This window comes from Ursus maritimus, unplaced genomic scaffold, assembly GCF_017311325.1.
Source record: "Ursus maritimus isolate PB19 unplaced genomic scaffold, ASM1731132v1 scaffold_16, whole genome shotgun sequence".
NCBI lineage: Eukaryota > Metazoa > Chordata > Mammalia > Carnivora > Ursidae > Ursus > Ursus maritimus.
In genome coordinates, this window is record NW_024424008.1 from 49,651,657 (window position 1) to 49,772,034 (window position 120,378).

Genomic DNA, 120,378 nt, shown 5'->3' on the forward strand with positions numbered 1-120,378 from the left:
GAGAGAGAGAGAGAGAGAGAGAGAGAGGAAGAACAGCTCAGGGCTGAGTGTGGTGGGTGGAGGGAATGTGGTGAACCCCAGGGAACCTGTGGGTGGAGCTGGGTAGACAGCTTTGTCCCCATGGCCACACGGAAATTTTTAGGGCAAATTTTGAGTTCTGGATGGTTGCATTGTCTCATTTTCACTTTACTTCATCTTGGTCTTCAGGATGAGGCTTCTAAACAGGCATCCCTGGGGGGTAGGGTGGACATCTGGGAGGGTAGGAAGTCCGTGCTCAATTGTGGTAATAGGCACACTTGTAGTTTCTGTCCCTGAACTGGTGATTGGGGAACTTCCAGGCCTTGTGATCACTGTGTCAGAGCTACACATAACAGGGAAAGAGCCCTAGACGGAACTGACCTCGAGAAGGAGGCAGAGAGAAGGAGACGGCCTGAGGGTACTTGGCAGTCATTGGATCAAGGAGAACCATAGATGGAAGATGAGGGGGCCACCAGAGGCCAGCCCCAGCTCCAGGAGGAGCCTTCTGCCTGTTCTGTACGGAACCTAATTAGTGTCCACCTCCATTCATTGTCTGCCTGACTCACTCCTGGCTGAACGTTAAAGAGCTCAGAAGGGACAGAACCCCCTTCTCTGAATGCCCCCTCTCTCATAGGGTTAGACGGTGACGCAGACGGGAAGAGGGATTTGTTTGGATTTCCACTGGGCAGGCGATAGGCTTCCCTGGAGGGTTTGGGACAGGAGAGGGACATGGCAGATTTGTGTTTTAAGCAGAAGAGGAAACTCAGGGCGTGGAGGTGACGAGCTGAGGCGAGATTTGCTAGTTAATGGCAGAATCCAAACCCTGGTCTCTAGATTGAAGTTCGACTCTCTTTGCCTAACATTCCACAGCAGCAAAACTTGTGAAACTATGAAGAGTATGGGAGGGTGTCTTGCCCATCCGCCTAGAGGAAAGAGGAAGAAATATTGAGCCCAGGTGAGGGTCCTCCCTGGCTAATTCCCTTGAGTCAGCAGAGTTGGACCAGCACGAATGTCCAGGGCTTTGCCCAAGACAAGGGCCACGCACTTACTTTATTTTGACATGACTAAGGAGGGCCACCCAGGACAGAGGGAGGCTCCCACCTAGAGACAAATCTTAATTACTACTTCGTGTTGTAGAAACTGCTCGTCATCTCTTGCATTACAGGTAGCTTCAAGTATTTATTTTACTTTTTTTTCCTCCACGTTTTTCTTTAAGTTCCAGTTAGCTAGCCTACAGTGTAATATAGTTTCAGGGGTAGGACTGTGATTCGTCACTTCCATGTATCACCTGGTGCGCTCACCACAAGTGCCGTCCTTCTCCCATCTGCCTGCCCACCGCCCCTCCGGCAAACTTCAGTTTGTAGTTTCGAGTTGAGGTTTCACTGTAGCTCTGCTGGGAGCCAGTGCTGGCTGGGAAGACCTACGTCGGGCACTCAAAGTCTCAGTTGGCTGTTGTCATCTGCGACTGGGTTTCGGGTCTCAGGTTTCTTAGCTGTGAGATGAGGATGACACCTCTTCATCAAGTTGCCAGTAGGAATAATATAAGCAAGTGTTTGTGAAGTACCCTCAACTAAGCACTGTGGGGTACAAAAGTTAGTCACTTGTCCTTATCGGGTGCACGGACTTTCAGGGGATTTAAACCTGTAATAAATAACTCCGATAGAATATCAGAAGGACCAGCTCAGATAGAAAGCGTTCTGGCAACTCCAAGGTACAATACACATGCAGGATGTTGGTACCCTCGTTATTTGTATTTTTTGGATTGGATCTCCTGTTCGTTCACTGCCAGGCCAAGCATACGTTGACCAGCTCACAACCCCAAACCGGCTTCTCCTGTCCCTTTACGAGACTCTGATGGCCCCATAGAATCCTGGACTCCTTGTGTGGAGCTCAGTTCATCTGTCCTCCTGCTTCTGTCCCAGGAAACAAGGCCTTTCCCTTTCACAGAATTCACAAAAAGTACAAGAAACAGTAACTGGAGGTCAGCCTGGGATGCCGAGTGCTGAGTGTGCACGTGTGTCTGGCGCCGGGTATGTGGGAGGGGGTCACAGAAGAGGGAAGCTCCATTCCTAGGCTGGAGTTGAGGTTCTTATAATTTATGAGAAAATGAAAGTCAGAGAGGAAGAGCCCATTTTGACAACGGCAGATTCACACCTCACCCTCAGAATCATTCTGTGGCCATTTGACCTTTGAGGACATAAGAACAAGAGAGTTCATGCTCTTTATACCTTCTTCCAAACTATTTTTCATAAGCCGACAGTGGGCAACTGATGCCGTGAGGTCCTGCTGGTCTCTTGGGTGTCCAGCAGCTAGCATCCTCCCTGCCTTCACTACCCAACCCTTCCCTCCTGCCCTGGCCCCAACTCCCAGGACGCCAAAGGAACCCACATGGAAAGTTCTCAGGACCCATGAGGGGAAAATTGGCATTTCTTCTGCAGCTTTTTTGGTTCTTGTCTATGGCGAAGCTATTTTTTTACACTTCGTAGAACTTTGGTAAATCAATTTTTAACACAGAAGAATCCTTTGATTAAGTAACAGATGTTCAGAAATATATACCATTTTTATCGACACTTTGAGGCACAGTATGAAGTTCCAAATGGGTGACTCACGTTTAACGTTGCAAATTTTAGAAATTCTAAGCCTAATTTTAGAAAGCTGGAGTAAACAAATGCTCTGAGGTTCATGACGGTCTTATCGGTGGTCACTACTTCAGTCCACATTTATAAATTAACAGAAGGGTTTCCATGCGAGTGCTGGATGCTTGCCTACCCACTGGTCCCAGGAGATGCTCCCTGTCCAACCACCTAATGAGATACTTCTTCTGGCTTTCAATCCAGTAGTCCCTTTCTATTATACTGTGTTCTTGACCTCAGGACACTTCATTTTTTCCCCTTCTCCTCCCCGGACCAACTCTGGTCACCGCATATTAAAGCCTAACGCCTGGGTGGCTCAGTTGGTTGAGTGTCTGCCTTTGGCTTGGGTCATGATCCCAGCGTCCTGGGATGGAACCCCACGTCAGGCTCCGTGCTTGGCGGGGGGCCTGCTTCTCCCCCTCCCTCTGCATCTCCCCCTGCTTGTGCTCTCTCTCTTTCTGTCTCTCTCTCTCTGTGTCAAATAAATAAATAAAATCTTAAAAAAACCCAACAACTTTAAAACCTAAGTCAGTAACTCAGATCTGCTGACATCCCATTTGAATGAGACAGAGTCCGTAATTGCCACATCATCCTCTCGTCCCTTCTCCCTCTTGGGTCAATCTGCTAACATCCATCAAGTACTTGCTATGTGTCAGCCACCGTGCTAAGCACCAGGGTACAAAGATGGAAAAGATACTTGTTCGCCATGGAAGATGTTTAGCTGGAAAGGAAGGAGGAAAGGAAACCTGGCATTCATGATTGTGTTGGGTAATATGCTATTACATCATCTGGTCCTAGATGGGGTAGCCTTTCCCATTTTACCAAGGAGAAAACTGAATCTCAAGAGGTTATGTGACTTCCCCAAGGTTACTCAGCAAATGGTGTGGTCTGGTTCTGTCTGACTCTGCTACACCAGGTTCCTCCTCCCCAGCACCACCCCCTCCCCCGCCATCCACAGACAAAAAGAAGCAGGTAGGACGATTCGGGCTATATGGGCCAGTTGGAGGGCTGCCAGGCCAAGAGCTAGGGTGGAGGCTGCTGGCAGGAGTCTGGGTGCAACTGTGGCCCCTGGGGGAGACCTGGAACCTGGAGCAGCCAGGGCTGGGTCCGTGATGATTCTGCGCTGCCTCTTGGCCCCCTGGGTATGAAAATGAATAGGAATGGTGAGAAAGACCCCAATGGGGTCTATGTTTGGCCCTGAGACCTATGGAAGAGGGGCTGGGCTGGCGGCTTCCAAAGCAAAGGCTGTCTCATCTAGCTCCCAGCTCCATTTCCCCCAGAGAAAGGCCCTCTGAGAATGTTTATTCATTCGGCAAATGGTTATTGACTGCCTGCCATGTACCAGGCTTCATTTTAGGCAAAGTAGCCCAAACTCCTGCCACACAGAGGGTTCGTGCTGCTGGGAGGAGACATGTGAATAAGCAATAAGTTAGATACATATGTAGTTTGTCAGATGGTGATAAGTGCTACAGGGAACAATTAAGTAAGGAAGGGGTACAGGGAATGGGGTAATGTGTTGCAATTTATTTTTTATTTGTTTTTTATTTAAAGATTTATTTATTTATTTGACAGAGAGAGAGAGAGAGAGAATACAAGCAGGGGGAACAGCAGGTAGAGGGAGAGGAAGAAGCAGGCTCCCCACTGAGCAGAGACCCTGACGTGGGGCTGGATCCCAGGACCCTGGGATCATGACCTTAGCTGAGGCAGACACTTAACTGACTGAGCCACCCAGGTGCCCCAACGTGCTGCAGTTTAAATAGGGGGGGAGGGGGTCAGGGAAGGCCTCACTTGGTAGGTTTCACAACTTGAACAAGGACCTGAAAGAGGTGGGGAATGAGCCATGTGGATATGTGGTTGAAGAACATTCTGGGCAGAAGGACAGCAAGTGCAAAGGCCCTGGGGTAGGAGCATACCTGGCATGTTTGGAATTAGCAAGACCAGTGTGGGGCTGGAAGCCAGTGAGTGAGGTTCACCTGGCTATAGGTTGGCTCTTCTAGGGGGATCATGGCCAGTGACCAACAGGCAAACAAAGGACTTGAGAACTTTCATCCTCTTCCACTTCCTCTTGAGAATATTCACTGGGGAGGGGGAGGGGAGGCATGAACATGAGGCTCCTCTTACTGCAGTTCGTGGCCCTGACTCTAGCATCTGAGTAAAATACACTCCCCTACCCTCTCACACTCCAGCCTTTTGTCCTCCCCTCTCCTCTCCTTCTTCTTGATTCCCCCCTTTCTTTTTTCCTCTCCCTCCCCCCGAATCAGAAGGGTCTGGTCATGGAGAAGGTTGGTGCAGGAGGGTTGGGGTCAGAGTGAGGAGGCAGGTCAAGCCTGGGAGGTGTATCAGTTTCTGGGGGCTGCTGTAACAAATGACCACACGTTTGGTGGCTTATGACAACAGAAATTTACGCTCTCACAGTTCTGGAGACCAGAAGCCTGAAATCACGTTCCCTAGGTTGAAATCAAGGTGCTGTCGGGGCCTTCCTCCCTCTCAAGGCTCTAGGAGAGAATCCTTCCTTGTCTCTTCCAGCTCTTGGTGGTGGCCGGATTCCTTGGCTTGTGGCCACATCTCCCTCTGCCTATAGTTTATAACAAAAATTTCTTAGGAACCTAAATGTGGTGGCATTTAGGACTCGCCTTGATAATCCAGAATACTTTTCTCACCTTAAGATCCTTTTTTCAATCACATCTGCAAAGACCCTGTTTCCACAGAAGGTAACATTCACGGGTTCCAGGGGTTTGGACCTGGGTATCTTCTGGGGAGCCATTTCTCATTCTACCACAGAGAGCGGTCAATTTCTGTACTCATTCAATCATTCCTTCACTCAACATACGATTATTGAGCATTTACTCATGACCACTGCAGGATGCGGGAAATGTACTGTGAGCAAAACAGAGCCCACCTGGAGTTTACGGATTAGAAGGGGAGACCGACGTTAATCCAGTAATCACCCAAATAAAATGCAAAATTGCCACCACAGTTAGTGCTAGGAGGGTCTGTAATTGGGACTTGACCTGGTGAGGAAGGTCCAAGAAAACGTCCACGAGGAGGTGCTGCTTGCATTGGAATCTGAGGGGCAAGTTGGGGGAACTGGTAAAGAGGGGAGGGTTCTAGAGTGTCCTAGCAGAGGGGACAGATGGCAGAACTGGGTATGACCAGCACGGGTGGCATGTGCTGGGCTTGGGGCTGAGCCCATGAGGAGAGGGGTCTGGGTTTCGGGGGCTGTGTAGGGGTCCATATTATGTGCCATCTCCCCACACTTTACCCAAATCCTAGACCATGGCCACGCTCAGCATCCAGGGGCCCTTCCTCACTGCTCCCCTCTCAGGCCCCATCCTTCCATTTCCTGCCCAGTGTGGCATGTGGTTTAGCAAGGAAACCCCCTGAGCTCAGTGTTGGGGCAGACCTCTAAGCTTTGATCAAGCCTACTGTGTGGCCGACATTGTGTCAGAAGTTACGGGGAATAGGATGAGAAAATGACCTTATTCCGGTCCTTGAGGCAAGAGACTGTAGGCTAGAGGGGCAAGCCCACTAGGGCTTAAGCGCTGAATCCTCTGTGGACCTGGGTTCAATCTCACGTCTGCCACTTACAGGCTGTGTGATCTTGGGAGAATGACACCTCTCTGTCTCCGTCCCTTTCAGGAGCACCTAACTCAAATCAAGAAACATTTCCTGTGGCTCCAGCTCTGTGCTAGGTGATAGGCCAAGTGCTCCCAACCCTCAGAGACATGTCTGCCTGGAAGTGGACCACTGAGCTTTCTGGTTTCCTCTCCTGGGACTCCGGCTCTATTCCCGCTGTCTGTGGTGCTTGATCCAAACGGGTTCTCAGGCACATGCCACCAACTGGTTCCTCTGCGGGGCCCCACACCAGGCACAGAGCTCCAGATGATGGCAGTACGAGGAGATGTGTGTCCTGGGAGTGGGGACCCATTTGGCCTTCTGTCTGCCTCCTCTTCCCTCCTGCAGAGGGGCATTCTAGTCTTCCTGAACGACCCCCAACTTTGTGTACTGTTTTTGCTAACAATTTTCACCCACATCTTTATCAGCCACTATTACCAGCTGCCTCTACTGGATTTTTGCTAATGGCAGTGATCCTGGTCTCTTTGATCAAACCAATTGTGTGGAAAAGCCCAAGGTGGGGTCAGACAACTTGCCAATTCACTGTACTGTGTTTGGCAAATCAATTTCCATCTTTAAGTCTCAATTCCTATGGTAAAGTGAGGATATGAATTCCTGTCTCGCCATCCTTCGAGGGCTTCTGTAAAAATTGGATGAGATCCTGCCCCCAAGTCCTGGGGCGCTCGGGTGGTTTAGGTGGTTACGCGTCTTTCGCTTAGGTCATGAACCTGGGGTCCTGGGATGGAGCCCCACGTGGGACTCCCTGCTCAGTGGGAAGTCTGCTTCTCCTCCCTCTGCCCCCTTCCCTGCTCATGTTCTCTCTCTCTCTCTCACCCCTCCTCAAATACATAAAATCTTAAAAAAAAAAAGATTCTGCCCCCAAGTCCTCTTTTTACCCCATTGTAGTGCCCAATTTGAGACCTAGGGGTGAGGATGAGGAGAAGTAAAGTCTTGAGCACTGAGTGGGTGAACTCTCCCAAACTGGCCGAGTCTGGCATTGAGCGATGCCGTCCTCCGGGGGCTGTCATGGCGGTAGGTGGGTTAACCGCTCAAATGTCTTGTTTGGTTTCTTTTCCAACCATAGCGGCCTTTACGTGTTCAACTCCCTCCCTGCTCTGGGTGGGGGATTTTGTTCAGAGTGTGAAACAGGCTTCTAGATCTCTCAGGTCTTCATGGGTGTGAGGTGTTGTTTTTGTCCTTTGGCAGGGAGGGAACTTTCCATGTGAGCAACGGTGTCGGACCGTGACCCCTCATGCCCTGGGGCTGAGCTCTCATGGTCAGGGTCTTGCCATCTGTGCTCCAGAGCTCAGGCAACCATGGGGAATCGTGGGACTGGATTCTGGGGTGGGCTCTGGGGCAAGCTGATGTGAGCACCCACTTACTACATAACCAGGCCCAGCAGGGAAGAGAGGGTAGGTCACCTGAGAGAGGCTGAGCAATGTGTGAAGGAGAGGATTCAGACCAGGACTCAGCTAGCAACCCAGAACCTGGGCGGGCAAAGAAGGAGGTATGGAAATTCACTCCAATTTTTAGGGTATGGTGTGCAAAGCATACATAGGAATACAACAGGTTTCCCAAGTAGAGAAACTCTCTGAGTCTCCGTGTCTTTGTCTGTGAAGTGGGTGTAATAGTAGTCATTGCATAAGGGTATTGCAGGGATGAAGTGAAATAGGGTATGCAGAAGATGTCCAGCGTAGTGCCTGGTACAGAGTAAGTGTGCAACAGGTGTTCGCTGTGGGAAGATCCAGTGCAGGCCATGGTGGACTAGCTTGTGTGGGAGTAACCCTCTGGCTGGTAACAATGATAACACTGAAGAAAATGTGAGAAATCCCAACCAGGAGGAGGAGAAATCCCATGGAGGAGATTTCCAAATCATTTATGTAACACTTCACCCTTGCTGAAGGGCGGGCATCACTCCCCACTCCATGAGTATGGGCTGCACATGATGACTTCCTTCCGAAAGGGACAGTATGGAAAGGGCGAGAAGGAGTAACTTTGCAGAGGAGAAACCTGACAAACACTACCTCAGCCAGGTGATCAAAGTTAGTATCAATAGTGGTGAGTCATACTGGTAATACCTACTCTTGATGTGAGTGATGAGAATAGCACTTAACCTCTGTGGTCTTCCTCCCCCAAACCTACAATCCCAGCATAGCCGTGAGGAAAACATTAAACAAATTCCAATGGGGGGAGTGTGCCCGGTTGAGAACAGGTGGGTAAGACTACTGGTTTGGGTCCCTGCCCATGTGAGGCTGTAGGATGGGTTCTGTGGTTGTGTGGGTTCTCTGGTCAGGCTTCCTAGCTCCGTGGCACTGGGCGCCGTGCTCAGCAGCAGCTGGGGCTGCGAACGAGCTGCCCTGTCCTGGCCACGCGGCAGAATGGCCCCAAGACCTGTACGGCTTGTTGCTTAGGAAGCCACATCAGGAAGACTGTGCACTGAGCTCCCTGGCCACATGGGGCCACTGGTTTGGCTCTGTGGATGGAGAGAGCCTCTGGCTGGTTCTCCACTCCAGTGCCACTGTGATCGGGCTGCAGGGCAGACTGCCGAGATTCCCAGGAGTTCTGATTGGGTTTTCTGCCTGGCAGGGCTGCAGGCTGGCTTCAACAGCGGGCAGAACTCTGAGTCAGCTCTCCTGCCCAGGGGCAGTGGCAGAGCAGGTTCCAGGGCCAGCAGGGCTCTTCGAGCTTCCTAGTCAGGCAGACCGGGACCCTGCCAAGTCTCCTGGTCAGACTGTGCCACTGTCTCAGCTCTGCAGATGAGCGAAGCCGTGGGTGGGCACTGCTGGCAGGAACTGTTTTAAAAAATACATATGGTTTTATCTGTACCACAGATTTAATTTGTATTTGGCTTTTATAGTTCATATAATATCCCGTGTGTGTGTGTCTATATATATATATATATATGTATATGTATATGTATATGTATATATATATGTGATATCTGTTTGTATATGATTATGTGTATATGTATACATACATGTATATGTGAGATACATATGATACATTGTACATGATGAGGTGGATAAGTGATATGTATATATATCCTACATGATATGATATATGTTATATGTATTTTCCATATTATCAAATGATAGCTAACATTAATAGCTAACACTAAGTGTAGAGCATTGTGTTAATGTTTTTTTCACTAATTATCCTGCTTAATTTCTCAGCAAAACTATGAGGTGAAAGCTATCATTATCCCCGCTTTATGGGCAGGAAGTTGAGGCATAGAACGGTTAAATAACTTTTCTGGGAATCGGTGGTGTATCATTTTCATGCGTAGTTTTCCTCTTTTTAACATCATTTCCTTAGAGGAAATTTCAAGAACTGGGAGATTAGCATGTAAACATACTAAAGGTCTCTGCTGTGCATTAAGGCAAGAGTTTTGCACCCTGACCAGGCTTCTCTTAACCCCTGGCTCACTTAGCAGAATTGAGTTTTGCTGAAGACTAGCTTTAGTTGGGACAGCGGCTGAGGGTTATGACCGTGTCCCTTCCATGGCCAACCCCAGAGAGGGGACAACTGGGTCTCAAAGGGCCACTCCCCAACTTGTGGATGAGTAGCAAATTACCTTTGGTTTTTCTTTTCTTTCGTGGAGGAGCCATTGCTCTCCTTCCCTGGCACCTGGAGGACACCTTGCAGAAAGACATCTCCTCCAGTTCTCTTTGTGCCCCAAAGCTGGCCCAGAGCCTGGTACCCAATAAATAGTTGTTGAATAACTAAAAGGAGCATCGACGATGCAGGAGGTGTTGCTCTAAGTTTGGTCACGTGCATGATCAAATGTAATAGCCATAGCAACCCTGAGAGACAATGGCTTCATTATCTCTGCTTTATGGATGAATAAATTGAGATTCAAAGAGGGAAGACACTTGCCTGAAGTCACACAGCCAATAAGTTGCCAAGTCAAGATTTGACTCCAGATATAATATTTCTTTCCATTATCATTGGAATGTAATGTGCTAGTCACATCATTTTATTTTTTTATTTTCATTTTATGTTTTTAGAGAGGGGAGAGAGAGAGAGACAGAGAGAGCGCGGGGAAATGGAAGGGGCAGAGGGATATGGAGAAAGAGAATCTTAAGGAAGCTCCATGTCTAGCACAGAGCTCCACGCAGGGCCCAATCTCACGATCCTGAGATCATGACCTGAGCTGAAACCAAGAGTTGGATGTTGAACTGACTGAGCCCCCCAGATGCCCCAAGTCACATCATTTTAAAAAGACTGAATGGTGCGGTCTATGCTGGGGTTGAAGGCAGACATTGAGCCTTGAAGGAGGGGACTATGGGTGACACACTTAGAGGGTCAGGGCTGTCTCCCCCTTACTCCCCCGCTCTCTCACAGTGGCTGTCACTATCACTGTATCTAGCTCGGTGTTTGTGTCTGCAGTGCCAGTGAGCTGCAAAGAGAATTATCGTCCTCACACTACGGGGTTTCTCAAAGAGTGGGCTGCAGCCACCAGCATCAGGATCCTCGGCAGCATGTATAAAAATGCAGATTCCTGGGTAACCCCAGAGCTATTAAGTTGGACTTTCAGAGTCAACCCAGTTGAACCCGCATTTTAGCACTTTTACCGGGTGATTCTCATAAGCACACTCTCGAGTGTGAGAACCACTGCCTTACAAGAGAGAGCCCATGGTGGGAGCGGCGGGCCAGGCAGGAGGGGTTGTAATCAGGGACACGTATTCTCTGTTCATATTTGGGTCACCCAGGTGCACTTGGACCATCCAGCGTGGTGAGAGAGGGCCCAGGGTCTAGCACGGGTGGTGGTGTCCCATCTCAGACACACAGAGCCACCCTTTGGGGCTACGGTCCCGTCTCCATTGACATTTGGTGGAAGCAAGCTGTCACTCACCCATAAGACTGTCACTGGACAGCAGACTGGAGAAGTGTTGCGGTGAAGCATTAAGTCTATTTCTTCACTTTTTCCTTCACATTCACGGGAATGTTCTTTGATCTTCACTTGGCTTTGGGGGGCAGAGACTTCAAGGGCAGAAGAGGAGGGTGAAGTGGGGAGTTGGGGGGGATGGGAGATGTACTTTATATCTTACCAAGAGAGGAACTAGGTGGGGCCCCATGTATTATCAAGAAACCACTGTAGAAAAGTTTCAACTGTGGTTGTTTGGGTGGAAAAGACTCTATGGGGTCAACAGATTCATTTTTCCTCCAACTTTCCTCTGTCCTCTGATTTTCTTCATCAAACACGAATGCTCGTACCTCCCATTATGTTGTCGAGTGGCAGACAGTCTTCTAAGCACTTCATCGACCTCATCTCATCTCTGCTACTGCCCTGTGATGCAAGTCCTATTCTAACCCCCTTTACAGAGGGATAAACTGAGGCATAGCCATGTTCAGTAATTTGCCCATGGCTACACAGCTAGTCGGTGGGACAGGATCCAGCCCGGGCAGTATGACTCACGGGCTGTGTGTTGGCTAGCCTCTGTACTGTACTGCGTATTATGCCCTCATGTCCAAAAATGAAGATTAAAAAATACTTTGACACAATTATTCAAATAGCACCCATGTGCTGTCCATTTCAAATAAAGCGCTAACACCAACATTTACCACGCACTCACTTGGAAGCGACCGATTTATCTCCATCAGCTCACTGAATTTTTACAGCTACACCATCCACGGTGGTAGCTTCTCCCCACCTGCACCTACTGAGCGCTGACGTCTGGCTAGTCTGAATTGAGATGTGCTGTACGTATGAAATGCACATGGGATTTCCAAGACTTAGTATTACAAGAAAAGAATATAAAACATCCCCTTAGATTTTTTGAATTGGTTACCCACTGGAATGATAAGCTTTGGGATATCTTGGGTTCAATAGAAGACACGAGGATCACTCTGTCTCACCTCCTCACTTTTCAGAGGAAGAAACTGAAAGGCGGGTGTTAGGTAGCCTGCGGGGTGTGCAGCTGGGAGGCGGCAGGGGCAGCACGGACACCCGGGCCTCAGGCTCCACCTCACCACACAGCTTTCCTTCCTGCCCTCCAATCTCGAGTCCACACTGGTCAGACCAGCACGTGTGCATGAAACAAGTCGTGCCAAGGCGCTCCGTGCTGATGCCCTGGGTCTCAAACACGAGCTGGGCACATATGATGTGGGAAGTGTGGTGTAAGCTACCAACTGCCCTTGCTAGGCTCCGTTCAAAGTGACAGCGATGGTGGTGGTCACACGTGCTGAGTACTCACCGCCAGCCAGGTGCCGTGCTGGGCACCTGCCATGCATCACCTCCTTTAATCTTCACACCCACGCACAAGGCTGTGGTGAGTAGCCCTGATTACCCACCAGGGGCCTGAGGCTTGATGAGGTTAAATCTGCACGGGCTGTGTAACTCCACCTCGACTTTGCCCAAACTGGAAGTTTGTGCCGTGAGTCCTGACTTGCCATGAACCCTAGACTTAGTGGCGAAGTCACCATACACACTCAGGGTGTAGAAAGTGGCACAGGGCCAGAGCCTGGGAGAGGGGCGCCCCCATGAACTAGCGCTGTTAAGCAAAGCAAACGAGAGGGCCTTCTGCGGGCTAAACCAGAAAATCTGCACATCTCAGGTTAAATCAAGAGACCTGTTCACTTCAGGCTGAAGGAGCGTCAGTGTGCCAACAGGGGGAGGAACGTGTCGGTGAGGAGGGAGGTCGGCAGTGTGGAATCCAGGTCTCCCTGGGACTGAGAAGCAGATCATGAAGGTAAGCGTAGAGTCAGTAGTAGAATCTTTCTAGAAGGGTCTGGCATGATCAGTCCTGGGAAGAGGGATGCACTTTTAAAGGCTGAAGAGCCTATTATGTCCATTCCCCTGCGGAGATTCCCTCCACATTGAATGAGAGTTGGTTTTCTGAGGGTTTGCTTCTGGGGAGAGAATTCACTTCTATGCCGATGAGAAAATTCTAGACTGGGTGACCCCTGGGTTTCTCTCTGGTTAATTGAAGAGTGCAGCTCTGGAGAACTCGGTGGTCTCCCCTGGTGGTGTCTGGCCTCCCTCCTGGGCTCTTTCCTTTTGGCTTTGTCCCTGTGGCTCTTGGACTACCTCCAGGTCTGGATCTTTCTAGAAGGGCTGCTTCTGATATCTGTCCCTGGGTGCCACCCCAGCAGCCCTGGGCAGGTGGTGCTGATGTGCATCATTTCTTCAGGACCTCATCATCTCAGAGAATCTCAGACACAATCTCGTTTCCACGTTCTACAAGCTGAGAAACAGACTGAGGTTAAACCATCAACATAATGTCATGCTGGGCAGCTAGCTCCTTTCCTTGATGACATGTTCTATGTAAGAGTTCTCAACCTCCACACTAGTGACATTTTGATCTGGATAATTCTTGGTGGTGGGGCCTATCCCATGCACTGTAGGGTGCTCAGAAACACCCTGGCATCTTCCCACTAGATGCGTGGCGGTGTTTGGCCTCCCCACCAGTTGTGACAACCAAAAATGCCTCCAGACATCGCCAGTTGTGGCCTGGGTGAGAACCACTGCTCTATGTAGTTGGGGTTTCTTTGAGATTTCACCAGACCAACTGCTTGGATGGATTCAAAGGAGTGAGGAATTTCTTGTTTCTCTGTGTGTCTCTGTATGTTGGGGCGAGCAGACTGGAGCATTCACTTTTAGACAAATTCCTGTATGGCATATAGAGAGCGGAGCTCGGAGTATGGGGTTAGAGTCAGACCTGAATTCAAATCCTACCTCCCCCACTTACCAGCAAGTTACTTAGCCTCTCCCGGCCTTGGCTTCCTCATCTCTAATGTGGAAATAACAGTGTGTCTCGGGGGCAAAGATGGAATGCGATGTTGGGAGTAAAGTGCTTGTAAATATACATTAAACGTGGGAATTATATCCTAAACATCAGCCGTGCCTGCTTGCTCCCTGGGGCCTCGCTAAGATGAGCTCGTGCCCCACGCCCCGGGCCCTGGTGTGGTCTGGAGCCCTGCTCGGGTGGAATCGCCAGGGGCCTGTGAGCTCACTCACACCTGCCTTCAGCTCTGAGCTTCTCTTTTCAGACGTGTGTTTTCTGTTCTGCTCCATGGGTGGCAATCTCCGTTCTTCCCTTGGTTTCCACCAAAACCAGAATGGAAACAAAAGTAAAAAGTAAAAAACCCCTTGCAAAAATCATTTGTATGATCAATTTACTAAAAATGAGGGACCACACTGTATCCCTCATCGCACTCCCGGCTGAAACGGAACATTGACTTTCTCGTCCTTTCGAGTCACCTTGGTTACCTTGCTTTCGGGGTCTCTTTTTGATGCTTCACCTCAGCGGGGAAGGGCCATTTCTCTGAGTCCTTTCTCTGATCTTCCTCACTGTTCAGTGTCCTCCTCCCTGTCTCCTTGACACTGTTTGGCTCTTGGCTCACATGTCACCTTCTTGGAGAAGTCATCCCTGACGTCATTTTATATAGGCCTCTCCCCTTGCCCACTAGCCACTCCCTATTACTTTATTTTCTTTTTAACATTTATGGCCACAGAAGTAATTATTCACCAGCTAGTTGTTTATCGCCCATCTCCTTCTGCTAGACTGGAAGCATCATGGGGGCAGGGTGTCCTGTCCATGCAGCGCTCTTGTCCAGAAAGGTCCTGGGCTGCCTTGGAGTCTGTCTTCCCACAACAAGGGTAGGTCTGTGTATGGCATCATGTGGACCTTAGCCCTCCCCTCCCCTTGCTTAGCGTTGAGTTATTTGCCAATGTAACTTCCTGCTTGATTCCCCCTTTCTGACTCTAAACCTTCTGTAAAATGTGCTCCATGCACAGCCTTAGGTAGGTGGCACTTTGGGGAGCAAAGGGACTGGGGTTCATGGTACAGAAAAGGAGTAGCACGTAATACCCAGAGCAGGGAGTGTGAGTTCTGACACCAGCAGAAGAAAGTGCAGATCTGGAGGTCATGCTGGGAAATGTAAGTCCTCCTCCAGAATCCTTGGAAATGTGGCAAGTGATCCTGGACCCCCCTATACATGGCTTGGGAAGCAGAGGGTAACCCCAGACAGCTGGATGCTTCAGGGACATTTAAGAACCTGACATACAGGTGTCATTTTCCTTTAAGAAGATGCTCAGGGCCAAGGCCACACAGCAGGAATATAGGAGGGGAGGTTGGAAGATGGTTGATTCTGCTTTTTTGCGCAACTGGGACCTTGGGGTCCTGGTCTCTGATGGTTCTCAGCCTGGAGGATTCGAAGGCTGGCCAGAGTTGGGGAAGGAGGTGGCATGAGCAGGAGCACTTTACCTAAAGGTGTCACCAGGTGGCGCCCTAAGCCAAGTACTGGAAGTCTGAGCGAGCACCGTGGGAGATTGCTCTCCAGGCTACTTCCCAGGAAATGACTCACTGCGGATGAGTCATCCCCTGGGTGTTCCTCAGTAGGTTCAGGAGGGTGAGCTCCAGGGGGACTGCATCACCTCATTATATCTGAGGTGATGGGTGCAGTTGGGGTGGTCTTGACTCATTCACTCATTCTAATGAATGCCTGTAAGGCACAAGGCGTTGCATCTGATCCAGTGGGACATGGCAAGCATTTCCTCCAAGATACCGCTTTCCTGTCCCCTTTGAGTTGGCAATGTAGTGGAGGATGGGAATGAGGGCCAAGGACTGGTGTCTGAGCACGGAGAATCGGGGAGACACGATGGAGACTACCCCAGCCCTCCCCCCAAACCAAAGTTTTATCTTCTACCCTCTCTCCTCTAAACTGGGCACCACTTATCAACTGTACCATGTCTCTGGCATTTATTATAAACTACCCCACTGTCTGATAAGCTTTTTCTTTTCTTTTTTTTTTTTTAAAGATTTTATTTATTTATTCGACAGGGATAGAGACAGCCAGCGAGAGAGGGAACACAAGCAGGGGGAGTGGGAGAGGGAGAAGCAGGCTCACAGCAGAGGAGCCTGACGTGGGGCTCGATCCCACAACGCCGGGATCACGCCCTGAGCCGAAGGCAGACGCTTAACCCCTGTGCCACCCAGGCTCCCCTGATAAGCTTTTTCTAAGTACATATCTTATCTCTCCGACCAGCAGAATGGTAAAACATGCTCAGTCAGGAATTGGCCTTATTTGTCACTGTTATCTCAAGGGCCCCCAGCACAGCCCCTGCTTCTCGGTCTTTCAGCACAGTGACTAGAACACCGGGATGTTCGCTGAAGATCTGATGATAATGATGATAAGTCCGTGTGCCATCTGCAATGAGGTACTAGGAATGTGACCCTGCCTGGCAAGCCCTGAATGTCACAGATACTAATAAAGATGTCAGAGGTCACAGAGTTAGGGAGGTGTAGGGGCTGAATATGGATTGAGCAGAAGCAGCCATGTCTCAGGAAGCAGGTAGCAAAGAGAAGCATCACCACCCTCATTATCATTCCTGTTCCTCTGTATTTCAGATGAATGTGGATTACATTTATCATAACAGTGTGGGCCCCACTGGGCAAGGACTTAACACTTAGCCCCTACTGGTTTGAAATTTCCTGGTGATACACAGGTACATGTCAGTGTTGTTCCTTGGGCATAATAATAGGTCATGCTATTCATTATGCATTCATGCATGCATGGCTGCATTTACCCATTTGTTGAGCACCTACTACGTGCCAGATAGTGTGCTAAGTAGTGAGAGGCAGTGATGAGCTGAAATGGACATGGCCCCATCCTCACCAAGTCTAACATCTCCACAGACATCAAACAGGTCATCACACAAATATGCGCTTACGTTTGTGTTAAGTGCCTCAGAGGAGAGGTACATGGCAATGTGAAAGCTTGTCTTAGGGCGATGGGAGGGAAGCCCCTCCTTCCCCACACAGAGGCAGGAAGCCAGTTTGGAAACACATCTGAGCAAAGCTAGGTGTGGCCTCTCCTGAGACCAGCTACTTCCACACTGACTTCTGGCCGCTCAGAGGCTAATTGACCGACTGTGTGTATTTGAATCAGGGAGATGTCATGACCTGAGGGGCAGCTAGAAACAAAAGCTCTACCACATTATGGGTTTGATCAAATAGCAAGATACCTAGTTGGTTGTCCAGGATTCGCTGATTACCTATTCTATCATTTTAAGTGGAAAGAGCTACTGAAGATAGGGAGATGAACATTTTAGGTAGAATGACCAACTCTCCTGGTTTACCCAGGACTTTCCCAGTTTTGGCACCAAAAGTCCCATGTGCTGGGACTCCCCTGGCTTTAGAACCGAACATCCTGCATCCTGGGAACCCCCTGAGTCCCAGGAACCCCTGTCCTAGCCTCTGCTCCACTCTTGCTTCTCAACTTCCTCCTCTGTAAGATGAAGTGGGACTAGAACAGGGGATCTCAGGCCTGGACACTAATTAAAACCAAGGGAGTGCTTTGAAAATACCAATGCCCAGAATTCACTTCCAGAGATTCATTTGGGGGGAGACCTAAGTATCAGTGATGCTGGTATGAGACCAAGATTGAGAACCATTGGTGTAGGTAATCTAAAGTCTTTTCTGTGCTCTGATTCTCATCTGTGGTGAGTTACCTGGACTCATTAATTAATTATCCCCAAGCTCCAAGCACTGTTCTGTGTCGCTATCGTTGTTCCTATCGATGACAGAAGGGTACCTTTCTCCTCTTTTCTCTCCCTTGATGCTCTCCTGGTCTTTCTACCTCTGGCTCCCTGGGCTCCTAATTGATTCCATCCAGGCATACCCACTAGGTGTGGATTCAGTCAATGGTATCCCTTCCTCTGTCCACCTCTGTCCTGGCCTTTCTCTTTCCCAGCCTCTCTCACTCCTCACCAGAGAAGCTGAAAGAGATCTCTAGGTTCAGATGGTCGATCGAGTTTTTGACAAAGATGCTAAGGTAATTCAATGGGTAAAAGATAATCTTCTCAACAAAGGGGACTAGGACAATTGGACATCCACAGTGAAAGTCAAATGGACCTTGACCCTTACTTCACACCATACACAAACATTAACTTGAAATGGATCATAGATCTAAACGTGAAAGCTAAAACTATAAAAATTCTAGAGGAAAATAGGGGAAAAATCTCTTGGGTCAGGCAAAGATTTTTAGATAAGTAATGCAAAACACAAACCATAAAGGAAAAAATTCATATATTGGATTTAATAAAAAAACAAACTGCTCTTTAAAATACACTGTCAAGAAAATGAAAAAATAAGCCACAGATTGGAGAAAACACTTGAAAACATATATCCAGAGCGTGCAACCTGTATTCAGACTGTAAGAGAACTCTTGCAGCTCAATAATGAAGAAAGAAACAACTCGATAAAAATAGGAAGGGGGAACAAAAAGATTTGAACACACACGTCACCACAGAAAACTTGGAAATGCCAATCAGCACATGAAAAGATGCTCAACATCATCAGATATTAGAGAAATGCAAATTGAAACCACATTGAAATACAACCACACACCCGCTAGAATAGCTGAATTAAAAGACGGACCTCACCAGGTGTTGGTGAGCATGCAGAAGAACTGGAATTCTCATCCATTGCCGGTGGGGCTGCAAAGTGGTAAAATCATTGTAGAGAACAGTTTGGTATTTTTTAAAAAGATTTTGCATTTATTTATTTATTTAGAGAAAGCATGGGTGGGGGGAGGGGCAGAGGGAGAGAAAGCATCCCAAGCAGACTCTGCGCTGAGCATGTAACCCAGTGTGGGGCTCAATCCCACGACCCTGAGCTCATGACCTGAGCCCAGATCAAAGGTTGGACACTTAACGAGTGAGCCACCCAGGCGCCCCAGTTTAGTATTTTTTTAATAAATTTAAACATAAACTTGCCATCTGACCTAGTAATTCTACTCCTAGGTATTTACTCAAGAGAAAAGAAAACCTGTTCATACAAAGATGTTCATGAATATTCATAGATGTTTTATTCATGTTAGCCACTAAAAGTGATCCAAATGTCAATCAGCTAGTCAAGGGACAAGTTGTGGCATGTCCGTATAATGGAATACCACCAGCAATCAAGAAACAAACTGTTTCCATCTACCAACACGGATTAATCTCAAAAACATCAGGCCAAGTGAATGAAGCCACACACGAAGTAGTGTATATTTATGATTACGTTTATATGACATTTGAGAAAAGCACAAAAAAATGAACCTGGGGTTGTCAGGGGCTGGGGTGTGGACAGAGGACTGATTGGAAAAAAGCAATTAGAGAAACTTGTGGGGAGATGGAACTGCTGTGTATTTTGATTGCAGTTGTAGCTACACAGCGGTGTATTGTCAAAGCTCATCAAACTTCACGCTCTAGAAAAGTGAAGTTTATTGTGTGTAAATTATAGTTCACTAAATCTGATTTTTTTAAAAAAAGCAGGCGCCTGGCTGGCTCAGTCAGTAGAGCATGTGACGCTTGATCTCACGGTTGTGAGTTGTTGGGTGTAGAGTTTATTTAAAAAATAAATAAAAATAAAAATAAATTAAAAAAGAAAAAAAAGAATCAGCTCATGCTACTAGCGCTGCCCACTACCACTTACTGAAAAGGACACAATGGATTTTCATTGCACGCAGAATAAAATTCAGACCGCTGCCTGTGATCTGTAGGGCCCTAGAACCACTCTTGTCCTTGCTCATTCCACTCCCACCATGATGCTCTTGTTTTGGTTCCTCAAACTCACTGAGCTCTTCCCTCTACCTAGAACAAGCCTTCAGTTTGCCTGACTGGCTCTTCCTCGGGGACCCTGCCTGACTGCTCTATCCAAAGCAACTCCCTCCTTCCGCCCTGATTCATTGGTTTTCCTTCCACTGATGTGTAATGATTCTGCTTACTTACTTTTACCTGCTTACTGCCTGTCTTCCTTTTAGAATTTGAACTTCGTGAAGACAAGAATCACGTCTGTTTTGTTCACTAGAGTCTGACCAGGTATTTTCACCAGATTTGGTCAGAATACCCAGCACTCAGCCTGGGCCTGGCACATAGGAGCCCTTCATAATCTTTTTTTTTTTCTTAATACAAGTGTGTTTGTTACTTCAAAAGCTTCATTTTTTGAGTTCCAAAAATGAACTCTGGCATCAGTTCAACTCATTAGGAAGTTACTCCTTTGACTGGAAGATGAGCAGTATAACCCATCAAAATGGTAGGAGATACAGTGAGAGAGAGAGAGAGAGGAGAGAGAGAGAGAAGAGAGAAGAAACATAGTCAATTATTCTCTTACTCCATACCAGATTATTAGTCTAAAGCCAGTCAATGTAATTCCGCCACCCTTGACTGGGATTGGGTCCAGGAGTAGATGTATGACCAAATTATGGCTAATGGGACAGAGAAAAACTCTGGTGATATGAAAGCTGAGTGGTTGGGCGGTCTCGGAACCTGGAAGTGTCTCCCAGCTCTCCGCCATGGTTCTCCAACCTGAGCCCATCAGAATCAGTTATGGAGCTTGGAAAAATAGAGGATCTTAGGTCCCATTGCCAGAGTTCCTGGTCCAGCAGGTCTGGGATAAGTCCAGACAATCTATATTTTTGTTAACAAGTTCTGAGGTGCTATTCAACATGCTGCTATTCTGAAGAATCAAATTGGATGGCTTAAAAGCAAGCTTTAGGAGCCCATGCTTTCTGTTTCCCAGAATGCTGTTGGGCTGGCTGAGATGTTGGCCGGGCGAATTGGCTGAAAGGTATGCACTCTGAGGACGGCATTGTTGAACTGAACCCACCAGCTCTGGAGCCTATGCTCACTGAGGACTTCCTTTGATGTAAGGTAATAAATTTTATTTTTATTCCTTTTTTTCAGAAAAAATAGAATAAAACACAGATACAGAGAAACCTCACAAACCTAATACTTAGCTTAATAAGCTATTCCAGGTTGAATATCCTTGCAACTACCATGCTGTTCAAGAAATAGAAGCATGGACACCTCTCAATCTCCATGCACCTAGCTTCAATCATTTAATTTTTTTTCATGCTACGGAGTTGGTTTTTTTTTTTCTCCCTAAGCTAGTGAGTTTTCTGTTACTTGCACACCAATTTACCCTAGCAGAGGTATCCCAGGGATAATACTGATTGCTCCGAATATTTTTGGAGAAGGGATTGATTAGAAACAAGTCCTTAGCAAAACAAATGACATGGATTTTCTTATAAAATCTGGATTTTTATCAAGCATGTACATTGATTAGCAAAATAAAGTCTAGACACAAGTAAGTGATTGCATAGTGAAGTCTAACTAAGAGACGTGTAGCTTGAGACACTCGAAAGGGGCCCCCAGGGAAGGGACCACCATGGGATATGGAGCATCCAAACTGGAATCCTGGAGAAAGATGAACTTCTTGTTTATATTAACTCCTGTTTTCTGGTTTCTTGGAGTTGGTTCTGTGTTACCATTTTCACTCCATATGGTGGATTCAGTAATCCTTAGCTCATTTTTTTAATGGCATTTCCACAATGTCTTAAGTGAAAGATTTCTAGATAGATTTTAAATGAAGGAATTGAGTAGACCCTACCTAACTACTCCAGGTTAGACAAAGCAAAATTATCCATCATACAATATGCTCTTCAAATACAACTTACTTCCACCTGGGTGTGACCTTCATTGCAAATACAGTGGTAAATTGTCCTTCAAAATCTTTTGTGGAAAAGTTTCATAAAAGGTTAAATGTGGAATTATCATATGCCCCAGCAATTCCACTCCTGGGTATGTGCCCAACAAAACTGAAAGCATAAGTCCACACAAATGCTTGTATATAAATGTGCACAGCAGCATGACTTGTAATAGCCAAGAAGTGCCCATCAACCGACAATAACCCAATAACTACAACCCAAATGCCCATAAATTGACAAGTAGACCAACCAGGGGTGGTATAATCATACAAGGGAATATTATTCCGCAATAAAAAGAAATGAAGTATTTTTTAAAGATTTTATTTCTAAGTGATCTTTACACCCAACATGGGCCTTGAACTCACAGCCCTGAGATCAAGAGTCCCACACTCTACTGACTGAGCCAGCCAGGTGCCCCAGGAATGAAGAAGTATTGATACAAGCTATAGCATGAATGAGTCTTGAAAATACTATGATGAGTGAAAGAAGCCAGTCACACAAGGCCACATATTGTATGTTTCCATTTATAGGAAATGTCCAGAATAGACAAATCGACTGAGACAGAAAGACTGATGGTTGCCTATGACTGAGAGAAGGAAGTTGGGGAGAAATGGAGAGTACCGCTAATGAGTAGGGTGTTTCTTTTTGGGGTGAGAAAATGTTCTAAAATTGATTGTGGTAATGGTTGCATAACTGTGAATATACCAAACGGCGTTGGGTTGTGCACTTGAAGTGGGTGAATTGTATGGAATTTGAATTCTATCTCAATAAAGTAGTTACAGTGTGTGTGTGTATATGTGTGTGTGTGTGTGTGTGTGTGTGTGTGTGTGTGTGTGTGACGAATGAATGAATATGCTCCTTCTTACCATGTCCTGGATCTTAGGGAAGACAAATCAGGGAAGACACACCCATGGGCTGGTCTCTGGGCTGGTGTGTCTGGACTGAACTCTATTTTGGAAAGGCACAAGTGATGCAGGCAACTCATACATTTGTGTGCAGGCCCTGCCCCCTTGGGGATCCTATTCCCATGGAGGCCCCGGGGTCATGTGGGAGACCTCACGGGAACGGTGTCCTGGAGGGCCAGACAGGGTGCAGGCCCAGGAGGGGCTCCTGGCAATTTTCTCTGCAGCTCTCTGCAGCTAGAGCAAAGCATTCTCTTAGTCACCTGGGCTCTGTCACCGCACCCGGGTAATTACCCTCGTTAGCCCCTCTGTGTCATCTGCCCATGTGGATAATTAAACTGAACTTGGGGCTGATGACTGGGGCTGCGTTGCGTCACATTGGCCTTGGCCTCAGTGCAGACTGGGAGAACTAGATCTTCCAGACGCCTGGGGTGAGTGGAAAGCCAGGGCAGCTAGCACTGGGAGGAGGGGGTGGCGGCTGCACAGGAGGGCTCTCTGGCCTTCCACACTCCTCACGCCAAAACTGGGACCCAGAGCAGATGGGGCCATGCTGGTTCCAGCCAGGGCTGAGGCTAGCTGACTGGTTAACCTTGTGGTTTGCCTTGAAGCTTTAATCTTGGTGTACCAGGGCCTGTGGTTTGGTGTTGAACCAAAGCAGCCTTGGGCAGTCTGCAGACTCCAAGGTGTGGGCTGAGGCCTGGGAGGGAAGGCCAGGTGCAGGAAGCAGGTCTTTTGAGTCCTGGCTTCTCAAAGACTCTACCACAAGGTGTTAGAGGGTTACCCCAGACTCAGAAGTTCAAATGAATGATTCAGAAAAGAGGCTTTCTGAGGTTCTTTCTAGCTCTGATGTTCTGTAAGTCTGATGGTGAACATCTACTGAGCTCTGAGCCCATGCAGTGGCTCTGCACACGTCATCCTGGTTCATCCTCCGCTGGCCCTGTGGGTGGATGCTCCTCACAGCGATGTTTTTTTGTGATGGGGATATCGGTGGAAGCAATTCAGTTATTCAGTAATTCCTGACTGGCACAGCGTAGAGATTTGATAAAGGCTTGTTGACTGACTACCTGATTGCTTGGATTTGTATTAGACGTTGTGAGGGGGATGCAGAAAAGTTATATCAACTGATTAGTGAGTATTTACTGAGTGCACGTTACGGACAAAGTATTGGCCAATCTTGGAAGGGAGACCAGACTTTTTTGGATTTCTAGATGTTGGCAATGAGTTCAGATAAAAGTCATACTGTGCAGATTGAATGAAATACATTGGGAAATAATAAGAAATATGTATCTTGGTCTCTGCCCCCAGTTTCTGACATAGGGCTCCTGAAACCCTTGTAAATAGGGGTGCTAGGAGAATCTTTTGTTCTGATACTTAGTCTTTGACCCTGGTTCCTGACACAGGGCTTCTCAGACCCTTGGAATTTCCTGGGTGATAAGAATGTCTTTTGTTCTAATGAGGCAATTCTGGATGGGCTCCTGGATGGGGGCTGGTTGCCAGAAAGGCCAAGCTATGATTAGAACACGTCTGCTGTTCTCTAGGGAGAGGCTGGAAATGGAGGTATTAATTGATTGCGCCTAAAATCCCAATTGTATGGGGTTCAGGGAACTTCTAGCTTGGTGAGCACATCCACATGCTGGGAGGCTGAGGTGCCCCAACTCCACAAGGACAGAAGCTTCTATGCTTAGTTTCCCCCTCCTAGACCTCGCCCTATGTATCTCTTCATCTGGCTGTTCATCTCTATCCATTTTCACATCCTTTCATAAACTGGCAAACGTAAGTGTTTCCCTTAGTTCTATGAGCCATTCTAGCAAATAATTGAATCTGAGGGGAAGGAGGTCACAGGAACCTCCAATATGCAGCCACGTTGGACAGAAGCTGTGAGTAACCTAGAGACCCACTACTTCTGATCAGCAGCTGAAGCTGGGGGTGGGGGCTTCTGGTGGGACCGAGCCTTCAACCTGTGGGATTTGCTGCTACCTCCAGGTAGCTAGCGTCAGAATCGAGTTAAATTGTAGCACACCCAGCTGGTGTCACAGAATTGCTTGTTGTGTGTGTGGGGGGGAGAAACCCACACATCTGATGTCAGAAGGGTTATGAGTGTGGTGGTTATAAGTTATAAGGATTAAAACTCCATGGGACAGTAATGGTATATTACAACCTGTGCGATGGGTATTATTATTCCCTCTCTTTTACAGATGAAGGAACAGATTCAGATAGTAAATTTGTAAGTAATATCATCAGATTTCCAACCTAGTCTGTTATCTTTTTTCTTAACCATAGTCTACATTCTTTTTTTTCTTTTTAACAGATTTATTTATTTATTTGAGAGAGAGAAAGTGAGAACGGAGCAGGGGCGGGGGTAAGAGGAGAGGGAGAGAGAGAGAGAATCCCAAGCAGACTCCACGCTGAGTGTGGAGCCCAATGTGGGGCTCAATCTCACGACCCTGAGATCACAACCTGACCCTAAACTGAGAATTGGACACTTAACCAAGTGTAACACCCAGGCGCGCCATTCTACTCTGCATTCTTAACATGATGTTATATTGCTTTATAGACAAGGAGCTAGCTTAGAACAGAAAACCAACCACAGAGGGGGCGCCTGGGTGGCACAGCGGTTAAGCGTCTGCCTTCAGCTCAGGGCGTGATCCCGGCGTTATGGGATCGAGTCCCACATCAGGCTCCTCTGCTGGGAGCCTGCTTCTTCCTCTCCCACTCCCCCTGCTTGTGTTCCCTCTCTCGCTGGCTGTCTCTATCTCTGTCAAATAAATAAATAAATAAAAATCTTAAAAAAAAAAAAAAAAAAAAAAGAAAACCAACCACAGAGGACATTGCAAACTTGTTTATACAAAGAATTGTCAAGTAACACTCTCTAAGAATCTCTTAGAGAACAGACCTAATTAAAACTTCATGAATTTTCTGGAAGACTGAATGACCACTAAGACTTCCATGAAGTTGGCACTGAATGGGGAGACTCTATGGGGGAGCACCGAGTAGCATTAAAACTAGTTCCAGAAGGTCAGACAGGTTGGATTCAAACCCCATTTCCAGCACTTACTAGCTATGTGGTCTTAGGCAAATTATCCTTTTTGAGACCCAATTGCTTCCTCCTCTGTAAAATGGGAATAAAAATATCTATTCGTAAGGTTGGTGTGGCAATTAACAAAGACGCTGCACGTAAAGAAGTTTCAATATACATTAGCTGTTCTTTTCCGGTAGCAAAGCCCTAAGATGAGGAGGGTGAGGGTAGAGGGGAAGGTCCACGAGGACAGTACAATGTTGAGCTTCTCCTGCTCTATTTTAGTGGCCTTAGCAATCCTTGGAACATGACAGGTGCACAGTAAATAATTGCTTACACATTATAAAAATGAAGCAGGATTTTAGGGGCTGAGTGAGTGGGCTTTGATTTGTCAAATGGAAGGGAACACATCCCAGCAAAATGATCCATGCACTAACCTTAAGTGGTGGGCCTGAGTCTTCTTTTTTACTCGAGAAAGGGATCTAGGAGTTACTCCAGTTTGGAATGCAGTTTTCTCGTGGGTGGTCCAAAGGGCAGTCACAGCCCAAAGGCTAGTGGAATCTGGATGTTTTCAGAGATGATTCTGGAGATCCTCTGGAAACCTTATCCTGCCCTACCTCAGTGTTTCTGTGATTAGGGGGGCATTAACAAGAACTACCAGGAACATCAGGACAAATTATATGTTGCTCATAGTTACTAAGGGCCTCTCAGGCTGTTCGGGATGTTCTGAAGTGGGGTCTTGGAGACCCTTCAGCCGCAGCCAGTCTCCGCCAGGCCACCACTGGGACTTGGAGCCTTTCTGGGCTTTCCTGAGACTGTTGACCTATTCCTCCTACCTTGGATATCCCAAGGGCTAGATGAGATAAAGAGAAAGCACTTTGCAAATGTGATTATTCAAAGTCTTAACATCCGTGTGCATAGGAAAACCCCCATATTCCTTTAGATTAATTTGCTCTAAACTGAGAAGTCTTTTGAGAGCCAAAAAGCAGAAAAGCTCATGTTTTCTTTCCAAACTTTGAATCGCCTGTAGGAGAAATGGAATAATGCAGCCACCTGCTCAGAGAGCTGAAGTTTCTCACGTTAACTAGGTTTAAAGTCTGGATAACTTTGTATCTTTTTTAATGATTCACGTTTGAAAAGCAAAAAAATTCAAAATGCATAAATTTCCCTTTCACTGAGCAGACAATATAAACGTCTATCTCTCGGTGACAGTTGGCAAAACACAATGTGATTCATCTGGGGACCTGCGGGCGTTTACCTTCAGTGACTTCCCACTTTTCATCTGCTCTGATAAAACACATCTGGAACAGCTGAAAAAAAATTAAGCTAGGAAAAGAATTGCATCAAAATATGTTTTAAAAAATACCCTGGGTTGTAAAGAATGTGAAGGTTCTAACAAGAATGCACAAACTTAACATGTTCCACTTTATTATTAAAACAGTGTGTTGATATTCAAGAACATTTAAAAGTATAATGGTAACAGCAGAGAAAGGTGGTGGCTGAAAGCGGGGCTTTGAGCATTCGTTCTATCCCTCATAAGCTGTTGACACCGGGGAGCTTATTTCTTTGAGTCTTTGCTTCTTTGTTGCAAAAAGGAAGAGTAATACTAACTGCGTGCAACGGTGTTCTGAGAATAAAGTAAAATAATACCTGTCTGTTTCAAGTGCTTTGCAAAATGTGAATTTTCATTTCCTGGTGCCTTTGTTATTTTTCACCATGAATATATGTATATAATTTCTACTCAAAATTCTCATTTATTGCCCACTGCAGGTGTTTTTGCTTTCTGCTTGGTTTCTGATTGTTTTTCTGCTCCTGTTGGTCTGGACAACATTTGAGGGTATTTTCTTCCTCCTCAAACTGTGACCCTGTTTCTGTCAGATCCTCGGTTTTTCTGCTCTTCGGCCAGGAGATCTAAACCACCTGATTACCTGTCTTGGCTTTCTTTTCTTGTGCCAGATCCCTCTACTTAGAGATTACTAGGCTCCTTGGACTTGAAAGGGACCTCACTTTTTAAAGATGAGAAAGCAGAGCTCTGGGGGCCTGGGGAAGAAGTTGCTTAGAAGTCAGAGAGCTGCAACAGAAGCTCAGCTCTGAGTCTTAGCCCCGGGCTTTCTCCTCCAAACTCCCAGGGAAGGACCCTTCTGTTTGGGCTTTGGATTCAAAGTACACATCTTAATCCTCTCCACACCTGCTCAGAGCACTATTTGTTGTTCAACCAAACTTAGAAATTATAGTCATGTCATAATGGGGACTTATTTATCGGTGGGCACTATGTACCAGGTGCTGTGCCAAATGTTTTAAACAAACGATTACACTGAATGGACATAAATACTTTATTTGAGAGGAACAATTATCCCCATTTTATGGATGAGGAAGCTGGGGTGCTGAGACAGTAACTTGCCCAAAGACATATCCTAAGGTATGTACCTGGAAGAGCTGTGAGTCCATGACTATCTGATCTCAAAGTCCACTTCACAGACCACTGCACACTCACTGCTCTGAATGTTCCTTTCCTTCCAGGCCTATCAAGCTCGCCGTGACAGCCCCAGAATGCCAGGCTGTCTTACTGCCTGTCTCTCTAGAACCTTCTGGAAGCTCACCCCCTCCTGCAGAAAGCCTTCTCAGATGGATTGGAGGGGAGTGAAAACATTCCTGTCTGAATGTGGGAGTCCTGCTCCCTGTAGTATGCTTCTGGTTCATCCTCACTCTGAATGTTTGACTCCAGCTGTGTGCAGGTGGGCTCGTGTTTGCCTCTGCGGGGCTCAAGCCCCACATGGCTGTCGGGATTGCTGGTCTGTCTGCAGCAGCTCCAGTTCTGTGGAAATAGGAGCAACCCAATGGGTAGTTCCAGTGAACGACCGGTTGGTTTTATCTGAAGGAGGAGCCCATGTAAATATGGCTATGGGGCCCTGGCTCTGAGCCCACACTTCAGAGGGCCCCCCGTGTCTGTGGGGCTGGTCGTGGAGAAATCCACGGGGGTGAGGGGACTTGAAATCACCTCACGCCAGGATCAAGTGAAGAAGGGGGTGTGTTCAGGTGGAAGAGAGTAGACTCTCCGGCTCACCAAACTGTCGCCCTCAAGTGAGAGAGGGCAGTCACGAGGAAGTGGGATTTGACGTTTGCAGACGTTCCCCAAGGAGGGGAACTGGGAACTACAGAGAAATGGGTGTGGGCGAATCACGAGGAAGACCAGCTGTGTCAAATTCTTCTTTGGAAACAGGTGGCATCTAAATAGTCAGAGCTGTCCCCAGATGGTGGTATTTCCCACTCCTGGGAGCCATCTGGGTACAGCTGGGCAGCTACCTGGTCGGGGTGTCCCAGAGGGGTCACCCAGGAGGACTCGGCCACAGCACTGGCCTGGGAGACCCGGGGGGCAGGGTCCAGTGCCCACTGCCCACTGTTCGGTGGTGGGGAAGGGGGGGGACTAGCGTGTGCTGAGGGTGCCGGTGGTTCTGCCAGAGACTTCTAACCTAGTTTATCCCAACTAGTCATGGATTTTTGGTGATGCCAGGAGCACAATGACAATTACAGGGAGAAGGGCAGGGCTTCGTTCCTCTCTGTCCCTTGCTGCTTCCCAACAAGACACAAAGGGGCAGTAAAGCCCACAACTAAGAGAAACACTGGCTCCTGGGTTTCTGGTTCTAGACTCTCTGAGGTGCAGACCCACTGCGAGGTCATCAGGGGGTCCTCTGGCCAACCTCAGTCTTCCCACCCGTGTTTATTTTCTGGCTTCCCTCCTGGCTGTGCCTGTCCTCCCTCCATCTCCTGTCCCCATCACCCAGACGAGAGGCCCAGTATCTGCTACAAATAGGGAGCCACAGAGTTGCTTCACCAGCAGAGGCCCCTGTAAGCCTTCCTTAGGGTTGGCTGGGAGGCCAGCTGGGGACCAGGGACTTGGTTTAGTCTTAAGGGCTGTTTCTCTTGGCTTGAAAAAAAATACCTCCCCCTTGCCTGGCCTCCCTATACAGTCTCCAGGAGCACGTTGACAGAGGTCTGGTGTGGGTCCGGGCCAGTGGCTGGACTACTCTGAGCTCAGAGAGGGGCACGATGCCAAGGGGCTGGGGGGCGGGGGAACAGGATCTGGCTCAGGGCCTTTCTCCTGCTGACTCCTCCTTGAGGGTGGGTTCAGTGTCTCCTCTCTGCCCTGCCTGGCCTCTGAGCATGGGGTCTGTGTCTGGCCCCCTCAGGCCCAGAGGGAAGGCCCTCTGGTGTGCTCTGAGTGATGGGGCAGCTTGGAAGTGGAGCGCAAAGGGGGGAAAGGGTCCTCAGGGATTCCATGGAGGGAGCTCAGGAGGTGATCTGGGAGCGGAGCAGATGAAGGAGGACTCAGGAATGAGAAGCTTTGATGACAAGGTGGTGGGAATGGAATGTGCAAGAACCCCATTTCCATCTGGAGCCCCAGGAAGGAGTTTGGTGGTGGCAGCTGGAGCAGTCATGACAGCAGAGAGTCGGGACTTCAGTCTCAAAATAGGAGTGAGGTTTCTGTCACTCCTGGCTCTCTTCCTCTGGCTGCCTTGAGGCCTGTGCTCGTTTGCATGGCAAATGTATTTTTTATGTAAAATTCCACCTCAGATGGAAATAAGCAGGAGGTGGGAAGTGAATGGGTATGAATGGGCCTGGTGGCCCGCCTGAGGTCCACACTGGGAATCGGGAAAAGACAGGGTAAATGGACTCCTGGGCCTAGGGTGCTGCTGCTAGCCTCTGGGTTGGGGGGTAGTCGTGGGCCAGTGAGCTAGAGGGAAGGGGCAGGGATGGTGTGGACAGGGGTCTCCTTCCTTCCGAGGAGGCAGGAGAGGGCGGAGCCTGGCCAAGTTCGGGTGCCAAAGTCAAGGGTAAGGGCAGGCCTCCAAGGCCAGCTCTGTTGGGGGAAGAGTCCAGGTCTTACACCACTCTTGCCCCTTCCCTCCAGAAGTAAAACTATCAGCAGAGAACTTGATTCCTCAGTGTTTCACCCCTGCCCCAGCCTGAACACATATGCTGAGTTCTTCTAATGCAGGCTCCCTGCCTTTCTGTTCCTTGCTGCCCCTCGCCCAGTAGCTGCTATGGGGCCTGGTGCCGAGCAGCCAATGCTTGCTGAACTGAACCAAGGATGGCGGGATTCCATATGGGTCAGTAGCTCGAGCAGCAAGGACGCTGGGACAGGCCAACTTGTGTCTCTGATGAAACACCAAGAAAGAAAACTGACATTTCTTCAGGGCCTACCTGGTGCTGGACATATTCTCTGGTCTGATGTGTCATCGCCTCTTCCCAGATGTTCAATCTGAAGACCTCCAAGTTCATGGAGCTGGCCTTCACCTCCGAGTCGGGGTTTTCATCTGCTTCTATTGGCCCAGAGCCCCAAGTCTGAGTTCTTCCCAGGGCTGTTGGGACCTTCGGGGGAAAAAATTGGAGGGTGATCCTGGGAGGCCAGTGGTCTGCCTGGGGGATGGAGTGACAAATGCCAAGGCTGAGCAACAGCCTCATAGCTCTCTCCGGTGCCCGGGGTGGGGGCTGGGTGCTCCCTCGGAGAAAGCGAAGAGGAGACATCTCCTCAGGACTGGATGACCATGTGGGAGTGGTCCCTCTGCCGTGGCAGGCTGGTCAAGACAGCAGGAAGGAGATGGGGCCTGCAGCTAAGTTCTGCTCTCTTGGAGAGCCAGGAACGTGACACCGAAAATAACTCAAGATTGGAGTTACCTGGGCCCTCTGAAAGTTCTCTCCTCCATCCCTCTGCCTCGGGATTAGGTTTCCCTCAAGACACCTGAAACTGGAGCTGACGGCTTCCATTCTGAGCTAAAAGTTTCTGTTTTCTCGCATATAAATGGGGAGAATAGTGGTCACTTCCTTTAAGTCTTTGCTCAAAGGTCACCCCAGTGAAGTGCTGCTTGACCTCCTTGTTTCAGACTGTATGTCTGCTCCCAGCCCTCTTGCTCCCCTTGCCTGCTTTTTCTCGATATCACTTCTTGCTTTCTTATATACTGTTCTATCATATCTATCTATCTATCATCTATTTATCTATCATCACTTACCTGTTTATTTTTGTCTGCTCTGACTCTGTCCCAATGCTAGTGCCATGGGGCAGGGTATCTGCCTGCTCTGTTGCCCGTGTCCTCAGCACCTAGAGCAGCGCCGGGCACATCAGACGCACTGGAGTGTTTGTTGGTGAATGAGTGAAGGACAGAGGAACAGCATCGTTGTGGAGATTACACGCAGTGCTGTGTGTAAAGCATTTGGCAGGAGACCCAGCACCTTATCGCTGCTGCTGCTGCTGCTTGTTTCCCTGACGTGTGCGATTGCTCAGGCTCTCGGGCTGGCTCTCCATCCATAAAATGAGAGGACCGAAGCACTAGATGGTCTCTGGGCTTCCTTCAACCTGTAAAAAATACACCGTTCTATGGCCTACATGCCCCCAAATGCTCAGTCACGCAAATTCATCCCGAAGCTCACCTGAAATGCCTCCGTAGAGGCTCTGCTGGGTTTGGGGGTGCTAAGAACCCCGTGACAGGTGGCTCTTCCTCTGTTTCTTTCGACTCTGAGGATCAGAATGGGGCATAGCTAGGGGACTATGAATCAGCTCACAATTTCTTAGAATGTTTTCCATTCAGATACTTCTATGTTTTATTTTAATTGGCTTTTGATGTGTTGTTTCATAATGTTTTATTGTTTTCTGTAGAGGAAATTCATTATGGGTATAATTAGAGGTTGTTTGATTTTAATTTCTTTGGTAAGAGTTTTCATAGAAATAGAGTTCAGAAAATGGAAATTTTGCCGTGTGCCTTGATTTGGGATTTGGACACGTGGTCTTTGGAGATGAAGGTTGACACCGTCCTGCCCTGGGTGGGGCTCTGGTCCCTGGCCTTGGACGTTCCTTTTAGGAACAGGGTCTTGCCTCAGGGCGCCCGGGAACTTCTGTTTTAGGCGTTCAGGTTGACAGGCCATAACTGTCTTCACAGGGCCTGCACTCTTCTCTCAGAATGCCCCTCTGAATGAAGCATTCCGGAACCCCTCATTTCCTCATAGCTGACTCTGTGGGGGCAGTTTCAGGAGTAAAGGTGGCTTCACACTCCCGGTATTTGGTATTTGGTATTCGCTGAGTAACAGGGATGGCCTCGGAGGAGGGAAGAGGGACAGGTCTGGCTAGTTCTGTGGTGTTGTTTATACTTGAGATTACCTCACACGTCCCAACCCGCTTCCCCGCCCCATCTGGTGGGGGCTGGTCCTCAGCCTTCCAGCCCCTTTTTCCCCACATGCCAGGGAAGACAGGGGCCAACATGGATCTTCCTGTGGACATCAGCTGAGCCTGGAAGCTTCACCCCTCAGGAGACCATGGAAAGGGACAGCAGCCGGGTGAGTGGCCATGGGCCTCGGGCCAGATTCCCAGTGCCGGGGAAGCAGGGTTAGGGCTGGGAGAGAGGTGGGGCACGGCCACCTGTATGCCTCAGGTTTTGGGGGAAATTGAATATGCCTTTTCTCATTTGAAGCTCTTTGGGATTGAGATTGCTCGGCCTCCTTTTATCCCAGTTTCTAAGAGGGGCGTCTGGGAGGAGCTGATGGGATTTGGGATCTGGTCAGGAAGCACCACCGGGCTGTGCCTGAGTTTTGGGTGCCTGCTCTGTGGCCTGTGAGCACCCTGGCTGTTAGATCATCACTTCTGCTGGCTTGAGAAATCACTGAAACTTGGCATTCCAACTGGCCTTCAAGGTTATCTTGGCTAACCCCCTAGACTCATAAACCATCTTAGAAAATGTGACTTTCTATATGTATTTAAGATCTTCAAGGGGATTTTTCCATCTCCTTTGGTCACTTATTTTCAGGCTTTATAATATTCATGCTTGGAAAGTGCTTCCTTATGTCTAACCATAATTCCTTCTGCCATAACTCGGGTTTTTCCCCCTCCTCTTTCTTTCCTCCTCTTCTGTTCTTGGTGGTGGCAGAGAGCAGCTAGAATGTCCTCTGTGGAAAAGCCAATTATACATGTGAAGGCTTCAAAGATTTTGTTCAATTGTGCCTCAGCTTTCTTTTCTTGAGGGACATTCTTCTTGTGCTCTAACTTCTTAGGTCTTGCTTTCTACTTCTCTCTGCCTTCTTTTATTCTTTACTGAAGTAGTAGAATCAGAGACTCTGGGAAGGATGGGGCAGCTCTGGGTTTGAGAAGGATCAGCTCAGCCTATGTTCTGGCTTATAGGAGGCTTATGGTCCATTCTGAACCCCAGATACGTTTCTGCCACTTTTACCATCATCTTTCCCGCCATTCTTCAAGCCCCCTCTTGACTTTTCTTTCTCAGGCTTCCCTCCTGACCTCTGCACTGTTCTCCTCAGTTCCTGTCTCCTCCTCCCCAGGGTCATTTGATCCTAGGCCCCTGGGCTCATTGGAGCCTCTGGTGAGCAGTAAGGGCAATGCATGGGGCAGAATGGAGTTTTGTCTGTGGTGTGGAAGGTAAACCCACAGTCACAGCCATCTGGTGTGTTTGTTGGTGACTTTCTGGGAACCTAAACTTGATGATATAAATAGCACGAAGGGCTGATTTGTCTTGAAGGATGGTAGGCCCAGTCCCTGGTCAGGGTGATGGAGGTGACACCTGCCTATGATGGTTATCTTTCCAGAGTTAGGGACCAACATGGAAGGTCACTGGAGGGGCAGAGTGGAGAGCAGACTTTTCATTCCTGATGGAAGAAGTGTTCAGTGGTGTGCTAGGTGCCATGTTCGTTCTGGAGGCCGTCCTAACTTGCTTTGGAGTGAAGAACTGAACCACCACTTCCTTATTTAACGTTCTTAAATTCACCCCCTTGTTTAAGGTAGAACCTCTAAGATAGTGAGCCTAGGGTGGGGGCAGGGAGAGCTGCCTGGGGCTCTGAATTTTACCTGCAGCAGATTTCTTCAGGTCAGTTAGACTGAAGAGGAGCACGTTGGGAGAAACTGGTTGTCTATGGCCATGCCTTCTCTCCCAGGCAGAGAGATGCACACTGTGGTTTTGGTCCTTCGGCTCCATAAAGTAGTGAGGAAGATGGTGGCCAAGGGACGTAGGCCCGATGAAGCTCCTGTGCGAGCTGGTTGGGTTTTCAGGTGGGACCTTGGATGGGAGGTGCAGAAAGTTCTCAGCTTCTCAGTCTTCAAAAGAAGGTGCATGATGTGGACAGAGCCCTGACCAAGTTCCAGTTCAGCTGTGACTTTGGGCAAATCAGCCTTTTTATACCTCAGTTTCTTCATCTGTAAAATGGAATAAAGATAGTGTCTACTTCAAGGAGTCTTAGAATAGTGACTTTCACATAACAGGACTTTTTAAATAGCATTTGGCAGAGAGAAAGAGATACACTCATAGAGTATTCAGATTACCCTCCTCCTCCTCCTATCAGCATCGTCTAGGATCTAGTTCTGGCTCCTCTAACACTGTGGACAAATCTCTCCGTGCCTCAGTGTTTCCACCTACCAAAGATGAGGGCTGGACAAATTGCTTCCCCTGCCCCCAGGCCCCTTTCTGGTTCCACGACGGTCTTTGGAATTATACGGAATGGAATTACAGGTGTGCCACACTGGATATGTGCTTTTGCTCTTGAACAATAGTGTGTGTTTTGTGTTTTTTTCAAAAGATATCACATTCTTAATGCTTCCAGAAGTGCCATGTTTACTAAGGAAAGACTGAACAGACCCACTGCTAAAGCAGCAATCCATTGTAGACCAGGTCTTCTTATAACAGAGCCGGTTCTCAATCAGTCCAACACCACAGATGTCGTGGATCTGAGAGTGGCTGGCGGTCCCAGGGCTGGTTCAGGGTGAGGTGCCCTCCCCTGAGGGGGCTGGGCAGGTTCCTAAGATAGCAGATCGGTAGGCTCAGGTCACCGTGCCATCGACCCCATAGCGCAGACTCCCTCAGGACCCTTGGCACCTGCCCTCTGGCCCTACAGGCATGCTGCCGTGCCCTGAGACCTCTCTGTTCCGTGTTGTCATCGGTGCTAAGCAACCTTCCACCTGGCCGATCCTGCCCTGCCTCCCCCTGAATTGTCCCTGTGACTTGGCAAATGTGGACGAGAATGTGTGGGAGTGTGTATGCGGGGCTCCAGGCTGGGCTGCTGGGAGGGAAGGCCGGCTGATGTAACAATAGCCACTTAGCTTAAGTGTCTTGTTTTGGCAAAACAGCTTCCTCTTGGTACAGCAATAGCGGGGTGGACTGTGCCCAGCCAGGCTGCCAGGGTGCTGGGGGGGAGGCACAAGGGAAGCCAGCACGGGGGACCCAGGGCTTTGTCAGGACCCAGCAGGACCACGTGGAGTGTGGCTCCTCTGATAGGACTGTCCAGGGCACCTCCATGAGGCACCAGCCCTGAATTGTGTCGCCACCCCGGAGTTGGCATAGAAGACACATGGGGGAAACTGAGGCAACAAGACCCTGGGTGATCAAAGATTATTTGCTTGGCAGCAGTAGGTCCTCAGTGTTCTTCAAACTCTTTGATGACTGAACAAATGAATGAATGAATACACGAATGAATGGACAAGGAGGTGTTTTGACGCTGGTCTAACGGGGATTCCCCGAGGCTTTTTCAGGAGGCATCGTAAACCAGGAGGAACTTCAGTGGTTGCCCAGGCCAGTAATTTCCAAGTTCTTTGTAGCAGCAGCTTCTTTTGTTCAAATGAAACAGTGTGTGGAGCCCCCTGTCCACCACTGCCAAGTAGATCTTCTCTGTTTGAAGTGGGGTGAAGCACTCCACACCCTTTCCCTGCTACAATGGTCCCGGAGGCATTTCCATGGAACCTCTTGTGCTCCGGGAACCCCACTTGAAGACAGCCGATTGTCCGCTCCCTTCGTTTTATAACTCAGGGAACTGAGGCCCAGAGAGGGCTGCAACTGTACCCAAGGTCCTGCACGGTGAGGAGCAGAAGCAAGATTCCCCTGTGGCTCCCGAGCCTGCGGCAAGAGAGGCCTCCGCTCGGCTTCTTAGTCCGGGGCCCACTTGGATTCCAGGGTTTCCCCAGTTTGGAAGGAGGGTGGAAGGAGGTGCTGGGGAATCTGCCTGTGCTCTGAGGGGGAGCCTGCACTTGTGGAATTTCAATGGGTTCGGGGAGGGGGGAGTAGGAGGGAACCCCGTGTGCCTGGAGGTAGAATGATGCCTGGGTTGAGCAGTAAGGAGGGGAAACAAGCATGATCCACTCCATCCCAGTTCAGACCAGTTCCTTGGAGCCCAGTTCAGTCCAGTCCGGTCCGTAGCAGAATGGGTTCAGGCTTCCCCTGCCATGGTCCAGGGGCTCCCCAGCATCCTGACAGGCGTGGCGGCCATTTAGGTCCTACGAATGGGAGCTCCTGATTTTTCTTGGTACCCTCTAGTGCTTCCACTGAGGCCTGGGGGCATCTCTTCCTGCCTAGCCCAGAATGCTGGGGGGCCAGGCTGGAGTCCTGCCTATGCCCCCCAACTCTGAACATCCTTGATACTCAGGGTCGCTGGGAGAGAGAAGCTGCCAAGGGGCCTCAGTCTGGTGAGGAGTCCTTCCCCATTGGAGCCTGGTAAGGGGCACTGGGAGAGCACAGTGATGGGCAGGAGCCTAAGGACAGGAGCCAGAAGATTGACATTTTGGGTCTGGGCACTGCCCCCAACTGGCTGTGTGCCCTTAGACAGGTTGCATTGCCTTTCTGGGCCTTAATCACCTTGTTAGTAGGATAAAGGAACTAGAACTAGAGGGTTTTCAAGCTCCTTGTAGCTCTGACAGCCTGTGATCTGCCTAGCCTGCTCTGGGGTGCAGACTGTGAGAAGGGATGGCCTAGGCACAGGAGGGAGGCCCTGCCAGCTTTGACTGGTCTCGAACGGGCTGTGGTGAACCTGCCCTTGGGTCCTGAAGTCATGTTACCACAGCTGCTGCCCAGGTGGACATTCCTGCAGGACCCTTTTGCTAGGTTCTTCTCCCTGCCTGCGTGGGCTCTGATCGGCGCATAGTGCTTCTACCCTGGAGTTCAGGCCGCCTCCTATGGTTGGAGAACAGTCTCTAAGCAATGCCTGGAGCTCAATTCTTGGTAGCAGGCACAAAACCAATCTGTGAGGTGGCTGCCACATGGCTCAGCATGGCAGAGGACCCCTATTTTCCTGGCATGGCTGGCTGGGCCTGCAGGAGATGCAGAGAGGCCAAGGGCAGGACCCCTGGGGTCCTTGCTCACTCACTGCCATCCCCCACCAGGTAAAGGCCCACGGGACAGGGTCTGCCACAGGAAGCCATAAAGATGTCCTATTCAGCCTGGGTTGGGGTATCTACCCTGGCAGCTGTGGCATAGAGGGCCATGGCCTACGTGCAAGGAGCTTGGGGTTTTAGTCTCTATTCTGCTGTGTAAGATGTACTGAAGTGACTCTGAGGAAAGCACACGAATGTTTTTTTTTTTTGTTTTTTTTTTTTAAAGATTTTACCCATCTATGTGACAGAGAGACAGCCAGCGAGAGAGGGAACACAGCAGGGGGAGTGGGAGAGGAAGTAGCAGGCTCCCAGGAGGAGCCCGATGTGGGACTCGATCCCGGTACGCCGAGATCACGCCCTGAGCCGAAGGCAGACGCTTTAACTACTGCGCTACCCAGGCGCCCCAGCACACGAATGTTTTAGGCCTCTACTTCCTTGACTGTAAAATGGGAATAATAATTTCTGATCGACTCCTGTTTAGGGAAGTGCTTGGAAGGCACCCCAGAACAAGGGATTGCTCTTTTCAGCCCCCTCTCTGGCTCATTGCTCACTGCCTCCCTGCCTCCCTGCAGAGCCCTGCTCAGCCTGCCCTCCAGCCAGGCCACCTCCTGCCCCAGAACACCTCCAGGGGGCCTGTTGTGAGTGGCGGCCCCTGGGGAATGCAAAGGCACAGGCAGGTGGGAGTCATGGCAGCCCAGCATATAGGCCTGGTCTGCGATGCAGTGAGGGCTCAGGAACGTGTTACCCCACAGGTGAACCCCAGAGACCACCCTAGGGGCTGGCAGGGAGGAGAGGAAGGACCAGGAAAGAATGATTGGCTGTGCTTAGCCGGGGAAATGGCCCAGTCACCCACCCTCTGACTCTGCCCTGCCCACCTGCTCCCAGATGGGCAGAGGGGCCTCTCACCCACAGGCAGGTCGTGGGGAGCCTGGAGTTGGTCATCTGAGTTCCATTGCAGGGTCTTCTGCTCGCTGGCAAAGGCCCGGATTTGGTCTGGTTCTGGTCTGGGCTCAGCCCCTTGCATCTTGGGGCTCTGGGCAAGATGTCTCCTCCTGCCCTCTTTCCCACCTACTCAAGGCATCTGCTCTGAGGGTGAGGCCAGGCCGCCACGAGGGAGGCTGGAATCTCAGCAGTTGCTCTCCAAGAACTGAGGAGAGGAAATGAGTTACTGCTGTAGTAGGTCAGACATCAGGAAGAACCTCCAGGAGGTGGGGGTGGCTGGCCTTGAAATGCATAAAGAATGGCTGTGGAATCTATTCTAGTGGCCCCTGAAAAAGGGGGCTCTTTTCAGCATTCTGTGATGGTTCAGGTTGAGGTTCAGTCAGCGGGATGGGGCAGACAGCCTCACTGTGGAGGCTGCCTTCCTCTGGTCTTGGGGCTGCCCGTCCATCCTGCTGGGGTCCATGGTTCCCCACACAGCAGCTGTCATGTGGATCTTGAGGTTAAGCCTCTTCTCTTGCCCTGGTCTTTGGGGCCCAGATCTCTGCATGTGCCTCCCACTGACTCTGACACCAGGGTGCTCGCTCTACTGAGCCCAGGCCCTCCACAGCCTCCAGCTCTTTCTTGGATTTGCCCTGTCTACCCGCAAGGCCCCGCTTCCCCTCCATGTGCTCTCCCCCACGCCCCAGCCCTGGGAAGACCTGACACCGCTGCTGAAGCTTAGAGGCAGCAGCTGTAGGGCTGGGGCCTCTTCACCCCCTTCCTGCCCCTTGGGTACCAAGCCCAAGATGAGTCCCATTTTACATTGCCCCGGCTCCCTCTAGACTCAGAGAAGAGAGACCCAGAGTAGGGGTCTCCTGCCTGGCCCCAACTCACCTCCCCAGGGCCTCTCCTCCCTGCTTCCTATGGGCGGAGGCCTTGGGTGGGCATGTTGGGTCCTACGTGCGGGTGGGGTGGAACCAGGACTGGGGAGAGGGCTGAGCAAGGCTCAGGAGGCCCCCTCATCTTTCTGGTTGCCCCAGGCTTCCCACTGTGCCTGCCCCCCCAGCTACCCCTCTGGTCTAACTCCCTCCCACTGCACCTGCATCCCCTAGCCTTCGCACTGTCTCCCTTGGGGCCTCCGCCAACTGTGGGCCCCTTTGCTCCTGCTACGGTGATGTGGTCCCAGAACCAGGGCAATGGGGTCCTGCTCTGGTGGGAACAGCCTGAGCTCTTGAATGTGAATCAGAAGGTTGTGATAAGTCCGTACAAGCCTGCCAATCAGATCAGGGGCTCTGGGCATGCTCTTTAGTCCCCTGCAACCTGGGTTCCTTAAGGATAAGCTAGGGGTCATAGTCCCTGCCCAGCTTGCTAACGAGGCCCCATGAGAATCACAGGAAATAATGGGCGTGGAAGCTCTTCGCGTGCTCTCAGCCTCAAGGAAATGAAGGAAGTGACCGGGGACACTCTTGTTACTGTAGGTCCAGACTCTCCTTGCTCCTAGTAGGCCTAGTCTGGGTCTGAGCCCTGTCACTCAGCCCTGAGAGGTGAGTTTGGGGCATGTTCTTAACCTCCCAGGACCTCAGTTTGAAAATCTATAAAATGGGGCTAACAAAACCAGCCGTAGAGAGCTGTGATGAGGCTGAAACAGGTTCAAGCTGAGTGCCTAGCGGCTGCTGCCTTTGTTACGGTGCGACACACGTTTACAGCCCAGGCTCTTCTGTGTGTATCTTGCAGTTATCGGGGGAAGGAGGCAAGGTCGTTCCCACCTTACACGCGTGGGGATAGACTGGCGTGTTCCCTCACTTGCCCAGGACAGCCCATTCAGGATGGATGCAGTCGTATTTGAACACAGATTCTTCTACTTCAAGTCTAGTGTCTTTAACAGATAAACACCCACTGTCACAGCTCACGGTCACCGAGTCCTTACTGTACACACACCATCTAGCACTACAATGCTATGAAGCAGGGTGATTGGCTCACCGTACAGCTAAGAAAATGGAGGTATAATGAGGTGGGGTCACCGGCCCAGAGTCCCTTGCTGGTGTAGAGTGTGCGATGCCTGGCATGCTGCCTCTCCTGTTCCCGGGCTCCACCAGGTCCTGGCAGGCCCCAGGACCCCACCTGTGATTCCCACCAGAAAGTTCCATAAGACCAAGATCACTGCAGGACCACTGTCCCCACTGCCAGGCTCCCCATGGCGCTCCCAGCCCACAAGACCCCAGGTCCCCTTTCTCAGACCACGTCACAACTGTGGAACAAGCATCCTGTGTACAGGGGCCTGGAGAAGACTGTTCTGGGGGCCCTTGCTGCCGACTGGAGAGGGCAGGGGACTCAGACACACACAGGCTTGGGGCAGCATCCCAACTGTGTGATTCTGGGCAATCTGAGCACTGAGCCTTGGTTTCCTCATCTGTAAAATAGGCTTCTAAAAACACCTGACTCTCAGGGTTGGAGTGAGGACCTTATGAGACCACAGATGTGGAAGTTTACTGTAAATTTTAAAGTAACGTACACGGTGAACTATTATCATTTTATTGCATCCTGTGGTAAGAATGTGCCCCCAAGGGTGGGGAAGGCTTAGAGTGTGAGCAGAGCAGGGAGGGAAGGCTGGCAGGCCAGTTGAGGTGCCCAGTGCCAGGGTCCCGGGCAGGTGCCAAGCCTCTGGCCACCGTTAGAAGCACAGGGTCTACACAGCCTGGGTTTGTCTCTGTCATTGAAGGACCTTAGTCTGGCCTTTGTCCAGCACCCTCTTTTCTCCCTAAGATGAGCTCCCACCACCTTTCAGTCCTTTGGTCACGCCCCACGGCTGTTAAATCTCAGGCGTGCGCTGTGTGGGCCAGTGGAAAGGCGAAGGGAGATGATCGTTTCCCGCCCAGCTGCGGTGTGCCAGACATAGGCAAGACATTTCCTATTTTATCTTATTGAATCCTCAGGGTCATTGGTCCCATTCTACAGATTAAGAAAAAGAAAAAGGAAGATTAAGTGTCTTGCCCGAGGTCACACTGCTGGGTGTGGGATGGGGACCCCGGTCTGCCTGACGCCAAAGCCAAAGCTGGAAGCTGATGCGTGCTACATTTCAACATATCCTCGCTGCCTCTCCTTGCCCGCAGCCCCAGTCCTGTTCCCCTGGAAGCATCTAGGGGCTCACGTGTCTTCACTTCATGGAAATGTAGTCTCTAGACCATGGCGGGGAGAGGGGGATCCGAGCTCTGGTTCAGCTGGGTCGGCAGCGGCAGCAGCTGCCCTTCGGGTTGCTAAAAACGCACAAGGGTGTCCCTGCTCGGCTGGCTGGGGCACCTGGATCCACGTGTATTTACCCACATCCATAAAGGAACCCCAGCAACTCCCTGGGATGATGGCTCCTGGTCCCGGCTGGTGGTAAGCCGAGCATGGTCCGGGACTCGAGATTCCTCCTTGAATTCATTCTGCAGCCTCCAGAACAATGAGGAAGTGACCAAATCCATTACCTCTGACTCTTAGAAAAGGGAGTTTAAAACAATTGAAACAAAACCAAACAAGAACCCCCTGCCTGGTAGGGAGGATGGTGTTGACTTGGGCCGATGTTCTAACGAGGAGGACTTTTTCTTAACCGGTCTGCTTACTAACGATGTCCAGCGTTAAGCACAGTGGCAGGGGAGGGATGGAAACTGGTGCTGGGGGTCCAGAGCCTGTCTCCTCCAACATGGCCCTGCCGACTGTGCCCCCAGCGCGGCGTCCCCAGCACAGGTGCGCGGCCCTCACCATCCTGGCCGCTCCCGCCCCTGGAGTGCCCTCCTGAGGGGCCAGTTGGTGCTCAGCTGAAGTGATGACAAGGTTTGGATGTGGCCCCTGGGCCAGATCCGTTCCCAGCTGCGCCCTGCTGCCTCCGGGGCTTCCGGAGGGGGCTGAAGAGGTGGAGATGGTATCAGGGGCCAGAGGGAGCTGACAATGAGTGGGGGCCCTGCCAGACTTCCTGTCTGTCCTGACCGCCCACCGGCTCTCTCTTAGATTTAGAGCACCCCAAAGGCTCCACCTTCCAGGAAGGAACAGGACCAGCATTCACTGATTGCCTAGTAAGGGCCGCTGCCTCATTATCAACTGCGTCCCTCCTCAGAGAGGCAGCAAAGCCTCATGGTTGAGCGGGCCTCCAGGCCCCGCTTTCTGGGCTCACGCTCTGGCCCTGCCCCTCTTCAGCTACAATGGCTCGATCACATTGCTTAGTCGCCCTGCTTCTGTTTCCCCTGTGCAGAATGGGAGTGATTCTGTTCTGAGGATTAAGTGAGTAAATATATATAAAGCTCTTAGAGCATGCGAAGTCCTCTGTAACCATCCGTTAGAGTGCTAAATCTGGATGAGCAAACCACTCCACCAGCAGCTGAGCCGGGTTAAGGATCTTGTCCAAGAGTGGCGGACTCTTACCCAAGCCTATACCTTCTGATTTTGCCTCTCCAGTTGCCCTGGGGCATTGGTACGTGTAAGCATGTGCGTGCGTGTGCAGGGGCGTGAACCAGCGGGACAAGCCTGGTGTTACTGAGAATGGTGGGCTACAAGGCAGGGCAGGGCTTTTCTTAAGCATGCTATTCATACTTTTTGATGACAGCTCATGGTAAGAATGGGGTTTTATATGGCGCACACAAGAGGAAAGCGCAGGAGTGTGGGGGGAGTGGAAGTGAAGAAGGTGGAAAGGGCAATCACTTACCCCACCGGGGACCACATCTCCTTGAGTGACCCTCAGAGGGAGGGTCCCTAGACACATGTAGCCAAAGGAAGGGCCCCCAAGCACTAGGCAGGTGGCCCACTGCCCTCTGCCCACCTCTGCAGGCACCTGTGATGGGGAGAGACTATAGGGAGTTGGGGAGTGCAGACTCTTTGAACTTGTGCTCCATCCCAGGACACTCTCTTCTTAGATGCTTCCCTGCCAGGGGTGGGGAGGTGGTGGTGGTAGTGATGGGGGGGTTGGTCCCCACCTAGCCGCTTGCCCCACGCATGTGTCTCCTGGCTCAGCAGGGCTGAAAGCTGGGTGGGCTCTCAGGGGAGCAGCCTGAGGGATGCCCTTCACTCTGCTTTCAGAATGCTTCTCCGGCAAGGACGTCTCCAGCCCGGGCATCCCCGGCCCGGGCATCTCCAGCCCGAGCGTCCCCGGCCCGGTCATCCCCTTCCAGGTCATCATCTGCCAGGTCAGCCTCCACGGCATCCTCTCCGACGAGAGTGTACCTCGTTAGAGCGACACCAGTGGGGGCTGTGCCCATCCGGGCATCTCCTGTCAGGTCAGCGCCAGCCACCAGGGCCACCGGAGAGAGTCCAGGTAAGGGGGACACTGCAGAAGGCAAGAGGAGCAGGGAAGCAGATGATGGGTGGGGAGGAAATCTCAGAATTGGCACTCCCTGCTCTCCCCCTCCTCCTTGGATGGTCGCGTGGGGGAAGCAGGGGCAGGCAGTGGGGGACCTGGGGGGGTGGGGGCAGAAAGGAGCCATTACATGCAAACCCAAGAGAGTGGAAAATTGGGGCCAATGGGGTAGGGGAAAAGAAACCAGGACCCACGAAGCAGCTATAACTTTGGAGGCTGCGGGTCAGAGCAGAGTTCTTGAGCGAGGACTCTGGTTAGAGTCCTTTCCGGGGGTCTGCTGGGAGGCGGGGGTCTGCCTTGGAGCAGGGTCCTGATCATGGGCCCATCTGCGGGGTGAGGAGGCAATGGAGACATTCTGACCAGGCAGGCACTCTCGACCCCCATCTTTCCAACCTGACTTAATCTGGTTCAGCTGCTGGAAGTCAGAGCTGCCAATGGGCCTTGGGCCTGGCTCTGCCCGTAACGAAACAGGGTGTCTGCCCATCCCAACGTTGCCCTCCCCTTGTCCTAGACTTCAGACTATTCCCACCAGCCCATATTTGGGACCCCTCTCACAGTCTTGCCCTCTCAGGGGCTGGTGAGGCACTCTGGCGTGGTGGCCTTTGGAACGAGACACACTTCATTTGACCCCATGTTCCGCTGTTCACTAGCCAAGTAACCTCGAGCAAGTTCTTTCACTTTCATGAACCTCAGTTTCCCCATCTGTAAAATGAGCACGGTAACGCCCAGCTCACATGGTTGCTGTGAGAATTCCATATGAGAACACTTGCAAATGCCTGGCTGGCCCGGCGTACGTGCTCAGTTAGAGGGAGCTGTCGGTATCAGGTGGGGTGATGCTATATTCTGGAGTGGAGGGTCCCCAGAGACCCCCTCCGGCACCAGCCTGTTTCCTTCCCCCTCCTCCACTGCACCGGACCCCTCTCCGACAGCCTTACTCTCACCTGCTGTTGCCCTGCTCCTAGGTATCAGCTTGCCCAAGTTCACCTGGCAGGAGGGCCAGAAGCGGCTGCCACTCATCGGATGTGTCCTCCTCCTCATCGCCCTCGTGGTGTCGCTCATCATTCTCCGTGAGTTTAATGCAGGGAGCAGGGACGGGCTCTGGTCATGGCCCAGCGGAATGGGGTCCATGGATGGGGGCACGCCACAGGAAGATAGGAGCGGGGAACACACACTCACCTGGCTACCGTGCCCCACAGACACGCCTGCAAAAGGCCGTGGACCACGGGACCTCCAGCCCCCTTTGAAGCTGCTGGGTTAGGAGGAACTGGGCTCAGGGCTCATCCTGGCTACTTCCTGTGCATCTTGCTTGGGAGAGTTAACTACTTTGAGCTCCATTTCTGCATCTCCATGTGGGATTCAATTCCTTCGGTGCATTTGCCTTACTACGTGCCCGGTCAGCACTTGTAACGCCTTCACTGGGTTACGAGCCATAAATGACATAATGGCAGTGCCTGGCACACAATCTATATATGCTAATTATTTTAAAAAACATATAAACACTGGTTAGGGAAATCTCTTGGGCATTTTTGGACAATGGGATAAAGTGTTCCGGGGTTCAGGCCTCCTCACCTCCCCCCCCCAACCTCCAAACACACACATACTTTGGCAAAGATACTCAGGACATGGCCCAGGGCTCTCTGCTTGGGGGGGGGAGGGCGGCGTCCAGCACAGACCAGCACAGCGGGGAACCTTAGGAGGGAGCAGGAGGGGAGCACACCTCATGCCACCCTGTTCTCGGAGAGACTGGAATCTCTCTGGACCTAGCTGGAAATAATTGAGGCCAAATGCGACCTTAAGAGGTGCCAGCTGTGTGGGATGGGGTAGCCGAGGCCAGCTTACGAAGGGTCAGGTGACAGCCTGGAGGAGGGGAGAGCACGTGGGCAGGGCGTCTGAGCAGGATGAGCCGCTGCAGGAAATGTCGGGGGCAGGTGGGCAAGGTCAGCGTGGGGGGGAGGAAGGACCCACTTAGCCAGAGAGGAAGAGAGTGTTTGAGAACCTGGGGGGCGGTCTGTTTGGCTGGGCATGGCTGAGCTACATGGTAGAGAGCTTTAAATGCCAGGCTGGGGGGTAAGGCCTCTGTTTGAGAGGCGGCACAGTGTGGGGAGGAGCCAGGTGGATGACGGAGCGGAAACCCGGGCTGGCCGGGAGCTCCAGGAAGAGGGTGGCATGGAACGAGGTAGTGTGCTGGTTAAGGGCATGGCCCCCCGTAGCATCCTGGCTCTGCCACTTGCCAGCTGTGAGGCCGCAGCAAATTAATTAACTTCCCGAGCCTCAGTGTCCCCACCTGCCTGACATGGTGGTGACATTGCTGTCACAGTGCACGTAAAGGCATCCTCATCGCAGTGCTGCCCTGCTGCTCCTGCCCCTCCCACGCAGGGCACTGGTCCGGGGGACCCCTGGCAGTCATGGGAGAGCATCTGGGAATGACCCATGGAGGGATGAGTTGGCATCCAAGGGCGGCACCTCAGATAGAGTTAGAGTCCCATTGTGGTTTCACCATGTGTCCTGAAGCCCGCTGACCATCAAGGGTGCCCTTCCACCTGTGGCCCCACAGGCACTGGTGTCTGGGTCTGGAGGAGCAGACACACAAGGGTGACCTTCGCCCTGGGTGACAGAACATGTGGGAGGGCTGGCGGGAGAAGCGGGGTGTCAAGCTGAGGATGAGGAGTTAGAACTCAGGTTTCTTGGGCACCCAAGGGAAGGTGTCTCTGGCAGGAGGGATGGGATCCCTAGTTTGAGAAGAGGTTAGTGTTAGACACAGAGAGTCACGAGGCTGACTTGAACGCGTGGTTTGTAAAGCTTGTACATTTGGGAATCAGCCACCTAGATTTGCTCGTTGAGAGGAAAGACATCTAAAGGCATAAAGACAAGTAATGGGGCAAGAGCTGAGCAAAGGGGACATCCCTTGTTTAGGGGAGAGGGAGGAGAAGGAAAATCCAGGAGCTTCTAAGACCGAAAGAACAGCCTTTGAGAAGACAGCACAGGTAGTGCTTGTGTGTCTGGACAGTGGAGACAGAAATTTCTCTGCTATCACCCACAGGGAACAGAGATGAAGGGATGCCAGAGGGGCTCTGAGAGGGGTCTCTGGATTCTGGAGGAGGGCTTTCTCTGGTCGCCACTCTGGCCCATGTAGGGCGTGGGAGCTCCCAATACAGTACCCACCTCCATACCTCCCTCCCTCGTAGTCCCTCCCTCTCTTTCTCACTCTCTGGGTGGCTGCCCGAGCCTGCCTGGTGCTGCCCTGCTTGCAGGGGCTTTTTGGAGCATTCTGGAGCATTCCTGAGCAGCCTTTCTCTCCATACAGACGGGGGAAGAGAGCCCCAGAGTCCAAGAGGGATTGCAGGTCGGTGTCTCAGAACCCCCAGTGCCTCGGACTGCTCAGTGTCTTGTCTTCGTGGGCCTGGCAGTGACCAGGCTGTCTGCTTCGTTGTTTTCCAGTCTACTTCTGGCGGGGCCACACGGGGATCAAGTACAAGGAGCCGGTGGAGAGCTGCCCCACCCATGCTGTGCGCTGTGATGGGGTCGTGGACTGTAAACTGAGGAGTGATGAGCTGGGCTGCGGTAAGGATGCTGGGCGTGGGTGCACGTGTGTGTGTGTGTGTGTGTGTGTGTGTGTGTGTACACTCTGGTGACTGCAAACTGCATATCAGCTCGGATGGGAGGCAAAGCACAGAGAGTCAGAGGACCTGGGTTCAGTCATAGTAGACTGGGGTCTGAACCTGGCTTTGAGTGCTGTGTGACCCAGGCAAGTCACTTACCTTCCCCGGGCTTCGGTTTCCTAATTTGTGAAATGAGCAAACTGGACAAGATTAGTGGTTCTCAGAATCTGACCACACCCGAGTATCACATAAAATAGAGCTACTCTGGCTGGAGGCAGGTGTGGGGTCCAGAGCCCCGTCCACATGCCCCGTCCATCCAGGCCCCAGCAGGTGACCTCTGACTTGGCACGCCTACCGTTTCATAGAGGTCAGTTTGTAAACAGCTGGCCTAGATGAGCACAAAGATCTCTTTGCTCTCTGATCCTCTGGTTTTTCGGTGCCTTGCCGATGCACAGCCCTGGTGTAGGTGTTCGTGGGAGCATTTCCCCTGTGCGTTTGTGTGTGTCATTGCCCACGATCACATCACTCTGTGACCACGCAGTCACATCACTGACCTTATTCCCCTTGCCATTCTCTTGTTCGGGCATGTCTCTGCCCTCTTGGGGTGAAGGCTATTGGCAGTGCTCACCCCTTTTCCTAGCAATGGTCCCCTGGGTCCTGTCGCATAGGGAGCTCTTGGCCCTGCCCCAGCCCCTGCCTTGGCTCTGCCCTTTCGCAGCATCCTGGGCTTCTGCGCCCTGGCTGCGGATCGTTACCTCCCGTGTCTGGCTCCCAGACGTTCCCCAGGCCTCAGCGAGGGGCCTCAGGACAGGAGTGTTCAGAGCCTAACTCAGCACAGTCCTGGAGAGCTGGGTGCTGAGAGCCTGCTCCGCCCTTTCCCTGCCCGGCAGTGAGGTTTGACTGGGACACGTCTCTGCTTAAAGTCTACTCCGGATCCTCCCATCAGTGGCTTCCCATCTGCAGTGACAGCTGGAATGACTCCTACTCGGAGAAGACGTGCCAGCAGCTGGGTTTCGTGAGGTAAACCTCCCCCCGGGGTCCCAGCTTCAGGGATGCCCGGGCTCTTTGCAAGGGCCTCTCAGGCTCACTGTGGGCAACTCATTAAAAGGACTCTTGAGGACCAGGGCTGAGGGCTCTAGGTCGGGACGCTCGAGTTATTCAGAGGGACAGAGGCCCTGGGAGCCCACGTCTGGGGGCAGGTTGTTCCCACGAGGCCAAAGTCATGATCTGAGCTCTGCAGTAGGAGCAGACACTCCTGCACATTCTTGCCTCAGCGTGGCCTCGTGTCCCTGCTCACAGTTCACGATCACGGTGGCCCTGTGAACGGGGTGGGCTTTGAGCCAGTCTCGTCTTCTCCTCACGGCCGGGAGCTAGAAGCTCGGGCTCTGAGCTGCACCAGCTGTGGCTGGAGCTGGAACTCATCAAAGGGGGAAGGAGATGGGCAGGTGTGGTAGAGTCTTCAGAGTCTTTGGCTCTAAAGATTTCACAGCAAAGCAGATGCTGGCGGGTGGAGCCGGAAGTAGGGTTAGGACAGACTTGCTGCTTGAGGGAGTCCCCCATTCTTCCCTCTATTTCCAGGCCACATAGCCGTCTCCATCTCCCCTCTTGGTCTGAGTGTTGGGGTTCACCAACGTGTGTGAGGTTTAGGCTGTCACTGTGGACTCTCTGTAGAAAAAAGCACCTTGAAAACCAGGGCTCGAAGGCTAGGACTTAGGGCCTGTCCTGTGCCCTCACTTCAGCCTCAGATTTCCAATCTGTGAGAGGGGAACTGGGGGGATCTGACTGGAAGAAGGCGGACATCTTTAATTGTTGAGTTTTACGACCTTATGCAAATCTGAACCTCCCTTGGGCTTCAGTAGATAGTGTTGTTTATTCCAAGAACAAACATAATTGCGGTTTGATATATGCCAGAGATCATGGGCACACTGACAAGATCCCTGCCCTTAGAGAACCTCTGGTATGGTGTGGGGGAGAGAGGCTTAACACAATAACCACAGCAATGCTATGTGTAATGACAGGAACCTGCGCAAAGCACTATGGGTATGCAACGGAGAGGGTACCTGACTGCACCTGGTGGAGGGCAGGGAACAGAGGAGCCCCTGGGGAGAGGAACAGCATGTGCCAAAGGCACACTCTCATGCAAGGTGCACCATGTTCTAGAAATGTGCAGAAATGTCACACAGATAGTGGCCCATGGATCGCCCATATCAGAATCGCCTGGGGTGCTTGTTAAAATGCACCCCAAAATCGGAATCTCTGGATTAGGCTTTAAAACCTGCTGAACAAATGCCCCAAGGTGATTTTTATGTACACTGTGGTCTGAGGTTAGTAAGCGAGTACAAGGTTCTCAGACTTGCACGGGCAAAGCCACACCATGGGGATCTTTACAATGCAGAGTCTGGCTCAGCAGGTTCGGGGTGCTGCTGCTGGCCCATGGATCACAGCATGGCTAGAAAAGGGCCCGGTTAGTGTTTCTTGAACTTGCGTGTGTATTCCAGAATCACCCAGAAAGCCTGCTAAAACATAGAACCAGAGTTCCTGATTCAGTAGGTCTAGGGCTAAGAGGACCCAAGAATTTGCATTTCTAACAAGTTCCCAGGGGTATTAATGCTACTGTCTCCTGGGCTCGTGCACAGGGCTAGCGGGGACAGTGATGGAATACGTGGGTGCAGGCTGAGTGTATTGGGCCTTAACTGCCTCGGGCCTCTGCCAGCAAGACTCGAATGCCAGCTGGGGCACCAGGAAGGGGGCAGCCTGTCTCAAGGGGGCTCATTCTTCTTTCCCTCCCCTCCCTTACAGTGCTTACCGGACAACTGAGGTGGCTCATAGGGATCTTGCCAGCAGCTTCTCAATCTCCAAATACAACTCCACCCTCCAGGAAAGCCTCTACAGGTGTGGTGTTGTGGGCCAGGCTGCCTGTGGGCAGGGAAACGGTGGAGGGCTTTAGTCAGGGAGTCCTTCTCCTTTGGCCTTTTTGGGACCCAGCCTTCAGGAGTCCTTTGTGAATGTCCTGAGCATTCCAGAACAGTCCTCAGTTGCCACTTGTCTCCTGACTTGAAAGTTCTTATTGAAGCTTGGTGCAGAGAGAACCTCAAGGTCAGGGGTGGCCCAAGCATTCATGTGGTTGTCAGAGACCATGAATAAACCTTGGGGCCACCAGTCCGCCAGGTGTTTGGACAGGGAGCTGCTGCAGGGAGTGGGCTTGGGGTGGGGAGGGAGAAACATCACTGGGGTCAGCAGGGGGGGAGGGGAAGCAGCAGCAGAAGGAGGGCCAGGTGCATGTGGTCAGGGACAGGGAGCCCGGCTGGGGGGCCCTGGCCTGCTCCTGGGCCCCGCCACCTGTCATCTCTGCACTGCAGCCCTGCCCTTGTCCCAATCCCACTGAGGGGGAGGTTGAGGGGATCTCCACCACCTAGCAGTGTTTAACTTGGGGAGGGAAAGAAGAAGCGGGCTGCCAGAGAAAAAGGGACAGGGAGGGGAGGGAAGAGAAGGAAATTAGCTGTAGCCTGGATGCCTGCTTTGTGCTAGGTGTTTTGCAAGCTACATTGCTTGTGGAGCATTGAGGAATTGGCCCAGGAGGGTCAGGCCACTTGTTCAGCTGTGGAAAGATGCTGGGACAGTGAAGTCATGAGTTCAAAAGACATGGATCTACCCAATGTGTGCAGTCTACCATGAGAAAACTGGGGGGTGGGGACAAGAGTGGGGATGGTTTGCACTGAACCATCCCCATTCCTGGAGAAAGCACTGGAAGGGTCTGTCTCTCCGGGAGGGAGATCAGAATCTTTATCTTATGCAAAGAAAATGGGATAGGAAGTTAGAAGGAGTCAATCAAGGAAGGCTACCTGGAGGAGGTATCTAATGTGCCCTTTTCTCATCTTCTGTGTCCCTTTGTGCAGGTCTGAATGCCCTTCCCAGCGGTATGTCTCTCTCCAGTGTTCCCGTAAGGAGATGCTCTTCCTCCTGCACTGTGGCCTGTGTGGGGTGGGAGTCAGGGAGCAGAGGTGTGGGACCCCTCTGGGGGAGACCCTGGGGGTCCCATCCAGGAAGATGGTCTTAACCAGCAGGTCTGCTTCAGGGCTGGGATCCCTGTAAGGCCCTGGGACAATCTCAGGGTTCCCCTTCTCCTGACTCTGCTCAGCCCAGCAACTTCATTCATATGGGGGAAGCCATTCAAATCTCATGGATTCTGGGTGGTGGGGAGGGCTGGGAGGGCTGGTCTGGATCAGCTTAAAGCTCCCATATCAACAGATATGGAACTAGGTCCAGGGCCAACATTTACTGAGTACATTCTACTCTTACTGACTCTGGATAAACAACCGCATTTGGTTCTCATGAGGCAGGTACCATTACTGTCCACTTCCTGATAAGAGACTGAAATGTTTGCCTAACTTAAGGTCAGACTGTTGGTAGGTGAGGAGCTGGTATCTGACTTGGGTCTGACCCCCAAGCCCAAGCTGTTACCAGCCTGCCAGTGCTATGCTCTCAGTAATGACCAGGTGGGGGTGCTCCCCTGAGCAGGCGGGCATGGGGCTATGGACAGAGTGCCCACTCCGCAAACCACTGCTGGTTCTTCACTCTCCCCCCTTCAAAGAAAAAAGGACATGTCTAAACAAACTCCAAGTACTGTCCTCATCCACAATTTTACGGGGATAACTCCAGGACATGCTTGGAAATGTTCCTTTGGGGGTACACACAGGGTCCCCAGTTGCACTAAATGACCCACTGGGGAACCATATGGGCACAGACTCACCTGCACATCATGGCAGCCCTGGGATTCGCCCTTATGACCTTGATGCTTGGCACAGGGCCTCCAACTTCAGGCCCTTTAGTGAGCGTTTGTCGAAGTTAATGAATGAATGAATGAGTGGGAGGAAAGAAGAACTTGCCTGGGATGAAAACTTCTCGCTGGGTAATCCCAGAAATCTAACCCACTAAATGGGAGCTCTGCTTTGGCAGGAAACAGCCAGGCCACATCAGCTTAAGTGAGCAAAGCTGTGCCCACGGGCGGGTGGGTGCTGTCAGAATGGGGTTGCCTGAGCCTGCTCCGGGCCCAGGGAGCATGGGGGCGGCTCGGAGAGCAGCAGAGGTCACGGTTCATCTCATCTTCTTCTCCCCAGACTGTGGACTGAGGGCCATGACGGGGCGGATCGTGGGAGGGGCGCTGGCCCCAGAGAGCAAGTGGCCTTGGCAAATCAGCCTGCACTACGGCACCACTCACATTTGCGGGGGCACGCTGATCGACGCCCAGTGGGTGCTCACCGCCGCCCACTGCTTCTTTGTGTAAGTGCCCGAGGGGCGGGTGACACCCGGGGCCAGGGAGCACCAGGGAGGGAGGATGGCAGACTGACTTGTCTCTCTGCGGAGGAGACCTTTGGTGGCCAGCCCGGGCCCCCGGGGTCAGGGACATAATCAGTAGTTGCTGTTTGGTCCTGGGGCTGGGCGTTGGAGTTACTTGAACTGAGCACCGCCCACAATGAGAAAAGAACCTGGATGGCCCGGAGGGAGGGTGAGGCAGGCAGAAAAAAAAGGGCTTGGGAGACTTTCCCTGAAGACCGAAGACAGGGCTGAAATAAAGAGGCTTAGGGTTTGTTACCGCTTCCTGCAACAGCAACTTCCAGGAGAGGAGCCCGAGGAATCAGGAATGCTGTCCCAGGGAATGGAGGGACAGGGAGCGTGCTGCTGTCAGCTTCTGACTGTCCCCAGCTAGCCTTCTCCCTTTGAGCTGGGGGGGCAGGAACAGGCTCTGAGGACAAGGCCTCAGGGGCACTGGCTTCCCCAGTAGTGAGTGAGTCTTTGGCAGGTCATTTTGTCCTGTCTAAAGCTCTATTTCTGCAGAGGACAACACTTCTGAGATGTGTCCTGTCCACCTGGCAGGAAGCTTGGTGGCGCGCAGAGGAGACAGTGGGGGTAAATGCTCAGAGGTCATGCCCATCGTTCCTCTTTATTGTTGTGAGGTGCTGGGTGGCCAGTTTAGGATGGGCTTTTGGAGAAAGGGGGTGGTTTTGGAGCCCTGGGCTAAGATGGAGGGCTCCCTTCCAAGGTCATTTTGTCCCTCCCCTTGCCTGTAAGCTGGTGCTGCAGCTGCGGCTCCCTGTGTGTAGCAGACGCTGCCAGGGGCCTCTGCTGGTCGAGGAGCTGGACCATGCTCCCTGTGGCTCTTGCAGGACCCGGGAGAAGATTCTGGAGGGCTGGAAGGTCTATGCGGGCACCAGCAACCTGCTCCAGCTGCCTGAGGCAGCCTCCATCTCCCAGATCATCATCAATGGCAACTACACGGATGAGGAAGACGACTACGACATCGCCCTCTTGCGGCTCTCCAAGCCCCTGACGCTGTCTGGTGAGTCATAGCCACACCAGCTCCTCCAGGCAGCCCTCGGGGCCCAGCCTTGCCACGTCCATAGACCCCTCTTGGGGTCCCAAAGCCTCCGCACGGTGGAAGTCAAAGGCTCTTGGGGATCATTTAATGGAACACCTCTACTTTACTATTGGGGAAACTGAGGCCCGGAGGCTGGAAATAAGGTTGTCCCAAATGACACATCTTACGTTGCAAGTTGGTGACAGAGATAAGGCTTGGATACTGGTCTTAACCAATATAAATAGATTGAATTGCTTCACTCATATTTATTGAGCACTTAACAGGGGCTGGGCACTGTGGTTGGCATTTTACAGCTGTGGTCGGCATTTTACAGCTGTGGTATCATTTACTCTTCCCAACCAATCCTGTAGAGCAGGTGCTATTATTAGCTTCGTTTTACATTGGAGGAGATGGAGCCTCAGGGAGAGAAAATTACCCAAGGCCACGGAGTAATAAGTGGCAGCTCCAGGATGGGATCCAGGTGGGTCTGCCTCCCGAGCAAAAAGCTCTTGGCGCGGGGCTCTCTGCTGGTAAATTGCGATCACTGCACTTGGGAGCACAGAACGAGGACGCGTTCAGACAGTGAACTGCCATGAGGTTGGCGACAGGGCGGAAATGCTAGGGGAGTTGTCAGGAGATCAAAGACGGTTTCATCCATTAATTCACTCACTCATGCAAGCGCACTTCTCAAATAAGACTGTGTGTCTGCTGCTCTGCAGCGCGCGCTGCGGTTGCGATCGCAAATACAATGCTTGACACGCAGACAGCCAGGAGAGGCCAAAGACACGATGGTGGGGACAGCTGGGGGAGCCGAGGTGGCACACATGGGGCTTCTCTGAAGAAGGATCGCTAAGGTGGACCGGGTTTTCCGGAAGCCTTGGAGTGCTCTCAGGTTAGTCCAGCCTTTCTCGTGCTCTGAGCCTGTGAGCTGGTCTTTCCTGGCACATTAATTACACAGGCGGTGTCGGTCGTGAGTCAGACACTAGGTCATCGGAGTGGGGTGAGGAGGAGGAAACTGCAGGAAGCTCGGTTGGGCGGGGCTGGCCCAGGACCACGCCCACCCAGAGCCACACCCACCAGCAGACCAGCCTCCCTGCCACTCCTCCTCCGCTCTCGCCTACCAGCCTATTTCGTGGAGTCTGGGGACTGCAAGGCGAGGAGCCGAGGAGCCGTCCTCTGCGCGTGGCTTACCCCTCATGCCCACCGAAGAGGGGGCAGTCAGTCTCCAGGACCAGAACAGATCTTTCCAACCTTGCCAAACCCAGACTGCATTTGGCTAACCATCCAGATCGCCCACCACCCAACCCCCCCTTAATGTTATTTGGAATTCTAAATCAAATTAAGTAATCTGTAAAACCAAATAAAAGCTATTATTACATTGCATATGCTTTTCAGACTGTGGCAGTCCCTCTCCAGACTCTGATAGGCCCCTGGGCAGGAAGCACACCTCGAGTCTGAGAATCACAGCTTAGATTTATCTAGTCCTGTGGTCAGACCATGTGCCCTGATTTTTGGTTTAGAAATCAGGGTAGACTTTCTTAAACTCCTTTGGTGGGCCGAGCCCTTTCAAGTCACAGTACTATCTGAGAAAACTTGTGAAAACTCACTGATAAGTTTAATTCCCCCATAAAAACGGGTGGAGGATAGAACCGTGTTCAATGTTTTTAAGACCCTACATCTTAAAAATGAGCATATTTTAAGAAATTATGTTTTGCATTTTTTGGTTAATAATTGATGCCATTCCTTCATATCTTTTTTTGTTTGTTTACTCTCTAACAGACAAATGTGTTAGACCCCGATATGTAGAGCCCAATTTATAGGAGAAGAATCTAGCATTCATTCCCTCTCCCACACTCCCTTCCTGTGTGTCGTTCCTTCCTTTCTTCCTTTCTATGTTTGCTGAGTACTTTGTATGTGTCAGGCACTGTTCTAGGTGCAGGAAGCTGTGGGGAGCATAACAAACAATGGAGAACCCTGCAAACACTCTATCAACTGATATTTTTGTCTTGCAAATTGGAGTTTGGTGGTCCACGCCCTAGTCTAAAGATCCCAGTCCTCAGAGGGAACTGTGACGTGATATACAGCAGTACCTTCTAAATGTTTCTGAGCATGAGAGCAAGTGAGCAGTGGTTTTGTGGTCTGTGCCTCTAGGGATGTGCTCTTCCCACTTGGGGAGGTTGTCTGACCTGGAGAAGTGCTTCAGGCCCTGAGCCACTCGTGAGTGCTCTCCCCAAAGCAGGCTGGACACACCGCTGAGATACCGTGGCGCTAATGCCTGGGACTTAGTCTGATGCTGCTCCTTCCTTGATGGACGGGCGTGGAGGAGGCTTAGCCAGGAAAGCCACTCCTGGAAGGGAGAGCCTTAAACCCTCCCGGGGATCTGTGTGGCACAGGGGAGCTTCCGAGGGATATGCTTCAGCCCACATGGCGTCCACTGAGATCAGAATGCTTGATGGAACTCCAGCAGCAACCCGAAGGCTGGAGGGTCAAGATAGAGTGACTGAGTTTCTTGCGTGGTCTGTTCAAGGCCCTGGAAGACTCAGAACCACACTGGGGGCAAGGAGGGGATGGGTACCCCTGTCCCTCCACACTACCACCCCAGCTGGGGCCTCCAGCCTTGTCCCTGCTCTGATGTCTTGTGGTCTTATTGTAGCTCACATCCACCCTGCCTGCCTCCCTATGCACGGACAGACCTTCAGCCTCAATGAGAACTGCTGGATCACAGGTTTTGGCAAGACCAAGGAGACCGATGGTGAGAGGCAGAGATGCTAGACTGTGTCTGTGTGTGTGTACATGTGCGTCTGTATGGAGTGTGTGTGGGTGATGTGTCAGGGTGTATAGAGGAGGGCCTATCTAGATGAGGGTTTGGGCATAGAGATTCATGGGCCTGTGTGTGGATGTGTGTGTTCACCTCGCCTCCACACACAGTGGACCAGTTTATATTACATCTCATAGCACCTGTTAGAAACTTTTAATCTCCCGAGTTCTCCCCTTGACCCATTCTCCCCATTTTACAAATGAGGAAACTGAACACCTTTGGGGCTCCGTCCCTTGCGCAGGGTCACCCTGGTAATTTCTGATAGACAGAACTAAGTCTAGATAGTCTAGAATAATGTAGAACCTGCCAAGCTGGTGCTATCCGTATCATACTCCCTTTGCTCAGAGACTTGGTTGTTTCTTGCACTTTGGACTAACTCTTCCACTGAAAAAGCCCCCATTAAATTGAAATTATTGAATTTTTTTAAAAAAGTGAAAACAAAATGAAAAAAAGGTTTTTTTTGTTTTTGCTTTTGCCTTTTTTTTTTTAAGTATATGTAGCTTTAGTCAATCAAAAGAAAAAGTGTCAAATGTGCAAGTGAAAAAGATACCAAATGTGCGAGTGAAAAAGATACCAAATGTTGACACAGGCTTAACTGATATCCGCTACTTTCACATACAGCTACATAAGTTCAGAAAAGCTATCCTATAAGAATATACCAAATGTGTTTATATACAGGTCTGTACATAAGGGCTTATACATTTATTTCCTGAGAACTCTTAAGTGCCACGTGTGTTCATGTCTGTCTCTGTGTTATGTGTAGCGGGTTGTGTGTGGCACGGGTTGTGTGTGTGCCCCTATGTTCTGGGTGGCTAGCCATGGGCATGGTACCTTCCGCTCCCAGGAAGCTCTGAGTCTGGGTCATGAGGTGAGCAGCTAGAAGGTCGCAAAGGGGTCCAGATCTGGTCTCACTCCTTTCCCATCTTCCCTTTTCTTGCCTCGGCTTCGCTGAAGAGAAGACATCCCCCTTTCTCCGGGAGGTACAAGTCAACCTCATTGACTTTAAGAAATGCAATGACTTCTTGGTGTACGACAGCTACCTTACCCCAAGGATGATGTGTGCCGGGGACCTTCGGGGAGGCAGAGACTCCTGCCAGGTGAGGCTGCTTCTGGGCGGGGCTCAGGTCCTGGGAGCCAGGGGCCGTGGGGGAAGGCTGGGGTGGTGGGTTCGGACTGAGAAGCAAGTGCCTGCCATTTCCTGCTCAAGGACCACCTGTCCCCCCTTGCTGAGATGTGTGCTCCCCCCACAGGGAGACAGCGGGGGGCCCCTGGTCTGTGAGCAGAACAGCCGCTGGTACCTGGCAGGGGTCACCAGCTGGGGCACGGGCTGTGGCCAGAGAAACAAGCCCGGCGTGTACACCAGAGTGACCGAAGTCCTCCCCTGGATTTACAGCAAGATGGAGGTGAGAGGCTGCGCGGGCCACTGCTCACTGAGGTGAGCTCCCCAAAGGTGGGGTGCCTGGTAGAGGGCCCAGGCTTTCCCCAGGGTCTTAGCAGAGGTCCCCTCACCCCCTTATGTTTGGGGGTGTTCAGAAAGTGCAGAAGACGGGACAGGACAGGAATCGAATGTTGGGCCAACCCCAGCTGCCTGCTTCTCTCCTTCCGTTTTCGTTCTCTGAAGGGTTAGAAAGAGGGGGCCCAGGCTGGGTGCTGGCCCCAGTAGCGTGTCCTCTCCCCAGGGTTGGCCAAGGTGTGAATTCACACAGCCCACTGGAGCGGCGTGTGCAGGAGGCCTCCCTCTTTGGCAGGAAGTTAGTCTCATGGAGATCTGGGGTGCCAGGCTTCACCCCCACCTCTGCTGACCCAGCGCAGCCCTACCTTCCCTGCACCTGCCATCTTAGTCATAAAGCAGGGACGCTCTGCTCAACTTCCCTCCTCTGCCCGAGCGAGGGCAGAGCAGTGCAGAGAGCCTGGGGGACTGCTCCAGAAATCCATTCTGGTGGGTCTCTCTGTTTCCATGGTTCCTCTCTCCGAGGATCAGTGGGCAGTGACAGCTGGACTGAATTTCAGGCTCTGAAAGCCCACCTTCGACATCTGTATTCCTGACCCAGCCTCACCCTGTTCTCCCTGTTCTCATCCTCAGAGGGAGGTGCGCTTCCGGAAATCCTAAGCAGCTGGCCTGTCCCACCTCACGGCACTGGCCAAAGTGACTGGGCCACCTGCAGTGTCACCTGGGCTAAAGGCCACCAGGCACCTTCGTTACTCCCACCTCCACTGTCTGCTGCCTCTGTGAATGGGCATACGTGTGTGCATGTGTGTGCGTGCACGCGTGTGCATGTGTGTGTGTGCACGCGTATATGTTGCTGCTCTCCCAAGGTCTTCAGAAACCAGGGGAGCTGTCAGCTCTTCCCAAACCCCCAGGCTGGAAAGCACCTGGAGTTAATAGTTTGGGCACTGTGGAGGTTCCTGCGGGGGTGTCCATATGGTTGGAGGAGGTGAAGCCCAAACAGGGCCCCAGAGAAGGGCCTGGAATTGCACCTCAGGAATTCTTGCTCCTCTGACACTGATTCGGAGACCAGCCCAGATTGAGTGGCCACCATCAGTGCAGGTGACGTCCAGGTGGTGGAGGGCCTGGGCTGGCCCTAGCGGGAAGATGCTCCCCTGGGCATTACGAGCTTCCTGCCCTTTCTCAGACCTCCTGCTGGTGCCCGGATGTGGAGGTCTGGCTGCGCTGCGGCTGTCCAGGCTCACAGCTGCTCTTGTTCAGTCACAGGCAGTCGGGCCAGATTTTTATTTTATTTTTATATTCAAGAAATGGAAGTAGATGCATTTTTAAAGATTCTCCAAAAATTCCAGGAGCCTGAAGTGCTAGCATCCATCACCCCAAAAACTCCAAGGGACTTATGGGAGTTGTGCCATTCCAGAGTCCTGCTGAATGTTCCTGACCTCAAGGGACCGGATGAAGGAGCCCCTCTGGGGTCCTCAGGGTAGGGAGTCCTCGTGCGGGCTGGCCAGCAAACCCATCACAGAGAGCCACAAGCGTTGCTTCATCCGAAGGCCACAACCAGGACGTGAAGAAATGGCTGCTGCTTCTCCGTGGGCCTCGGAGCCTGAGAGAGTCCAGATGGACAGGCCCCCCTCATTCCTAGTGCTGTCCTGGGCCTTGCAGTTTCTTCTCCGCTTCTCCACCTTTCAAGTTCTCCGTTGTTTCAGACACCTGGCACGGACATGAACACTGCCATGGAGAGAGAGCTGACACTGTGCCAGGCCCTTCGAACAGCCATGTCGAAGGATCTGAGTTGCGCTGTTCCTGTAAGCTATCAGCATGCCTGGCCTCCATGCCAGCTAGAGGCCTGGGCCTTCCCCAGCCTTTCCTCTGGGCCACCTGTTCCTTGCCCAGTCCCATTCTCCTCACTTCCTTTGGGCCTGCCTCATGGTGCTATGACTCTCAGAGGCAGGGTGCACGCGGCTCAGCCCAGCCCAGCTCAGGCACGCAGCAAGGCTGGGCAGAGTCCGAGGGGGCTAGTTGCATGTTATCAGGACTGGGGGTGGGGGAGGGCAACGTGCATGTCTACAGCAGCCCCGGCAATGGCCTTCAGCAATAAAAGTTGTGTGACCTGAAAAATTGGTGATTGGATATTCTACTGATACCCTGCCCACCCAGGTACCCAGACAGCCTCAGTCTGGCTTCTTAGTTTTGGTTCCTCAGCTGTGGGTTCTGCATATTTATTTAGCCAGCCAGCCACCTACCCGCCATATCAGTGCCTACTCTGTACCAGGTACTCATGCCAGGCCCAGGGGTATAAAGACTATGACAGTGTCCTCAGGAACTCACGACTGTGACCCAGTGTGATGGAAACTATGGTGAGTATGGACACCAAGCTTGGAAGCTACGAGTTGTACCTGGAGAGATCAGGGAGGGCTTCACAGAGGAGGTGAGGCTTGAAAGGAGTCTTAAAAAGTAAGTAAACCTTCACAAAAAAAACCCAGATGGGGGTGGGTGAAGGATAATCCAGTGCTTGTCCATTCTCCTTTTCCCTTCGTCCTCTTTCTGTACTTCTGCCTTTGTCAAGCTTAGCAAGAGGCACAGTTATAAGAAAGCCCCAAAGCTTTCTCAAGTATTTCCAACAGAATTGGAGAGGCGGTCCCATGGCTGCTGAAAGATCTATCCCTTCTTGCTCTGCACTTATTTTTCCTGTATTGAATATGTTGACCTCTGTCGTTATGCTCCCACTGATGCATGGCCAGCGCCCCACTGTCCACACCCCTGCCTCCGGCCATGAATACAGAATTTTCCAGGCCTGTGTCCATGGGCCTGGCCTGCAGACACCTCAGATTTGTTTTCTTAACTCTCTCATGTCAGTGTGGGAGGGAGAAGTCCCTCCTTCAGTTCTTTTCTGGCTCCAGCCCAACAAAAAGGTATGGGGGAGGGGCAGGTGCCAGGTTTAGCATACTAACAAGTAGGGATAACACAGAAACCCTAATAATAGCCCACAGTTTCCCACAACTTCAGCGGCTTAACCCAAAGCTTATTTCTCATCCATCTGAACATCCAGTGAGGAGGCTCCCTTCCACATTATTTTTTTTTTTAAAGATTTAATTTATTCATTTGACAGAGAGAGAGACAGCCAGCGAGAGAGGGAGCACAAGCAAGGGGAGTGGGGGAGGGAGAAGCAGGCTCTCAGCAGAGCAGGGAGCCTGATGCGGGGCTCGATCCCAGGACCCTGGGATCACGCCCTGAGCCAAAGGCAGACGCTTAATGACTGAGCCACCCAGGAGCCCCTCCACATTATTTTTCAGACCCTTCTTCTCTCTCTCTGGCTTCCTAGGGCAGAAGTGACTTGCAGGGGTGCAGGGGTGTGCGTGGGAGAGAGAAGATAGAGAAAAAGCAGTATCTCAAACACTTTCCTTAGACACTGGACATTTATAGAGGCCGTAAGAATCATGGAACGGGGGGATGGGACTTCCCTAATTGGTCCAGAATTTCCAGAAAGATGTGCATGTATGTATTGGCGGGGGATGGGGGGGTCACTGGTGACCCCGTCCTCTGGTCCCTGGGTCCCAGGCCTCTCCAGGTACCACTCAGACTCTCTGGCTTTGTCAGCTCCACCGACAGCTGAATTTACCCCAGGGAAGGAGGGGAGGGCCACGTGAGTGTGCTGGGTGTGTGGCAGAGGCTAGTTCTTTGGAGGCAGAGCCGGTTATAGCCTCGCTGCCCTTCCAGCTGCCTCTGGAGTTTGGTTAGCTTCCCAAGTGCTATTGTTTCCCATAATTGCTTAGCCAGTGTGCTGATGCACTTGGGGGGGCCTTGGGAGATGCACGTGGAGCGCTCCCTGTAATGATAATGATGAGGATAATGATGATAAGGGCTAGCATCTGCGGAATGTGTGCTATATAGCAGAGGCTGTGCTAACCACCTGATGTGTCTTATCTCCCGAGAGCTCGGAGTAGGCACTATTATCCCTGTTTCACGGATGAGGACACAGAGGCCAAGGGAAGCGAAATGAGCTTCCCCGAAAGACACGACTGCTAAAGTGGTAGAGCTGGGCTTGGAATCCAGGCTGTCTGATTTTAAACGCTGCTTTCTTGAGTCAGGTAGGTCTCTCCTAGCTGTGACCTCATAGGATCTGCCTTGGCTCCATGTATCTTTCCACTCTCCACCAGGCCTCTGCCGTGGGAGGGGCAGGGCGGGACAGCTCCCCAGAGAGGGCTGGGCACACCCCTCAGAGTGTCACACGACTGGAGGCTTAGCTCATACAGTTTCCAGAACCTGAGACAAATGCATTATGAATGGGAGGTGGCCCCCCTGACTCCTCTTGCACCCACGTCCCAAGTGGATGCTTTCTGGGAGGCCCTCCAATGCCATAATAAGCTGTCACCCCAGGACACCTCCATGTCCCCTCAGTGTGGGTGGGTGGCCCTGAGAGGCTCATGCCACTCGTTCTCTACCTCCTCTGCACTGACCCAGGCTTCCTGTTTCTTGGAATTCTGCTGCCCAGCCCAGGCAGCAAGCTCATACTAGTCTCGCGATGAGTCCTCTCAAAATATGGAGGACATGCTCCGGAGATAAGCAGCTCAGATTGTCTCAGAGGAGTCCTCAGAGAAGAGGAGGGCACGGCCTGGGCTTTGGTCCTGCCTGGCTCAGCTCCTGCCAGCGGGATGTGGGATGTGGACATAACAGGATATCTCCTCTGACCAATGCCTGAGTCAGAATAAGTTCTTCACTTTTCATACAAGGAGAGAGCTGGGAGTCTTCTTTGAATTCATCCTAACTACACTACATTTTAGTGGAGAGAGCAGTGAAGTTGGACTCGAGGTACCTGGAGGCACAAATTCGACTCCAGCACTTAACTGAGTTATGTGACGTTGGGCCAGCCAACCTCCCTGTTCCCTCATGCAGCATAAGCGTAGCTCTCCCATGTGCTGCTGCGGGATTAAGTGGGAGGCTATGTGTAAACACGTGGGACGAAGTGATTGGCATACTGAGCCCTCTAAACAAATGTTGAATTTGCAGCAAAAGGGCCAGATCCTTCCCCTCTGTCTCTATCCCTTCAGCAAACAAATGAGATAGGAGAGGGGAATTTGAATACATCTTCAAAGGGTTCAAGTTTCTTAGGAGATTTGCCATTTCTCTGTATAAACCTGCCTCTTAGTTTTATAGCAATGGAGTGATCGCCCCTTAAGGTGACACTACCACCTGGGGCAGGTGGATGTCTTCTGCTGGGGGTTTCTCTAAGTCATGGAGATCCACTTGGTTGAGCTCACTCTGCTCTGTCTTGCCACTGATGGGACCAGGATGGGTATCTGGCACTGGCCCTGCCCTGGAAGCACCTGACCACTCAGCCAATGGAACTGATGGCTCAGGGCTGTGAGGGGACACACATCCTCGTGCCCCAAGGACTCCTCAAGCCAGAGCCATCTGGCTCCTGCCCCATCACATCAATGAGCCACCATGTTGTCAAATCCAACGGAAACTTTTCAGTCTTCATCCTATGGGAACTCCCTGCAGCACTGAAAGGTTGAGGACTCCCTACTTGGTGAACCTGCCATAGCTTCTGTGGCATCAAGCTCTCCCTGCCGGCCTTCCGGCTGCTCCCTCTGTCTCCCACAAGCTCCGTAAGTGGTGTTCCCCGGGAGGCCACCTTCAGCTCTCTGGGGTTCCAACGAACACCCAGTGGAGTCAGCAGGAATTTGCTCCATGCCATGAAGGTACAAGAAATGTCACCTTTCTTTTTAAAAGTGGATGAAAATCTGACTCTGAACGTTCCAGCCTGGCTGGAAAGCATTCCTCATCCTGTTCTTCCCCAGGATGGTAGGCTCTGAGGGAGCCTGTACCCTGCTCTCGAGGCTGGGCGCTCCATCTGCAGCCTTCACAGGCACCCCTCAGAGGATTTTACAGGTATAGGCAATAGCTTGAGAATCTGCTGCTCTCTGTACCCCTAATTTCAAGAATCCCCCTCTCCCTGGGTCAGGTTCTAGCAGCTTCCTCCTTCTCAGCCCCCAAAGCCCTTCTCCTTGGAGACAGTTCAGCCCTGTCTCTGTCATAAACATCGCACAAAGGCCTATAAATTTTCTTTTGAGTCAAAGCCATTCCTTCTTGATAAGATCATGGCAGAAATTAAGATGAGCGTAGATTTCAGTGGTAGAGTACAGATTTTCATGTAACTGAAGTTTTCATTCCTCTAGGATAAATTACTACAGGTGGGGTTGCTGGGTCATATAGTGATCATATGTTTAACTTTACAAGAAACTGCCAGGCTGTTTTCAGGGGATCTGTACCATTCTGCATTCCCACCTGCGATACAGGAGTTTCACTTGCTCCTCATTCTCCCAGTAATTGGTATTGCTCGGATTTTTTAAGGCAGCCATTTTAATAGGTGTGCAGTGGTATCTCATTATGGTTTTAATTTGCATTTCTCTAACGACTAATGATGTTGAGCATCTTTTTATGTGTTATTTTGCCATCTGTAGATCCTCTTTGGCTAAGTGTTCAGTTCTTGTTTCTTTGTTGGGTTGTTTGTTTCTTATTGTTGAATTCTGAGGTACTAGTCTTCTTATTGTTGAATTTTGAGAGTTCTTTATATATTCTGGAAACTAGGCTTTGTTGGATATGTGATTTATAAATATTTTCTCCCTATGTGGCTTGTCTTTTCATCCTCTTAATTGTGCCCTTATAAAGCAAAAGTTGTGAGTTGCTGAATTCCAATTTATCTTTTTATTTATTTATTTTTTCCTTTTTGGATTGTGCTAAGAACTCTTGGCCAAATCTAAGCTCATGAAGACTCTTTTTTGATGTTTTCCCTTAAGAATTTTGTTGTTTTATGCTTTTTATTTGGACCAGGATCCGTTTAGAGTTAACTTTTGGATACCGTTGCGATCTAGGTTGGGGTTCATTTGTTTGTTAATGGATGTCCAGTTGTTCCAGCACCATTTATTGAAGACCGCACGTTTCCCATCCAATTGCCCTTTCATTTTGTTGAAAGTCAGTGGAGCATATCTGTGTGGGTATGTTTCTCGCCTCTGTAATATTCCATTGATCTGTGTGTCTATCCTTTCACCAGTGCCACCTGTCTTAATTACTCTAGCTTTATAGTATGTCTTAAAGTTGGGTAGGGTGAGTTCTCCAAATTTTTTTTCAAAATTATTTTGAGTATTCTGGTTCCTTATTTTTCCATTCAAGTTTTAGAACCATCTTGTCTTTATCTACAAAGAATCCTGTTGAAATTTTTATTGGGGTTGTGGTAAATCTATAATCCATTTGGAGAGAATTAACATGTTAACTATTAAGTCTTCCAAACCATGAACATGGTATGTTATCCGTGTATTTATTTATTTGAGGGAAAGAGAGCGAGAGAGAAAGCATGAGCACGGTGGAGGGGCAGAGGGAGAGGGAGAAACAGAGTCTCCACTGAACAGGGAACCCGATGTGGGGCTCGATCCCAGGACCCTGGGATTATGACCTGAGCTGAAGGCAGATGCTTAATGACTGAGCCACCCAGATGCCCCATGTTATCCATTTATTTAGATTTTCCTTGATTTCTTTCATTTAAGCTTTATAGTTTTCAGCATACAGATATTGCACCTATTTCATTAGCTTGATAGCTAAGTATTTAATCACATGTTAACATAAATAATAATTTTATTAAAATACTATATTTTTCAAAACAAAATAAGAATGGTGGCATTGTTTTACATTTTTGCAAATCTCTTTAATATCTGGCTTAACAAAAGACAGCTGGATTCTCATACTTTTTCAGTTTTCAGTCTGTTGTGATATGTTGTTTGGGTTGAAATATATGAAGAAAATCTGATCTCACACAGATACAGAGTTGGAAAGTGAAAGAGTATTTTCACTTTTCAAGTAATTGTGGATACTTTGATACTGCACGCAAACTTGACAAGTGGCTGTTTCATAAATTTTAGTTGCAACGTGGAATCTGATCTCTGTCAATGAACTTTTTGTACTTGGTTGTCTTAAAATCTTGGTCTATGTTGCACTCTCAATGGGTTTTTACCCATGTCTAATTTTGTGACATCATGCATTGATCATTTGGAAAATATTGGTTCTGAGTTACGAACGTCTTCCTGATGTTGACACGTTTCATCATGCAATATAAAAAACTATATCTATTCACATCACCACTGATCTCATCAGAAAAGCCTTTAAGGATTGGGAAGCTCCTGTGAAGGATCCAAATTTTCCAAAATTCTAATTTTCAATTGAGAGTTTAAATTATGTCACTTGTAACAAACATTGTCAGATGTTTTCTTTGAGGTGACAATCTCATTTTGTTCATTTTTGAGAAAATGGTTGCCAACTATTAAGTCAGAGTAATCATTGTTTGTCAATCTTCTTTCGAGTGAAAATGATGTTTATGAAAAAAGTGGCTAGTTCAGCCAGCAGCTGAAACATGCAAGTGCTTTTTCTCGAAACAACCTTAGAATTTTGGTATGCAGCAGAAGTGCTTCCATTTTTTTTCACACTAAATATTAAAAAGACATGTCTTTGGGATTGAGATTTAAATAAATTAATAACTTTTAATAATTAATAATTTCTACTGCTTCACCAAGGATGTTCCTAAGTGAAGCTGGCAAGCGTGTGGTGGTGAAGTGATGAGAAGCACAGTTTGGCCCTATCGCCTTGATGCATGTGAAGGAGCGAACGGTTTTGCCCACCATTGTTTTGTACTGTTGGTGCAAACATCAACACCATGAAGGAGGCAAACGACATCACACTATTATTATGAAAATAGTTTCGACCCTCTGATCCCCTGACAATGTCTCAGGCACCCCCACACTTTGAGGACTGCTGCATTAGGCCACACAACAAGACAAAAACTGGAAATCTGCAGGTGTCGACTTTGGAGAGTTGCTTCCTGGAAATTCTATTGGAACCATGTCTTTATCTTACCCCTACTGCCCACTTTCAGGAAAAAGTGAACAATCTCTCATCTAAAGAAGCCGAAGGCTAGTCACCTTTCTGCGGTGATGCTGTGTCCTGTTGAAGAAGAGAGATGTTAATTTAACTGAAGTGTAGTGAAGAGCTCAGTGGGTGGGAGAAAGAAGAGTGGGGATTTATATTTCCTTAACTTCCTGGGCGTGACGCGTCCCGGGCGAGGGCTCTAATTTTAGTTAGAAGCACTCCAGTCGGGGCGCCTGGGTGGCTCAGTTGGTGAAGCATCTGCCTTTGGCTCAGGACATAATCCTGGGGTCCTGGGATCCAGCTCTGAGTTGGACTCCCTGTTCAGCGGGGAGTCTGCTTCTCCCTCTGCCCCTTACCCCTGCACCCCCCTGACTCATGCTCTCAAGCTCTGCTCTGTCTCTCAAATAAATAAATAAATAAATAAATAAATAAAATCTTTAAAAGAGAGGGAGGGAGAGAGAGAGAGAGAGAGATACACACTCCAATCACTCCACCTCGTTGGGGAAGCATAGCTGATGCCCTCAATATCAGCAATGAGGCCTGGGTGGGGTCTGCCTCGTGGTGAGACTAGGGATAAGTACTCCATCAGGCTCTTCTCTGATAAACCTTCTCATGGGACTAATGGCTGCTCCAAATCCAGTTAATTCAACAAATTGTTGCAAGTACTTTCTAGTACTGAGGACGGTGTTAAATGCTGGGAATGGGGTCTGAGGTAGAGGACACATACCTACTATTTATCTTGGTGTCCCCTCCTTGGCCCTTTCCAGCTGGATCTGTTTTAAAGCTTCATTGTTTTTGCGATTTTGTAACTTGGCTCTCACTGCAGGAGAATTTTTAAAAATCAAAGCAATTCTGGACGCTATACAAATGATATAAAGAGAACCATGTACGCCGAGCCTCATGCTATAAACTCCACATCGTCACACACTTTATCTCATTTAATCTCCGACAACAATATGAAGCAGGTCCTATTGCAAAGAAGAAAGTAAAAGGCACTTGAAACCCCACCGTCCAGCGCGTCTGGGTGGCTCAGTCGGTGAAGTGTCTGCCTTCAGCTCAGGTCATGGTCTCGGGGTCCTGGGATCGAGCCCACGTCGGGCTCCTGGCTCAGTGGGGAGTCTGCTTCTCCCTCTCCCTCTGTACCCACTCATGCTCTATTGTGCTCGCTCTCTCTCTCTCAAATAAATAAAATCTTAAAAAAATAAATCCCACCACCTGAAGGTAAATACTCTTAGCATTTTGGTAACATCTTTCTACAACTCTATGCATTCATAGAGAGAAGGCTACAAGTTTATGTAAATGGGATCATATTTTACAGATTATTTTGTATCTTGATTTCATTTTCTCCACAATATGAGCTAAGCACCTTCTCCAAAGGGACGCATGTTATCATATTTTATCCCGCTGTATAGATGCATCCATTTACTTCATCTGTCAGTGGACATCTCAGTAGGGGTAGTTTCCAGGGTTTGCTTTATAAACACATTGCCATGAATTTCTTTGGGCATGCTTCATTCTGAAGCCGTGATCTTCTAAGAGTAAATTTCAATAAGTAGGATGGTTTACATTTCTATTCCAAATGCTGAACTGTTTTTCAGAAGAGTTGAATTAACGTCTATACCTCAAACAATGTCCAAACAGTGTCTGCTGCCTTTTTCTGCAAAGAATGCTGAGGGAAGACGTGAGAGAGCGCACGTGAATGTATTCTCGTGTGAATACCTGTGTGTACGTGTGAGCTGCGCACATGTGTGGGGGTTTGTTTATTCATTCAACAAATGTTTCTGAGCATCTACCATGAGGCAGATGCGCAGGTAGGGATGTAACTGTGAGAAACTCTGCATGATCCTGTCTCTCCTGGGGTCAAACATACTTTTTTTTGAGAGAGAGCGAGTGAGCGGGAGTGCCCGCATGCACATGTGGGGTGGGGTGGGGCAGACAGAGAGAATCTCAAGCAGGCTCCATGGCCAGCGTGGAGCCTGATGTGGGGGTCCCCCTGGGACCATGACCTGATCTGATATCAGGAGTTGGATGCTTAACTGACTAAGCCACCCAAGGGCCCCTGAGACATACATTTTTTTTTAAACCTGCCATAACCACGTAACGAAAAATTATATGAAGATATGGCCACTTAAAACTGGGCTCGGCCTTGGTCTAGTGATGGTGGCCAGGGTAGTAGAGGAAATCAGAGAAGGCTTCCTTGGAAAAGGGCTATTAGAGCTAAGGTCTGAGGGCTAAGGAGGCACTAACCAGACAAAGATTAGCAGGATGCGTGTTTCATTGGAGAGAAAGCTTCACAACTCTTTTTCTACCCTCAGTGGGAATCATCTAGCCAGGAGAATCTCCTGCCATTCCCCACATTCCTGCCTTTCCACCTCAATTCACTCTTCTCCCACCTCTTTTCCCTCCTGAGGGAGGAGGAGCACAGCTTGAAGCAGGAGGAGCACAGCTTGAAGAATGCAAAGAAGACGGGAGAGGTTGGAGCCCAGAGAGCGAGGCAGGAGAATGGGGCCCAAGAGTGCTGAAGAGGAGGCAGGACCTTGTGTCTGGTCGCATATATCCAAATGTGTCCGTGCCTTTGAGCACATGTGTGATGATATGAGAGCTGTTGGCGGTTGTATGAGGGTCCTGGTTCTCAAAGTGTGGACCCTTGACCAGAAGCATCGGCATCCCCCAGGGGGGTGGGGCCCGGCAGTGTGTGATTTAACCCCCGGTGGTTGCGATTTGCACGTCACTTTGAGAAGTGCTCCTGGAGGATGTTTGTCTGAACGCACCTGTGTGAGAGAGGCTTTGGGGTATTTGACTTGCAGGTGGCGGTTTGCATGGAGGTATCCTCGTGGCAGAAAACTCACCCCGTCCTCTCAAAGCACTCCCAAGTCTAGGGCAGGCCCTCGGGGGCGCTTAGCAGGTAGTAAATGATGGTGATGATGATGATAGGCAGGTATGTCTCCAGCTGAGCCCCTATCCCTTACCAGCCCCTGGGCAGAGCAGCCACGAGGCGCCCTTCTTTTATCACAGACAGAAGTCTAATCTCAATGGTGCAGAAAGCAGGAAATTCACAATGGGAGAGCAAGAGAAATGGCCTATTCCGAGTGGAAAAATACCTCCTTGCACGGCCCCTAAGCAGATTGCCAGGGTGAACAGAACAATTTCCCGCCTGTCCTTGGCTAATGGCTCTGGTGTGTAGGGAGAGACAGAGAGGGCAGGTCAGGTGCCAGGGCCTTGGCCCCACACAGGGCAGGGGGTTGCGGGTGGCTGATGGCTGTGAGAGGGTGTCCTTGTGTCACAGGATCACGCATGGTGGTAGCCGTGGGGAGCAAGATCTCCTCGTGGGAAGAAGGGGCCAGAACGCCTGAAAGTCAAGCACTAAAGTTGCAACTTCACCAAAGGAAACCCCAAACGAGTACCCGATTTGCACCCAGATTTGTGTCCTGGCTCTGCCGCTTATCAACTCAGCGACTCTGGGGAAGTTGCTTCAGTTCTTTTGGGCTCAGTTTCACCTTCTCGGAAATGGGCATGATCGTAGGACCTGCATCGCAGGGCTGCTGTTTGGATTAAGTGAGGTGATGTATGTGGACTCATTAGCACCGTGCCAAGCACACAGGAAATGTTCACTTCACGTTGGCAGTGGCATTTGTGTTACTGGCTTGAAATGCAGTTCCTTGGCTCCACAACCTGGGCCAGCTCACTGAGTTCAACTGGGGTGATCAGGGTCCACCAGACACGGGGTGGGGGTGGGTCCGGTGGTGCTTGCTTCCCTCCTGGAGCACCCAGGGTCCTGATGATCTGTGAAGGTGTGGAGGTCAGAAGCAGGGGGCGTGTTACTTGGACCCTGGTGTTGCCACTGCATTGTGTCTCTGCACTCACTCTGACCCTCGGTCACTGTGGTCTGCTACAGGGTGGAGTTCACCATGAGGAGGGCCTCAGGGAAATGGGGGTAAGTAGCACCCGGTGCTCAAGGTGGTTGTGTGGTGATGGGTAACATTGCAACCTGCCTCATTCCATGCCTGGCATGTGGTAGGTCCGTAGTGGGTGTCTGTTAAAGATGAGAGTCTCTCTTGGGGCTGGTCAAAGTGGGTTTAGTTAGGACAGGGAAGTCAAGAAGGGAATATTGACTGAACGATTGCCATTGCTAGGCAGTGTGTACTTTCCGAGTGTTGGCTTGATCGGTCCCCACAAGGACCCTATGGAATCGAGAGTAGCATTAATACCATCTTCCCAGAGTGGAAACGGACACTCAGAGAAGTCAGTGACTCGTTCAAGACCAGCAGTCCTGGATTCTAATTCACCACTCCCCAGGCTCATCCTACCAGCCTCTTACTCCTTTTCCAAAGAACCTGTTCTTCAGGGCGGAAACTGCAGACAACCTTATCGATCTGTCGCTGAGCGAGAATTATTTGTCAAAGAAATAAATTTACCAACCTCACTCATTTCACCCACTCTGACCACAACGGTAGTTCTTCTGTCTGCTCAACCTTGACCTCTCCTACTACAAGCAAAATCCCTTCACTTTTGTTCAATCCTCAGCACAGAGCAGCTGGGAACACTTCAGTTACGTGCTCTGTGCAGCTCTTAGGAAAGAATGAGAAGCTAAAAATAAACTCGCTTGGGTTGTGTTTCTGGGGCCTCCTCTTGTGATAAAGGGGGGCTGGACTTCGAGAGGAGAAGGGGGGGGAGAGCAGAATCCTGACCCCAGGTTCAGAAGCCTTAGCCTCACAGATAGAGTTTCTGGGGCCCGTTGTCTCCCAGGCCCTGGTCAGCTTTCTTAGCAGCCCAGGGGGGTGGGTGGGGGCTCAGGAAGTCTGTGTCATGGGCCCTCCCCTTTGGGCAGCTGCCAGTCCTGTCTCCCCTTTGCGGGTGGAGGAACCAGATAAGAAAACAGACCCTAGACGGAATCTTATAAATCGCTGTTCCTTCCCAGCAGGCCTTTCTGAACCTGCCAAGTAGATCACGCAGTTCCTCCTACATGTCTCATTCCAACCTCTGTGCCCGGGTTTGCTCCATTCCTGCTCTAGTCCTGCCCATCCTCTTCCTTCAAAGGTCAACTCTTTTAGGAAGGCAGCCCAGATTGTTTCCACCTCTTATTCTGATCTTTCTCTTACTCTGGATACTCTTGGTATGTCCACATTAATTGGGACATTAATAATTGGTACTCACGCGTACATGGCTTAGTTAATATTTTAAGATATTTCCCATGCATTTAAGAAAGTGTCTGCTTTTGTCCCTCTTCAGGACACAGACATCTTGAGAGATAGTTGGGCAGGGGAAAGAGTGGACCAGTACTCAGGAGACCTTGCTCTGGTCCGAGTAGGCCGTGAATAAGCTAGGTGACTTTGAGTCAGTCAGTTCCCTTCTCTGGGCCGTGGGCTCCCAATTTGCAAAACGCCCTCTAAGGCCTCATCCAGTTCAGATATCCCATGGGTCTGTTTAGGGCTCTGCACACAGAACTCTCTGGTGCCCTGTTCCTGCCAAGATGTGGCCTTATCTCTCTCACCACGTGTGTCCCTGGCCGGGTTCTTGCAGCTCAGATCACTTTGTGCTCTAGGGCTTCAGACCCACTGAGTCTGCGAGCCACGAATGAAACCGTCCACAGGAGAGGTCACTAGGAGGTCCCAGGCAGGTTCTGTTAAAAAGCTGATGCCCAGGTCCTATTCCTGGAGAATCAGATTCATGGGTCCGGGGTGGGGCCCAGTTACCTTGCTTGAGTCATTTGTGGCTGCGAAACAAAATGCTCCCAAACTTAATGGCTTAAAAAACAACCACCATTTTATTTACTCAAGATCTGAAGAGTAGGAGCTTGGCTGGAATGGGAATGTCCAGGGTGGCTTCAGTCCTTTCTCCACGTTTCTCTCTCTCTCTCTCCCTCTCCAGCAGGGTAGTCTGACTTCTAAGGTGGCTGGCTTCCAAGCGGTGGTGTTCCAAACATGAACGGCAGAAGCTCCAACCCTTTTAAGGCCCCACCTAAAAAGTTATATGGTGATTGTTCTGCCTCTTTCTATTGCTCAAACTAAGGCCCATGGCCAGCCCGGACTGCGGGGAGGAGAGACGGTGCCATCTCGCAGTGGTAGGTGCTGCAGAAGAGCCCAGGAGATACGGCGAGGCCATCTTTGAAACACAACTTACCATCCTTTAAGAGCAGCCTCCGGGTGCCTCTGCTGTGGCCCATGTCCCCGGAAGCCGGCTTTCCATCTCTCCCTTTCTCTCGCCGGTCAGACAAGGCAGCTCGGACCTCACGGCGCTGGTCTGTGGGGACTTGTTCTTGATGCACATTGGTTTTCTCTGTCAATGTCACTCTGCTCTTTTGCATTATAAATACTGATCATCCACCGGTTGGCAAGTGTTGGGGAACAGGGGTTAAAAGCATAACAGAAGAAGAAAAAACTTAAAAACACCCCCGAACAAAACAAACAAAAAACGTAGACTAGATATTCTTCCTGTCTTCAAGTTACTCACCATCCAAGAGCACCCAACCCAGGTGATTGCCTGGGTCAAATCATGGCAACCCTCCTGTTGATGCCAGAGCTGAAGGTTCAGTTAAACTTAAGAAGACAATTATGGACTCCCTTTTAAACAATGTGTGGGGAAGGAGTTGTGTCAAGGACTATATAAATGTTTAATATTAGAGTGAATGGCCAGAATGGTGAGTGTTTTACGCCCATCGCCTCCCACCAGCCACATCTAAGGTTCCATGCAAGGCCTGAAAAATGAAAATCGATAGAGATAATGCTTTCAGTGGTGGACATCAAACATACCTTTGGTCTGAGAGGCAATTACATGAACAACAACATCAAAGAGAACGGAATGGTAGGAGGGTTTAGAGAGATGGAGAAGTCAATGAACCCAAGAGTCCATTATAAACAGACAAGAGAGGGAGTTTCCCACAACCACAAGTGGTCTGCTGACCTGCCTGGAGTCCGTCTTGGAAGCCCACTGCCATCAGACATGAGCCCCCTTCCCAAGCCAGGCCAGGCACAGCCCAAGGATGCCAAGCTTCTGGCTGTTGCTGTCTGCTCTTTGAGAGAAATGCAGCTTTACCTACAGGCGCTGAGTTTGCCCCGCATGGAATTGCCCTCCCCTCGTGGCAATTAGGCTTCAGCTTTCACACAAGACTCTCCGATGAAGTTCAGCCACCAGCCAGCCCCAAATCATTTTTGTCACTTCCCTCAACTCTAGCTTGGGCTTTGGGGTGGGGGGTGCAAAAGAGAAAAAGTGGATTCAAGTCTTTCTTGCCTGGAAGCTGACTGGGCTGGTGGGTTACTGTCTGGTTGCAGGGCTGGTCAAAAGACTGAACAGAGGTGCTTGCTGGGTCCCTATGGTTCCTGGTGGCTCAAACACTCAGCTACAGCCTCTGTTCTGAGCTGGATCCAGTGGGCTGGAAGAAAAGTATATGATGATAAACAGGTGCCTCTCCCCACAAACATTGGCTCCAGGCACTGTGGGAGGGGTGGGGAGTTCAGACGCCTGCTTATGCTAACAGGCTGTCAGCTTCTCTGTGCATGGGAAAAGCAGAAACACGAAGCTATTCTGGTCTTGTCTAGGGAGCCATTATGTATTGCATTTCCAGCATCATTATCTCCAAAGGGCAACCTTTCTCGTTTCTCCCATTTGCATTCACTGGGAAAAGGCAAATGGGTGCGTATTTGCGGAGTGGAAAGGCTGGGGGGAGGAGTGGTCATGTGCTCAATTTGGACAAGCAGCAGCTCTGGAAGAGGCGTGCTCATAATTAGAGATTGGCACCTTGAGGTGACACTTCACGCTTACACGGCAAGTTTAAGTTAATCAGGCAGAATTAGTTCTCCAGACTAATGGGACTGGGGTGGATTTTTCACTTAGAAACAAATCTCATGCATGCTCGGGCATGCCTTGTTTCCTGACATATGCTACAGTTTTCCTGTGGGAAGACAGGGTGAAATTTTATTTCAGACCTCCCCCACTTGGCCTGCCTTTGCTTTCCTCCCTTCTCAAAATCCAGATCCGCTATAAAGGTGGCTAAGGAAGGGGGACCCTGGGGGACTGGCTCCAGGAAGGGAGGTGCTGGGGTTGGCGTGTGTCAGGTGTGCGCTCATGTAAATGGCAGGGAGAGGTCTTCTAGGCGGGGAAGCTTTGCTCGTGCTGAATTTCTGCTTTCTCATGATGCAAGGCTGTCCTGCCTAGCTCTTCCACCCTATTGGAACCAGTGAGGAGTGTGTTGGCTGCGTGGTAGAGAAAACCAGCTACGGTTTCTGTAACGGGAGCTGAATTTTCTCAGGTGACAAGAACTCTGGAATGCAAGATGGCTGCTTTGCCTCCAGGCATCACATTCATATTTCTGACAAAAAAAAGGATGAGGAGGAAGAGGAGGGGAAGTAGGAGGAAGAAGAGGAGGGGAAGGAAAGAGAGGAGGGGTAGCAAAGGAGGGGGAGGAGGAGGAAGAAGAGGGAGAAGAAAAGTGCAAAGGGCAAAAGTCACATGTCTTTCTTAGAATTCTTACTCAATAGAATTCTGTTGCCATCGTCTTGGCCAGAACTGGGTCACATGGACACCCCTAGTAAGTCTGGAGAATGAGTAGTTTGAGCACATTGCAGCTCTGTTAGTAAAAAGTGCCAGAAAGGGAAAAGAAAACCGAGCAAATCTAGGGAACCAGTGGTGCCTGCCACCACCTAGTCCCCGCAGCTCCCTACACTGTCGAAGAGGTCCTGCTTTTCAACGCCCAACGTCATGTCAGGGTCTCCTGCTCTTCCTCTGCAGGTGATCTGGCCCCGGAGCCCCCGGGAGTCTCACCACTCATCTCACCTCTCCCTGTGACCTCAGCAACACTGCTACTTCATCCTTTCATCTTGGGAAGAGAGAACAAAGCAGATGCATCACACACAGGTATGCAGGCCCCGGGGTACGGGTGCATGAGATTGCTGAGAGAGCAAGGAAGAAAGTGCTCAAGAGGAGTCTGGGAAGGTTCGCTGGGACACGGCCACGCAGGGTCTTGTGAGCTACAATCCCCTTGAATTCAAGTAGTTATAGACGGGTCACCAGGCAAGACACTGGGGTTTACAAACGGAGTGAGAGGCCAGGCTGCCCCCAGAGACATCCCATTCCATTAAGGCCGCACGCAGGCAGTTATATGTAGTAAAGACCAGACGATGATACACACCGTTATAAATGTCGAGGCACCACACCGTTCATGACAGCACGGACAAGACAGCCTTAATTTCAATAAGGTGATGTTTGAATTTAGCTTTGCAGAGTAGGCAGGACTCTCACAAGGGATGTTTTAAGCAGAGAAACTCTTTGAACAAAGATTGGAGGAAGGCAAGCAGGCAACATATTCGGATCATTGTGAGTGGCCCTCTTGGGCTGGGGGACAGCATTTGCAAGGATTGGGGTGACAGGGGTGGGGATGGGATGGGGAAGGCAGAACAAAGAGTGGGGTCAGATGAAGCACAGAAGGTGGGTGGGTACTAGCTTGTAAAGACTGAACGTTGTATAAAGAAGTCGGACTCTAGTGTCTGAAGGTTTGAGTCACATCTGAGCTGCGGAAAATACCAGAGTTGATAGCTGGGGGTGGGGAGACCGAGGCCGAGTCTCCAGCAGGAGTCTGGCAGCAGAGAGCCTGATCTAGAACAGAAGTGGTGGGGGGAGAAGGGTGAGGACGGTACACGCTTTCCCGGGGTGAGTGACGGGGTGGGGGCAGTGTCATTAGGGCTTCAAGAAAGACACAAGAGGGGAAACGCCTTTGGGGTGTGGGAAGGGTTGGATGATGGATTTGGCATGGGCGGTGCTGGGTCCCTGGGCATTACTCCTCTGGGTCTCTGGTGGTGAGGACCAGGCTGGAAAGTGTGGGGCCATCAGCCCTAAGTGGATGGTAAAAGCATGGTTCTGGATTGGATGGTCCAGGAACTGTGTAAAGCGACAAAGGGCCCCACCCAAGCTGTTTGAGGGAGAAGACAGGGGTTCAAGAAAGACAGGACAGGGAGGGCGCAAGGAACCAGGTTCAAGGAGCAGGTTTGGAAGTGAGCAAGCTCTTTCAGACAAGGAGTTAGGAAACGGTTCTGTCCTGGGGTTTGGGGGCTCAGCATTCGGCTGGGGGACAGGGAGGAAGTACATTCACAAAGCAAAGTGAGGGTGAATGGGTTGAAAGCAGCAGTTGGTGGCCAGGAGCGGCTCTGACTCTTCAGTCTGCACCCCCAGATGAAATGGTACCCCGCAAGCCACCTTGGAGGGTTATCTGCTGGGAGAGGTAGGGGTTTCTCCCCAAAACTCCTGGTCTTGCCCCTTTAATTTTCTCTGCTGGCCCCCCACTTCTAGTCAGTCGGGCTGCAGCGCTGTGCCCCGGGGCGCTGACCTGCCGGAAAGGCTATTTTTGCTGCAGTGCCTGGGGCCGAGAAAGTGCTATCCACATGGGGCTTTAGTATTTAGTAGCACAGTAGTAACAAAGTAGTTACTTTAGCTCAGCACAAGCTTTACAGCATGGGGCCGTCCCTTGTGCTCCCAACAGTTAGGCTGTCCTTCTAAGCCCTAGGTCTTTTCATAGCTCCGATTCTGGATGCGTGGGGAGTGTTTTAGAAACGGTTTCTGGCCTTTCTTGTCCTATTTCCGCCATGGCTGGGCACCCCCGCCCCAGCTCGCTCTCTCTTTGCTCCCAGGGCCTTTAGAGAAGCCACGCTCTCTTCATTTGGGGGCCAGGCCCATTTCGCAGCTTCACATGAGCACTGCTCTCCTCACAGCCCCTGACCCCTCACTGTGGGGTCCCCCTACATCCCAAGCCAGCCACTCCCCAGTTCTTGCTTGCAACAGTTTTCCTAATGCCCTTCAGTGGCTTCCCATTGTCCTGAGGATAAAAGCTGGATTCCCCCAGGAACTACCAGGCTTGTCTTGTCTGGCATCTGTTTCCTACCCCAGCCTGTCTCCCCTGCTCAAGGGCCACAGTGGCTTCTTCCATGCCATGCTCCTTCTACCTCAGGGCCTTTGCATGTGTGGCTTCTCTTCCTACATCGGAATCATTTCCCAATCCTGCCTGTCACTCCAATTCCTGGCTCCTTCACCTCATCCCTTTAACACCTCCTGACCCTTTGGCTCGCTTTTCAAATGCTACATCCTCAGGGCTCTGAACCAGGTTTTAATTACACACGTCTTTGTAGGACTAGTTGATAAATATCCGTCTTGCTTGTTAGCCATAAGGGACTATGTCTTTCTTTTCACTGTTGTACCCTTTAGCTTGGCCCAGGGCTCAGTGCAGAGGGGCTCCTCACATCAGTAAATGTACTGAAAGAATAAGGAGCAGCTAGCGACCTTTTCTTACCCACACCCACATTTCATGGGGGCTAGGTGCGCTGCTTCTCCCCCGAGAAGGGAGATGCCACTCTCCCCAGAACAAGCTTGTGTGGACTTCATGGCGGTGCCAACCCCAGACTTCTTCATCGGTGCTCCCGGGGGAGCTGTGAAGAAGCACAGTTCGAGAGGCGAGTCATGGGTCTCCCTCTAGTGATCGTAGCTCCTGTTCTCCCTTTGCAGCCCTTATGCTGGTCTGCAGAGCCCGCAGCTGCTCCCGGGAAGTAATTTCGTCAAACACCGTGGAATTCTCTGACAGGAAAGGGGCTGCTACTCCGGGTGACTCGGCTTTGGAGTTCCTTTTTTCACAAACAGGCTAGCAAAGCCTGGGTTTGATGTGTCCCCAACTAGGAGGAACTCCAAAGAGCAGCACAGAGAAATGGCCCAAAGGCAACACTCAAGGTCATCTGGGAGGGATTAATCTGCTTGCCCAAGGATGTGGGCCTACCAAGTCATATGGTTTCATCTCTCTGATGCCTAGCTCAAAAGAAGAGGGAGGACAGCTGTCACCAAGTCTTCACTTGTGGAGGAAACGGCAGGGACAGAAAGGTGACTCGGTTTGGGACTGGCAAGATTGGAGCCAGGCGTAGAGCTTTCGCTTTCAGAGGCACCCACAGAACCATGTCCAACTTTGTGCGAGGTCCTGTGCTCAAGGGGTCAGAACTGTCGTCCCCGTTGGTCTCCCCTAGACGGGGCTACCCACTTGTTCTCAGGAGCCACTTATGGCTTCCAAATCTGTGCAAAGCCTTTTTGAATTCATGACTATTTCCTGCCTTGGGGTTTTGAGACCTGATCATTTGTTAAAATAATCAAGTCATCTCGGGTTAGAGCTAGAAGTGGCCTTAGGATTATCTAGTCTCCTTCTTTTTGCAAATAAATACTGAGGCTGAGGGGTGGGGGTGTTAGAAATAGGGCTGGGTCTCTTCCTGGCGGTACCCCTCGTCCTGTCTGCCCCCATCCTGGCTCAGGCTGGGCAGCCTGTGGCAGGCAGCATGGCTTCCTGGCTGTGAACCCACTGGCCGGCCTTTGCTGTGTTTTTGTGGTCTCTGCCAGGCCCTGATTCGGCCCCTTCCCGCAAGCCCTGCTTCATTCCGTGGCAGCCGGTTTGTTGAGCACTCACTCTGAACTCCTGGGCTCAGCCTCCCAGGAGGTGAGTGTTCCACAGCCATTGTCACCTGTGAGGAAACTGAGGCTCAAGAGCGTCCTTTAGCCATTGGCTCAAGGTTACATCCCAGGTAGAGGTGCAGAGCTAGGATTTACATCTTGAAATTCAGCTGTCATCTTAAATTTGGAGGCTGAGGTTGGGGTGGCAGCAGGATCGTGACCCGGCAGGGCCAGGAAAGGGGGTTCGGGGCAGCACACCTGCCAGTCGAGGGAGTGCCCCGCCGCGCGCCCCTCACCAGGCTCTAGCTGGAAACGACAACTTCAACCAGAGCGCGCTCACGCGCCCACGACACAGCCATTCATGCTTCGGGTACACATTCCCCTTAATTGCCAAGCCTCCCAATTAACGTGGGTTGCTGTGTCTGGTGCTGGGTTATTTTCCCGTTCCCCTCCGTTTACTATTTCAGAGAGACACTAGCTCTGTCACTGTGTGTGTCTCGCTGCCTTCCCACCCTCCCCAGAGGAAAACCAAAAGGCAGCAGCTGGTGGCAAAGCCCGAGCGCGGGCCCGCCCCCTCGGCGGGCTCCTGTTGCTCCTGGCGCGCGCCCGCCCTTGGAGAGGCGCCCTCCCTCACCCCCCAGGAGCCGGGAGCCGAGGGGCTGCGCGCGCGACGCGGGCCGGTGACACCGCGGCCGCCTGGGCCCCCCCTTCCCGCCCCAGCTCGGCCCGGCCGAGCCCCGCCCCCCTCTCCCACACGCGCCGGCCGCGCAGCTCCCGCCCGCCCGCGCGCCCCAGCCCTGCGCAGGAGGGGAGGCGGGAAACACGCGAGAGCCTCGCCCACCGCCCTGCCCCCAGCCCCGCCACTCCCAGGCTCCTCGGACTAGGCGCGTCCTCTGGGGATTGTCTCCGAGGGGCCCGCGCTGCGCAGGTAAGCGGCGGCGCGGGGCGGGGGGTGGGCAAAGTTGGGCTCCTCTTCCGAGGAGGGCGCGAGGCCGGGGTGGGGACCGGTCGCCGCGCCCGGAGCGGCCGGGTTTTGTTTGTTTCTGTAGGTGTGAGCGGCCCTCGCGGACTCGCGGCGGCCTGGGGGCGGCGGAAACGCGCGGGGGCCCGTAAACACCGAGGTGGTCGTCGGAAGAGGAGCGCGGCCTCCTTGGGGAGGATGGTCGTGGCGGTAGGGGCGAAGCTGGTGGCCGGCAGCGCACTCGCCGCTGCCTGAAGCTTGGGGCTTCGGTGTTTGGGAGAAAGGGAAGGGGCAGCTCCCACCCTGTATCCAGCGGGAGTTTCCCCTTTGTTACTGGGAGGCTGTGGACACTTGAGTGGAGCGTGGGCATGTGAAGACGGGGAGGTGGCTGGATGCGAGCGTAGACACACCAGCAACACAAAATGGGGCGGCTGGTTTGGTGCTTGGGGGGGCATGGGGGCTGGGGCTGGGCGGTGGACAAGAGGATGGGGGGAAAGGTAAAGAAGGGCTGGGGTTCCAGAGCATGGGATTCATGACAGTGTCTGCATTGGTGTTTTTGTTTTTTTTTTCCTCCTTCTTGTTTATCCAGCCCTGTTTTCTTCCAGGGGGCCTTCCTCATCCCCCATTCTCCCCTTTCCTCATGCCCAGCCCCTTTCCCCAGCAGGGCTGGCCCTGGCAGAACCTCCCCCATTGTGTCTCCCTGGGCTTCTGTGGACAGTTGGAAGAGCGGCCGGGCTCCTGGCGCTTGTTTCTGGCTCTTACAAGTGGTGGCTGGTTAGAGAAAGCATCCGAGGGTGGGAGCAGCCACGCTGGAGAAATGGGCCTGGTCAGGCCCCTGCTGCCAACCCTCAGACATGGGGGGCTGGCTGCTGTGCCTTCTGTCCACCAACTTGGCCTCTGTCTCCACTTTCTTTGTCTCCTGGGCGTTGTGCTCTCTAGCTGGGCCTGGGTTTCCAGGTTTGGAGATGGATCAGTGGGCAGCCCATGTCCTCTATGCAAGGACCCCCACCCCGGGGGTCCAGCGCCCTCATATTGTGTATGTGTGGATGTGTGTGTCTGTTTCTGCAACTTAGCCTTTTGCACGTGACCTCCCTGGTAGTTGCCATGGAAACTCCTCTTCAATTCCCAGCCTCCCTTCCTTTTTCCTGCCCATTCCTCACCTCCATATCTCCTCCCCTCCCCCAACATGGTTGCCTGGATACTGGTTATCCTTGGCTTCTCTGGTGGGAGACCCTGGACAGCTAGCTCCCACGTGGGACTGAGGTGGCTGCGTACCCCCTCCAGTCCTCCTGACTGCACGTCACAAACTGCCCCTAACACCGAGACACATATACACGCATACCGTGTTACACACGCTCTCACACACACACACAGCACGCATTCTGTTGTGCCACACACTCCATCAGCATGCTGCACATACATGTATATCCTACCAGGTACACTACATGCACGCCAAATTCACCGCACACAGACCACAAGGGAACATAGCACGCTCAGTGCCACGCACACCGCCCCACCATCCTGCTGTGTGCGCTCTCACACACACCAACCATAACACACACACACACACACACACACACGACTTCTAAATAGGTCTCGAGCTGGAAGAGAGGGCGGTTTTCTCCCTCATGTAGCTCTGTGCTGGCGAGTGTGTGTAGGGAAAAGCTCAGGAGGGCCAGAAGGAAGACATCTCCCCAGGAACCCTGTGGAAGCAGGTAGAGAGAAATGCACTTCCAGATTCCCTCAAAGAGGAGTCCCTCTCCTAGGTCCTCGACTCAAGAGGCTCAACACAGACCAGAAATTCAACCCCTCCTCTGCTGCTTTCTCCCGGCCCTGACCCCGAGAAAGCCTGAGTCTCCTGGCCCGAGCTGGCCGTCTCCTCTCAGCCCCCGAGTCTTCCTGGTTAACAGGATCTGGCAGCTCCGGGACCAGCAGAAGGCTCAGAGCCACCACACGGGAGGGAGGACAGGTTGTGGCTGAGCAAGAGAGCAAAGAGGGTGGGAGAGGGCAGGGAGAGGACAGAGTAGAGACGCCACTGGGAGGAGAGGGAAGCCAGGAAGAGTGGGAAGGAGAGGAGCTAGGCAGTAAGACGGTATGAGTTGGGTGATCTGCTCCTGTTGGGGGTCCGGCACCCCTTTCTCCTTTAGGCACATTTTCCTGCTTCTTAGGGCTCCTCCAGCCACGTCTGTGCATCTAGGAGAGGAAGCCGGTTTGCAAAGGGCTCCTGCATTTCTAGGGCTTTCCAAGACCCGTGGCTTCTGTGGTGTTCGGGTGGTAGACGCCAGAGGGTGGACTCACCTTCCTGGCCTCTGTGTGCTTTTTGGACTGATGGAGGGTGCATTTCACCCAATCATCCAATGAATTGTTCTAAGTACCTGCCAGGTGTTAATTGCTGGGGACACTCGGGCAAGGAAGAAGAGAATCCTAGGTTTCTCAGAGCCCGAGAGGCCTGGAGGGAACGTCCACTCAGGACATCGTGTAGCTGAGAAGACAGGCTCAGAAGTGATCATGCACCCAGTGGTGGCTGAGGCCTTCTGGCAGCTCAGCCAGTATTGGTGACACACACTCCCATCCCACGTCTCTTGTCTTCTTTTCTCTCTTGCCAGCAGTCCTCTGGGGACTGAGATGTCCCTTCCAAACGGGTGGGTGCCCAAGGTGGGTACCCTAGTGAGCAAAGAGCCTGCTCCATTATATTGACTGGGAGGGTGTGGGAAGGAGAGGGAGGGGAGAAAGAGCAGTTCCTTAGGCGCTGGAAGCTTCCCTCAGCCTCAGGTAAGCCAGCCCACCTGCATTGAGAGCACAGGCTCCCCTGCCCCCGAGCCCTGTCGGGCTTAGCTGGCTGCCATCTGGAGGGCAGACTGTGCCAGGCAGCCCCTAGGACTCACTGTCTAACAAATCACCCACCTGCCTCTGTCCCAGCGCCTGAGCGCCCCGGAGGAAGCAAAGCAGTCTTGACAGGCACCCCCCGGAAGCAGAGAGCCGGTGGCATAAAGGCTACAAGCCCGGAGGCACAGACCCAGGTTCTAGTCCTGGCTCTGCCCCGAGGGCAAGTGCATTCATTCCACACATATCCTTTTGGACGCAAACAGGGCTTTTCGGGGACGTCAGAAATGGTTTAGATTGATTTCAAGCAGGTGAAAGCCTCCACAATCTTAGACCTGCTGTTTCCACATCTGTCAATAAGGGGGTTAGATTCCATGATTTCTAAGGCAATTCTTCCTCTAATTTTTGTAGCTTATACAGTCTTGAAAGAGAGCCCTTTTCTCTCCAGGTGCCAAATGGTACTCATTATTTCGTAATGCAGGGCTGCCACTGAGCTGAGCAGGAAAGGGGCTGGTCTCTGGTTCCTTTGGAGAAAGCCTCCTGCTCCAGCCAGTCGGACAGGAGGTGCTCCAGAAGCTGAAACCTGGTTTTCTTCCTTCCGGCTGCGGGAGCCGGCCCCTCGTAGACACTGGTCTACCTGTCCTGTTGTGCCAGGATAAAAACAGGCTGGGAAGAGTGTTGAAAGAGCTGGCCTCTGGAGAGGAGGAGATCCAGGGTGACCAGTCATGGGTCTGTGAAGTGCTGGGGAGAGAGAGCCTTTGGCCAGCTAGTCAGTGGCCAGAGTTGCTGAGCGCGGCCCTCTGTCCATGATGAACAGCAGAGTGTCTCACGCCCAGACAAAAGCCTGGAACCAGGTTGGCAGTATCCTCTCGGCTCTGGAATAGGAGGGAGGAGGGAGGACCTTGACCTGGGGAAGTACGGAGTCAGCTTGGAGCCCGCACAGGAACATATTTGTTACAAAGATATTCAGGGCGGAAAGCCGGCAGGGGAAGGGACCATGTAGTCCAGGAAGGTGGCTAGGGCTCTGGGGACCAGGCTGGGCCATGGGAATGTGGCTGTTCCCGCTGCTCAGAATATCTGACTTGGGCCAGAGGGGGCTGAGAAGGAGGGATTTGGAATGAGAGTGACCCCCACACAGCCAGAGGGCAAAGCCAGGCCTTTGAAGAGACCAGAGGCCAAGGTCTTAAATTCATTCACGGCCTCCTTTTAACAAACGTCCACTGAGTCCCTGGAACGCATTGGGCTGGGTGGGCTTCTCAGGGCCCAGCGGGGCTGAGCCCTGCTGCTCAGCGGGACCGGCTGCTTTGCCCTGTCCCTTCCTCCCACCTAGACGGCACTCAGCAGGAAGGGCCTGGCACTCATGCACACGTGGGCTCACACACTCACACGCTTTCCCTTTCTGACACATACCTAACCTTCCATCCCTCGCCCACACACCCTCTCACCTCGCCCAGCCGCAGTCTCACACCCAGGCCATTGTGACGGCCCCTTTCCTTGCTCTGTCAGCCCCGATCCACTTCCCCAGTGATCCTGCAGATGGGGTCCCGCTACATCACACCTCCCTTGGCTCTCCCTTGTCCATTAACAAGGACAGGTGCCGGGCACTGGTGCTCAGGCTCTCATAACCTGGCCACAGCCATGCTCCCAGCACTGTCCCCAGATGGTCATCCCTGGCCTTGTATTTGCCTCCGGTCTGCCTGCACTCAGGCCCTGCCCGGAATGAGCCCTCACTCTGGCCCTGCTGAGCAGGGGCTGGTGGCCTTGGGAGACACACAGACTTGGGTTTTAATCTGGATTCTGATGCTTCCTACTTTTCTTAACTTTCTAAGCCTCGGTTTCCGTATCTGTCAGATGAGCGTGAGGATAATCAGGGTTGGCTCTGTAAGGTGCTTCGCGTGGTCCTGGCGTTTAGTGAACAGTAGATATTAGCTGCTCTGATGATAACGATGAGAGTAATGACATTATTATCATGAGACTGGAGTAACTATTATTACATCAGCCTTCGAGGCTCCTCTCAAGTGCTCATTCTTTCAAATAGTTTTTCCGAATTCCCAGCAAACAGAAATGCTTTCCTCCTGCCTGGCCTGCTGAACGCCCTGGTGATTCTTTCCCGAGAGTGCGCAGCTCACCGTGCGTGCATTTTACTGACTTGCACACGTGCCTTCTCCCCCCAACCTTCCTGACGTCTTCAAAGGCAAGGTCTGTCCCCCCCACGGTGCCCGGCATGGCGCTGGACACATGGAGAAAGTCCAATGGGCATGTGTGAACTGAGCATATGGGAAAAAGTCCTCACCCACCAGGAGGTGTGGAAAGCCCACTCGTCCCTCGGAGCTGTCACCCTGCCTGTCCCTCACACCCAGGTGCACACCACATGCTCCTAAGGCGTGTGCTCCTTTATGCCCGTGTGTCATCTCCGCGTGCCCAGTTTCTTTGGTAGAGTCCAGAAGACAAGAATTTGCCCCCATCTGAGGGCTGGAGGATAGGAAAGGTCTGACGTCAGTGGAGGGAAGGAAGCTGTTTCATCATACCATTTTGGTGACAGAGCCCCAGAGAGCCGAAATGAGGCAGTAGAAGAGAGCAGGGCGCTGAGGGAGGTTTTAAATTCTTTAAAAATCCTATGTAGAAGTTCAGGTTGTTCAGAGCTTGGATTGGCTTATAACTACAAGGGGAATGATCCCGCACGTCCATTCCCTGCATCCTTGACATTTCTTGAACAGCTACTGTGCTAAGTGTTAGAGCTCCAGAGATGCCTAGAATGTGCCTCTGCCCCCAAGGAGTTCATAGTCTGATGGGGGAGACACAGGCTAGTGATGGCAGGGCAGGACGTGGGAAGAGGTGGGGGCCTTGGCTCAGGGGGAGCAGGGGAAGGAGGGTGTGTGGCAGGAGGGAGGGACAGTGTGTTTCCTGCAGTGAAGGCAAACAAGGTTGGGTCCATCCTCCCTACATGCACATGCACCCACCTTCACCGTCTGGAGCTAGGGCCAGTTCTAGGTGTGCAGGCCCGTGGGTCAGGGTTTGTCCCCAGGCCACTGCCACCGTGAAGCAAGACAGTGTGAATATATGCAAAGCACTCTGTGGGCTCAAACACGCAGGCCAGAGCTGTGCTGTCTAGGAGCCGTGCAAGGGGGCTGGCCAAGCAGCCTGGTCCTGTGGTCTGACTGTGGGTGGGGTGACGTGGGCCTGGCCCCAGGCCTCTGGCCCTGGCAGCTGCTCCGAGTTTCTGTTTCTGCCTCTGGGACTGCTTGTCTGGCCTCCCTTGAAGGGGCCTTTGTCAGCAGCCATGCGGAGTAGGTGATCCCGTGGCTGGCCTGACTCACTCACGTCTGCCCAGCCGGCTGGGGCTCTGGCCCGGGGCTTCTGTGCAGATTCCCCGGAACTGGATGGCGTTTCCCAGGGGGATGAGGCCCGGGCCCCCATGCTTGCCAGCAGCAGGCAGCAGCCCCGCTCCCTGACTCACTCTGGGCAGCGTGTGTCATCGGGCTGCGCCGGAGCCGGCCACACGGTCCTGCTGCGCCCACCTGCCTCGGAGGGCTGTTCGGAGCAGCCCGCGGGGTGAGGGCTGGCGTGGCGCCCCGAAGACCCCCGGCTAGCACTGACGGTGGGCTGACAGCAGGGCACCGTGCCCCCTGCTGGTGGATCAGCTTGGGGTCTTTCCAGAGAAACTTTTAGAAACTAGGCCTATGTGTGTGACTTATGAACTCTGTGTCTCCCTTTCTAAGGAAAGGGCCTTGTTTCTTTTCATGGTTGCTCCTTTTCATTTGACCACGTTTCTCTTCCACAGAAGGAACTCCACATTAAAGACAAGGTGCCTCTGGGTTAAAAGAATAAGTCCTCTCTGCATAATAGAGGAGCTTTGTCCCTCCCACGCGCCCTGGGCAGCCAGACTGGATTGGGTCTGGGCTCTAGAGAAACAGCTTTGAGGCCTGGGGACCTGTGGAGCCACCAGCCTCCCAGCTGTGGGGGCACCATCCTTCTCCATGAGAGAAGGAGGGTGGGGGGCAAACCGAGAGCTGGCGCCCCTCGGGGAGGCCCGCCTGAGGGCCCTGCAACGCAATGAGGGGGACCCAGTAGGAAGGAGCCACCCCGGGAGGGGTCAGCCTGATGGTCTGGGCCCGAGGTCCCTGCCACGCATGTAGGCTGTACAGCTGCCCTGGGGCAGTGCAGCGAACTCAGTAACATGTCGCAGCCCTGTGAGCCCCCTCGGGCCTGCTCCAGCATTGCCACCCTCTGCTCTCTCCTCGGTCCCAGGCTTTGAGTCCTCTTTGTTCATCAGCCCCTCTTTGGAACTTCGTAAAGGGGCCAATCTTCCCAAGCTAGGTTATTAAACAGAGTAATTGGTGTTTAATGTTTATTTGAAGGGCACTTAAAATGCAAATCAAGGGAGAAGGTTGCGATTTTCTCTGGAGGCCACAGAGCCATCAGTGACCTCTGGCTGGACTCAAAGCACTTGCTTTAAATGCAGCTTTAAAAGCCTTTGCTGGATTTTGGCTCTGTGGTTCTGAACCGTGAAAGCCTAGCTCCTATTACAGGAGCGTTAGACGCCATGAACAGGGCACAGGGCTCCACACTGCTTGCCAGGAAGGTGAGCAGATGTGGGAGCAATGGGATGGGTCTGGGGGCTGTTTTGCTTTTAACCGAACTTAAAATTTTGTATTATTTTTTTTAACAGATTTGATTTTTGGGGGAACAGGGTTAGGGTTAGGGGTACAGAACAATTATAGATTTGCAGAAGTATTGAGCAGATCGTACAGAGGGAGCCAACATAATCCCCCCTGTACGCAGTTTCCCCAAGTTTTTTTTTTTTTTAAGATTATATTTATTTGACAGAGAGAAAGAGAGAGAGGGCACAAGCAGGGGGAGCGGCAGGCAGAGGGAGAAGCAGGCTCCCCCTGCTGAGCAGGGAGCCTGATGTGGGGCTCGATCCCAGAACCCCAGGATCATGACCTGAGCCAAAGGCAGTTGCTTAACCAACTGAGCCACCCAGGTGCCCTTAGTTTCCCCATCTTTTAACATCTTATGTTCGTGTGGTACGTCTGTCACAACTGAGGAATCAACACTGATTCATTATTATTAACTAGAGTCCGTACTTAATTCAGATTTCTCTAGTTTTTCCCTCCCGTCCCTTTTCTGTCCCAGGATCCCATCTGGAGTAGCACATTACGTTTAGTCATTCTGTCTCTGGCTCTTCTTGGCTATGACCGTTTCACACACTTGCCTGGTTTTTTGATGACCTTGACAGTTTTGAGGAGGATGGGTCATGCATATCGTAGGATACCCCTCGGCCTTGGGTTTGTCTGATGGTTTTCTCATGATTCGACTGGGCTTATGGGTTTGGGGAGGAGAATCACAGAGGTGAAATGCTATTTTCATCGTACCACATCAACATCAAGGGTACGTACTATCAGTGTGAATCGTCACTGTTGATGTCGACAGGACTGGGTTTTCAGGCCCTTTCAGAGCCCCCTCCTCCCCCAACACAATTTCCAGGGTCCCGTGATTAGAGCTGTGCTCGTTCACACATCAGTCTGTCAACTAGCACTCGCTGGCTAGCTGTACCGTCTCAGGTCTTGCAAGTCCTAGGGCAGCACAGAGACTCTGCAGCCAGGACGGCCTCGTTAAGGAGAGCATACAACAGAAAGTGCTCTGTGCCAGATCTGTGCTGATGACAGGCAACAGGTGCTCGCTGGGTCTGGGGAAAGACGTGTACCGTTCTGTTCCTAGGCTGCAGTAGTAGTTGGACAAAGACAACTTTCCCAACCTTGGCTGTGCATCAGGGAAGGGCATTCTTTGTGGTGGGAACAGAATACACAGGGGCCAGAAGATCAGTGAACCCTTGGCAGGAGACAGGCGTCGACTGCCTTAGCAGAAAGTCTGGGAGAAGATACTGGAAGGGAAGAAAAGGGATAGACCTGGAGGCATTTATATGCCACAATTAAAAGTTTCTATTTTTAAAAAATGAATGGGATGCTGGGGCATCATGAATGTGTTTGAGTGGGAAGTGATTGGAATACCAGTGAGGCAGATTAATCAGGCAGCAGTCAGTCTGTGCCAGACAGATGGGCAGGAAGGGGTTGAAGGTGGGGGCAGCTTTTGTCCTATGAGGCAAGCTCCTGCAGCCACCAGGGGAGCAGCAGTGAAGGTTCTGGAATAGAGTGAGCAACAGAAGAGAAGCCCAGATCAGAGAGAGATTGCAGGAGTCAGCATGGCCTGGACTCTGCCCGAGATATGGTGTAGAGGCTGGGAGGCTAGGAGGCTGGGAGGAAACCCCGTGGACTGGGTTAGATCGTAAGCTCCTGGAGGGACTGTGACATTCTAGTACCTTCAGCAATCGTTCCCGGGCAAAAGTAGGTGGTTAGTAAAGGTTTATTAACTTAATTCCTGGAAGGATAATAGTGCCATTCCTTCCAAAGTTACACCTTGTTGCAACGTTACCTTTCTTTGCTTTACCTTCGTGTGGGCAGATCGCAGCTGTTTGGAAACCAATCTGATTTAAAGACTCAGACGACAATGGACGTGACCTTTAGGATTAGAAGTTATTTACCTTTGAAAAGAAGCATGTGGTGAAATTAGAACATCTTCCCTTGGGAGAATGTTGTGGGTGCGGCTCTGTTTTGGAGGGGGAGCGGTCTTCAGTTCTATAGCCTGATCGAATTCTGAGCCACACCAGAGAAAGAGGGATCAGCGGCCGGGCAGCCCACTCTGAAAGGAGTTCCGTTGGCTTCCCCAAACCCCGATGGACAGGATCACCTTCAGCTGGCCTGGGACACTGCGGCTGCAGCCCGCATGTGCCGATGTTATGCAGGGCAGAGCTCCTTAAGGGGCAGAGACTGAGGACAGAGACCAGGGTGCTTCAGCTGGGCGGGAGAGGGCAGAACTGTGAGCTGCTGGGGTCCGGCAGTGGTTGACGGGCCAGGCCTCCCCTCTCCTGGGTCCCAGCCTTACCCTGATGTTGGTGATCGTGGGCAGAGTCCAGCAAACAAAAGTGATATTTTGCATGCTGAAGTTAGACAGACCTAGCTAACGTCATTTGGGGTATTCTCACCCTGGTTTTTCTCTGGCCCGGGTCAGAACACTCCCATCAGGGGAGTCCAGCTTGGGCTTGGGTCAGGGTCAGCATTTTCATTTCCCTGAGTCCGCACACATGGCCACACCGGCCAGGGAAGCGGCCAGAAAGGATGGAAGGAAAAGAAAGAAAAGAGCTGTCGTGTCAGAGCTGAGCTCTGTACCAGGCAAACAGGACTACTCTTTAAGCATCAACTGTTGCTATTATGACTTTTATCACCCCCCAACTCCTTCCTCAGCTGCCCCTTCATGTTCTACCTTCTCGTGGGAAATGGGGAAGAGAAAGAGAGAAGGAGCCAGAGCCGGTGGGCAAAGGGCACTGGTCCCCTCCTCTCACTTCCCTGCCTTCTTCCTCTAGCCTTCCTCCAGCCCATGGGGCACGGTTAGCTTTGGGCACCCACAGAGTTAGGAGCCGATGCCTGTGATGCCACTGTTCTCCGTGGGGCTTTGGGCAAGTCAGCTGACCGTGGGCCTTGCCTCTTCTGATCTCTAAAATGGCAGATACCCGACATCACCTGTGCTTGTGTTAACCCTTTGAGCTGGTCTTGGGAGGTTGTCTGGGAAGCAGGCTGTCTTACAAATGGTCAGCATCAACAACACCGCCATCGCCACCCCTGGCCCCTTCGGCCGCCATGGGCAGGGATCAGGAGCAGGGTGGGTGGAACACACAGCAGCCACAGGTATACTCGGGGGTCTGGGGTGGAAGAGTCTCCGTCTCAGTATATCTTGTCCCAATGCCCCCTAAACCCAAGAGGCAGGAGGATTAGGGCTGCCTTAGGCATGGTACCCTGGTTTTGCAGAAGTCCGCTTGGCCCTGCCCCTGAGTCTCAGGGCCCGGCCCTCCCAGGGAGATACACTGAAGGCACTTCTCATGGAGACAGTGGCTTCTCCCAGAAGGACTTTGGGTTTGGAGGAAGATTGGGCATTGGGGACCGTGCCTTCCATTGGGCAACATCCCTGTAGCCAGTGCGGGGCGGGGGGAGGGGAAGACTCCAGATGTTCTCCCCAGGAGTGGCAGCTGTCTATTGACTTCCTCCTCACACTCCCCCGGCCCCCGGCCCCCTGCCCCCAGTGCATTTTCCTTTCTTGGATCTTTGGAGCATCTGACTAGGACATGCAGGGCTAGGGTAGAGGCAATGGAGGCAGGCCTGGGGGGACGGGGGGGAGGCCCACGATGGCCTCACAGGGAGGACAGCGGCCTGGAGGCTTGTTTGAGCTTTCTCCAGAGCAGATTGTCTTGTCTCTTAGCCGTCCCTGCCTCTCTGCTCTGCCACCCGTGTCCCTCCTTTTCCCTGCCTCGAATTTGATCTCTGCTGGGACTCTGGCCCTGGCTGACCTCCGTTCATTGTGCGGCCGTTTCTTGGTCTCTCCTCTGCCAGCCTCTCCCGTACTTCCCTTTGGGTGCGTTCCCTGTTTACTTTCTCTTCCTCTGGGATTTCCTTCCTCTTCTGCTGCCTCGGGCCCCCTGTGTATCTCGCTGCTGTGTCTCTGGACGGGGACTGCCCCGTTGTGGACGATGCATCACCAGCCCTGGCTGCCTCAGTGGGCCTGCTCTCCTCATGCCACCTGGCTGAGGCCGTGGGTGACAGTGGTGGTGTTTTGAGGGGCAGGACAAGGCAGTGGCTCTGGGGGGCCTTTTGAGCCGTCCAGCCCCGTTCTGCCTGTGTCTGCTGTAGGCCAAGGCCCCTCCCCGCCGGTCAGGAGGACGCTGGAGCCTTCCATGAGCTGGAGGAAGGCTGGAGGAAGAAGGCAGGGAAGTGAGAGGAGGCGACCAGGGCCCTTTGCCCACCGGCTCTGGCTCCTTCTCTCTTTCTCTTCCCCATTTCCCACGAGAAGGAAGAGCATGAAGGGGCAGCTGAGGAAGGAGTTGGGGGGTGATAAAAGTCATAATAGCAACAGTTGATGCTTAAAGAGTAGTCCTGTTTGCCCGGCACAGAGCTCAGCTCTGACACGACAGCTCTTTTCTTTCTTTTCTATTCTTTTTTAAAAGATTTTATTTATTTATTTGACAGAGAGAGAGAGAGAGAGAGAGAGGGCACAAACAGGGGGAGGGGCAGAGGGAGAGGGAGAAGCACACCCCCGCCCGCCGAGCAGGGAGCCTGACATGGGGCTGGATCCTAGGAACCTGGGATCATGACCCTAGCGAAAGGCAGATGCTTAACAGACTGAGCCACCAAGGTGCCCCGTGACAGCTCTTTTCATTGCAAGCAGCAGAAACCCAACTCCATCTTGGTTAGACAAGGCAGGTATCCTATTCAGAGCCAAACTGCAGGATGGGCAGTGCTGGTGTGGGAGCTGGTAGGCCAGAGCACACCCAGCACCGACCCGCTCCCTTCTCCACACACCTCGTTCCCTGCCAGCTCTTCCCCTGTGGGCAGCTGGCTGACACCCCCACAGCCTCCCTGACCCCCACACCTCATGGCTTGGCAGCTTTGACCCTTCCTTCCTTGGTTCCTGTGATGGGATGGCCCCTGGAGGAACACTTGAAGTCTCAGACCCACTCCTTCTCACTAGGACACCTAGAGGGTTGGGGTGGGGGAGGGTCCCTCTCCCCTCCAGAAGGAGATGACCTTCTCAGAAAGGAAGGGTGTCGGCAGACTGGCCATAATCGTCCATGCACAAAAGTGATTTCTCCTCATCCTCACGGCTCCTGAGATGCATATAATTATTCTTGTTCTATGCTTCAGAAGCAAAGGCTCCAAGACGTAGAGTAACTTGTTCAAGGCCACAAAACCACTGAGTGGCAGAGTGGCAGGATAGTAGAGTGGTTTAGAGCAAGGACTCTGGAGCCAGATTGCTTGGGTTTAAATCCAGGCTCTGCTGCTTTCCAGCTCTGGGACTTTGGGCCAGTTACTTCACGTTCCTGGCCTCAGTTTCTCCATCTGTCTAATGGGGATGATCCTCATCATGGCCACTTTCTAGAACTGCTGTAAGGGTTAAATGAGTTAGGATATTTAAACCACTGAGAGGAGTTCTTGGCGCAACACAAATGCACCCTAATCAGCTGTGAAATTCTGTAATCTGTTGAAAAAAAAAATCACCCTCCTGAGTAAACAGCTCTCTATCCAACAAGGGACTATAAATTCTCCCTCAAGGGCGAGCTGGCAGGCAGTGTCTACTCGCTGTATGAATATGGATGAAGCTCACGATGCTGGGGAGCTTGGTTGGTGGCGTTCACTCAGAGGCCCTCTGTTGAGGCCTCCTGTGCAGAGCTCAGCCCACTGGGCCAGGGTAGCAGCAAAGAACAGGGTGGCCGCTGCCTGGGGAGGTGGGCCCCCTTCTCCCTGGGCAGCTGCAGTGCAGGTGGCCCCCCGAGAGGATGTGAACCCTCCCCTGGGATGAGTCCTGGGTTTCCAGGAGGAAGCGGACCCTTCCGCCACCAGCAGGGAGGCTGACAAAGCTGAGTTGGAGTCTAGAATCCTGTCACTTGCCAGGGGATCACTCTTTCTCCACCTTAGTTTCTTGGCCTTTAAAATGGGTTTGATGGTAATACATACCTCATAGGCTATTTGTCATGATTATTATTACCCCCTCTTATGCCAGTCCAGGCCCCTAGATTGGGCGTCAGATATGGGGTTCCCATCTCAGACTTTTTAGTTCCTCACATTTCCTTCCATGGAATTTATAGAAGGACTCCTATGTTCCAGGCACACCTTTGTCCCCAGCGCCAAACTCCCAGTTGCCAGCACCCTGCTCATTCCTACCATCGAGTTCACTGCTCATTACCACCTAGAAGACTCCCTTGTCTCCTCCACCTTCCCTTTCACACTCTGGTCAAGGCCGTGCTCCAGGGGATGTGCAGTGTGAGCGGGGCCTGGGCTGTGTATGTGCTTTAAGAAACTCCAGCCCTGAGCGTCCATCTTCAGGAGGTCCGTGTTCTGCAGCCCTCAGCTCCGGGCCCCCCTGGCTCGTGTGCGTGGACCCGGGGTAGAGGCCAACTGGCCTGGGACGGGGGGTGGGCCGGGCTGCACAGAGGCGTCTGGGCAGGGAGGCTGCAGTTAGCCTTGTAGGAGGAAGCCTCGTGGCCATAGGAGGAAGGGGGTTCTGAGCAGCTTTCCAGAAGGGGCTGAAGAGAATCAAGAATGCAGCATGTGTTTTACAGAAGCAGATGATGAAATTCATGGCTCTGGGTCACTGTGGTTGGGGAGCTTCAAGGTCAGAGTTCAGGGCATCCATTTGGGGGTTTGAGGCCACCGTGTGGTCCTGGCCTGTTCCCAGGTCACTGGTCCCAGGGGACATGAGATGAGGGGCAAACACCCCATCCTAAAAACAGAGAAGGAGCCAGAGCTGGGTTCAGCAGGAAGGAGTGTAGAAAAGTGCCCTCTGAGCTCTTCCAGACACAGCTGTCAAGCAGATGATGACCATCCTTTTGCTCTTTGCTTTCTCTTTATTCTGGTACATAAAACCCCAAGCAAAGAGAGCTTTAGGCCAAAGCATCCAAGGCGAGAAGCAGGAAGGCGATGAGCAGTCAGACAGGAAAGGGTCTCTGTGTGTGAGGGGAGGCGGTGGTTTGTCTGGGGGCTGAGGATGCCTGGTTACCCCGGCGTGGATGGGGAAGCAGGGAGACATCGGCTGTGGAAGGGGGTGCCAGAGAAGATCAAGAACATTCCAGCCTTTCCAGCTGAGGCATTATCATACCTAACTTCTCATAAAGGTACAGCACATTCCAGAGCCAAACCCCAGACTTAGGCAATATCTGCTGGCTTGTGTCGGCCACTTCCCCAGCCCCATTCATCAGCACGTGTAACCCGGAAATAGTGGTCCCACTCGTGAGTGCACGCACGGCCCTTTCAGAGTCCCAGGCTGGGGAGGCCTGGAAAGGCTGCCGGGGCCTGTCCCCTGTCTCCAAAAGGATCTTGACACAAAAAGACCAGACAACCTGGTCCTGTTTTCCTGCCAAATGGTAAGACTTAGGAATCAGTGTCTTAGGCACATGGAGAACCCATGTCTCCATCAGTAAATCAGACCGATTTGTTGGTGATGTTTTTTAGTCCTAGACCTTTTCTCTTTTTAGTCCCATAGCTGGCCTCAGACTATTCAGATCTATGCCACCTGTACCAAGCTCAGCCACACGGCATGGCCAGCATAATTGGAAAGGACTTTCTGTTGCTGTTTTTCTCTTTTTTTTTTTTGCCCTCCTGTTTTTTGCCCTCCCATTGAGAGACTAAGAGTTGGGCTCCGAGCCTTCTGTAGGTCCTCTCTGGATTGATGTCACTGCTCGCCTTCCAGAAGCCACCAGGGACCCCCTGAATGTCTCTGGTCAAAGGTGGTCTTCCACTGGAGAGCCGAGGAGCCTGTCAGGTGCTTTCCTCCTACCCCCTCATTGCCCTGGTTGCCCCCATTCCCGCCGGTGCCCTGTCTTCTTCCCTGCTGCCTTCATGGCCTCCCGTCCTGCAAGCCTGGTCTGCCCACCTCCCAGTCCCGCACACCAGAGCCCCAGACAGCTGTGTGCCCTGACAAGCTGCGTGAATCGGCTGTTGGGCCCTCAGTCTCCTCAAATAAAAAGTAAGAGCTTTCATCTCCCATCATTCCAACCCTGGCGTGCTGTGATTCCAGCTCCATCTGGTAAACCTCACATCTTGGTTTTATCCTATTTATACACAGAGCAGTCTTCTTTTATCGGGTTTCTTTATTGCAGATTTGGATACATCCCAGGCTGAATCTTTGTCCCCGGGCATACAGTAACAGTCAAGGGTAACCAGTGCCGAAACAATGGGGCCCAGGCGTTCTGTGACCCCATCAAGGGTCCCTTCCCTCATGTCCTGTCTGGAGAGGGTGGAGGGAGGGGCTCGTCTTTCTTTGGGGATCCTGCCAGGACCCAGGGCTTGGTGAGCCCCCTGGGCCTGTTTTCGATGGGCTGAGCCTGAAGGAAGGTGAGCAGGTGAGATGCACGGGATGGATGGGGTGCGAGGCTTGAAGGGCGGAGGGACAGAGGGATGAGCATGAGATAATCAAGCCCCACTGTAATTTGGAACCCGTGCCCTTGAGGGAGGTTGTTTCGGAGTTATTTTCACAATAGAACTGGGTTTCTGATCTACCTCACGGCTGCGTGGAATCAAAATTAATAGAGCATGTTGTTATATCATCAACTAGTGGCTGCTTTTTCTGAGCAGCTTTTACCCAGCAATTATGCAAAATTATGTGACTCAGAATGGAAAGATCATCGCCAGAGAGACTCTTCTGATTGCTTTCTCCCGCACATGCAGATAGCAACTGTGCAAAAGGCAGGAAGCTCGGGGAACACAGCTAACATGGAAGGGCTGCTGCCACCGGAAATGCCAGCCGTTGACCAATGTAGAGATAACAGAACATGGAGAGGAGGGGAAGAGAAACGAGTGGGAACCTGAATTCTTTCTCATGCGATGCCACAGAGGAAGCAAACTGTGGCTGGTCCCATTTTTCTGCTGGGAAGGGTGGCCTAAAGGATCTAGAATTTCGGAGCTGGGGAGCGGCAGAGCGATGAGGCTCCGGAGCCTCACGATGAGGACGTCTCCCGAGCCCTGGTCCGGAGAGCCAGGTCCTCAGGCACCCCCACACCGGGGCCTGGGGCCTCCCGTGCACATGGAGTCTCACGTGGCTTCCTGAACCCCCTCTTCCAGAGATCCCTCTCTCCTCTCTTCCATTTACTGCTTAGACTCTGTGGCCTGGAAACAAGACTTGTCACTTCTGTAGCCTCTTAACCTCCCCTCCTAGGGTACCCACCCTTAGCTAGTCCCAGGCAGCCCTGCTTCCTTTCTGGGACAGAGGAATGTGTGGTAACTGGGAGGGCTGGGGAGGCTGTGGGACACCAGGGACGATTGTGTGGGAGGGAGGGGAGGCCCAGATGCGGTTTCTTGGTGCAGCAGTGAGAGGAGAACATTGTGTGTCTTTTCAGAGGCTCCGTATGTGTGTTTGGCCACTTGACTCAGGGGCAATGCCACTGGTACCAACACGACTTTCAAAAATGGGTGTAGGGGCCAAGAGGCACCGTGAGGAGGCCTGTGCCGAGGTGTGGCTGGCGTAGGCCAGGCCTGGGCAGCAGCTTGGACGAGCAGGGAGTTGGTGACTTTCCAAATCTGTAACAGTATTTCTTTGAGCACACTGTAACTCGATCAGAAATGCTTTCTTCAGAACACAAAGACTGGTCTTTACTCTTCAGCTTGGCATTCGAGATCCTCCACCATCTGACTCATCAGAATTCTCACCATCCACCCCTCATGCTTTGCTCAACAGGATTGGTCAGTGTTTGGAAGGTAGCTTACTCTAGAAATGGCAAATACTTGGCAGATTGCTGTCCCAGCCCCCTCCTGTGCTGCACAAGCATTACTAATGGCTGAGGCCCTCTCTCCCGATGGACCTCATTCAGAGCCCTTCTGAGGTAGCCCCTTCAGGCCGCCACCATGGAATGAAGTGCCTTGAGGGTCAACTTGAACTGATCTTAGAACTTGAACTGAGTACGATTTGTTTTCCCTGCCTCCCGTTTTCCCTTCTCACTGCCTTGGCTCATGCTATTTCCTCTGCCAGAAAGCCTTCAGGTTCCTCTATTCTTGCCCCTGTCCACCAAAAATCCCATCCTCCTTTCAAGGTCCAACTGAAATGGTCAGCTCCTCCATGGGAACGTCCCATGTTCCCTGTTGTATTCCCTGCTTCCCCTTTCCCTGCCCCCACGGACTCTCCGTTGTAGTCTCTATCTCTCCATCTCCCTCTTGTGAAGCTCTCTCTACTTTTGCCGATGTACCAGAGTGCATCGAGGCTGTGTCTTGTTTACCTATTTATCCCTTGCAGAGCCCAGAAGAGTGTGGCCCTTTCTAGGATTCGGTGTGTTTGACTAGTGCCCTGGAATCCTTGACATATCTTTCCTGCTCCAAGGAGGGGCCAAAAACCCTTCTCCTGGCTAGCAGCCAGTCCCCGCTGCTGTCCCCGTTCAAGGGGAGGGCATTACACTAGGGCTGGGATACTAGAGGTGGGTCAAAATTACTAGGATCACCCCTGAGTCGGTCCACCGGAAGAGTGAAATGAAAACATTTTCAGATACACAAAAACCGAGTTTGTAACTAATAAGATTTTCATTAAGGAAAATTCTGGAAAGATGTTCTTCAAGAAAGAAAATGATAAATGGCTAAGATTCAAAAAGAATCATGAAGAAATCAGTAAGTACGTTGTATTAGATACTTCACGCGGCATAACAAATGAGCCCCAAACGAGAGCATTCGTTATCTAGTACAGTTTCCGAGGTCAGGAATGAGGGAGCAGCTTGGCTGCGTGGTTCTGCTCTGAGTCACTAACGAGGCTGTCAGCCAGGGGGGCAATCATGTGGAAGCTGGAGGATCTGCCTCGGAGCTCACTTACGTGGTTCGTGGCAGGTCTGCTTCCTAGCAGGCTTTTGAGCTGGGGTCCTCAGTTCTCTGCCACGTGGGCCTCTCCACAGGGATGCCTGAGTATCCTTAAGGCATGGCAGGTGATTTTTCCCTAAGAACAAGCAATCCGAGAGAGAGAGAGAGAGAGAGAAGAGAGAGAGGGTAAAGAAAGCCATGGTGCCTTTTGTAATCCAATATTGGAAGTGACGTTTCAATCCCACTGTGTTTTATTGGCCGCGCGGTGCAGTGTGGAAGGGGACGACACAAGGCTATCAATACGGGGGGTGCCGGGGACCATACCGGAGGCTGGCTACCACACACGTGGGTAACTCTACACAAACGTGTTTCCATGAAACGTACATACTAATACCTATGTCATAGAATTTTAAAAAGACTGAAAGTTTTATAATAATAGCATACATATTAGGAGGAAGGTGATTTGTATTTTTGTATTTTTCAGGAAGGGTATTTTGCCTAGTAACTCTCATACCTTTTTAACGTTAGACTTTTTAAGCCTTTGTTAAGTCAAATACTGTCTTAGTCAGCTTGGACTGCTGTAACAGGGTATCATAGACGAGATGACTTACAAATAACAGACATTTATTTCTCACAGTTCTAGAGGCTGGAAGTCTAAGGTCAAGGAAGTCCAAGACCAAGTCCAGTTTGCTGGCAAATTTAGTGTCTGATGAGAGCCTGCTTCCTGATTCACAGATGACCATCTCCTCACCGAGGCCCTGCTTGGTGGGAGAGGTGAGAGAGCTCTCTTTTATAAGGGCACTAATGCCATTCACGGGGGCTCCCCCTCATGACCTAATCACCTCCCAAAGGCCCATCTCTAAATACATCACATTGCAGATTAGGTTTCAATACCTGAATCTGGGGGACACAAACATTCAGTCTATAGCAAACACACATGATACAATTCCAAAGGTAACCATTAAACGACTAGAAATAGCTTGTATCATTTCTCAGCCAGGAGAGGGAGATAGTGAATAAGAAAAAAAAATCAATCAAAAAGTAAAAAGAAAAACAAATCAGACCAAATGTATCAGTAGTCACAATAAAATTAAATGGGATAAACTTGGCAGTTAATAGAAGTTATCAGGTGGAATTTAAAAAAATGTAGGTTTTTGCTGTTTATAAGATGATAAAATGCACATACATCACATAAGGACACAGGAAGGTAGAAAGTGAAACCGAATTTAAGACAGAGAGAGGATCACTATATAATCCCAAAAGATCCAACTCACAGGACAATATAACAATTTTAAACTCTGTTAGAATAGTATCAGATTGTAAGAAACACAGGGATAAAGATATAAAGCCTTCCTCACAGAGGTAGCTTTTAAAGCACGTAGCTCCATTTTTGATAGCCCAAACAGTCAAAAAGAATAAGAAAATATATAGAAACTGAAACAATACAGTTAATCTTAATTTAATGGGCACATAGAACTTTCTTCCCAAGAATGAATTCACAGTCTTCTAATAAATGGAATATAATTTTAAAAATAACTAACCATATAATAGGTTGATAAATTTTGAGGCATCTGTATCCTCAGACCATATTCTCTGTCCACAGTGCACTTTAGTTAGAAGTCGATTACAAAAGTAAACCAAAAAATCACTATGCTTTTGGGCTTTTAACATACACACTGCTTAGTAATGCTTGGATCAAATAAGAAATTATAGTACAAATTTAAAATACTAAAACCTATATGATAATCCAAAAACCACATTTCAAAGCTCATGTGTTGGGGTGAAAGTGACACTTCAAGGTTTATAGTCTTCGATAACAAGAAAGGCTCATTATTTATGATTAATTAGGTATCCATCGTAAGAAGATAAATATAAAGAAAGAATAAATAATACAATAAAGTCAAAGAACCCATAAGGGCAAAATGAAGGACAATTTTAAAACACAGTAAAGAGGATCAGCAAAACCAAGAGCAGTTTCTTTTTTTTTTTAAATTTTTTATTATGTTAGTCACCATACAGTACATCCTAAGTTTTTGATGTAAAGTTCCATGATTCATTACTTGCGTATAACACCCAGTGCACCATACAATACGTGCCCTCCTTACTACCCATCACCAGTCTATCCCATTCCCCTACCCCCTCCCCTCTGAAGCCTTCAGTTTGTTTCTCAGAGTCCATAGTCTCTCATGGTTCATTCCCCCTTCTTTTTACCCCCCTTCTTCCCTTTCTTCTCCTACCGATCTTCCTAGTTCTTATGTTCCATAAATGAGTGAAACCATATGATAATTGTCTTTCTCTGCTTGACTTATTTCACTTAGCATTATCTCCTCCAGTCCCGTCCATGTTGCTGCAAATGTTGTGAAATCGTTCTTTTTGATGGCTGAGTAATATTCCATTGTATATATGGACCACAGCTTCTTAATCCAGTCATCTGTTGAAGGGCATCTCGGCTCCTTCCATGATTTGGCAGTTGTGGACAATGCTGCTATGAACATTGGGGTGCATATGGCCCTTCTCTTCACTACGTCTGTATCTTTGGGGTAAATACGCAGTAGTGCAATGGCTGGGTCATAGGGGAGCCCAAGAGCAGGCTCTTGAAAAGACACAACATAGGTGTGCCTCTAGTGGGGATGATGATGGAGAGAGAGTCGTCACAAATGGACGATGTTAGGAATGCAAAAATAGACATAACCACAGATCCAACAGAAATTAGTGGTTTCTAAGGATAAATAGAAAATATAAACAACTTTATGGCAATAAGTTTGAAAGAAGAGAAGAGTAAATTGCTATAAAAAGTATACTCATTAAATATGTTCAAGAAGAGAAATCTGAGGAGTGTCATGGCCATTAATGAATTGAAAAGGCAATTGAAAATCCTCCCGCGAAGGAAAGAGTAAGACGATTTCACAGTTTAGTTCTACCAGATGTTCAAAGCACAGATTATTTTAGTCTTCTGCAAACTCATCCAGGGAATAGCAACAGAGGAAATACTTGTTCTGTGAGGCCAGGACCACCATGCTACCTAAACCAGGCAAGGCCGATACAATAAAATAAAAATTGCAGCCCAGTTTTACTCACGCACATAAATGCAAAAATCCTAAACAAAATCTCAGCAAACCAAATCCATCAATTTACTAAGAAGACAATACATTGGTTTTATCCCAACAGTGCAGGGAGGATTTGACATTAGATAATCCATGCATGTAATTTATTTTCGTTGATAGATTAAAGGTTAAAAGCTATCGATGTGGAACACTCATTTGTAATTAATGTAAAACAGAAACATCTTGGAAAACCAGGATTAGAGGGGAAGTTAAAAACATTAGAAGAAATCTCTTTAAAATCCGTAATTCCCTTCTTTTGATGGTCGAATAACATTTCGTTGTACATACGCCACATTTCCCTTATCATTCCTCACCATGCACACTACAGGTAATCATGTGAGGTGGTGAAGGTGCTAACTCCCCTTATTGTGGCAGTATTTTGCGGCATAAACATGCACTAAATAAATCATTGCACCTTAAACCTGACACATTGTTAGGTGTTACATCACAGTAAAGCTGGGAAAAATTAAAAATAAACACACACAAAAATGAAGTACAAGTAAAAAATAAAACCAGTGACAAGACTGCATGTGTGTGATTGTATGTGACCAGTGTTCCTGCTTTTATTCTACATTTTACGTGAAGGCCTGGCAGGACATAAGACGAGAAATAAAAATCAACAGGGTAAGCGTCGGCAAAGAGGAAACAGCACCGTATCATTTACAGATGATATGTCGGCAGAGAAAACCCAAAGAAATCTGCAGGTAAATTATTAGAAATAATAAGAGCGTTTAGTGAGATTATTGGATTTAAGATCAATATGTACAAATCAATTGCCTTTCTCTGTACCAGCAAAAATTAGAAAACACACGCAAGGGATAGCATTTAAAATAGCAAGAAGTAGAAGGCACCCGGGAATAGATCTAATAGACGGTGTGCAAGACCGATACGAAAGCATTTATAAAACCGTTAAAAGACATTAAAAAGGACGTGAACCGGCGAGAAGATGTGTTTATGGGTGAGGAGACTCAAGATTACACAAATACCGTTTCTCCCTGGGTGTTTCTACACATAGATCCCTTGCCATGGCAATGAGAACCCCAGCAGCGTTAGATGGATTTGACAGGCTGATTCTAAAATTTCTATCTAAGAGCAAAAGACCAAAAATAGGATATTCCTGAAGGAAGAGGGGAAGAGGAAGAGAAGGAAGAGGAAAACGAAGAGAGGAATTTCTTCTACCACGTGGGAAGATTCCTATCAGGCTGTACCAGTTGAGACACGGACTGTCATGCAGGAGCAGACAAACGGACCAATAGCAGAGACAGACAGACCTGAGTAGAAACCGGGTATGTGAGGAAGTGGCAGGACACATGTGGAGGAAAGGGGGGATGGATTGCCAACAAAGAGTGCCAGGACAGCTGGTAAAAACCAGATCCCTACCTCATGCCTTATGTGGACACCAGTTCTGGGTGGAATAAAGATTTCCATGTAAAAGACAAAGCTGTAAAACATCAGAAGAAAATTCTTCCTGACTCAGGCAAAGAATATCTTCCACTAGACACACACACACAAATCATCGCATTCAGTTACATTAGAATGAAGACATTCTGGGCGTGGAAAGACAGCAACCAAAGATGAAAAGACAAGCCGCTAATGGGGAGGAGACATTTGCAGTCCTTAATGATAAAGATCTTGTACCCAGAATAATAAACAGATAATACTAATCATGTCAACCCACTTGAAAAAATGAGCCAAGGACGTGAAAGACACATGGAAGAAAGAGGAATGGCAAATAGATAGAAGCCCAGCTCTGTTACTCAGTGATCAAATTACGACCATACTTTGCCCCTCTAGATTGGCGGAAATCATGCAGTCTGGCAACGTCAAGTATTGTAGGAATGCAGAGTAGTAGGGACAGTCGTGCAGCTGGTGGGATGTGGACACGGGCATGACCACTTGGGAAAACAGTTTGCAAGTATTCCGTAAGCTGGACGATTTGCGTACTGTATAGTCCAATGACCTCACTCCTCAGCCTGTCTCTAGAGCATACATCTTCCTACTGAAGAGGGACCCCCACACAGGCCTAACCATTTTATTTTAAAAAGGGAAACTATAGGGACACCTGGGTGGCTCAGTTGGTGAAGCGACAGCCTTCAGCTCAGATCATGATCCCAGGGTCCTGGGATGGAGTCCTGCGTTGGGCTCCCTGCTCAGCGGGGAGTATGCTTCTCCCTCTCCCTCTGCTGTTCCCCCTGCTTGTGTGCACTCTCTCTCTGTCAAAAAAAATAAAGTCTTTTTAAAAAATTAAAATTAAATAAACAGGGAAACTACAGAAAATATCAGCGGTCATCATTCAACATAAGGTTAAGTATTGTTTTGTGGTGGTGTTGCTGGTATATGTGAATATATATTTTCACCGGGTTCCAACATAGAAAGTATTTCATATGAAAATGATGGCCCCGGGGTGCGTGCAGAAAAATGTTCACGGCTGGATTATTTACAATCACACAAAATGGGAAAAAGGAAAAAAGATATCAACTGACAGGAACACGGACAGGATAATTAACCTGCATAATGGGAAACTACACAACTTCGGAAATGTATAGACTATGGTTACATGTCATAATGGATGAATCTTAGAAACACGATGTGAACCAAAAAAGCCAGTCCCGGAAGACTGTAAACAACATAATGCCATAATTACAAAGCTCAAAACAGCTCCTGTAAGCACCATCTTTTTACCCCGTGCACAATAAGTAGGTTTTTAAGGAGAAGAGCAGGACGGATAGCCGTACGATGGAATATTACTCAGCCGTAAAAAGGAATGAAGTTCTGACACACGCCGCCACATCGATGAACCTTGGAAACCTGATGCTCAGTGAAAGAAGCCAGACGCCGAAGGCCACATATTGTACGACTCTTTTACATGAAGTATCCAGAATAGGCGAATCCACAGAGACAGAGAGTAGATCAGGGGTTGTCGGAGCCTGGTGCAGGGCGTGGGAAGGGCAGAATGGGAGTGACTGCTGACGGGGAGGGGGTTTCTTTTTGGGGTGATGGACGTGTTCTGGAGTTAGTGATGGTGGTTGTGCAATTTTGTGAATATACTAAAAAGCACTGAAGTGTAATGAGTTTCATGGTATGTGAATTATATGTTAATTTTTTAAAATGTCTTTGGGGCACCTGGGTGATTAAGCGTCCGACTCTTGGTTTTGGCTCAGGTCATGATCTCAGGATCCTGGGATTGAACCCCATGTGGGGCTCTGCACTCAGCGGGGAGTCTGCTTCTCCCTCTCCCTCTGCCCCTCCCCCTGCTTGCATGCTTTCTCTCTCTCAAATAAATACATAAATAAATCTTTTTTAAAAAATGTCTTTGAAGGAGAAGAAAGGAGTGATGACAAATGTATGGGTGTCTGTTGTCCAGGATACTGCTCACCTGTGGGAGTGAGGCAGGGGAATGGGCTGGAGGAAAGTACAGGTGTACTGTTGGAGGAAATGTAGCAGGTGTTTGTAAAGGTCTTGTTCTTACGTGTGGGTGTTCTTCTTATTACTATGCTTCATTAGGTGTGTGCTTCATATATTTTTATACCTATAAAATCTGTAAACTGGAAAAGAGTTACAAATATTAGATGAGATGGCATTAGAAGCAATGTACTGCCTTTTGATACACACTTCCCGATTGGCCCTCTCCGTTCCAGCCTGTGCCTCAGCAGGGCTCTGTCTGCAGCAAATTCTGACCTCTGGTGGCTGAGAGGTGCACTGCACCTGGGGCTGCTTGCGTGGGGCTGGAGAAAGTCAAGGGGCGATCCCTCAGAGCAAGCATGGTCCTGGCCTCTTGATACTGGTCCAGGGGTCAGGCCACTGCCAGTGTCACCCCCTGGATAAAGGGCGGACAGCCTTGTGCTTTCCCGGTTTCAGTTTTTACCCCGCTTTTCCTTGCTGGCTCTTCACCCCCCTTCCTTAAGCCCAGTCATGAGGTGTGTGTAACTCCACTGAAATCTATCTCCGGAAGGGACCACCTGGCCATCTTCTGCCTCCATCCAGATGGCCCATCCTGGAGCCCCTGGCCCCAGAGACAGGGGCGTGATGAGCTCATGAGCAGAAGTCCAGGGAAGGAGAGGTCAGGATGCTGAGGCTCTGAGAGCCAGTGTCCGTGCTGCCTTTGTTTGACCAAACCGTCTTTCTGGAGGGTTAGGACCTGAAGCCTGTGGGAAGAGTTGACTTGGGCACTTTAGAGGTGAGGGTGTCAGGGGTAACTGACGGGAGAGCTGTCAGCTTCTCAGGGTTTACCATATGGAGACCAGTAAGCGGTAAGACTCCCGCCCCGTGGGCTGGCTGGGCTAGAGACGCATTCGCTTACCTGCCCCACTTAATCTCACGGCAGAAGGACTTCTGCGGGTGGGTGTTGGCTGTGGGGAACCGGGCCAGAAAGTCCCAGACATCTTAGTGGACTGGAGGTGGCCACAGAATGATGGCCTGGAGAGGAGGGCGCAGTGGAGTCATTACCAAAGCCCTTGGGGTTTTCTGGCTTCCGCGTCAGAGAAGCAGTGTGGTGGAGGGCTTCCCGAGCTGGGCGAGGGCCTGGCCTCTGCTGTCACTGTCATCAGTGTCATTTATCCTCTGTAGGCTCAGGTTCTTCACTTCAAAATGGGTCGGTCCTTGAGCCTGTTGATGGCGTGGTTCCGTTGTAGTCATTGAACTAATGCACGCAGGGCTCTGTGTAAGTTCAGTAAATCGCAGCTGCTCCCGCTCTGCTGCTTGGACTCTCACCGTGGGGGAGTACTCAGAGCTGGGAACGCGACTGAGCCCCCGGTCAGGAGGACGGCTGGGGCCGGGAGTCTCCTGGGCAGAGAATGACTCTTCCTCCCCCGTCCCCAGACACCATGGAGGTGGTGCTGATCTTTCTCTGCAGCCTGCTGGCTCCCACCGCCCTGGCTGGTGGTAAGTACCCCTCTGGGTCCTGGCCCTTGGGACCGTAGGGCTGGGGAGCTCTCAGAGTCTACATGTCTGGTCAGTGGCTCCCGCGTCCTCACTTCAGTCAGCAGAGAAGGTGCTGGAAGGCAGCAGGCATTCACAGACCCTACACCAGCCTGCCCACCTCTCCCTACAGGGCCCAGCAGGCTCTGCTTTAAGCCGTCAAGCCCTCCAGGTCCCTGCAGACTTTTGGCCTGAACCTTGGGAGCCAGTCCTCCTCTAGATTCTGGCCTGGTGCAAGTCATGTGTCCTTCCTTCCTTCTCAGCTTCCCTGCGTGTAAGGAGAGGGTGACAGACCTTGCCTTGGGGGATGTTGTGACCGTACAAAGGGTGTGGATGTGCTGTGGTGGCAGAATCTCACTGGGGCTCTGACAGTATCCCCTTGGGCTCTCAGGCTGGCCCTCGCAGGCCGGCCCACCCCTCCGTGCTTCCCCAGGCACCTCTGCCTAATGGGCTGTCCTCCCCAGGAGTCCCTTTATGGGAAGTGAGGCTTGTGACGCTTGGGGAAGATTCGGGAACCAGAGGTGTCGCTGTCTCTCTCTTGCCCACACTTGTTTATTTTTTCAGCAGCTGAGCAGGAGAAAGAAAAGGACCCTTTTCATTATGGTGAGCAGTGATGGGAACCCCGGGTGGGGAGGGGGAGGTGCAGCCCCGCCCCGGGGAGGGCAAGCCACTTTCCTCCCCACCTTCCTTCCCTTCCATCTCTGCCCTTTGCTCCTTTGGCAGACTACCAGACGCTGAGGATTGGGGGATTGGTGTTTGCCGTGGTGCTCTTCTCGGTGGGGATTCTCCTGATCCTGAGTAAGTTTGTCTGTTCCCTGTCCGCTCTGTAAGAGGGGTATCTGCGGCTGCTAAGCAGGAGGAGAACGGTGTCAGAGCCCAGCCATGCTCTCCCCGGGAGAGGGAAGGAGACTGTCCGTCTCCCTGTTATCTCTACGACCTAATGCAGCACGGGGCACATCGTAAGTGCTCAGTAAAACGGTGAAGAATGAACAAAAGAAATGCGTGATGGAAAGCAGCGGGTAATAAGAAGGGGCAGGGTGGCTCTCCCGGTGCTGTGTCCAGGAGGCGTAAGTGAGGGAGTCCCAGGAGACAGGGGCTGTCCCCAGAGTGGTCCCGGAGCTGTGCCCTGTGTTTGTTTTTCCCACATGAGCCTGGGCTGCATGGAGCCCTGTGCATTTGTCTGATCAAGCAGACTGTGGTAGGGGTGTCATCGAAGCCATCAAATGTTGAACCTTGGCCTCAGAAGAACCCTACTCCGACAGAGGATTGCTGCACATAGCTGGGCTTTTTATGTAGTCCCATGTGGCAGCTGTGCTGTGGTCAAGCCGGGAGCATGACCTTGAGCTCCAGCCGGGAGCATGACCTTGGATGGTTTCTTTGCCTTTCAGGTCGCAGGTGCAAGTGCAGCTTCAATCAGAAGCCCCGGTAAGGGTGCCGTGTCTGTGGACATCTGGGGTGACACTGGGAGGGGACAGGGAGGGCCCCCTGGTGTGTGAGCCCCAGTGAGTGTTCTTTTGGATTCTTATGCCGGAAAGAGGCCGTGTGTGTTGGGAGTAGAGGAGATGTTTTGAGGATTGCCAGGCACATCCTGGGGCAAAGGAGAGGTCAGAATGTCAAGGGTTAACCCCTCCTCTCCTCTGTTGTGTATAGGGGAGGGGATGTAGGCAAGAAGGTGCTGGACCCTTGTCTGGAGGCCCTTGAGACAGTTGGGCTTGGGAGAGGGGAAGCAGAGGGCCTCAGAGCCTCTCGGGAAGTCCATCTCCTCTCCACAGGACCTGGGACACTGTCCCTGCTTGTCACCTGTTCATGGGGCTCTTTGGCTGAGTAGAAGCTTGGGCTCCCTGTCATTCACCCTGCCACCCATAAAGGACATACCCCATTAGTCCACTACAAAAATCAGGGGTAGCACTGGACCTTAGAAGTCCAAAGTCTGGCAGGACACACCCCAAGCCCCCAGGCGGCCCTAAGCCACTCCTTCCAAGCAATCCGCTGTCTCGCTGTCTCGGAGGCCAGCACTGAAGGGTGCCTGTAAGTTCCCCTGACACTGCACCCTTCCATCCCAACTTCTACCCCTGCCCCATGCGCCCCTTGGTGGAGAGAGCTTCAGCCCTCCAGTGACTCGGAGGGGACGGACCCTGCCGTGCGCAGCGAGGAGAGTGGGTTTGCCCTGCAGACCTCTAACGGAAGGGCTGTGTCTCTTCCTCTTGCAGGGCTCCGGGGGATGAGGAGGCCCAGGTGGAGAACCTCATCACTGCAAATGGTAACTGTCATGACCGCCAGCCCGGGTGGAATAGAAGTAATTGGGCAGGGGTGTCCTTGTATAGCTCAGGGAGGGGTGGCTGCCAGACACCATGGCCTCCCTAGAGCTCACCAGATGTGCTCCGTGTCTGTGCCAGGAAAGAGGTCTCCAGGGCCTCTGCTCTGCCTTGCTCCCTCCCCTCCACCAAACAGGCCATGGCTGGTGACGGCCACGGTGAATAGGGCACGCCGCTTTATGTTGGGCATGACCCCAGGTGCTTCGTAGACCCCACTTCATTTGCACACAGCCTGGTGGTGTAGACATCGCTAACCGCATTTTAGAGCTGAGCGACCCAGAAAAGTTAAGGAATGTGACAAATTCCTATAACCAGCGAGTAGCGGGGCAAGGAGTCGCGCCTGCGTCTGTCTGACTCGAAATCCTGCCGGGTCGCCTCTTGGCTGCGCGGTTCAGACTCCGCCTGCCGTCAGGCCTGGCGCGGACGCTGCAGGGGCTGGCTCGCCGGGCCGAGGGGTCCGTTCATCACACTGTTCTGTTTCTTTCTAGCAACGGAGCCCCAGAAAGCAGAGAACTGAAGTGTAGCCCTCAGGTAGGAGGTAAGATTCTGTGTGGCCCCGTCACGGTTCCTTCCTCAGAGAAGAGCAGCGGGCACAGCTTTTATGAGGAGCCACGCTCTGAGGGCAGTGAGACAGATGGACCGACAGCCGAGATGCCCCGCACATGCGCAGGAAACGGTTGGGAAATGGGGCCTCTGCACACCCCGGTGGTCAAGTGAATGGGGTGTCATCTTTGCCATCATGTGGGCGGGACTTGGGAGCGAATTACAGTCTGTGAAATGCTCCCGAAATCCAAGTAGCATAAAGAGAATGGCTTGTAGTGATGATTCAGAAAGGATCTTAGGGCCCCGTTAAAAAAAATGAACATTTATAGTGAACTTCCGAAGGTACACAGCACGAGGGAGAACAGTGTCTCACCCCCCCCAGGCCCGGCGGCCTCCGTGCACAGCCTGTACGGGCGCTGTGTTTCGCATTGGCTCCCGTCGTTCTTTGCAGGGACACGGGAGAGTCGCAACTGTCGAATGCCTTCCTTTCCCAAAATGCTGCCACACACAGACTCGCTCGCGCCTGCCCGAAGAGGCAGGGCAGGTGGGGTTGAGCCCCATTTCATAGATAAAGAAACTGAGGTCACGGAGAACAGCCAGACCGATAGTGAGCGACTGGCGGAACTTGAAGCTGGCCCTTTAGCTTCCGGCCGTTTCCACCACACCCCTCTGTGTCTGTGCCTGGGTCCCTTTATGGCCTCTCCGGAATACACTGGGACCTGGGGGGCACGGGGGTCAGTCTCCTGTCACTCACGTCTGCCTCACGTAAGGCATGGTGGACAGGTCTATGACTCTACCCTAAATTGTGAGTGAAGAGATTCCTGGTACCGAAGTGCCTGGTACACCAGCTTTCACCGTGAGCGCAATTACACGGCGTACTTGCGTAGCATGTGAATTTTTTCCTAAGCGCTGTGTTGTCATCACGACAGCCCCATGGGTGGGCGGAACAGGGCTCATCAGTCCATCTTCTAGATGGGGCTCAGAAAGGTCAGTGACTGCCCACGCGCGAGGTGGCTGGAGACGCCAATCCAGGAGGCAGGTGTCCAGGCTGGTGGCTTGGTGGTCTGTCCGTTCGTGGAGGCTGCCAGGTCCCATCTTGGGAGAGATGTGGGGAGGCTCAAGGGGAGGCATGAGCTAGCAGTTGTCGTGTCTCTTTTTTTTTTAACTTGGACTTCCTCAGAAACCTTGTTCTCTTAGCTCTTGGGACTGTGAGCCATGACTGGGGGTGTCCTGACACAGAAACCCTGGGTTTAACAATTTTCTTTCCACGTCTCCCAGGTTCCAGCCCCGCTCACAGAAGCACTCCCCTGAGGGCCCCCTATTCTGCTGTCCCCACCTCCTTTCCCTGCATCTCGGGCTCGTCCTCCTCGTGTCCCCAGGAACGTGGTGCTCAGAGCGGGTCCCATCCTGCAGGCTTCAGGGGGAATGGGGGCTGCCCTAAAGGCAGGGAGACCGAGGGAAAGATTCCTGGAAGGAACCCAAGTTGTGTTGTTTTTTTTTTTAAGATTTTATTTATTTATTCGACAGAGATAGAGATAGCCAGCGAGAGAGGGAACACAAGCAGGGGGAGTGGGAGAGAAAGAAGCAGGCTCCTAGCGGAGGAGCCTGATGTGGGGCTCGATCCCGTAACGCTGGGATCACGCCCTGAGCCGAAGGCAGACGCTTAACCGCTGTGCCACCCAGGCGCCCCCCAAGTTGTGTTTTAATTTAAATTCTCTCCCCCTTTAGCCTCCAGAACCTGAAGGGAGCTGCTCGAACCTTTAGATGCAAATGTTGATGCTTAAGAACGCCGGCCACCTCGGCAGCACATCTTTCCCCAGGAGAAGCCAAGAACCTGTGTGTCCCCTGCTCCCTCCCTGTCCCCGGAACACGGTCCACAACTTACTGATGCAACTAACACCCGCCTCCCTGCCCCCAGCCTGCGGTCTCGTCCACCTCCTGTGACGTGTCTGTGTGTGTGATGACTGTGGTCTCTGTGGCTGCTTGTTTGTGGGTGATGTTGTACTTTAGTGACCCCGGACTCACTTTCCCCGGCAGGGGCTGAGTCATGGCACCGTCGGCCCCTCCTTGCTCCCCTGTGCCCCCCCCATCATCTCCCACTCCCGGGAGTCTGCTTTTTCCCTTGAGAGACCAGTCCCTTCTCTTGATTGAGGGGTGGGTGTAGGTGGGGGTAGGGGGCATGGGTGGGGGTCGCCCGTTGTCTCGGGACTTGGGAAGGTTTACATCACCTTTGTGCTCATTCATGGCCTCTCTTCACTTCCTTCACAAGAGCCTGGCTTCTGTATTCTAGCCCTGACCCAGGTCTGATCTGGGGTCTCTTGGCAACGGGAGATTCACAGCAAGGAGCTGGTGAGCCCAGCTTTGCCTCCAGGCAGGCTCTGCCCCGTCCATGGCCATTTCCTCTTGGGGCTTCCAGCACGGAGTCCTCATCTGCCCCGCACCATGGCAGAGCAGCCCGGGATTCCGGGCCCGGGGCTTCTACTCTGCCCCTTGGGGAATGTGCCCCTTGCATATCTTCTCAGCAATAACCCCATGGGCTCTGGAACCCTGCTCCTCTGCCCCTTCTTCCCTGCTTCTGAAACTCCCAGCTACAGCCCAGCTCTTCTGGACTCAGACTCCTGTCCCTGAATGAGGTCTCTGGGAGGCGAGGGCTGAGGGGACCCATTCCGTTGGGGCCAGCACTGTGGGGAGGGGCAGCCGGGAGTGCAGGGCTCCTTTGCTTCTCTGCCGCCGTGCCCTTGGTCAGGCAGCAGTGATGGCTCCCACACCCTTCGCTCCGCCTGTCGCTGGTTAGACGGCAGGTGCAGCAGCTGGCTGCGGGTTAGAGACCGGGCAGGTGCGCACAGCCCTCTGCGGAGGGAACAGCAAGAGGTCGAGGGTCATAAAGAATGGAGAGTCCAGCCAGACCCCGCCCGTCCCACCCATCGTGTTCTTGTGGAAACTACAAACCGCGCCGCTGTGACTGGGACTGCTGTTCTCCATGTTGTGATCTGTCCTCTACCAGCAAAAGGAATAAAACACATTTGTTTCCTAGTGGCTCTGAAGTGCTTTCCTTTGTGTCAAGGAGCTGGAGTATTTGTAGGGCCTGTGGTGCTTGTAGGGCCAAAGGGACTCTGTCCTTGCCACCGAGAGGTGGCAGCTGAAGAGGCAGTCAGGTGTGTGTGTGGGCAGCGGCTCCTCCCCTTCCTCCTCCCCTTCCTCCTCCCGCCTCCCCCTGCTCCTGGGGCCTTGGGCCCAGCTCTGCCCCATGGCAGGCCCTGTACTTTATACATGGCCTACACAGAAGCAGAGAGTCCTGGTGGCCCCACTGAGGGCATGCTGGCCTAGAACCAAAGGTTCTAACCTCTCCTTTGGTCAATTCTGGGACCGCTACCTAAGGACTTGGCAAAGAGGGTGTGGGTGTGTCACTTGGGTTATGATCGGAGCCCTTACTTACCCTTTCATCTCTCTCCAAACCCAAATACCCCCTCCTCTGTGCAGCCTTCCTGGACTTCAGGTAGAATGAGTCCCTTGTTTTCTGTGCTCCGGTCACACGGGGTCCTGCCGGTAGCTTCACATTTAACGCTGCGTACCTCGGCTCCGAACTCTGGAGGCCGGGTAGATAATGTCCATCGGTGAACCCGCTGTCATCACATGAGAGATGGCGCATAGGGGCCAGGGGTCACCGGCAGTGTCCTCCCAAAGACTTTCTGGTTCAGTCTTTGGGCAAGGACTGTTGGCCAAATGAGCCCGGCTGCGAGCTGATCCTCGGGCAGGTCGGTGTGCGCCCCCTTCTCTCTGCATCTTGGGTGTTTTTATCGTGAGACACCGTTCCGGGGGCAAGGCTAAGTCCTGTTCTCACGTAACTTCATGGCCCGCCCCCCAAATCTTCAAAGAGTCTGTCTAGGTTCTGTGAATTGTTTAGACTGCAGAATGGGCCAGTGCCGGTCCTGAGGGTCTTGGGTTTCCAAGTACCCCCGGCCACCCCGGGGACATGCAGGGCGCCTGTCCTACTTCTGCAACTGCCCTGCCCTCTGTCCCCCAGGTCTTTGAGAAAACGGAGGCTTGTCATCGAGATCTAGCTCAGTACTGTCAGCTCCATGATTGTGGGGGTTAAAAAATCTCTGGTCGCTCCTCAAGCTTGTGAGTAGAGCTACTGACCACCGTCGGGACACTCGCGGGTCAGGGGCTTTGCAAGGCTGGCGGCAGTTTCCGAGCGTGGCCAGCAGAAGACCCTCAGAGGCCCCAGGAATGCAAAAGATTGGGGGTACTTCCCTATATTCGTTATTAAAAATAAAGCATTAAACTCTAAAGTAAGTGCGAGGAAATCTAAAGGGGGAGATCTTGAGTTTTCTCGTAGTGATCATGTTCATAATAGAGAATGATGTGACCAGCTCCAGCACAGACAGAAGAGTTTTCCCTCCTGTGACTCTCGGCACCCACTTCTGCCTCCTGCTAACCCAGCCTTATCTCTGAGGTAGCTAGCATAGTCACACTTCTGATAAATTTGTGGCTGGTCTAGGTCGCACAGCTGCCTGCTGGAGGGGCTAGGAACCGGGCCCAGGCTGTCTGTCTCCACAGTTCCCTCTGGCACGGCCGTGTGGCCTGGTTTCCCTCTGCAGGGGAGCGCTGGCGTCCAGACGAAGGGAGAGGATCCCCTGGCTTGGTGTGACCACATCTGGAGCCTGGCTGGCCCTTCAGGACATACATGGTGAGACTATGCTCAGGCTCTTGTGGCCTGGAGATAGGCCACCTAATGAGGAGTCACTGATGATCAAAATTATGGCAATATTATTATTATTTATTAATATTATTATTAATATTAATCACTATTAATAGCTAAATAAAGCAGCTAATCTGTGCCAAACCCTGGGCTGACCACATCCCGCAGATCAACCTATTCAGAACTCACAACACTGCCTGATGGTATCTCAATTTTACAGATAAGGAAACCATGGCTCGGTGGGACTGGCCCGAGTTTGCACTCTTGGGGACAAAGCCAAGGTCCAGCCCAGGCCCATCCAGCTCCAAGCCTGTCTCCCTCTGCACAGCAGAGGAAAGGACGTAGACCCATCAAGTGCACGTAAGAGGAGGCAGAATTTGGCCTCGTTTGGGGGAGTCCTTGGTTCCCACAGCTGTGATAATCCCAAATTGGAGTGAGCTCCCCATCACTGGAAGTATTCAAGCTGATGGGACCCTCTGGCCAAGATGGACTATGAGAATCTACCCAGGTCCAAGCTCAAATTGAGGAACAACCCCCCCCACTCCACCCCACTACCCCCACACATAATGGGCAAGCTCCTTATCCCTCTCTGGTCTAGGGCTGTAGAGCCAGGGAAGAAGAATCCAGAATCCAGGCACGGATTGCTCTTTAATGCGTGTCTTCCCTCTGGACCAGCACTTCATGCTGGGTGGGACCATGTCCGTCCACCCCCCGCCCCCCCGCAGGTGACTGCTATCTGTAATGTGGTTGGATGTAGGACCTGTAAGTTGGTTATGTAGGAAAGCTGGTATGTCCTGCCACTTCCCGGAAGGGAATGCTGAGTCCCCGGGTCTCAGACAGCGATCCCAGGTGCCCTGAGCACTTTACCTTCCAACTCCTGCCCCCTCCCCATGAATCCCCCTCCAGAGACTTCCAAGTCTATCTGCATGGAGGTGTTTGTGTTTACTTAACGCCACATAAAAATAGGTCAATCTACCTTCTGGGCCCCTGGGCTGGGGCCCTCCCACCACTCTGGGTTTTTTTGCAGGTTGTGGATTGGAACTTGCCAAATTGTTCTTGGAAGAGAGGCAGAGCACAAGCAGCAGGGAAGGTGGGGTGCGTGAGGGGGCTGCCAGGCTGAGGCACACGCCAAGGTCACCCGGCTCTTTTCTTTCCTTCCTCTGGGGAGGAGGGCTCTGCCCTCCCAGTGACCGTGGGCTGGCAGGGATGGCCGGGCTGGGGTGGGGGGCTGTCCGGCTCTATCTGGTTCACCCCACCTTGTCCTTGGCTGCTCTGCCTCACTCTGGGTCCAGAGAGAGAGAGAGAGAGAGATCAGGTGTGTTCGCCTGAGCCAGGGGAGGAGCTTTGGGAATACCTGTCTCCAGGCCACAGAGAGGAGGAATGCCACCTCCCCCATCAGTGTGATTCACTGCTGTCACAGCGGAACTCCAGGGGGGCCGCCTCGGCCAGCTCAAGCCAACCGGCGGTTGATTTTACAGAGTCGGCCCCAGCCTGGGGCCCGCTTGCACAATCACGGGGCGCGTGCCAAGGCAGCGACGCAGAGCAGGTGATGCTGGATCGGATGTCGTGGAAGACGTGGGCTGGTAGGGGGAGGGCTCCCCGCACCGTCCGGGGCAGTGGGCTCCTGCCTCAGAGCCAGGCTTGGAGGGAGGCTGGTGGAGGAGAAGGAGGCTTGGGACATTTGCTGGTCTCCCCTTCTCTCTAGCTGTGCGAGCTCAGGCACACCCCAGCATCTCTGTCACTTTCTTGGCAAAATGTAGTCCTTCCTAGCCATAGGGTGAGCTGGGCTCCCGTGTAACCCTAGGAAAGCCACTTAAGCCTCAGTTTCCTTACCTGTGCGATGGGTCCATCGAAACCTTTCCTGTTCCTTCACAAGGTCAAAGTGATACAGTGGATGTGAAAACACTGACACTTCTACATGCAGATGTTATGTTATTAATGTTTATATTACCATTCATTTCCTTATGCGTCCTTCCTTTGAGAGCGGGGTGCCCCTTCTGTCTGTCAGACCTGGGTTCAAGTTCTGCCTCACCTATGTCACAGTGCGGTTCCCTCCCCTGGAAGATGGGTATCACAACGCCGGCTTGGCCGCATCCCTGGAAGGAACGAAGCAGCTCAAGGAAGCCAAAGCTATTTGGAACTCTCGAGAACCGTGAAATGGATGGAACTGTTAGCAAGCGAGGATTTCTGGGTACCGGACTTTGAGCAGACACAGACATTTACCAGACACCCTGAGCTGAGTTCTTGCGATAGGCCAGACTCGGCCATCTGTGAAATGACAAAGACGGTTATAAAGTCAGAAGTGAGCCATTTGGGCCACACCAGTATCATCCAGAAGGTCACCGAGGAAAGGCAGGGGCAGAGAGGGCGGGCTTGCTCCTGGAGGGGGCGGGGCCTGGAGCGGCTTTTCAGAGGTGAGGGGCACGTGGGTGCTAGGAGGTGAAGGCCCACAGCTGGAGAGAATAGCCCCCCTTCTGGTTCAAGCTCAGACAGGAGTTCTGAGAAAAGTCAAGAATGCATTTCTCTCCAGGGTATTCACTGGGGGAGAGGTGGGTCAAACAGGTTCGCCCTTGTCAGCAGCTGTAGAAACAGAAGAGGACGTCCCCATCCCCTGCCAGCTCAGGGAGCAGAAAGCCTCGGTGACCTTGACTCTCGCAGTACATTGCCCTTTGGCAGCTCCCAGGACCTGTGTGCCCCACGGCTCAGGTCATCTTGAAGCCAACACTTAAGGAACGGACCCTCCAGGACCCACCTCCCCTGGCCTCGCCTTATAAGACCCCGGTGACCCTGGCATTGGTAGCGACAGCAGGAGACAGGAGCCAACACTCCTTGGGGTTTGGGACCTCTGGGCAGCACAGATGGGCTCTGGGAGCTGCCCCCTTCCCTGCTGAGGGGCCATGCATGCCATGCAGCTGCAGGCCGACCCCGGCCAGGAATCAGGGCTTTCTAGGGGCTTCTGGCTTCTTCCCAGCTGCAAGCCAACACCCCAGGAGGCTTGTGGGGGACCTGGAGTCCAAGTCTGTGGGTGCTGACGTGCAGCCCCAGACCCGCAGGGCTGGCGGAGCTGGAGCACCCCCTCCTGGGAGGGCTGCAGGTGAGGGCCTTGGCCTCGTGGATAACTTTCGAGCACCGGGCAGACAGTGCGTAGCTGATGTTCCAGCATGCCGTCCCCCGATCCCAGCAACCCCAAAGCGACCACCCAGACCATTGCCCTGAGACTGAAGATTCAGGGGACAAGTGGAATGCTGCTCGGGGAAGACAGGGGAGACTGAGGCATGGCAATTGAGGACAGTGTCCCACTGGGTATGACAGTGCTGGAAGAGGGACTGGGATTGGGGCTACCTCTCCATACGTCCCAAAGGTCTCCTTGGTCTGTGGGTCTTGGGAGGAAACCAGTGGATGGCTGGGTGGTCCTCTTTGACTCCAGCCTGGAATACTCAGACAAAGGGAGGACGGCTGGGGGTGGGGGGTGTCTTTCCCTGCCCTATAGCCTTTCTGGGACAGCAGAGTAACACCCCGACCCCATTTGGCCCCAGATCCTGAGAAAGACTAAAAGAATCACAGCCAGACCCCAGCAGTGCCCACAGTGCTGCGCAGATGTGGGGTGGGGGGAGAGGAGGGCTGGGGGTGTGGGGTGGGTGGGTGGGAGGCTGGCAGACATTGTGCTGAGTGTCGGGGAGGAGAAGATGCTCTGGGAGCCTGTTTTAGAGATCACCTTGGCAAGGGACCGAGCCCAGGGAAGGGATTACAGTGAGGGTCCTTGCCTTCTAAAAGGCCATCTCAGGTGAGGATAATGAAGTCAACATTTATTAGGACCTTCTTTGGCCAGGCTTTTTACCTACATCATCTCAGTTCCCACGAGAACCACGCAAGGTAGGTGCTTCATTCCATTTACAGATGGAAGAAGGAGACCCAGAGAGGTGACCTTCCCCAGCATCACAGCGTCCACAGCGAAGAGTCGGGGCGCAAAGGAGCTTTAGTGTGGCACGTCGGTCCCACAGGGTGCCCCCGCATGGAGGGACACATGGGAGGAGAGGCTCTCCTGGGTGGCTCGCTGGGCATCGTGGGCTGCAGGCTGAAGGAGCCGGGGCCTCTCTGTTGGAGAGCAGGGCATCTCTGAGACAGGGGCTCTCTTGTCCCCAGCGTCAGCCAGGCTGATGACCTCAGCTGGAGGTAGACAATAAGGGGTCTGAGGGAGGACTTGGGTGTGAGCAAGAGAGAGTAGACCTTCTTGACTCTTAGCCCCAGGCTTCCCCTGAAAGGAGGAATAAATGCTTTCATGAAAATTGCCGCAGGTCTCTGGGTGAAGGGCCGGCGGGGCGTAGAGGGTGGGGATGGGGAACTCCCCAAGAAGGGCTCTGGGGGAGCCGTTGTCGACCACCCACTCTCTCCGTGGGGGCAATCTAGTTCCTGCTACCTATTATAGGGCAGGGGATTTCAGGGGAAGAGGATACATTAGGCAGATTCTGGGCCTCCCTGTGCCACTAGAGAAATGACTTCACTTCTAGGATGCATTCATTTGTTTAACAAAACTGGGGGTCCACCATGGGCCAGGTCCTGTTCTAGACACTGGGAATCTACGAATGAACGCAACGAAAATCCTTGCTTTCCTGGAGAAAAAAACAAAACAAAAAACAAACCGAGAAGGGATTTGAAACATTGCAGAGAGTGGGTGTGAACATTGGGGTGCCAGGAAGGGTCTTGTGAGTCAATCAATGAAGAGAGACGTGAGCAAGTTTAGCCAGGAAGTTCTCTGGAGGAAGTGTTTGGGAAGAGGGAAGAGCCAGTGCAAAGGTCCTGAGGCAGGAACATGCCTGGAAGGTTAGAAGACCATCAGGGAGACCAGTATGGCTGGAGCAGAGAGAAGGGGCAGGAAGGTTGGAGACAAGGTCAAAGATGTCATTGGGCCGGATTAAGACGTGTCATATAGGACACAGAAAGGACTTTGGTTTATACTCTGAGCCCTCAAAGGTTTGGAGCAGGAGAGTGAACCCTTTATAAGCGATGGGGATGGGTAGGATAACTTTGGACGCCCTTTCCAGTTAACCAGTCCATGACACAGGGTCTCCATTTGGGATCAAGATGCCCTCCTTTGCAGCAATAGGGGCTGGTGGGGAACAGAATGTGTGTGGATGTGTGTGTTTGCAGGAGGCTGTGAGGGGGGTTTTGGCTGAGATCTTCACCTTTCTGAACCACTGATATGTTTGGACCAGGTAACTTCTAAAGTGTCACCGAGCCCCAAGATTTCTGAATCTCTTCATTGGAGAATTTCTGCTCGGCAGCCCTGAGCTGTCTGAACGTGCAGGTTTCCGCTTGGCAACATGTGACCAGGCCGCGTGGTGTGAGCAGCTTGGCCACCGGGCAGGGCCTTCAGGACAGACCCCAGCCCCTCCAGGCCTGCCCTTCTACATTTCCAGAGCGTCTTCCAGCCAGAAGGTGGCTCTTGGGGGTGTCATTAGTCATCCCCGCGGGGCAGGAGATTCTGCTAAGGAGGGACGGAGAGGCAAGTTGTCCCCTGACTGGAGCTGGAGGTCAGAGACTGGGGCCCGAACCAGCACCTCCCAAAACCTGCTTTTCAGTGTGCATTCCAGGGTGGCCGAGCAGAGCGGCCCGCCAAGTCATGGAGGGAGATCCTGTGCTCCGGAGTGAACCACACCCAGCCTGCGTGTTGCGACCTTGCTCCAGGCTGTCAGAGGCCCCAGTGTCTGGGGAACAGAGACTTGGCTGAGCCAAGGCAGGAGGCCGCACCTCCCCGGAACCCAAGCGCTGTCTTCCGGCCGGCCCCCTCTGGCACCAACCAGCAGCCCTCAGAGGCCTCGTTAGGCCGCTCCTGTCTCCGGCTGGGCTGCTGAGCTGCCCGAGGTAAGTCACTGGGGGCTGCGGGAGGGGTCCCAGGTGAGGGTGGGTTGGCTGCCATGGAGCTGCTCCACACCAGTGCCCCCTCCTGGCCCCCAGCTGCTTCCCATCTCGGCGCTACCACCTGCAGCAGCTGCCTCGGGCTCCCTGCCAGGCCTGAAAAGCACCCTTGCCCCGCCCAGGGCAGCTGCGGGGGGGGGGGGGGGGGGGG

At 51.7% G+C, this 120,378-nt stretch overlaps 2 protein-coding genes across 5 annotated transcripts; both read left to right on the forward strand.

Annotated features, from left to right (window-relative positions):
* The first annotated feature begins 42,388 nt into the window (after positions 1–42,388).
* Positions 42,389–60,355, forward strand: TMPRSS13 (transmembrane serine protease 13). Its single transcript, XM_008690194.2, has 14 exons — positions 42,389–42,432; positions 43,138–43,153; positions 43,756–43,990; positions 44,995–45,099; positions 47,471–47,593; positions 48,522–48,651; positions 50,431–50,523; positions 51,528–51,571; positions 52,749–52,911; positions 53,796–53,968; positions 56,640–56,738; positions 57,759–57,901; positions 58,055–58,207; positions 58,888–60,355. The coding sequence occupies exons 1-14, from the start codon at positions 42,389–42,391 to the stop codon at positions 58,912–58,914; spliced, it is 1,548 nt and encodes a 515-aa protein (XP_008688416.1). The 3' UTR covers positions 58,915–60,355.
* A 15,420-nt stretch (positions 60,356–75,775) lies between these two features.
* On the forward strand, positions 75,776–112,642 carry FXYD6 (FXYD domain containing ion transport regulator 6). 4 transcript variants are annotated; one of them, XM_040631179.1, is made up of 8 exons: positions 75,776–76,017; positions 106,653–106,715; positions 107,319–107,354; positions 107,475–107,549; positions 108,140–108,176; positions 108,962–109,011; positions 109,555–109,604; positions 111,338–112,642. In XM_040631179.1, exons 2-7 carry the CDS (start codon positions 106,658–106,660, stop codon positions 109,581–109,583), a joined length of 285 nt encoding a protein of 94 aa, XP_040487113.1. In that variant the 5' UTR covers positions 75,776–76,017; positions 106,653–106,657; the 3' UTR covers positions 109,584–109,604; positions 111,338–112,642. The 4 variants fall into 4 exon arrangements, with proteins under 4 accessions (XP_040487113.1, XP_040487111.1, XP_040487112.1 ...); XM_040631177.1 differs by having other exon boundaries at positions 75,784–76,017; positions 107,316–107,354; XM_040631178.1 differs by lacking the exon at positions 75,776–76,017 and adding an exon at positions 80,350–80,500.
* Positions 112,643–120,378: the final 7,736 nt, after the last annotated feature.

What these genes read in the sequence shown, in the direction of transcription:
- TMPRSS13 (XM_008690194.2), top strand. Translation starts at nt 42,389, where the DNA reads ATGGCCCTGCCGACTGTGCCCCCAGCGCGGCGTCCCCAGCACAG. An exon ending in TGTCTCTCTCCAGTGTTCCC is followed by an intron (nt 51,572 to 52,748) that starts GTAAGGAGATGC and finishes TCTTCTCCCCAG; the next exon opens with ACTGTGGACTGAGGGCCATG. An exon ending in CAAGCCCCTGACGCTGTCTG is followed by an intron (nt 53,969 to 56,639) that starts GTGAGTCATAGC and finishes GTCTTATTGTAG; the next exon opens with CTCACATCCACCCTGCCTGC.
- FXYD6 (XM_040631177.1), top strand. Translation starts at nt 106,658, where the DNA reads ATGGAGGTGGTGCTGATCTTTCTCTGCAGCCTGCTGGCTCCCACCGCC. An exon ending in TCCCACCGCCCTGGCTGGTG is followed by an intron (nt 106,716 to 107,315) that starts GTAAGTACCCCT and finishes TTATTTTTTCAG; the next exon opens with CAGCTGAGCAGGAGAAAGAA. An exon ending in AAAGGACCCTTTTCATTATG is followed by an intron (nt 107,355 to 107,474) that starts GTGAGCAGTGAT and finishes CTCCTTTGGCAG; the next exon opens with ACTACCAGACGCTGAGGATT.